At 38.1% G+C, this 144,179-nt stretch overlaps 1 long non-coding RNA gene and 1 pseudogene across 1 annotated transcript; both read left to right on the plus strand.

The window, feature by feature from the left end:
* Positions 1–7,769: 7,769 nt before the first annotated feature.
* Positions 7,770–13,633, plus strand: LOC111159854 (annotated as a pseudogene).
* Positions 13,634–26,323: 12,690 nt separating this feature from the next.
* LOC111159863 lies at positions 26,324–101,638 on the plus strand. Its single transcript, XR_002641435.1, has 5 exons — positions 26,324–26,518; positions 27,576–27,702; positions 52,083–52,605; positions 95,062–95,108; positions 101,029–101,638. It is a non-coding gene; the product is annotated as an uncharacterized LOC111159863 (long non-coding RNA).
* Positions 101,639–144,179: the final 42,541 nt, after the last annotated feature.

Below are 144,179 nucleotides of genomic sequence, written 5' to 3' on the forward strand. Positions count from 1 at the left end.
CATTGGTTTTGTAAAATGCCAATTCCTCTTTTAGCAAACAATTATAAGGCATAATTGCTAGTAGAGAAAAATCAATCGACCTTCATAGATTTTTAATTGCCCATTTTATTTTGCTTCCTCATAAGTATCAAGAAGATGACATTGGATTTAGTGCAATATTATGTTTCTATTAAAATCTTGACATCTCGAAAGCGAGGAGGAGCCTTAATGGTCTCCCATGATCAAAGTGCCTGTTGACAGCTCTGATCTCTAGGGAAAGCATGCTTCAAGAGTATACTGAAGCTAGAAAGTGCTCAGTTTCTTAGCTTTTCTCCGGAGACTTCTGCAGATCATGCCAATTAGTGACTTGATGGTTGGTTTGCATATATTGATAGACATCAAGACATAAGGATCATTCCAGGCAGTGATCACTGAGCCACTCAACTATAAGATGTCTGTAATTAATCCTAACCCTCATCCAATTTAGAGTAGATAACCCTTGGTCAAAATAAATAACTAGATGGTACTATTGTGATCATGTATGTTGATGCTGCTGTGATAGGGCAATGGATCTCAGAATCTTAAATTTTTCAACCTATGTGGTGAGACAGAAGTTCTCTGGGCCAGTTTGGTTTTATTTGTCCCGACAAGGTGAGGAGACAGGTATATCAGCAGTGTGTCGGGGGTGGGGGAGAGGAAGTAAATATTCTGTTTTTTATTTGAGTATAATGGAAGCACAATGTTACATTAGTTCAGGCATAAAACTTAGTGATTGGACAAGTCTATACATTATGCTGTGCTCATTGAGAGGGTAGCTCCCATCTGTGACTATACAACACTGTTACAATACAACACTGTTACAATATCATCGACTGCATTCTCTATGCTGTGTCTTTCATCCCCATGACATAGTCAGTCCATAACTGGAAGCTTGTACCTCCCACTCCCCTTCATCCATTTTGCCCATCTCGCCACCACCACCCGCTCTCTGGCAACTGTCAGTTTGTGCTCTTTATTTATGGGTCTGTTTCTGCTTTTTTCATCACTCTTTATTAGAAGATAAATGATAAGGCATTAGATAAACTGAATTGATAGCTACATTTTATTAAATATAAATTAGCCACTTACTGTTCCTTCATTTTTTGAATACTTATTGACCCTTTAAGCCCTTTGCCAGGATTCTGTTAACAAAGGTTAGCTCTTGTTCTTAATATAAATACCCTGAATGGTAAGCACAAAGTACTAGGGGAGTTCCCACAAGGAGCTGCGAACAGAGATCAGAGAGAGGGAGTATTCCCTATATCTCCTTACATTTGGCTGGCTGTGTTCCATCATAATCCTGGCTTAGCTGCCTAGGTTTTGTTTTGTTTTGTTTTAAGAATTTTATTTATTTATTTGAGAGAGAGAGTGAGACAGCACAAATGGGGGAGCCACAGGGGGAGAAGAGGGAGAAGCTCCCCTTTGAGCAGGGAGCCCCACCTGGGACTTGATTCCAGGACCCCAGGATCATGACCCAAGCAGATATCCAATGCACTGAGCCACCCAGGCACCCCAGCTGCATAGATTTGAGTATGACCCTGGGATACCCAAATTCCCAGACAATGATTGAGAAAAATAGCAAAACAGATTCAAAAATAGGAAAAAAAGTATGAAGTTGTGTTTTCATAATTCCCCTTCCCCCGCTTTCTTAAAGCACTGAGGTTTACTTGGGTTAAAGTGCATTTTAAATAGGGAGGAAGACACATTGTAAACTGTGACACACCTCGGTTTCACCCCTAGCCTCTGAAGCCTGAAATCTGCTTTTTAGAAAAACACACAATTCTGTTACTATGAAACTTTGTTTTTCAAACTGGCATGTAGGGTGAATTCTTTTTTTGTTTTTTATTTATTTATTTATTTATTTTTTGGTTTAAGATTTTTATTAATTTATTTGATAGAATGAGAGACAACGAGAAAGGGAATACAAGAAGGGGATTGGGAGAGGGAGAAACAGGCTTCCTGCTGAGCAGGGAGCCCAATGTGGGGCTCAATCCTAGCACCCTGGGATCATGACCTGAGCCCAAATGACTGAACCACCTAAGTGCCCCTAGGGAGACTTCTTTCCTAGGAGTCCACCAAGGCTTTGAGGACTGAAAGTTTTATGATTAAATTTTCAAAATCATTTTAAAAATTAGTAAAATATACCCTGGCTTATTTGGGTGGCTCTTTTTTTTCACCTTCCACTTGATTTGTGACCTGATTTGCAATTGTCTTTGCAATTGTCTGTTGTGATTGCCGAAAGAGACAGCCTTTTACTTTTAGTACTGTGTTGTTGTTGTTTTTTTAACAAGTGCTCAGGTGGCCACTGATGTATTTCAGTTCACCCATGGTTTTCCCCACCCCCCTCTTTGAAATGGTGGGGGAGTATTTCTTGGTTTTGAGAACGACTGCTGTAAAACATTTTGGAGTTGGTATAATGGAATTTGGGATCTATGCAACTGAGTCCTGTGAAGATTGACCCAGAGGGCACATTTCAAGTCATAAGGTAACAAGAGATGCTTATTTTCTATTTTCCTCAAGTGAAAGGTGGACGTGTGAGTATAGATATTGAGCACTGAATGTCTGCCAGCCTTTATGCCAAGAATTCTACATACTTCCCCTTGCTGAATCCCCAAACCTTATGAGACAGCTATTAACCCTATTGTGATGAGGAGGAGTTCAAGTTCAGAGAGTTTAAGTCTCTTGCACAATGTTACATTGTCAGGATTAAAATCCAGCCTCTTTGACCCAAAGGGCACGGTTGTTTGCCATACTGAAGTGATAGATACAAAGGACAGAAAGTGAAGGGAGGGCAAATAGGTCTTTTAGACTTCAAATATTAAGTTAACTTTGCATTATCATCTAATTCTTTGTAATCTAAATAATACCTATATTTCAAAGAACTATACTTGTTCATTGCTATAGTTGGCAATGAAAACTATACTGTCCCACATCAGTGGGTCTGCTTATTTCCCTACTGCCAACCTCTTAGATGCTTTCCAGTGTAGCTAAGAATGTTGTTATTTCCCCATTTTTACATTGTTAATTCTTAAAGAGATAGTGTATTAAAAGGTTGCTAAGAAATAGATTTTTTTTATGTTTCTGAGACATCTTAAACATTTCATGGCTCAGCTGCATTTTCAATAAATTTCAATAAATTTTCCCAGCTTCTTAAAATTCTGCAAATGTTTAGATAATTAATTCCTGCCACGATAAAACTGCTACTGTTCTCTGGATAGCATTTCTGTGATTTATTGTCATACGGTCTCCCAAACTTTAGGTTGATTTAATTTTGCTTGGGACTAAATAGGAGAAAATGTTTTTGAGAAAACTCTAGACGTGGATGTAGTGCAATATTCTTATTAATTACTATAATAAAATGAGGAAAAAGAATATAACTTTATTATTTAACTGCAAAGGTCAGAGTTTTACAATGAGGGTGACTTTGAGTACGAGAAGCCCTCCAGAACAGGGACCAAAACCTTTATCAGTAGTCGGTGGATGTCTCTGTATTTACTTTTGGCATATCCAGAACACTCAACGGTCTTATTTATTTGACACCTTGTTTTGGATTTGGCCATATGACAACTATCCCCTGAGGTATGAGTTTTACCAATTAGGAATTTTGAGAGCAGAGGATTCCACAGAGAAGTGCAAACCCGTGTAGCCATCTTGGGTTCAGTGTGGGAGAAAAATACTCACTGCTAGCAGATACAGAAGGTGAAAACTAGCTTGCCGTGGAGAGGCAGAAGAAAGAAGAAAAATCGAAATGCAAAAGAAGATGAGACATTTCTGTAAAATCAGGAAAGAGATAATCAGAAGCTTCCACAAACTATTTGGGTCTTATTTGTTAAGTAATTGCTTATGTGTATAATTGTTCACTCACCCTAAACCCCCAGAGCAAATTAAGTGGGTGTTTTCACCTCTCTTTGTATATGTTATGCTTTGTTCCGATTTTACACTTTCTTTGAATTGAATACCCTGGAAATTTGTCTAAATAAGTAATTCTAGGTTTTCACACAATAGTTTTGAAGTAGAAGAGACTTGGGGCGTGAAGAAAGAAACTGAAGAGAAATGTGTTGAATCCACATGTAAAGGGGGCATCAACGTGAAGACTTGGGGAAAATTAAGGTGATTGTGGGGTTTAGAATGAATAGTAACATGGGGACACACAGGAATTAACATTTATTGAGCATCTTCTAGATGTCAGGCACTATACTGAGCTGTATGGACATAGGAGAAAACAGACTTGGACCCTGTCCTCCTTATGAGGATATTAAGAAAGAGAGACAATGGCCAAGTAATTACAATTAGAGAGTTTTGGAAGAAAAGTACAGGGTGCTAAGAAAATACATACAGAGGGAATTTAGCCTCATCTAGGAATTCTGGGTGGTATCACTAAAAAAAGAATGAATGCTAATTAGTCAAAACAGTGGGGTTGTGAGGAGGTAAAGGAGCAGTGGAGTTGTGTGTCTAGGTAGGCATATCCTCCACCTCCGTGAAGGAGAGAGGTAACAAGAAACATAAATACCTAAGTACAAACTGAAAAGAGCTATAAAGAACCAACGGGTCCTTGACTAGAGGACCTATTTGATAAAGGGGTCTGTGAAGACCTCCTTGAGGAAGTGACAGTCCAGATGAAATCGGAAGAATGTGGAAAAAATCAGCTATGGAAAGAGCAGGGAGCAAGGTGATTCAGGTGGAAAAGACAAGACGTAGGAAGACCTTGAGAGGAGACAGTCCTTGGTATATTTAGGGAACAGAAATTAGGTCAGAATCCCTGAGCATGGTGTGTTAACAGAAGAGAGTAGCTTGAGATAGAATTAAAGAGGAAGGCAGGGACCAGATTTAGCAGGATTGGTCGACTCTGTACAGTTTAGAGGGGGAGTGTTTGGGGAGTTGTTGACAGGTGGCTTGACAACATGCATAGAGACCTCACAGTAACTGAAAGATGAGGAAATGGAGGCTATGAAAAATTAAATAGGTCTCTAAATGTTTTTGCACACTGTAAACGACAGAGATGGCTTTTGAACCTAAGCTTACTTAACCACAAAGCTCCTGCTCATTGGGAAGTTATATGTGAGTGAGTCACTTAGACTAATAATTGGCAAGGAAGTGCCCTGAGAGAAAACTGTTCAGAAAGAACTTTGGGATTTTTCACAATCCCCACTCCCTAGAGAAGGACCCCATAAATGGACACTCTTAGATGTTTTGGAACTGGCTGCACCCAGATCAAATGCTAAAGGAAGAACAAACTCTATTAAAAAAAAAAAAAACCAAAAACCTAAAAACCCTTCAAAAAGTCCATACACAGAAGAATCCATTTAAGGTCTCTTTATTTATTTAAATATGTGAAGGCAAAAAGGACATTTTTTTTGGACTGTGCAATGTTCTCATATTTTAGAAATGCAAATGAAATAGATTCTTCCCTCCTTTCTTACTTCTTTGTAATCCACTTGTCACTTGTTTCTTTTTAAGTGTTGTGTCTTGGCTTTTGGAGTTCCCCTAAAATTATGTTGTGTCCTTTATTGATGGTGACAGTCCAGTACATAGGAACTGGCACCTGCTTCCCAGTTCCCCATCTCTGTTGGCACAAAAGGGTGTCTTCCACGGGGCGCCTTGGAATAGTGATCAGGCATGGAGTGGGGTCATGGCCAATGAAGAGCTCGATTCCTCTAAGGTGGTTTTGGCTGTTTTCTCAGTTGTCTTCTTGAAGAATCTCCCTGCTTAAGAAAATACCACTGACCATTTCCCAGAGTCTTTAAATAAAGAAGAATGAATTAAATCATTCAGTAGGGGCAAAGAGCTTGAACTAAAAACACAGCCTAATCATTGTGGTGAACACCGTCTGTTCACTGGTGATCTGGGCAAGTGAGGGAGTCCTGGAGACCTGACAGCTGGCTGGCAGATTTCTGAATGAGTGAGGAAATTTTCCAGTTCATCTGTGTAGAATTTAGTCCGACATTACAACATTAGGCTACCCATCTGCAGCCTGCAATTGGTATAGACAAGAGAATCACTATGACTTTGTGGAGACAAGCCACAAATCTGGAACGAGGCAGACTGGCATGCCTGTTTGGGGTTGGCAGGGCCGAGGTTTAGTCTATTGTTGCGGGCCTGCTTGCCAAAGGAGAGTGAGAGTCCGATTGCATCAGGCACTCATCACACATAATGTCTTCGAATGGACAGAATGTGGGGAATGAACTGAGAAACTCTGACTTTATGAAGGCGGTTGTTCACACTCGCTCGCCATTTGAGCCCTTCCTAATGGGCTGGTGTCTTTTCACTCCAAAGGCCATTCATTACTGGAGTTGGATAGCTCTGTTTGGATGCTGATATCAGTTTATGGGTTATTATATCCATTTGCAAATCATGACTCAAAAGAGGAAACTCTGGGATGCGAAACACTCCATATGCCCATAAATCACAAATTGAATCAAAGTTGGCATCATGAAAGTGATTGTGTTGGGAGTTGGAAAGCCTCAGTCAGCCAACCTTTATTGAACCTCTGATATTATAGGCTACAGTACTTGGGGGACTGCAAAGGAAATAAAGAATATGGAAGGGTATGTGCAGAAAGGAACTTGGAGGTCATACAGTACAAATGCTTATCTCAAATAGAAGACTTGGTTCTTTGCCATTGGGCTTGTTTTTTAAACGGGAGGAAAACTTTAAAAAAAAAAAAAAGACCTGTGTGTTGGCTCAAATAGAACAAATAGAATCTTCTTTTTTTGCATTTCAGCAAAGCTGATGGGTTGATTCTAAAATGGTTATACTATTAGTAATATTAGAGAAAAAATAGTAAAAGCAGTTGCAATTTATAGAGCTCTTACAAGTGTCAGTCACTAAATTTATAAGCATTGTGTCATGAATCTTCACAAAACTCCGAGGTAAAAATTAGCATTCGTTTCCATTAAAATGTGCAAGGGTTTTGAAGTGCACCTAGATTTTGTGACTTTTTCCAAGGTCAGAGAGGAGAGCAGTGGACAGAGCCAGCACTTAAATCAGATGGAGAGCCTCAGCTTATCTCTACAGTGGGAGGGGAAAGTCAACGTGGAGGCATAAAAAGGAGATGAATACCTTTTCCAGCACTTCTGAGCAGTGTAAGCTAGGACAAACCTTTTTGACTCTGAGTCTCCGTTTACTCATTTTAAGTGGAAAAATAGTGGCCTTTAAACCCATACAGTGGTTGGAGGCATGTACAGAATAACGTATGTGAACTTGTTTAAAAATGCAGAAGCGTTAGTAACATGAGCTTTGATTTAGGTGATACACATGAGTTGAGTGCCTCCATTGTGGTCAGCACTTGCTAGCGCAGCGTTAGAATAATGAGATGTGGTGCAGGCCCCGGAGAACTCAGCTTAGTGTGGGAAGAGGTAAGCACATGATTCCACTGCGGTAATTGCCCTGGCATCAAGCACAGAAACTAGAACACTGTCTGGAGAGGTTGAAGATGACTTTATAGAGGAAATCTTAGCGTTTTGACAGATGGAGAAGTAGGCTTATGTCTGGCCAAGAAAACATCATAATGAGAAGGAGAGATAAAAGCAACATAATGTTAGCATAAAAGTGACGCTGAAAAAAAAATATATATATATATATTGAATTGAAGTATAGTTAACAGACAGTGTTATATTAGTTTCAGGTGTACCCCATAATGATTCGACTAAAATACATTTTTAAACAGGTTTTTTATTTTAGACTTACAGAAGAATTGTGAAAATAATATAGAAAGCCTGTCTCAGGCTAGTGCAGTGAGAGGCGCTGCGGCCATGTCTGCCCAGCAATGGATGGTTATGAGGAACTGCTCCAGCTTCCTGACTGAGAGAAGCTGGCAGACATACAGCGCTGAGCCCAGTAACCCGAAGTCTCACATCTCCTTCTTCTATAAGGGGCTGATTCACTGCAAGACTGTGGGTGTGGAGCCTGGTGGGCAGAGGGAAAGGTGTAGTGGCGATCTTGAAGTGCAGATCCCTCCAGTGAAAGCCTGCCACCTCCTCCATGCAAACCGCCATTAACAAGACCACTCAGGTCACACCCTCAGCAACATCGGACACATGATCTACAAGAACAGTTATAGCCCAGACCTGTGCGTGGCTGCAGTTTACAGAGCCAGTGCCATCCCGTGCAGCCAGAAGCCTGTGAAGTGAAGTGAGGCCCACCCCACCAAGGGCTTTGGAGCTCCTGCCCACCCTCCCCACCTTCAAAGCAATAAATATGTCAACCACCTAAAAAAAAATAGTACAGAGATTCCACATGGACTCCATTCCCAGATTCCCAGATTCCCCAGATTATTATCTTACATTAGTATGATAAAATTACTGTAGTTAATGAAGCAGTATTGACACCTTATTAACTGAAGTCAACCCTTTATTCCAGTTTCCATAATTTTTACCCTATGTCTTTTCTGGTCTGGGAACCAATCCAGGATACTACTTTGCATTCAGTCATAATGCCTCCTTAGGTTCATTTTGGCTGTGACAGTGTTTTTTGTTGTTTTTGATGACCTTAAAAGTTTTGAAGCATACTTGTCAGGTAATCTGTAGAACGTCCCTTGTGTAGAATTGGTCTGTTTTCTTCAATAGATGTTTGATGATTTATCTATCACTTTTGATGTTAACCTTTATCACCTGGCTTAGACAATGTTTGTCAGATTTCTCTACTATACTGCTACTGTTTTTCCCCCTCTTTTCATCCTGTTTTGGATGTTTTTGGAAGAAAGTGGCCATTCACAGACCTCGTCAAAGGGTGGGGAGTTATACTCCACCTCCTTGAGCATAAGGTAGCTACATAAATAAGTGGCAATTCTCCTGCATGAGCAATTTGTTTATTGTCACCATTTATTTATTCAGTTATTTATATATATATCAGTATGGACCTATGGATCTTTATTTTATATTTTGTATTATAACCCAGTACTCCTTTGTTCTGTTGCTTAAATTATTCCAGCCTTGGCCGTTGAGAGCTTCTTCGGTTGATTAGTCTGTCCCTTTGACTTACTCCTTTCATTATTATTTCCACTCCACCTTACTTTCTCGTACACTGAATGCTTCAGATTCATCCTGTATATTTTGTCTTTTTTATTTTACTGAATGCTTCAGGTTCATCCTGTCTTTTTTTTTTTTTTTAAGATTTTTAAAAATTTATTTATTTGACAGAGATCATAAGTAGGCAGAGAGACAGGCAGGGTGGGGGGAAGCAGGCTCCCCACTGAGCAGAGAGCCCGATGTGGGGCTCGATCCCAGGACCCTGGGATCATGACCTGAGCTGAAGGCAGAGGCTTTAACTCACTGAGCCACCCAGGCGCCCCCATCCTGTATATTCTGTCTTTTTTATTTTGTCCTAGAATCTGTCCTTTCTCCAAAGATTCCTGGTTCCTTGTTTTGGAGAATGGTATTAGAAATCAAGATCTGGAGGCTAGGTGTACTTGTTTCTGCTGCAGTGTCATTGCTTGCAGGCTCGATGGAGAAAGGAAGTATGTATGTGTAAACTAGACAGTATAGATGCATATATATATATATATAAAACTACCTATATCAATATTGAGCTAAACATGACTTTGTACTCACATGGCCAACTTCAGTGCCATTATACCATGAATCATTCTAGATTTCTTCTCTTGCAGATTCTTTAGGATTTTAGACTTGGTAATTATGTCAAATAATAGTTGCATTTCTTCCTTTTCACCATGTATAGCTTTTATATTCTGGTTATGTGGTACTAGCTAGGGCTTCCGTTAGGTATTGAATAGGAATGATGAGAGAAGACATCCTTGACTTCTTCCTGATCTTAGGGAAGAAACATTCAGCTTCTCTCCATTAAAAATGATGCAGAATGTAGGTTTTTGTTAGTTGTTCATTGTCGAGTTGAGAAAGTTCTCTTCTATTCCTGGTGGGTTTTTTTTTTTTTTAAATCATAAATAAATGTTAGATTTTGTCAAATGCTGTTTGGGTGTTGATTGATAATATCATATAATTTTTCTTTAGCCTTTTGACATGATGGATTACATTAACTGATTTTTGAATGTTAAATCTTTCTTGCATACTTGGAATGAATTTCATTGGTTGTAGCATTTAATTGTTTTTAAACATTAGCAAACAGAATCCAGTAATATTTAATTGAGGATTTATGTCTATGTTTATGTGAATTATTCTCTGTAGTTGTTATTATTATTTTTTGGTAATGCTTTTACCTGATTTTGTTAATAGGGCAATGTTGTCTTTATAGGATGAGTTAGGAAGTCTTCCCTCTGCTTTTATTTTCTGAACCTGATTATGAAGAATCAGTATTATTTCTTCCTTAAATGTTTTGTAGAATTCACCAGTAAAACCATTTTGGGCTTGGTACTTTCCTTTTGGGGAAGTTTATTAATTGAGACAATTTATTTAATAGAATTTTTTCAAGTTATTTATTTCTACACAGGGGTTTTAGTAGTTTGTATCTTCCAAGAAATTGGTCCATTTCATCTAAGTTATCCCATTTGTGGACACAAAGTTGTTCATGATATTCTTTCATTATCCTTTTATGTCTTTGAGATAAAGAGTAATGAAAATTCCTTTCTTATATTGTTAAGTTGTGTCTTCTTTTTTTTCTTTGTCTTTAAAAAACAGCTTTTCTATATTGTTTGCCTAAATTTCATTGATTTCTGCTCTAATTTTTATTATTTTTTTTCAGCTTGCTTTATGCTTAAATTACTCTGATTTCCTAAAAAGGAAGATTATATTATTGATTTTGTACCTTTATTCTATTCTAATATATTTATTCAATGTTATAAATTTCTTTTTAAGCACTGCTTTTGCTACATCCCACATATTTTGATAAATTTTATTTTTATTTTCATCTAGTTCAAATATTTAAAAATTTCTCTCAAGAATTCTTTGAGTCATATATTATCTAGAAGTCTGTTGTTTAATTTCCAAATATTTGGGGGATTTTCCTGCTATCTTTCTATTGTTAATTTCTAGTTTAATTCCACTGTGGTCTGAGATTATATTTTGTATGGTTTCTATGCTCTTTTTGTGGAGTGTTTTATGGCCCAGAGTGTGGTCTGTACTTACAGGTAATTGTGGAGAAGAGTGTGTATTCTCTTGTTGTTGGATGGAATATTCTATAAATGTCAATTAGAGCAAGTCAAATGATAGTGATGTTAAGGTCAACTGTATGCTTACTGATATTCTGGCAGCTTGATCTGTCTATTACTGACAAAAGTATGTTGAAGTCTCTGACTATAATAGTGGATTTATCTATTTCTCCTTGCAGTTCTATTGATTTTTGCCTCATACATTTTGATGCTTTCTTGTTAGATGCATACATGGTTAAGATTGTTGTATCTTCTTAGAAAACTGATGACTTTATCATTACGTAATGCATTTTCTTTATTCCTGATAATATTTTTTTCTGAATGTAGATTTGTCAGATTTGTTAGTATACCTACTCCAACTTTTTCAATTAGTGTTAGCATGGTATGTCTTTTCTCAATCTTTTTTACTTGTAACTTATCTCTGTCTTTATATATATATTTCTAAAGATTTCATTTATTTATTTGACACAGAGAGAGAGATCACAAGTAGGCAGAGAGGCAGGCAGAGAGAGAAGATGAAGCAGGCTCCCTGCTGAGCAAAGAGCCCAATGCGGGGCTCGATCCCAGGACCCTGAGATCACGACCTGAGCTAAAGGTAGAGGCTCAACTCACTGAGCCACCCAGGTGCCCCTCTCTGTCTTTATATTTTATGTGGGTTTCTTTAGGCAACATAAAGTTGGGTTTTGTGTTGTTTATCCACTTTGACAATCTTGGTTTTTAATTGGTGTATTTAGATCATTCACATTTAAGGTGATCATTGATATAGTCACATTAATATCTACTGTGTTTGTATTGGTCTTCTATTCATTACCCTTACCATTTTTTTCCCCTTTGTTCCCTTTTTTCTCTGGTCTTAACTGAGCAATTTTAATGATTCCATTCTATCTTCTCTCAGCATTACAATTATACTTCTTTTTTGTTTATTAAAGATTTTATTTATTTATTTGTCAGAGAGAGAGAGAGAGAGCACAGAAAGGCAGAGGGAAAAGCAGGCTCCCCGCTGAGCAAGGAGCCAGATGCGGCACTCGATCCCAGGACCCTGGGATCATGACCTGAGCCTAAGTTAGACACTTAACCAACTGAGCCACCCAGGAATCCCTATACTTGTTTTCAAATTGTTTTTTGCCCTAGGGATGCCTGGGTGGCTCAGTCCTGAAACATCTGCCTTTGATTCAGGTCATGATCTCAGCATCCTGGGATCTAGCCCCACATTAGGCTCTCTGCTCTGCAGGCAGTCTGCTTCTCCATCTCCAGCTCCCTATGCTTGTGTTCCCTCTCTCGCTGTCTCTCTCTTTCTGTCAAATAAATGCATAAAATCTAAATAAATAATAGTTTATTGCCCTAGAGTTTACATATACAGGTCCAGGAAGTTCAACAAACACAAAGTAAAATAAGTTCAACAAACACAAAACAAACACGTCCCCCCATATGTGCGTGTGTGCATGCACGCATAAACCCTAGGCATATCATATTAAAACTGATGATTTTTTTTTTAATTTCTTCAAACTGTTTTTTTTTTTCTCTTGGATGCCTTAATTTTTTGCTGCTGTTGTGTTGTTGTTGAAAGCCAAATGTATTTTATCAGAAATAGTATAGGGGGGGCACCTGGGTGGCTCAGTGGGTTAAAGCCTCTGCCTTCGGCTCGGGTCATGATCCCAGGGTCCGGGGATCGAGCCCCATGTCGGGCTCTTTGCTCAGCAGCGAGCCTGCTTCCTCCTCTCTCTCTGCCTGCCTCTCTGCCTGCTTGTGATCTCTCTCTCTGTCAAATAAATAAACAAAATCTTAAAAAAAATAGTATATAGTATATATTATATAGTATATATAGTATATAGTATATAGTATATATATAGTATATAGTATATATTTAGTATAAGGATTTATGTAAGCTGGCTAGGAATTTGGTCGGGTTTAATATTTGCTTTAGCTATAGGTGCTAGAGGTTTCAAATCTCTCTAGTGTCTGTGTTTTTGTCTCCTTATTTGACCTTGGACTTCCCTAAGTACTTTTCCTTATGGAGTTGGTGTCTTGTTGCTCTTTCAGCTGCAGTCCATAGTTACTATCCTGGAGTCTTGGTCTGGTGATACGTTATGGGGAGGGGGAACACTCTATAATTCTTTGATTAAATGTCTGTTTTATACAGCCTGTGTCTTGGGGGTGTAACTTTGGTGTCTTTCCAGTAGTATAGCTTTCCCCCAGGCCTCCACCTTCTACTTCTTTGCCTAGCTGCAGTGTTCCCTGTCTATTTCCTTGAGATCTGGAACCCTGTTCACTATGTTTTCATCTTCTTAGATGAGACCAGAAGGCTAGAGGAAGCTGTAGTGGGAGAATGCCCTTTCCCAGTAAGGAAAAGTTCTGAAAAACCCCTTTTTATGAAGAAATCTCTGCTCATATTTCACAATAATTACTCTTTCCCTCCCCCAACCAGGGCCCTTGAGGGGATCTTTCTTAGATCTTCACCATGAGAACCTGGTGAGTTTCTTAGTGGTAAAACCCATGAAAGCGTGTCCCCCAGCTCCCAAGACTGCAGCCTTCAGGAATTTCTCCCTCTTCAGTTAGCCCGCCCTCCATCTCCAGCAGCTCATCAAAATTACCATTTAACTATTATTGCCATTTAAGTATTCCTACTGGTTTATGGCTCCAGTGGGCTTCTGTTCCAGATAAGATCTTGGTCGTGTTTTTCTATTTCTCCACCTTTCCACATTATAGCTTGCCCTGAGTAGTACCTCAGTTCTCTGATGATTCCAAGAATAGTAATTTTCAGGTTTTACTTGTTATAAGGACAGGAATGGTGACTTTAAGGCTCTTCGCTCTGTTAGGAGTTGAAATTGGAAGTCCAAGGAGATAATTTTCCTGTCCCTCGCACATAGGACGTATGAAGAGGGGAAGGGAAGCAAGACTGGGGAAATAGGTCTGGTCTCACTTTTCCAAAGCCTTTTGTGCCAGGTTCAGGGTTTGGACTATTTGCTGCAGGTCAGAAATGGGCAACTGTGGAAGAATTTTAGCTGGGCAGTGACACGGCCGAAGGCTCACACTGGTGGCAGCATAGGCATTCTTTCCTGGGGACTGAAGGCCAGGGACAGACATGATCTGGTCAGCCTGAGACAATTGTATTACACATTCTTTTCCCATTTGGGTATCTGGGGTGGATTTAATGCTATTGTTCAATTGTAATTTCAAGAGGGCACATGTCATTGTTTACTTTAATTGAACGGGAAAGAAAGCCTTTCGTGTTGTCTTGTTACACGCTGCCTTCCAACGAACTGGGCATAGCACATGCTGAAATAGTAATTAAACTGAGTGAACTGAATCATTCAGGAATTTTAGTGCAATTTCAGCCCAGGCTACCTCCAGCAGCTATGTTGGTGGAAATACAGGTTAGAGGTGAATTGATGTATTATTTTCTATAAGCCTTACAAAGTCATTTTAATTTTACACTTATGGATGAAAGGGAGGCGACAAGAGATAGTCCCTGTCCTGCTACCTTTTTTCAGGGATTATTATGTGCAAAGTTCTAAAAAGAACAATATATAGCACCGTATATATTTATATAGTTAAAGTAACTCATGTTTTGGTGCCTTTGAGTCAACAGTTGTGATACAGTGGACATTCTCTCAGCAAAGCTCAGGAAATTATTGCATCAGATGCTGGTGGACTTCTACTCAATGAGCAATACACTGGCAGCATCGGTGAGTCAGGTTCTGTGCTCGGCACCATGGACAGCGATATGAAGCTCACTGGGCTGCCTTTAGGGACTGAAAACCTTGTGGGTTAGGCAGGCATTCCATGACCTATACTATCAGTCAGATTGTGGTAAATGAGCAAGTGATGATAGAAGTAAATACCTTCCTTCGAGTTTTTACTATAATGAAGCCAAGACCTATGCACAGCATTTTGTAAATGTAATCACAGTTCATTTTTATAGGGACCCTGATATATTAATACTATTATACCCACTTCATAGATGAGAAATATGAGGCTCAGGGATCTTCAGTGTTTTGCCCAAGGTCACAGCGGGCAGAGGAATCAGGAATGGAAATGAGATCTTTCTGCCTCTAAAGCTTTCCCTTCCATCTGTTCACTCCACATTAAGGTATAAGAACCCAGAAAGTGTGATTTAATTCTATCTGGATGAGTCAAGAAAAGCTTCACAGATAAGGTGGCATTTAAACTAGATTTTGATAGGAGTTGGATCCTTCCAGGATGGAAAGGAAGAAAGGAGCGTATATAACCGAAGAAAGAGTAAGAGCAAAGGTATGCAAGGGTTCAGGACTGGGGAACCCTGCAGAATGGCAGGAGGATGGTACACAGATGGGATCTGGGGGGAAAGGACATGAAGGAACAGTGTTTGAATTCCATTGGAAGGCATGAGTTACGAGCCATGAAGGGATTCTGGAATAGAAGAGTCAGTGACCTAATCAGATCTGAGTTTTAGCAAGGATATGCTGGAGGTGTGTGGAAGTTGAAGTGCAGAGAATCAAGGCTGGAGGCAGGGAGATCATGTTGAAAGCTGTTATGAAGTACGGGGAAAAGAAGTTAAAGACCTAATTCTTAATACCAAGTTAAAAATTTTTTATACAGAGGATCAGAATATTTTAAGTTCCTTTACAAGAGAAAACTTTGATTCCCCCGAGATTTCTAGACATTTGATCTTGACGGTTGTCTTCAGACTCCTATTATTGCTTTCCTTAAACAACACCAGGGCTCAGGAACCTGAACTTTGAAAGTTAAAACATGCCTGTTCATCGTATCTGTTACACCTGTTTTTGTAAAAACTTAAATGGATTATATTCACCTAAAATGTGTTTAGAAAGAATAGTTAGTAAAGCCCATTTCTGTAGAAGAAGGAAGTCCAAACAGTTCTCTTATGTTTAACTCGTGTCTTTGAAGTTCTTTACAAAGCATGGACACATTTCTTTGTCAGTGATGAAGCTAGAAAGGGTCTGAAAATACAATGTAGCCTGGAACCAGGATGAAATGTTTGGGAGAAATCCAGGCACTCACAGTAAGGATCTGTGTACTGTCCTACAGAACTGTCCATGAGGGACCTCTTCCTTTCTGGAAAGGGTGGCGATGGAGCAGGGCAGTGGGCAGAGTCTGAGAAAAAAGGCCACACTGATTCTGTGTCGCAGGAAAGGACAGGTGTCCCTCAGCCAAGAGCTCTTTTAATTAGCACCCGGTCTGCTTGGGATTGGAGCGGTCTCTCCTCAAGTGAAGACAGACTGTCCTAGATGGGCCATCTGCTCTGTTTCCTCAGCAATGACCCTTGTTCAGTTCTTACCTTTAGAACCAGCTCCTCTTGATGAGATAAACAATATGTTTGAAGCACCAGAGGTGCTGGGCAGCTTAGCAGAGAAATGATGTTTCATGAAGTGCCATCCTGTGCAGCCATCTGCAGAGGCCACTTTTGACCATTCTTGAGGACTATTCCATTTATCCCAGGGTTCTGATGCCATCCATTGGAAACTGTCAGGGTTTTTTGGTTTGTTCTTTGGTTGTTTTGTTTTGGTGTGGTTTGGTATAAAGATGAGCATACCCCACTGCCCCTTTTTTTAGATGGAGCAACGTTTTTCATTCTTATACAATGATTTATGAATTAAAGAGTTACTAGAGGTGAATTATTTAATGGGAATATGATACAAAAAAGGATCATGCTTCACATCCTAACAAGAGTTACTTGTAAACCTGTTTCCTGCCTCCTGTAAACTAATTATTCAGAACTATAAAGTACCCCACCTCAAGATTAGCTAGAAATTGAGTCAGTGTAAATAAATATATCATAAAAGAATGATACTTATATTAGTCATTAGCACATAATTTAAAACATTTTAAAATTTTAATTCATTCAAAACGATGTGATGAGACTGACAATATTTAGCACTGACAATAACTACAACCTATTGTTTTAATCCATTTCTGTATATCTTTATTTTTTTAAATCTGTTCTCTTGGGGCACCTGGGTGGCTCAGTGGGTTAAATCTCTGCCTTCGGCTCAGGTCATGATCTCAGGGTCCTGGGATCAAGCCCCACATCGGGCTCTCTGCTCGGCAGGGAGCCTGCTTCCTCCTCTTTCTCTACCTGCCTCTCTGCCTACTTGTGATCTCTCTCTCTGTCAAATAAATAAATAAAATCTTTAAAAAATAAAATCTGTTCTCTCACAGAACCACAATACCATTAATATGCCTAACAAAGTTAATGATAATTCTCTAATATAATGTTCACTTCATGTTAAAATTTCCTCAGTGGTATAAAAATGTGTATTTAGAGTTGCTCTTACTATATAAGGTCCACTCATTGCCTATAGTTACTGTATCTCTTAAGCATCTTCTTAAATATTTAGTCTGGAATAGTCCTTCCTTCCTTTTCTTTTTTATGTGCTATTGACTTGGAGAAATCAGCCCAGTTGTCCTGTAGAATCTCCTATATGCTGTACTCGCTTCTTGTGGCATAATCTTCCTCGTTCCCTCATGCTCTACATTCCTGAAGAAGGGACTCTCTCTAAGGCTTGCTAGAGCACAGTAATTTTTTTTTTTTTTTCTAAATTTCATAGATGTGTATTTGAGTCTCCGTTGGAGGCATAGAATGTCTGGTTTCCTCACGTTTGTTAATGCTGAATGATCACTGACCGCTTCAGCTTTTCTCCCAGTAGTGTTCGTGTACATTTATGACAGTAGCTTCAAAAAGTTTTTTCATTAGACCTTGTAAAATGATGAATTTCTAATTCTAACATTCTTCATGCATTTGTAAGCTATAATTATTCAGGACAGAAAAATTGCCACTCACTGGCTAGGTCAAAAAAGTTACGATCTGTGGTGGACTTGAGTTCAGCCATTTTCCCTAAGAACTCTCCTTCCTTTTCAGAGGGAATGGGAATCAGAGATTGCATTCTGGATTCTAGGGGTGCTCAGGGCTCCGGACTTGCCACCGCTTCCAGGCACATGGTAGGCAGAACTAGTCAATATGTATTTTTAAACAAGGGAGATAAAAGAATTTTACATTAATATATCTAATGCAATTTTAAGATGTAAGGTTTTTTTTTTTTTTTTACTTCTTGAACTTTTTTTTTTTTCTCTGAAGCCCAAAAATCCTTGTTCCTGCTGACATTAACAGAATTACTTGCTCACTTTATCCTACAATATACTGGTAATAGTTTAAAAATAGAAAAACTAGTGTTAGTACTAAAATTAAGTCTACAGAATATAGTTTAAGATTTCTGTTTCCCTAATTATGAACGAGAAATGAGCATTACAAACACACACCTCAGATGCATCTGAATTAATTAATTTATTTATTTTTCTGTGCTCTCTCTTCCTGTCTTTTGCCAGTTTTTGTATTAGGTACTTGATCATTTTCTTCTCAATTATGGGGAGTGTTTTAAATACTAGGGATATCCAAACCCTGTGCTGTAAGTTGTAAACATCTTCCTCAGTTTGTCACTTATTTGCTTATTTTTAGAAGTGAATGTAACCTCGAGATTTTATTGTCTTCATAATAAAATAGAAGATGAAGCTTAGAATTGGATCTCTTAACTTCTCCCAGTTTAAAATATTTGCATCTTTTAATGGCCAGGATTCTCTTCCATCTGTGTTTGGGCTCAACACCTTCAAGCCTCAACACCATCTTCTTTGTAGTTTCAGCTTCTTCCCAAAAAACTGGCTAAGCCTGTACACCATAACCACTCTGTTCCCTGTCATCATGGCATTTTTCTCGGGCATACAGAGAATTCTTGCCTTTCGTGCCCTGTGTTACTTTGTGATGCTGGTGCTTGCTATCCTTTTATAGACAGTCCAACAAGTTTTGAGAAGATCCACCATGTTTTGTAGAAGTGTTAGTACTAAAATTAAGTCTACAGAATACAGCATGAGGAGAAAGCTCATTGATTCTTTTTTTTTTTACTTTGTATATAGTATTTTGTGATGCAAAAGTTTTTGTCTTTAATTTTTATGTAGTAAAAAATATCAAGTTGTTTCTGACCTGCTTCAAGATTTTGAATTAGAGGAATTTTTATCCACACGTGGCTTATAAAAGAACACAGCTGTGTTTTTTCCTGCTATGTTTGTGGTTTCTTGTTCTGATCCACTTGATATTCTTACAGGTGCACAGTGTGAAGAGGAACAGATTCAGTTTTCTCTTACTCCATATGGCTTCTCAGTCGGCAAAACACTATTAAAAAATTTACTGTAGACCCTGACTTCTGTACAGAATGTACTAGCTTGTGTATTGATAAGACAAAGTAGAAACAGCAAAATAAAAATGATAATCATATAAAATGAATTGTTTGCAGGTACCGCTGAGCTGTCATGTCCTTGGGACATGTAACTTGGGACACAAGGGTCCCAGTTACTGGAAAACAGGGAAATGTACTGAGATGAACCAGATGTTCTCTGCCATTCTTGCCCTTGAGGAATCTGCTGAGGTAGAAGTACCCAGGACTGGGGGGCTGAGAAGCTGAGAAGCTAAGCATAACGCAGACTAAAATACTGAGAAGACCTTGAGTTCACAATTTAATAAGTTTTGACAAATGCATACTATCTTGTAACCAACATTCAAACAGGATATAGAATATCTCATCACCCCAGGAAATTCCCTTGTGCTTTGTTCCAGTCAGTACCCTGCAGAAGCTACTACTGTTACGATTTCCTTCACCACAGATTAGATTTGCCTATTCTCAAACTACTTATAGTGGAATCATAGAGCATGTACTCATTTACGTCTTTCTCATTTTGTCAAACATACTGTTTTGATACTCATCTATGTTGTTTGTGTCAGTATGTCTTTTGTTTTTAGATTTGCTAGTTTACTTTTGGGGAATAAAGGTCCATCCTAAACTGTAACCCAGTTGCCCAGGTCCTTGGATATCCTCTATGCCTGCCTTACTTATTTACGTCCCGTCTGGGGCCAGACTTTTCTCTGTGCCCCCACTTGGCCTTACGTATACTTCTCCTGTGATACATACACTGGTTGCAGGCAGAGACAAGGGTTTAACCATTCTTTATGTCCAGGTTTAGCACAGTTTCTATTACATGGGAAATGGCCAGTATATGAAAGACTTGACTAGGATTCTGCTTTTCATGGATTGATCGTCTATAACTTTGGCATTGTCACTCCACATCTGGTCGGCTTTGAACCTCCCTTGTCTTGAAAACCCTCAAATTTGTTGTCTTAATTTGATCTGTTGAATCACTGCCCAACATTATAAGTGGAAATCTAATCTCTAATAAAACTGTAAACTGATTAACATACTACTTGGCATGCATTAGTTGCTTAGTAAGGTGGGGAAAAAGACATGGGGCCATCCAAGCACAATCCTTCTTGGGCCAATCATTGACATCACAGTTCTAACTATGGCCTGCAGCTATAGTTATAAAACTATATATATATATATATATATATATATATATATATATATATATATATTTATATATTTATATATTTATATATATATAAATAAAAATAACTTGGCCTGGCCAAGTTATAAAACTATTCTTATTATTTCCAAATAACAGCAAATTTGGTTTTCTTTCTTATTTTTCATTAAGAAACCTATTCTGTTTTATGTGCACCATTCCTGTCTTCATCAGAAAATAAGTTCTTTGCAACAAGGAACTATATCTTCCAGTACTTTTTTCACTTGCCCTAGGACTAAGCTATGGTTTTATACACACTGGACACTCAAAAATATAGAGAAAGGGGTGATAATGAGTTCAGAACAGAATAATGAATAGATCTAATCCCCGAGGTGCTTGATAACATACAGTGCCACAGAAGAGCTTACAACAACTATCACTCCTGATAGCAGAGCAAAATGAACAAAAAGATAAAAATCAAAGAGAACATCTGGATAAAAAGTGAGAGGGAGCAACAGAAGAGAAACTTAGCCATAAGAATGTTCTGTAACTGTGGATTGCCAAACTCAAGGGAAAGGTTTAGAAAAATATGATAGACTCCACTTACAGGGAACTCAGTTTCCTTAGCAAATGGATTTGGTAATTGGAATTTTTGTTCCTTCTTTTCCTCTGGGAGTGTATGGATGAAAGTTAATGAATGTGGTAAAATTGCACAGTGTCTTTGAAAATTTCAACTTCTGAAAGACCCGTTGCACTACATCTGTGTGATTTGCATGACGGTATGGGGATGGTAAAGAGGACCCAAACCTACCAGATGTTTTCCCTCTGAAGTTTCAGACTCCAGACTTAAGATCACATAACTGAGAAGGAATAAAATGGAAGAAGAAAAATCCTCCAGGTTTATAGCAGATGATTGTAAGCCAAATTGCATGGCCTTGTGGATAAATCTCACCTGGTAGTCTACTGGGGCAACTTTTCAGATTTGCATACTCAACTTGCGTACCACAGTCTCTAAGTCTCCATCCACTTCATTAGCTTTTCTTACTTCTCATGTTTCCACAAGTTGTTCAAGTAACTACTGCTGAGCAATAAATTACCCCAAACTTAGTAGTGTAAAGCAGCTATTTTATAAAGCTTACAGATTCTGTGGGCCAGAAATTCAGACGAGAACACAGGATGGCCCGTCTCTGCTGTGCAGTATGTCAGTCTTCATGCTCGCCGGGGGTTAGTGGAACCATGGGGACAAGCATCTAGAGGCTTTGTTACTTGTTGTTACCTGATATTTAGGCAGGGGTGACTCAAAGCTGGGCTTGGCTGGGACTGTCTTTATAGCTTCTCTCAGCACTGTGGCTGGGTTCTTAGAGGGAGAGCCTTGAGGCCCAGCATTCCGAGAGAACCAGGCAGAAGCTCCTGGCTTTACTACCCAGCCGCACAAGTCACATATATTTACTTCTTTTATATTCTGTCTTCTGAGCAGCTTTAAGTGCTATATGAATCTAGGGGAGGCAGAGGACAGAGACCACATCTCTTGATGAGAGAAGTATCAAAGAATTTGTAGCTATAAAACAAAAACAAAAACACCCCCACTATGTCTGTACATTAAAGAGCAAACACAAACAACAACAAAAAAGGTATTTTTTTAGTCAATGCTTTCTCAGACTTGCTCAGAGGACAAGTTATGCATTTGTTTCTGGTCCTTTTGCCATGAATAATAATAAGTCCTGGGGTTCCTGGATGGCTTAGTGGGTTAAAGCCTCTGCCTTTGGCTCAGGTCATGGTTCCAGGGTCCTGGGATTGAGCCCGCAGGATCTCTGCTCAGCAGGGAGCCTGCTTCCCCCTCTCTCTCTGCCTGCCTCTCTGCCTACTTGTGATCTCTCTCTCTGTCAAATAGATAAAATCTTAAAAAAATAAAAATAATAAGTCCTGTGTCACAGGGTTCTAGATTGGATTCTGACAATGAAGCATGTGCATGATATTTGGAAATTGGAAGAGAGGCCATTTTTAGTACCTGACGATGGTGGGCAGGTGGCAGATCTCATCTTCACTTCTACTGTCAGCTGAATTCATCCATGGCAATACCCTTAATTGTCCACAGCTTCCTAATTTCCTAAAACCCAACAGTCTTTTCCCCTCAGCCCTTCCATCAGTTCTATAAGCACTATTTCCCTGTATTAAATTCCTTCTTCTTTGAAATGCCTAGAGAAATTCCTCTGTTTTCACAACTGACCCTTCAATCTATCTAATTCAATTACGTATATTTCAGTGGATCAGGGAGTTGTTTTATAAATATCAGTTTCTACAAGTCGGACATATTCCACCTGGGGATTTGCAAAAACTGCCTTTGTAATACAATAGCTAATTTTATTTACTTGACTAATTTATATTTAGCGTCTCCAAATAATTTAAAATACTTAGGCAAGTAATTTTGGCAATCAAGTCATTTAAATCTGACAATTTTTAGTAAAAAGAAAAAGAAAATGTTTTGACAATACCCCATTCTGGGGTAAAATGCCATGAATACATAAGGAAAGCCTACGTAATTTAATAAACTCTTAAGTGATATAATAAATACTGAATAAGTTATGCTAAATGCCCATGGACAAAAATACATTTGAAATAGTAAAGAAAAAATAATTGAGTTTAGTTTAGTCTTTGTTGGTGTTCTCTTCCAGTTAATAGTATTTATCAGAATGTCTGCATTACACTTAGCAGCATAAATATCAATGGCACTGCTCAACTATGAAAGTGGTAATGAGATATATCATGTGTTTTGTCAGTAAATGTACCTGGAACATAATACACAAGCATACTATTAGTTCTGTCAGAGTCAAAGATGGAAACAACACTGTCTTTCCTCCCAGAGATCCTATTACTGTTCAGTAATTTTAAAGACAATAAATAGGTTTTAAAAAGATTATAGTCAAGCTCGAATCTAACTGAGAGTGGGGCAAGGCCAAAGATTTTGGGCAAAATTTCTGACTGCTTGAAGGGAGTTCCAAAAAGTCACCCTTTATTCTTGATCCTCCTTATATCTAGACCCCAATCTGGACCCTGTGCCTGGAAAGTACGTGCGTGTGCATGTGAGAGAGATGTTAGTGTGTCGACCATCGTGCATCACACTGCTCTGCTGCTGACAACATAGGGTTAGGACTGGATCATGGGTCACCTAGACCACTTGGACATGCTTTGCTGCTTGACCCCATTCATAATCTTTGCCAAGGACCTGAGTAATGAATGCTTTTGATCACTGGGGGAATTGAACAGAGACTGTTAATGGTTGGGAAAAATATACTTTAAAATGAGTATCTGATATTTAAAAATGAGTACGTTTTTGGGATGAAATAAGGGAAGGGGAGTTGTATTTATAGGGAACAATAAATGCAAGGCATAGGCCCATTTGGGAACTCAAGTAGCTTGGTGGTGTTTGAATATATGTGGTAGTAGACCCTGGGAGAAGGGGCTCCTGAGAAAGGAAGGGGCCTTGAGAAAGGGAGAGGCTAGATATGGAAGAGCTTGTGCTTATCTGAGAGTTTCACTCTGTATAGAAAGGGGAGTCAGGAGTTGAGTCATCATTGTATTGCAAGGCCAGAGCTGTGCTTTGAAAAAGATCACTCTGGCATTATGGAGATTGCATCAGAGACAATTTGAGAGAACTTGATGTAGTCTACACAGTGATGGTAAAAACAGCCTTCTTAAAATCTGGATGGGAGTGGGGCTACCTTCAGGGACTTCTCTACTACATTTTCCCTTCCATTGTGTGTGGGGGTGTATGTGTATCCTAGGAGAAAATGGTTCAGGCATCATACCATACCTGTTGCTGTTTCTCTCTCAAGGAAAGTTTACGACTCTGATGCCTATTGCCTGCCTTTTACTGCACAGAGCAGACTAGAGCTACAAGAACAGAGAGGAGGGACAAAAATGAAGTATTTAAAAATAGAGTCAAGGTTGTAATAGTCAAACAGGAATTATACAAGCATAACAATCTCCAGTTTTGGTAATTCCTAAAATTCAACAAAGGGCTCAAATGTTTATGAACTAAAGTTCACCAGAAGACTCTTTGTGGAAAGAAATCAATAAATGTAGTAGGATCAGAAAAACAATCCACAGCTAGGAAGGAAAAGCCAAATATAATGATGCCTGCTGAGATAGGTCAATCTAACTTAATTTGTGATGTCTTGAAGAGAAAGACAGGAGATTTAAGAAAAAAAAGATAATTAGAAATATATTATGCTTGGGGCGCCTTGGTGGCTCAGTGGGTTGGGCCACTGCCTTCGGCTCGGGTCGTGATCTCAGGGTCCTGGGATCGAGTCCCGCGTCGGGCTCTCTGCTCAGCAGGGAGCCTGCTTCCCTCTCTCTCTCTCTGCCTGCCTCTCCATCTACTTGTGATCTCTGTCAAGTGAATAAATGGAATCTTTAAAAAAAAAAAAAAGAAATATATTATGCTTGCTAGTGGGAAACATTGCATTGATTTCTCCTAAATATGTTAATGGGCTCCTCAGAAGAGTTCTTGGCTCAAAATTTGGGGGACATGTTAGACTTTGTGAAGAAACTGAGACTTTTGCAATTTTATCAAACTCCTGGCAAAGTAAAATAACCCAGGACTTAAAAAATGCAAATACTAGCTATAAATGAAGAACTCAAAATGGATTAATTCAAAGACATTTTCATTCGGAAGTGCCAATGAAAGTAATAGAATACTCATTTGTGTGTGCCTGTGTATAATTTTGTGGTAATTAAAGTTAAAAATGAGACTTAAAGGACCCAGGGGCCCAGCTGTGAGTTAAGGAACTCCCAGGAATATAGTGGAATTGAGCATTTAACCCTAGTTTTTTTCCTGAGTCTCTAAAAGTCTGAGATTGGAGCCAAAATATTTCATGTTCAGAAATTTGAATGTTTGTATTTTTTTGAAAGTCATGTTCTAGGGGATGAGCTACCTTAACCAGACTCATATGAGAGGGATGAGCAAACCAGAGTAAAGCATAAATTTATAATGAGAAATGTAGCTTCCAAGCAAATTGGTATACTTTTGTCAGCTGATCTACTCAGTGTGGGAAAAGCTATGGAAACAGGCCCCATTCAGACAACTTCATAGTAAACTGGAATAGGAACAACCAGAAAAAGTGATATAATTCAAATGGCTGGAGTCTTGAGGGCATGATAACTTGGGAGGGAGTTCTCAAGTGATACAAATCAATGGTAAATACCCAACCAGGCTCACTGGCTTTTTCCTGAAGGAGGCTAACAACCTGTTTATAAATGTCCCCCCCCCCCCCCCCGCTTTGTGTACCTTTTCTGGGCACTGTATAGACTATTTTTCTTTCTAGTTCAGGCAAATATTAGGATAGAAGGACAGGAAATCTAAAACACTTTTCATGAATTTAGTACAAACTAGAGAGGGAAGAGGTAGGAGTTTCCGAGGGCTAGAGTTAAGGTAGGCCTGAGGAATGGAAGGGAGTTATAAATTGAGCAGTTTTGACCTGAAGCAAGAATGATGAATCAAGTCTCCAGGGACAAGCATCATGGAGGCTAGAATTGCTAAGAGCTGAGGGCACTATGCACTCGTTGATGGTAGACAGCTATGATGTCAGTGGTTTTCACCTGAAGCTAGCAGGGTAGACATGGGGGAGAAAGTCTTTTTCTGCTGGAGAGCAAATAAGAAGATTAAGGGTTAAAAGAAGATGAGTAGATGGTATAACAGCCTGGGGCAGAAAAAAAGAAGGAAAGAAACCTTGAGTGAGGTAAACATCTGTGAGGTTTTGATTACAGCTGCTTTTATTTTATTATTTTATTTTTAATTTTTTTTTAAAGTAGGCTCCACGCCCAGCATGGAACACAATGTGGGGCTTGAACTCACAACGCTGAGATCAAGAGTCAGATGCTCAACGGACTGAGCCACCCAGGAGGCCCTATAGCTGCTTTTAAATTCTGAACAATCTGGACTATTTCTAAAAGTCCTTAATGGCTAATAATCCATGCATTGAACTTCCTCAAGGAAAGAATGAACTTGGGCAGGAACTACAAAGTCAAAAACCGAGCTCCCTAGGAGTGACCAGTAGTCTACCACACCTACGTCCGAGGTTCACAGAGAATTCACAGGTGATGGGACAAGGTGTGGCTACCCATATGTGCTGGGCCAGGAGGAAATAGTATGTGTGCCCATATGTGAAAACTGCTTTTTTTTACTTACTGTATTCCTGTGGGATATGAATGCCGAGCCCCATTCACTATTAGAGCTAGGTGGCACAGGGTTCTGTCTGTTGGATGGCAGCCACAAAAGTTGGGGTGCTGGATGTGTATACAAGCTCCTTCCAGGGAGAAGCTGGAGAATTGGTTTTATTGTTGAAATGAGCCAGAAGGAGAATTGGTGTGGATATTAATGATGGTGTAGAGATGAAATTGTATTTCCACAAAGTGAGTGAGTCCATCCCAGCAGGTCTCTATTTTTCAAGGCATCATGCAGAATTCATGCCCAACTGTAGCATCACAGAAACAACACGAGGACCATTTAGTGGCAGATACTCTTCGGAGTATGTTGAGGAAAGTAAAGGCTTTCTAGAAATGCAATTATTAAAGCCAGTATTTAACTCAGAGCAGTTTTCCTGAAGAGACTATGAATAAGTGTGGTGATAAAAGAAAACATTGTTTCAGCCTAGGCTGGAACCAATATACACAACATGGGGCCCATAAAAGGGGTTTAGCAGGGACTATATGTTGCAAGGAGAAGAAACCATGCTAGATTAGAACTGAGATGACTTTTTAATACCCTAACAAAGGATTTTCATTAACCTTTTAGTGAGAGGAACTGCCTATGTATATAGGAACTGCCTATGTATAGGAAAAGCCTATGCCTCCCGCTATAATAATTGCATGTGAGTATACTCAAGTTAGCTCTACAATAAATTGCATATACTTTTCATTTCATAGTATGAGTAAAACACCTTTAAATAAGTATTTTCATCCTTTCACAAAGTCTTAGTTAAAAGCAACAACACCATAAATAATAACCACAAGCTTTCGGATTGATAGAGATGGGCATTTGGATTGAGCAACCTTGACTGATGGAAATCAAGGCTCTGGATTTCAGTGGGATAAACTAGGTGGGCTCTAGTTTTTGTTCATTTGTTTGTTTTTTTTAACACTTTTTTCTTCTCAGAGAGCTGCATGCTGAAAAGGTAGAGATATTAGAAGCAGCAAGGGCCCAGTGCCAAAGCTGGGGACCCATGAAGGCAGATGAAAGACTGGCACGGATTAGGATTTAAGTCAAGATCATGGGTTGAATGGTGAGTCTGCTATATTGGGCACACATGCTGAAGGTCATACTGGCTTTCCAATGTGTTTCCAGGGCTTTCCCAGGACACTAAATTCCTGCCTCAGCCCTAGAATATCAGCTTTGGAGCTGTTTTCAGATCTCGCTTTGTACAGGTAGGGGAGTCCAGTCGGCTGCTGGGTCTGGCTCTCCTTGACTCTGGAGCTAACGTTCACAGAAGCCAGGAAGGGGCCGCTGTCCGCAGGCCCTAAAAGGAAGTTAGTTTCAAGACCTTACCTGTTAGGCGGGCTTGGGGTATGGGCTTGATAGGGGAAAATTTGTACCCAAGGTGGCCAAAAGTTCCTGGCCATTGTCCTAGGGGACTTCCTGGTTCTTCTTCCCTACCCCATTCTCGCGGGCGCTTGAAGTACCATGTGTGCGGAAGTAGAAAGGTATAAATTACCCTCCCTCCTTGAGCTCGGAGCTCAGACCTTTGGAGAACAGCCTCTTCTGAGCCCGCTGGTGTTAAATCTCCGATCCTCCAAAGCCTCCTTATGCCGCTTGGTTCTTCCGTCAGGATCCAGTCCAGGTTCCGTCAGAGGCTCAGGTGCTAATTTAAAGTCGTCAGATTTTCCAGCTGGGCAGGGTTGGGAAGGTTTGGTCCGACAGCAGATGTGAGCATCCTGTAAAAACTGCCAGCCGATTGCCGCTGGCAGAGGATGGAAGGGCTCGGAAACTGATTCACTTGCGCTATCAAGGGCTTAACGCCTTGCTATTTATTATTAATTGTACTCCATAAAACTTTCGTTTACAAATCATTTAAATTAGGTTTTCCTCCCAAGGGCTGCTGATTAACTCACAGACTGTGGAAAGAAGTACAGGGGGAACAAGTTAAAAGCCTGCCTGGGGTGACGCGTCAAGGCTGGGAGGGTAGAGCCGGTGTAAAAACAGAGGTCCCTGGAGTCCTCCGGGACCCACCGAGTCACTGCGCTGCGGGGCGTTGCCGCGCAGCTCCCTCCAGCCAGGTTTGGGATTCTTCGAGCAGCTCTGGCCACAGGCGGTTTATAGATCATCTATTTGGTGTCCACAACTACAAATCATCAAGTATCTGAGCTGGACAGTAAGTAATAGAGTTAAGATATAAGATACCTTCATCTGACTCTGGAGTCTGGTAAAAACTGGTTTTCTAAAGGCACCTCTATACTCTGTTTATGACTTTTCCAGAGGCCCTCCAAACCCCTAGAATATTCAAGGAAAGGCGGTTTGTATCTGAGTGAAAATATGTTCATCCCCAGCGTTGGCTGACTAGAATAAAGGTCTGAGAAACAGAAGCATGAGGGAACTGAAACAATGCCCTACATTTGACTCCCACAGTTGACAACCCACTGCCATCAACTGATAGTGCCTTTTGACATACGTTCTTTTAAGTCAGTAAGGCTTTTGAAAAATATCAGAAAAAGATTTTATTCCTTTTAGCTGTTACCAAAATTTGGAGTATAGAGATATATGGAGGTGTTTTTTTTTTTTTCTAGTCACATAGTTGAATTTCAAGATGATCTGTTTCTACGAAGTGTGACGCGATTAAGGCAGCTTTTGACTTTTCTCTTTTAGTAGAGACTGTTGGACCCTTATCTTCTCCTATCTGAGTAGTTAAGAGGCAATGTTACATGGAAAACTGGGAGCATGCCCCGTCCAGGACACATTTTGCAAGTGTTTATCTGTTGTGGTCAGGGCCTTCAGACTTCTCGTTCCTCACCCCTGCTCTTCACTTCATCGTGCCTCTGGCTGCTCGGACCGTCCACGTTTAAGTTCTACCTAAGCATGTCTGTACCTAAAGCCCTTCTCCTCATATTCCAAAATTACTCTTATGTTTTCTAAGTCTCTATTAAAGTACTCATTACTCTGGGGATATCTCAACTGGAGTTTAGGAGGGAAGTAATTTAAAGCAGCCAGTGCATTCTCCATAAAGGACTTAATTGTTAAACTAATTCTCTTAGAGTTATTTACCTTTCAAAATGGGCTTGTTAACCCAAATGAATCTTGATTTGGTAGAATTTCACACCTGAGCAGAGGGAAAGAGACCTATTCAGGCAGTGTGGAGAAGACACTGTAGGGCAGTGAGATCTTCTCACTCCTTGTTGTTTATCCTGTGGACTGATCTGTGAAGTTAGAGAACTACACATATTGATCGAGTTGTTTGTAATTTTATCACTGCTGCCCTGTAGAATATCGATCAACTTAAATAGGTAATTTTGAGGTGACCTAGATGATTTACTAAGAGGCATCTGGCTTGTTGGTCTTGTTCCCAGCTCAGCCGGTCACGCATAAGGTAGATTCCTTGCTTGGATTCTAAGCTGCTCATAAGCGTTCTGCTTTGCTTGATATGGTCCCTTTCTCACCTTGCTTGAAGTTTGTTAGTGGGTCATAATACAATTAGAAATAACGTCCTTGTTTAGTAGTGGGTTTCTCTCTCTCCTACAGTACATGGTTGAGTTGACAACATTCACCACTTGGTAACTTAGGGTCCAGAGGAATGAGATGTAAAATAGTTCTAGGCCGTGGGTTTCTCATGGTTGGGGTAGGATGACAGCATATTTTCAGAGGAGCTGGTTGGGAGCTGTCATCCGTGGGGAGATGGAAAGAGGAAGGCTGATGGCAAACTTCATTCCTTTCATATTCCCTGCTCTGCCCACACCTTCCTCTCCCCGCCCACCCTGGCCGGGATATGCAGATTTGGTCTTAGGTGAAATGGATAACTTTCAGCATCTGGTATTGAGAATTTCAGTTCATTGTTCACATTCCTTTGAGTTTCTGGGATAACTTAATAAAGAAAAAGACCAATTTGGATTTCAGGAACGTGAGAAAATTTATACTGTTTGTGAAGCCAACAAGCCTCCTGGGAGGCAGGCAATTAGATAATTTAAAATTATTTCAAAGCTATGTATGTTGAATAGAAGACACATATAGGTCACAGAAATCACGTCTTAAATTAGCATTACTTAAGTCTCTTAGTCTCCAGCCAACATTGTTACCTGAGAGGCTGTTGACATGGAGGAAAATATTTGTACGAGGGATGAGAGGAGTCAATGACTTTGACTTTCGTTGGAATATTTTTTATCTTAGCATGTCCCCATCCGTGTTTTCCTCATGAGCTCCAGGCACCTTTCAGTGTTCAATTATTTCCCATAAGGACTAGGTATTTCTTAATATCTTGGCAGTAATTTTATAGAATTTTATATTCTACTGCATAGGCAACCATATTGGATCAGACAAACACTAACATTGCTTACACCTTAGTTATCTACTCTAGGAAGGTGAGAATCCTCTGAGACCATAAGAAGTATAGGTTATAACTAGTAAGCTTTTTTAATAGATAAAGAAAATTAAATATTTGAAGTTGATTGGGTCTAAATGGCAGATAAGTTTATCATGGTCCAATTCTGAAGAAGATAGGAGAAATAATTTTAATTGGTGCAGATTTGAATTCAAACCACAGCTACTTTCAGGTCGTGGTCTGGGATAGGCTTCCTATAAGAACTCTATTGCCCTACACTCAGCTCTCACACAGATGGCTCTGGGATGACAAGCACTGTCTTTAAAAAAAAAAAAAAAAAGAAAGAAAAGTACTTGCCTAGCTTGAGGTACCTGGAAAGCATGCACATGCTTCGTGGTCATTAGAAAAGTTTTGCAAATTAGCTCCAGTGAAGGAGCTCTTGCTAGCTCTTTAGTGAAATAAAGCCACATCTCCATCTCTCTGTAACTCCAGGTTCTCCTGTGCACTGAATGCCTTCCCTGGAGCAGGGACAGAAACAGTCAATTGGGGAGGAGGGGTATGGTCAGAGTATAGAATCAATGACATTTTCTTTCTTGCATTGCCTGGCAGACTGCCTTCTTGGAACACACACATATAGACAGTTGTCACACATCTTAATTATATGGAGCACAACTGTAGATGACACAGAAAATATATTTGCTTCTCTTAGAAAATATTTGATAGAAAACATGTTAACATCGATCTGAAAAAGCCCGCAGTGCTTGTGATATGGTAGAAATATCCTGTGGAGTTACTAGAATCCAGAGAGCCCTGCTAAATGCTTTGAACTGCCCTTGACGGATTCCTTTCTTCTCCTCACAGAGTGAGCACCCGTGCTAGCTGGCACCATAGATGTCGCCTTCACTTCCCATTGGTGAAGGTATTTCCCAGTATGGTCTCTGCTCCCATTGTTTTTGAAGTTGTAAACCAAATCGTATTTGCCATTACTCAACTCAAGGAGAAACATTTTGATTATAATTACATGTTATGAGGCATGTTCATGTCCCTTTTCTCTTTTTAAACCTAATTCAGTTGGCCTAATAATACTCCCAGCATTTGTCTGTCTTCACAGCACCTGCACTGCGGAAATCATCTTATTTTATTTGTCTGCTTGTTTGTTGTGTGTGCGCTCCAACAGAATGTAAGCTTCATGGAGGCAGAAACCTTGACTGGCTTATGTACCACCATATTCTGAGCACCTAGAGCAGTTTTGGTCCACAGGAGGCAAAGAATAAATATTGGTTGGATGAAGGAATTGAACAAAGCCAGAAGATTGTCTCATCCCTGGCTACTCCTTGGACTTTGTGCCAGCCCTTGTCCTACTGACCTCCAAATGTCAGAGCTCTCCAGGACTCCATCCTGAGCCCCCGTCTCTTTCCTAAATTTACTCTTTAGGTGAGATACTATCTATTTCTTTGGCTTCAATTGCCTCATACATGCTGACAACCTCCAAATATATCCAACCAGCTAGGCCACCTACGGAGTCCAGACGTGACTATGCACTTCCTCCTTGATCTGCATTGGAATATCTCACAGCTTTACTAAAATTAACTTTTAAATCATACTCTCAAACTTCGCTGCAGCCAGCCAACCCCTCCCCCAAAAAAAGAACAAACGAAACAATAATCAAACAAAACCAGTCCTTTGCCTGTCTTAATCAGCTCTACAAATGATAACACCTCCCACGCTGTGGCTCAGAGCAGAAATCCAGGAGTCATTCTTGAGTCATCCTTTCCTCAAGTCCTATAGCTCCTCTATCTGGCTGTCTTATTGTTTCCACCACGAAAGTATATCTGGAAATGTGTTTGTTCTTTCTTTCTCTGGTGCCGGTGCATTTCCTTCCACTTTTAATAACGCTGCACCATCATAGTTCCCACTCCTGACCCACACCACTGTGTTCCACACAGCGACCGGAAACCAGATGACGCTGTTCCCTGCCTTAAAGCCCTCCTTGGCGTCAGAGTCCTTCCTCGCTGTGGCAGATGAAGATCTCAAGGATCTCATCCCGGCCCTTCCTTCCAGTGCCTTTCTCAGTGATCATGCTTCAGTCATTTTTCTGTTCCTTGTAGCAGCTTAGCTCTTGTCAGTCTTAGAATTTCCACCCATGTTCATTCTGACAGGACTTCTTTCTTCTCACGATCGGACTGAGTTCTTCTCATCTATTCATGTCTAAAGAGAATTTTCAGACATCCCACGTAAGGTGCCCCCCCCCCCGTTTATTTGAAATTTCATATTGTGGTAATCATTGGAATTACTCACTGAATATTTTTGCATTTCTTTCATCTGAGCACACTGTGGTGCTGTACTTCTTCACTCTCTTCAAATTTAAATATGACCATGTGACTTGCTTTGCATAATGAGACACAAGTAGGAAGGATACGAACCACTTTGGAACAGAAACTTTAAGATCACTGTGGGATTTGCCACACTCCTTTTCCACTGCCGTGGAGACTGTTGAAAGCACTTGTTAAGGGAAAACATCTATCAGTCTGATTCTCTGAGTGACAGGGATGTGCAGACCACTCCCATAGACTTGCATTGAGCAAATTGCGTGAGTGGAGGGAAGAAAAGCTTCATTGGTATGAAGCCGTTGAGATTTGGGGGGTGCTCATCAACAAGGTATAATCTTGCCCAGCCTGACCAGTGCATATGCTGACTTGCTTGCTTTATTTCTTTGTTATCTTTCTCCCACTAGACTATTAAATCTGTAAGGGCAGGAACCATGCTTATTTGATTCATCAGTGGTATTTAGTAAGTGACCAAAGGCATGACACAATAAGTGCTTTAAAAATAATCTTGAGTGTATGAAAGAACAAGTGAAAGTTCTCCCCCTTGGTGGCGAAACGTGACTCAAAATCATGTTATAAACATTTCAGTGAAGTTATCAGAGGTAGTAATGTTCGCATGAATTTAGACAGTACTTTACAAATCCCATAAAAGATACTCACCCATTTGCAAATCTGTTGTGCCCAATATTTGGTATACGTGGTAAATCCCTGAAGTGCACAAAGGTATAGATAAAGGCATGGTGGTCACCTGAATGGAGTGTAACGAATGCAGTACAGTGTGTGGGAAATAATTACTTCAAGGTAAATCTTCTAATAAACATGCTGTTCCTGCTTCCCTGGCTCTCCATAATGACTTTATAGTATAGGTGTATACTAGTATAGTATATCTGTCCCTGACTTAAAGGGAACAGGACACCTCTTCTTCCAAATATGGTGACGAGATTGGCCCTGAGAATGGACAGGACACCTCCTCTGTCCAGATATGGTGACCAGAACGGCACTGAGAGTGTTTTAATGATGGTGGTGGACAGAGGGGAGTAAGCCTGAGCTTTGGTTGGGTGTGAGAGATTCCGTCGTATACCCAGAGCTTAACAAATTCTTAAAAATTTTATAGTTAATTTTAAAATTATGACCAATAAAGTTATTTTGCTAGCATTCTCTCACTTGCTTCTCAAAATAAAAAATAATCACTTAACTCCAGCATGTAGACATTTCTAACTCTGCTTTTCATATGAGAACACTAAGATTTAGAAAGACCACAAGGTGACAAGTTGTAGCACAGCGGAAGCTCAAACTGGACTTTTACCTCTAAGCCTTCCTTCCTTCTTTTTTTTTTTTTTTTAAAGATTTTATTTATTTATTTGACAGAGAGAGATCACAAGTAGACAGAGAGGCAGGCAGAGAGAGAGAGAGAGAGGGGGAAGCAGGCTCCCTGCCGAGCAGGGAGCCCAATGCGGGACTCGATCCCAGGACCCTGAGATCATGACCTGAGCCGAAGGCAGCGGCTTAACCCACTGAGCCACCCAGGCGCCCCTCTAAGCCTTCCTTCTGATGAACTTCTATATGCCAGGCATTTTTAAATGCAGTCAGGAGTTAGCAAGAGTTACTGTTTTACAGATTAAGGAATTGTGGTTTGTTCAGTCCACGGTTACTTAGTAGCAGAGCTCTTGAAATACCGCCTGTCCTGCTTTCCTCAGTTTCCTCCTTGGACAATGGTTTTTGTATTTGCACGACTAGAGGCTGTTTTGGCCAAAAATTACCATGCCATCAGATTGTTGGCTTCTTCTTCTTTCCTTTTTCCTTCCTTCTTCCTTCTTCTTCCTTTTTCTTCATTATTTTTTTAGCTATAATAATTATCAGGTGCCTAAACAACTAATACCCCAATACAAACATTAAAAACCTCAATATAGCATTGTGTTATAATGTAACAGTAGTGTTAGGGTGCTTCCTGTAAAAGTCAGCAACATCTCATTGACAGATGTGCTAGTTACTAATGGCTAAGTTCAACCTCAGCTGCCTGCTCCAGTGGCATTCTGTGGCATCTGTTTTTATCTGCCACCAGGAGTCAGAGTGTATGACAGCAGCCTTTTGACTTTTTTTTTCCTCTTGAACATTTTAATTTTTTGGAATGCAGTGTGCATGTATGTTTTTATGAAATAATTTGACATGTAACCTTGTATAAATTTGAGGTATACAGTGTGTTACTTTGATACATTTATATATTGTACTATGATTGGCATTGTAGTGATATTTAGCACATTACATAGTTACAGTATAGTATTATCTGTATCCATTATACTGTGCATTAGATCTTTATAACTTATATACTGATCATTATAAATCTGTATCCTCAAACACCATTAGTCTTATCTCCTTACCCTTCTTCCCCTTGTAACCGCTTTTTTACTCTTTCTTAAAAGTTTAATTTTTTAGATTCCACAGATAAGTGATATTGTACAATATTGGTTTTTCCTCTAATTTATCTTGCTTAACATAATGTGCTTAAAGTCCATCCATGTTGTCTCAAACAGCAAATATCCTTTCTCACTGCTGAATAATATTCCATTTTATATGCACACACACCACAGTGTTTTTATCCATTCACCTATTGATTGACATTTGGGTTGTTTCCCGACCTTAGGTATTGTGAATAATGCTGCAATAAACATGGGAGTGCATGTATCTTGTCAAAATTCTGTTTACATTTCCTTTGGGTATAGTCTCAGAGATAGAATTGCTGGATCCTATGGTAGATCTATTTTTAATTTTTTGAGGAACCTCTGTATTGTTTAACACAGTGACTGAACGAACTTACATTCCCATTAATAATGTATAAGTAGTACTATACTATACATTATTTGCACCACATCCTTGCAAGCACCTGTTTTCCCTTGTCCTCTTGACAACAACCATTCTACCATGTGAGAGGTGATGTCTCACTGTGGCCTTGACTTGCATGTCTCTGATTAGTGATATTGAGCATCTCACCATGTGGCTCTCCACATAGCAAAAGAAATAATAGAATGAAAAGACAACTTACTGAATGGGAGAAAATTTTTGCAACCATAAATCAGAAAAGAAGTTAACATCCAAAATATATAAAATACTCATACACCTTAACAAACAAATGAAAAACTAACAATTTGATTTAAAAAATTAGACAGAAGGGGGTACCTGGGTGGCTCAGTCCCTTAGGCGGCCGACTCTTGATTTCAGTTCAGATCGTGATCCTCGGGGTCATGAGATCGAGCCCTGTGTTGGGCTCCCTGCTGGGCTCCCTGCTGAGCTCCCTGCTTAAGATTCTCCATCTCCCCCTCCCCCTGCCCCTATGCTCCCCCACCCCCCTACTTGTGTTTTCTCTCTCTCAAAAATTTAAAAAATAAAAATGGACAGAGGAACCAAATAGACATTTTTCTAAAGTGGCCTGACTTCTTAATGGCAATTATGAAAACTTTTTTAGCTACCTAGAAGAATAGAGGGTTTTAGGAAACTTGAAGGCTGTAAATCTTGTTATATGAGCCCTATAATCAGTAACTATTTGCGACATTATTGCTTTCTTATATTTTTTTTCTTCTCTAGAATGTTCTCTTAAGGATTAAATATATATGATGGGGATTTAAATTGGTACAACCACTGTGGAAAATAGTACAGAGTTTCCTCAAAAATTAAAAATCAGAAATACTGTATGATCCACTAATTCCACTACTAGGTATTTAAGGAAGCAAAAACACTGATTTGAAAAGTTACATGCATCCCAATGTTTATTGCAGCATTATTTACAATAGCCAAGATACAGAAACAACCTGAGAGTCCACTGATAGACTAAAGATAAAGAAGATTTTTATATACATACATGCATGCACACATGGAAGGACCTAGATGGTATTATGCTAAGTGAAATAAGTCAGACGGAGAAAGACAAATACCATATGATTTTACTCATCTGTGGAATATAAAAAAACAAAACAAAACAAAAACCCAAACCCCAAATGGGTAAACAAACAAAAAGCAGAATCAGATCTGTAAATACAAAGAACTAATGGTTGCTAGAGGGGAAGGGGATGGGCAAAATGGGTAAAGGGGAGTGGGAGATATAGCCTTCCAGTTACAGAATGAATAAGTCATGGGAATAAAAGACAGCCTAGAAAATAAAATCAGTGATATTGTGATAGTGTTGTATGGTGACAGACAGTAGCTACACTTGTGAGCATAACATAAACTTGTCAAATCACTAAGTTGTATACCTAAAAATAATGTAACATTGGGTGTTAATGACTCTTAAGTTAAAAAATTAATTGAAAAATGATTAAACATATCAGTTCAAATTTTGATGGGAATGTCCTAGGAGCAAAGGCAGTGATGGCAAAACAAATTTTAGACCCTAACTGCAATATAGTTAATTAATACCACTTAGTCTTGGTCCTTAAAGGTTCCCTTTCTGCCCTTACTGTCTCATTTCCTAATATCAAACCAGGTATTCCCAGCTCTTTTCTATATGAGGGTGGTCCTTTGAATAAGGGCACTTTTTCGGTGGTAAAGGTGAGCCTGCATTAATATTAATGATTACAAAGATCTTGGAAGTGATTAAACCCAAGTTTTCTCATTGGAAAAAAGATGATAGTGTCAATTTCACAAAAGGGCAAGTGAAATGATAAATGTAGGTGTGTTTTGTAAAATGTAAAGGAGTCTGTAGTTTTTATTAATAGAGTAATATGTTAAATATAGAGATAACAATGTCTACCTTTAAAGCCTGTGGAAATTTTGAGAAAACTAATGAGATTATATTTATAACACTCTCAGGCTTCGTCATAAATAATTGGTATATAATGTCATGCATAATTAATGATTAGTTAATTTTTTTGTATTTGTACTCAGTTCAGGGAGGCAGTATCTTTTACTGTTTAAAAAAAACAACAAACCAAGGAGATTGAAACAGTCATCAAAAATCTCCAAACAAACAAAAGCCCAGGGCCAGATGGCTTCCCAGGGGAATTCTACCAAACATTTAAAGAAGAACTAATTCCTATTCTCCTGAAACTGTTCCAAAAAATAGAAATGGAAGGAAAACTTCCAAACTCATTTTATGAGGCCAGCATCACCTTGATCCCAAAACCAGACAAGGATCCCATCAAAAAAGAGAACTACAGACCAATATCCTTGATGAACACAGATGCAAAAATTCTCGCCAAATACTAGCCAATAGGATTCAACAGTACATTAAAAGGATTATTCACCACGACCAAGTGGGATTTATTCCAGGGCTGCAAGGTTGGTTCAACATCCGCAAATCAATCAATGTGATACAACACATTAATAAAAGAAAGAACAAGAACCATATGATACTCTCCATAGATGCTGAAAAAGCATTTGACAAAGTACAGCATCCCTTCCTGATCAAAACTCTTCAAAGTGTAGGGATAGAGGGCACATACCTCAATATTATCAAAGCCTTCTATGAAAAACCCACCGCAAATATCATTCTCAATGGAGAAAAATTGAAAGCTTTTCTGCTAAGGTCAGGAACACGGCAGGGATGTCCGTTATCACCACTGCTATTCAACATAGTATTAGAAGTCCTAGCCTCAGCAATCAGACAACAAAAGGAAATTAAAGGCATCCAAATCGGCAAAGAAGAAGTCAAACTATCACTCTTCGCAGATGATATATGATACTATATGTGGAAAACCCAAAAGACTCCACTCCAAAACTGCTAGAACTTGTACAGGAATTCAGTAAAGTGTCAGGATATAAAATCAATGCACAGAAATCAGTTGCATTTCTCTACACCAACAACAAGACAGAAGAAAGAGAAATTAAGGAGTCAATCCCATTTAAAATTGCACCCAAAACTATAAGATACCTAGGAATAAACCTAACCTGTGTATAGATTCTTAGTCTCTAACCAAAGAGACTAAGAATCTATACACAGAAAACTATAAAGTACTCATGAAAGAAATTGAGGAAGACACAAAGAAATGGAAAAATGTTCCATGCTCCTGGATTGGAAGAATAAATATTGTGAAAATGTCTATGCTACCTAAAGCAATCTACACATTTAATGCAATTCCTATCAAAGTACCATCCATTTATTTCAAAGAAGTGTAACAAATAATCCTAAAATTTATATGGAACCAGAAAAGACCTCGAATAGCCAAAGCAATATTGAAAAAGAAAGCCAAAGTTGGTGGCATCACAATTCCGGACTTCAAGCTCTATTACAAAGCTGTCATCATCAAGACAGCATGGTACTGGCACAAAAACAGACACATAGATCAATGGAACAGGATAGAGAGCCCAGAAATAGACCCTCAACTCTATGGTCAACTCATCTTCGACAAAGCAGGAAAGAATGTCCAATGGAAAAAAGACAGCCTCTTCAATAAATTGTGTTGAGAAAATTGGACAGCCACATGCAGAAAAATGAAATTGGATCATTTCCTTACACCACACATGAAAATAGACTCAAAATGGATGAAGGACCTCAATGTGAGAAAGGAATCCATCAAAATCCTTGAGGAGAGCACAGGCAGCAACCTCTTCGACCTCAGCCGCAGCGACATCTTCCTAGGAACATCGCCAAAGGCAAGGGAAGCAAGGGCAAAAATGAACTATTGGGATTTTATCAAGATCAAAAGCTTTTGCACAGCAAAGGAAACAGTTAACAAAACCAAAAGACAACTGACAGAATGGGAGAAGATATTTGCAAATGACATATCAGATAAAGGGCTAGTGTCCAAAATCTATAAAGAACTTAGCAAACTCAACACCCAAAGAACAAATAATCCAATCAAGAAATGGGCAGAGGACATGAACAGACATTTCTGCAAAGAAGACATCCAGATGGCCAATAGACACATGAAAAAGTGCTCCACATCACTCGGCATCAGGGAAATACAAATCAAAACCACAATGAGATATCACCTCACACCAGTCAGAATGGCTAAAATTAACAAGTCAGGAAATGACAGATGCTGGCGAGGTTGCGGAGAAAGGAGAACCCTCCTACACTGTTGGTGGGAATGCAAGCTGGTGCAACCACTCTGGAAAACAGCATGGAGGTTCCTCAAAATGTTGAAAATAGAACTACCCTATGACCCAGCAATTGCACTGCTGGGTATTTACCCTAAAGATACAAACGTAGTGATCCGAAGGGGCACGTGCACCCGAATGTTTATAGCAGCAATGTCTACAATAGCCAAACTATGGAAAGAACCTAGACGTCCATCAACAGACGAATGGATAAAGAAGATGTGGTATATATACACAATGGAATACTATGCAGCCATCAAAAGAAATGAAATCTTGCCATTTGCAACGACGTGGATGGAACTAGAGGGTATCATGCTTAGCGAAATAAGTCAATCGGAGAAAGACAACTATCCTATGATCTCCCTGATATGAGGGAGAGGAGATGCAACATGGTGGGTTAAGGGGGTAGGAGAAGAGTAAATGAAACAAGTTGGGATTGGGAGGGAGACAAACCATAAGTGACTCTTAATCTCACAAAACAAACTGAGGGTTGATGGGGGGAGGGGCGTTGGGAGAGGGGGGTGGGATTATGGACATTGGGGAGGGTATGTGCTATGGTGAGTGCTGTGAAGTGTGTAAACCTGGTGATTCACAGACCTGTACCCCTGGGGATAAAAATATATTATATGTTGATAAAAAATAAAATTAAAAAATAAATAAATAAATAAAAATTAAAAAAAAACAAAAAAACAAAAAAAAAACCAGTGGACAGAAAATGACCAGGTTGAGAAATAATTATCAATTTGATAGACCACACACCTAGACATACCAATAGAAGAATTCCCAGGATGTCATATTATCTTTGAGATATTGTACTTAAAGAGTATATAATTCTTGTCTAGTATTACTGAAGTCTTTGTGAATTTAATGAAGGTAGTCTCAGCTGGTTTGGCATAGTAGAATAGAATTTGAAGTTGATTGTTAACCTTGTTCCAATGACCAAATTAAACTGCTATTTTAAGGAAGGAAGCTGGAATAAAACTTAAAAAAGTATTAGACCAATTGTGTGTAATGCTGGTCAATCATGAGAGTTGTTAACACTAAAGAGACTTGTCAAAGGAAGTTCTGAAAAATTCCTGTAGATATGAAGGGGGAAAGTAAGTATGAGTTAGGAAGTTTTTACATTCCAACTTCCACAGAAGAAGCTATATGAAAGGTCTCTTATAATCTGTCTCTCTAATCATCACAGTTTAATAGCTACTCTGTGCAACAACAACATCCATACTAGTCTCTGCTCCTCACATAATCATAACATGCTGTTTACTGATATTTCCAAATGTCTGGATCAGATTAATAGCTAAGGCATGCATATATAAGGACATCTAACAACACATGATTGAGAGTAAATGTTAAATGAATGATATGGGAAATAAATACAGATTTTGAAGAAGAGACCCTTGAGGAATGTGGTATCCAAGCTTACAAAAGTGGGAATGGCTTAATAGTTATGCATATGTGTTTCTTGGTACAGTATCTTTTCAATTCTTTTTTGTCCAATTTTTTTTCGTTGTGTTTTTTATTTTTGATTTGTAGGTGTTCTTTATATATTATGGACACAAGGTGTTTATCAGATATATTATTTGAAAATATTTTTCCAATCTGTGTCTTATTTTTTTCATTTTCTCAGTTGTATTTTCTGAAGCACAAAAGCTTCAATTTGATGGTGTTCAATTTATCAGTTTCTTCCTATATGGATCATGCTCTGGGTATAGTGTTTAAGAACTCTGCCTGACCCAAAATCATGAAGCTATCCTCTCTTTGAGTTCTTTTAAATTTTTTTTTAAAGATTTTATTTATTTATTTGTCAGAGAGAGAGAGAGAATAAGCAGTGAGAACAGCAGGCAGAGGAAAAAGCAGGCTCCTCGCTGAGCAAGGAGCCTGATGTGGGACTCGATCCCAGGACCCTAGGATCATGACCGGAGCTGAAGGCAGACAACCAACTGAGCCACCCAGGCATCCCAAGTTCCTTTAAATTTTTAATAATTTCAGCTCTTACATTTAGGTATATCATTCATTTTGAGTTAATTTTTGTGTATGATATGAGATAAAGGTCTAAATTCATCTTTTTACATGTGGCTGTCCAATTGTCTCAGCACTATTTGTTGAAAAGACTATTTCTATCCCCCTTCTAATTGCCTTGGCATGTATCAAAGATTAATTAACCATAAATGTGAGGATTTACTGTTGGACTTCCAGTTGTTTTCCTTTGGTTTTACATCTCTTTCTTGAGCCAGTGCCACCTTATTTTGGTTACTGTATCACTATAGTAAGATTTGAAATTGGAAGTATATGAGTCCTCTAATTTTGTTATTTTTCAAAATGGTATAGGGTATTCTCAAGTCTTTGCATTTTAATATAAGTTTCAGAAACAGCTTGTGAATTTCTACAAAAAAACAAACAAACAAACAAAAAAAAAAAACACCCCTGCTGGTGTTTTGATAGAGATTACTTTGAATCTATAGATCAATTTGAGAATTGCCTTCTTAACACTATTGAACATAGATTACTTCCCAATTTATTTATATCTTCATTCCTTTCTCTCAGCAATGTCTTTTAGTTTTTGGTGTACCAGACTTGTACTTCTTTTATTAAAATTCAGCATAGGTTTTTTTTTTTTCACTTTTTGAGGCTATTGTGAATGCAATTATTAATTTCATATGTGGGCAGCTCATTGCTGATATTTAATTGATGTTTCCATATCTATCTTGGCTCTTTTGACTTTACTGAACTCCTATGTTCTAATTTTTTTTTACATGGATTCCTTAGTATTAGCCTTGTTACACTCTCTAAGACCCCTAGTATAAGGTTGAATGAGATGATGAGAGTGATCATCCTTGCTTTGTTCCCAGTTTTAGGGGAAATCACTCAATATTTCACATTAAATACAATATTAGCTATTGATTTTTCACAGATGCTCTTCTATCAGGTAGAGGAAATCCCTTATTTTCTTCCTAGTTGGCTTAAACTTTTTCCTAAATGAGTATTAGATTTGTTCAATATTTTCTGTGTCTATTGAAAGGATTTTTTTTCATTTTTTCTATTAATATAATAAGTTGCAATGATCAATAGAGATACAGTTTGTTAAAGAGCACCAAATGCAAATTTTGGAGATGAAAAAATGTAACCGAAATAAAAAATTTGCTAGGGGTATCAACAGTAGATTTCAGATGGTAGAAGAAAAAACGTCGGGAAACTTAAAAACAAAATTGGAATAGAGAAGAGGAAAAGGAAGATCTATGGTATACCATGATATATGCATAATGGGCTCCCAGAAGAGGATAAATAGAAAGTGGGTGAAAAAATATTTAAAGAAATAATAGCTAAAACCCTTCCATATTTGAAGAAAATAATTTAGACTTCCAAAAGTTCAACAAACTTGTAGGATAGACACAAAGAAGCTCACATCTACAAACAGAATCAAACTGTTCGAAGCCAAAGACAACAAGAACATCTTGAAAATGGAAAGAGAGAAAAACTCACATACAGGAGGGAAAACAATATGATGAACAACTGACATCCAAAATGATGAAGTTCGAAAAGTAGTGAGATAACATTCAAGTGCTGAAAGAAAAAAAGTAAACCAAGAATTTTATATTCAGGAAAACTGTAAACAACAACAACAACAACAACAAAAAACTAAAAGTAAGTGCAAAGATAATATTATTTGGATATAGAAAATACCAAAGAATGTATCAAAAACTTCTGAACCTTATAAGTGAGTTTAGCAAGTTTCCAGGATACAAGACCAATGACCCAAAATAAACTCTGACCCCATATACCAGCAAATAACATATATGATTTGATAGTTTTTTTAAAAAAATCATTTATAATAGTTCCAAAAAGGAAAGTAGTTAGATACAAGTCTGATAAGATATGTATAGAGTCTGTTGTGTGAAGGACTACAAAATGCTGATAGAAGGAATTGCAATAGATCTAAGTACATATTATTATTATTATTATTATTATTATATATGTATATAATATACTGTGTACATTGAGTCTTTTTAATAATTTCTGTCGCTGTTGATTCTGCATTTATTGGATCATTGTTGCCCTAGTTTCCATTAACTCTTTAGATGTGAGTTTCTTTAGTTCTTTGAACATATTTATAATAGCTCCTCTGAAGACTTTGTTAAGTCTGTGCCTTCGTTTCTTTTGACTACTCTTTTTCCTGAGTATGGTCATATTGCTTACTTCTCTGCATGACTTACAATTTTTTGCTGAAAGCTGGATATTTTAGGGAATACATTAGAGCAACTCTGTATTAGAATCCTCCCAGGTTTATTTTTATTGTTGTTTGGTAACTTGCACTAAATCTGTGAACATGTTCTCCCTCATGATATATGATGGTACATGGACATTGGTATATGTGCTCAAATTAAAAAAAATAAAATCCCTCTGTCAGCATAACTTAGTGATTAGCCATTAATTGGTCAGAATATCTTCTAAAATACCACCTCATTTGAATCAGTAAGGATTCTACTCTTTGCCTGTGGATCTGTGTCTGGATTCGGGAATGCAGTCAAAGTTGAGGCAGTTTATAAATTTAGCACCCCCCCCCTTTTTTTCTTTCCACTCTCATGTCTCTTCTGAGCATGCACAAGTTTTCATCTCGGGGTTGTGTATCTGGCTGGTTCCCCCTCCATCTCTTCTTGATCTTGCGCACAGCTCTGTAAATGCACACAGCCTTTCAGACCACCAGAGTATATAGGAGCTCCTCGAAGCCTACTGCGATGCTCTTGTTCCATGGATTATTACCCACTTATATTTCTGCCTATTTAGCTGATCTGTTGCTTGCCACAGTCGAAACAGCCATTTCAGTTTAGGTGTAACATCACCTACCATTGGCTCCCAACTATGGGATGTTGTTTTCCCATGGTCTACTTAAAAATCAAGTTAGCCCCCTCTGGCAGCCAAGTCTGCTTTGCAGAGCGTACTTTCTTGTGGTAGAATTACCATTCTGATGAAGCCAGGGGAAGGTTGTACACTAGCCCCCAGGCTAAAACACCACACACTCTTATTGTTCTTACCCAAGGTTCAGTAGCTTTTCTTGAATGAACACTTTCAAATTTGTTGTATGCCTGAGGTTGATTTCCAGAGCCCTGAAATTACTGTTTTTGACAACTTTATCAAGTTTTATTGTGGAGAAGATTTGATAGTCTGCCATTCTGGAGGTCTCATTTCCCAATTAATCTTTTAAGAAAATTAAAACATGAAAAGACATTGTCTATGTTTACTCATATATTTACCATTTTAGTGCTCTTCATTTGTGTGTGTGTGTGTGTGTGTGTGTGTGTGTAGATCTGAGTTTATATCTGGTCTAAGAATCTTCCCCCTGAAGAAGTTGAATGTTCTTTATGTTATAAGGTTGATAATGAATTCTCTTATCTTCTGTATTTCTGAAAAATTCTTTGGTTATCTTATTTGTGAAAGATTTTTTTTCCTGAGATTTAGAATTCTGAGATGAAAGTTTGTTGTTTTTTTTCTCTTTCAGCATATTGAGGTTGTTGTTCTATTATCTTAGGGTCTTCATTTTGCTGACAGAAAATTGGGATACTCTGATCTGCTTTCTGCTATGTACTGTGTGCCTGTTTCTACTTCTTATTTATCACCGATTTTTAGCAATTTGATTATGATGTGTCCAAATGTGGCATTCTCTGTGGTTCTCTTTGGTGTTTGTTGATCTTCTTAGATCTACAGGTTTACATTTTAAATCACATTTGGACACATGTAATCATTCTTCAAATCTTTTTTCTGTGACCTCGTAACTTTTCTCCTTCTGGGAGAATTTTTTTCCGATTACTAACAATGTTAGCTTGATATCGTTACACCTGTCACTGTATCTTTTTTTTTTTCCCCAGTTTTTTTTTCTCCGTGGATGATTATTTTCTATTGCTAAGTCTTTTTAATTCTGCTGTTGTCTTTAATTTGTTGTTAAGCACATCTGGGATGTTTGTTTTTTTCTTTTCAGGCACTGTATTTTCCAGCTCTGGAAATTCTGTGTGGTTCTTTAAAAAATACCTTCCATGTCTTGTCCCATCATATTAATGTTATGGCTGTGTACAGATTGGACATATTTTCAATAGCTGCGTGAAAGGTCTTGCCTACTAATTGCATCATCTCTGTCATTTTTTTTTTCATCTCTGTCATTTTTTCAGTCTGTTTCTATTGATGGTTTTTTCTCTTGGTAACAGATAATATATTCCTGATTCTTTTGTGGCTGCAAATATTTTATTGGATGCTCAAGATTATTAATTTTACATTGCTGAGTAAATTTTTTGGTATTTGGAGTTGGTCTTTGGTCTGGCCAATGACACTTATTTGTATGTGAGTTTGATTCTTTTGAGGCTTGTTGTGTATCTTTTTGTGATATATCTAGAGTTAGAATAACTCTAGAGCTATTTTGTCCTGACTATTAAGACTTCATCCTTTGGGAGTCTTTTTTTGTTTTGTTGTTGTTGTTGTTTTTGTTTTTGTTTTGGTTTAAGATTTTATTTATTTGACACACAGAGATAACAAGCAGGGGGAGCAGCAGAGGCAGAGGGAGAAGCAGACTCTTCACTGAGCAGGGTGCCCAATGTGGGAGTGGATCCCAGGACCCTGAGATCATGACCTGAGTGGAAGGCAGATGCTTAACCCACCTAGCCACCCAGGCACCCCCTTCTGGAGTCTTTACTAAAAGTCCTGCATACTTAATGGAATCTTCTCATTCTGATGTGTAGAGAGACTCTAGTCCTATATGAGCTCTGGGAGTTATGTAGCCTTGATTTATATGCCTTGATTCCCCCCCCCCCTTTTTTCTGGAAGTTGTTGTTTCCCCTGCCTCATGAAATTGTATCCTAAGCAATCACAGCCAAGGACTCAATGGATATTGAATTTGTAGACGTCTGTCTCTACATAACTCTCTTCTCTGTGGCACTCTGATTTATAAAGTTTAGCCATCTTTGCCTCCCTAAATTCCAATTTTTATTTGAATGCTCACTTTGGTTCCAGTTTTCTGGGATCTGTTTGGGTTCCCTTACCCTGAACCATGTCCAGAATTGCCTCTAATCTGAAGCTGGGACTGTTACTGGGCTAATAAAAATACATGCACCTGTAATTTAAAAATTTAAATTTTTATTTGCCTGAATTTCAAGTAAAGAGCAGATACTTTCTAAGTATCAATATGTCTCAAATGTTGCATGGGACATACTTTCACTGACATTTTTTGTCTGAAATTCTAATTTAGCCTAGCATCCCATATTTTACCTGGAAATCATATATTTATCATAATTTCTAATTGTTTCCTGTAGGAGGACATTTCTGTAGTAGTTACTCCTTCATTGATAGAAGCAATGTTACTTGTTTATGGACGCTGTACATTGTGAATCTCACATTGTTGATTTTCTCACCTTGTTGTCTTTTCTTTTTTTTTTTTTAGATTATTTATTTATTTATTGAGAGAGAGAGTTCACAAGTAGGCAGAGAGGCAGGCAGAGAGAGAGGGGGAAGCAGGCTCCCTGTAGAGCAGAGAGCCCAATGTGAGGCTTGATCCCAGGACCCTGAGATTACAACCTGAGCCGAAGGCAGGGGCTTAACCCACTGAGCCACCCAGGTGCCCTTGTTGTCTTCTTTTAAAGAGTGTTGAAATTTGCTTTTCTGATAACTAAGTAATTTAAGGCTCTGCTTGATCATTTTGAAGTTTTTTTTTTAAGTTTCCTTCTGATGTTTCCAGAGTATTCTAGGGCTGTTCAGTCCATTATTAATACATGACCCTTCTGGAGTTTCTGTTGAACAACAAGTTCTCTCTCCTGTGGCTATTCACAGTGCTCCTCTCTCCCAGGCCTATGTGAACTTTGGGAATTGTTCAGCTCCAGTCTCTCTGATGGTTGTTCTTTTTCTGCCTTATAGAGATTTACCTTATATTAGCACAGATAATATTCAACCAAAGACTCAGGAGGATCCCTATGTAGATATCTGGAGTCTTTTCTGGTACTTTACCCTGCAAATTCTAACTACCTCAGCTACCCCACACTTTGATCTCTGTCTCCTGAACTCAGGCCACGGTTCTCTCTCTGGTCACAATCTCTCTCCTTGCAATGCAGTCTGGAAAGTGCCTAAAAGAAAGCATAATGCTGATGTGCCCCTAGGGCTCACTTTATCTGATTGCCTTCTTTGGGGATCAAAGTCCTGTGCTACCTGTTATCCAATATCTAAGAACAGTCCTCATATAGTGTTTTCCATTCTTGTGTTGTTTATGGTGGACTTTATTATGGCCAGAAGTGGAAGTCTTATTTTTAAAATATCCTTGATCTGTGAGGTACTGAGTGGTTCTTAGTCTCTTTATAAATTCTGCATGTGGGGGAATAACTGTTTTATATTTATGTTGGTAAATTCATATGTATTTTGTTTCTCAGTTGAAAGTGAAACCAGGAAGAACACAATTCTAAAATATTGTTGCATGTTGTCCATTGAGCTTTATGCTCTAGGCAGGTCAAATTATTTCTTACATCCCAGGATCCAGCATAATATGAAGAACAGAGTAGATGTATGATAAGTACATAACGATTATAAGAATAAATTAATAAGTGGCAAGGCATGGAGATGGGAACTGGCAGCTGGTTCCTGATTTGCAGATCAAATAATTTGAATATTGCCTTGCGGACAGTTGAAACCAATATAAATAGGGATGAGATATGTTCAGAATGGTGCTCTTTAGAATTATGATCTGGAAGAAGCTTTAGAGAGAGCTACACTAGTGTGACATGTTTAGAAAATCAGAAGGCAGGCAAATAAAAGAAGCCCCCATGAAGAATAATCCACAAATCACACATTTCAGTTAAAGTCAGGTTTAGGATGGACCTGGATTCTGAAATCAGGTGGATTATAGTCCCAAGCGTCTGGTCACAGGATAATGAGAGCCAAAGAAGGTCTGACAGACTGTTTGTTGTTTGTGCTATGGAAAGTGTTCTGAAAGTCAGTAAACAGGGGTGCCTGGGTGGCTCAGTGGGTTAAGCCTCTGCCTTCGGCTCAGGTCATGATCTCAGGGTCCTGGGATCGAGCCCCACATCGGGCTCTCTGCTCAGCGGGGAGCCTGCTTCCTCCTCTCTCTGCTTGCCTCTCTGCCTACTTGTGATCTCTGTCTGTCAAATAAATAAATAAAATCTTAAAAAAAAAAAAAGAAAGTCAGTAGACATTAGGGCTATCTGATCTTTAAGATTCCTTACATTTCAAATATTCGTTCATTAATTCATCACGTATTTATGGTTGAACATGTCCTATGTTTTAGCAACTGATTTAGCAATACAGAGAAGATCAGAACTTGCTTTTGTCTTCAAGGAGAACACAGTATTATAGGAAAATAAATGTGGGACTATTTACAGTAGAGTAAGACAATTCTTGATTGAAGTCATTTTTCCCTTTGAAGGTCACGCTGGGGGTGGCAGGGCAAAGAGGCAAGAGTTTACCTGGGGTCTAGGTGGTTCTGAATTAAAATGGTGACATGGGGCCTGGATTAGACTCACACTGCAGTGCTATGTCAACACTTTGTGTAACTTGTAAGTCATCAAATAAAAGACAAAACTGAGCTGAAATGTTGTGAATAGATATTTCTAACTATTGATATTTATTCTGTGCTAGAAAAAAAGACATGCCCAAGCCACAGTAATTATCATACTATTTAGTATTAATCTGCATAAGTATAATTGCTTTATTAAAAAGCTGATTAGATTAATGCTATTATCATGATAATGGCTAGAATCACTTGAAAAAAATACCATATTTTTTTAATAAAAAATAAAGCCCAGAATCACTGCTGTTGACAAGAGTCTGAGAGTAGATGAGACCCATTGGTGTTCAATTCATTCATCATACAGGCAGGAAAACAGTTCGGGGAGGAATATGAAAGAACATTATCTTATTTGGTGTGCAGATTATTTCTCTGAGTTACTAGTTAGCCCAGTAAACTTTTCTTTCATTAATGAGAACATTGAAATTTATTTTACTCTAAAAAGTTTCTCTTCTTTTCCCATGAAGTTTATTTATGCTTTTCATTAGGAAATTAAATATTAATCATACAGAGAAAACCGAGAACAGTGAAAAGGATAAATATCTATTCATATTTCCCCCATCTAAAATAATCACTCTTAATAACTGTATCCTTATATTTCTTCTCTATTCATATTTATGCATTTTTATTGTTTTATTGATTTGACATTGTTTAAATTGCAGTGTATCAAAAACTGTATTTTTTTTTACCTTCACTGTTTTAACATATAATGGTAAATACACAGCAGATGTATCATGCTTTTCATATCTCCTATTACTAAGTCACTTAGCAGCAGGAGAAAAGACTGGGAAAGACTCAGACGAATTCTGTGCTTGTTGTTATGTGCCCCTTTAATTAACTCATTTAATTGACATAACAACCATGTAAGGAAAATGTTCCCCCTACTTTAGAGAGATGATATCTTAGAGAAGGACTTGCCTGAGTTTATAGAGTAACCTCATGGTTACCTTGGGTATCCTTGAGATAGGAACTTAGGGCTGCAAGTCTCCTAAGAATGATCTTATACATCTCAACAGAAGCAAGAGAGAGAGAGAGAGAGAATGAAGGAACCAACTAGAGAGTTGCAGAATGGTTTGCAGAGGAGTGAGGGGATAATGAGATAATAGGTTCTTTCCAATGAACAAAGATTTTCTCAGTTTAACCTACCTGATCTAAAATTTGAGAGAATACAATCAAATAAAGGGAGCAATGGGAGGAAGAAGAAGTAGTTCAAGTTCTAGTACCGTTAAACAGATTTTCTTTTAAGCTAAGCAGTCATATGGCCACTTGAGTTATATTTTTTTTTTTAAGATTTTATTTATTTATTTGACAGAGAGATCACAAGCAGGCAGAGAGGCAGGCAGAGAGAGAGGAGGAAGCAGGCTCCCCTAGAGAACAGAGAGCCTGATGTGAGGCTCGATCCCAGGACTCTGAGATCATGACCTGAGCCGAAGGCAGCGGCTTAACCCACTGAGCCACCCAGGAGCCCCTTGAGTTATATTTTTAAACTATCTTTGGAACCTGATTATTTTAACAAGTGCTGTCCAATTGCTGTATTGTTTAAAATAAAAGCTTCTTAAATTTCTAATTAGTATTTATTTTTAAAATTTCTGTCATTTTAAGGGCCTGGTGAAGATAAAATTTTTTCTTTCTTTAGGTTGATTCTGCTTAGGCAAACTCATCAGAGGTAATTTAAATTTTATTGTTTTATTGTTGGGTAGTCAGGGTGCTAGTCTGAGAATCTGAGTTGGTAATATGCTCTTTTCCTGAAAACATAACTGAGAGATCATCCCACTTGCATGTATCTTATGAAATTCAGAGAGAAATGAGGTGAAGACTATGCATCATCTTTTTTAGACAAGTTCTATACAGAACACCTTCTGTAGCTAACTATGGCGAATTCTCTGCTGAGAGTGATTCTGCCCCCACAGGCTCTCTGGCAAACATCAAGAGACACATTTGGTTGTCATACCTCAAAGGGAAGGGAATGTTCTGGCATCTAGTGAGTAGAGGGCAGGGACACGATTAAAGATCCTATGAGGCCCAGCCCTGCCTCCTCGAACAAGAAAGGGTCTTCTCTACAATGTTAATGACGCTGTGGTCAAGAAACCTCCTCCAGAAAGGTCCTTTGAATTCTGCTCTCACTATGCAACCTGTATCATCAGAAGATAGAAAATGAAGAAAGAAATGCATAAGAATGAGGCTTAATCGGCTTAGAATAAATATTGCTTGTTTTTCTCCTCTCCTTTACTTTCAAGTTAGGTGAGGATGGCTCCAAGATACTCCCTCAGGGATTTGAAGGCGGCAGCTGCAAGATGGGAGAATGTTCTCTCACAGTAACTGGAAGTGCGCTGATTGGCAGAGACCGGCCTCCTCACCTGATTCTGACACAGGAGGAAGGCGAGGATGGAGAGTTCTCAGAAGTGCTTGACGTGCATTCCGAGTTTTAGAGTATACACGAATAAAGAAACTGCTATGGAGTCTCTTGACGGCTGCCTGGAGAATTGTAAAATTGAGAAACGGACTGGAGTGGTCTGTGATAGGCGGCCCAAGGAGGGGGCCAGTAACCAGCAGGTGGAAACTTCAACTCTCAGTCTGACAAGAATAGATGAGTTTTCTCTGGGCTAATTGAGCACCTTAAAAAGTCACTGGGCTCAAGATATTTTGGTGGGCCCATGCCCAGGGGAATAGCCTGCCTAGGTGAGAAGCCCCCAGCAGCATGAAGTTAGAGGATACCTGCCAGTAGCCGGAGACGAACGGTGGAGCGCCACAAGAGGTCAGGTGGGTATCGTTTTGCTCGCTCGAGGACATAGTAGGGTAAGAAGGTCACTGCAGGGCCTATGGAAGAGCCGTGAACATGGTCCACAAGCCAGGGAGTGTGTAGGTATCTGCCATACTGAAGGAACAAAAGATCAGATGATAAAGTGCTCTGTCCTATTTCCCACCCCATGTCTGCCCCTCAGAGCTACTACAGTGGGAGAGAAAGGAGACCACACAGCCTCCGAGAGGGAGAAAAGGAGCAAAATAAGGGGAGGAGGGAAGGGGAAGTGAAATAAGGAAGAGTGAAAGCCCGTCTTCCCCACAGATGTCTCTGAATGTGGGTCATCTGTAAATTGATGTGATGATAGACCCATCTGTAAATTGGGTATGAAATCGCAGTGTTGGTGTACACTAGGCTTTGTAACATTTGAAAGCCACTTTCAACTTCCAAAGTGTGAGTTTTTTCTCATAAATGAAGGGACTAGAAGGCGGAAGGAATCACTGAAAGTGTTGTCCCAGACCAGAAAAGACATCCAGCTCTGCATGTCTGAAGGAAGTGGTTGGAGGAAAAAATATTTCTGTCTGGTTTCCTATAGAGTTCGACCCGTTTTTTTTTTTTTTAAATGTCAGTTCTATTGGCCTTTGTCCCACACCTCATGTGGGTCAGCATCTTGTTTTAAATGTTTATGGGCGCTAAATCATTTAAGCTTTGCAATATCCCCAAAGAGAATAATTATTATCCCCATTTAAAGATGAGGAGGAAAAGGTCTGTGCAGGGTAAATAATGTATCATAATGAAAAAAGGGGATACATACTTTGTAGGTTCTGTGTTTTGAAAGTTTCTCCAATCACTAATAATTTAGGAAATAATGTGGCTGCTTCTGGAGTTCTGAACAACAGAGAAAGGAATTTTAGCATTAATAATAAAATTATTCCAATACAGAAATTAACAGGACAGTTTAACTATAAGAAAAATGGTATTCTGCTTTTCACTCAGAGTCACGTGTCCCTTGTGAGCTCCTAAGATTTTGCCCTTTTCTTACAGATTTAGAAGTTCTTCCTTTACATACTGATATAGCCATCCCCTGAAACATCCTATCCTTTAGTACTAGGGCTGTTTGCATTCTGAATTATTAAACAGGCTGACAACTGAGTTGAGTGAGAAATGAGTTTCTCTGAGTTGCATTGGAATTTCTGCAGAAGGCAGAAGAGCTCATTGAGGTGATGGTTGGTTGATTTAATATCCAGTCGCTGGTGTCCATTTCTCTACCACCAGTTACATGGCTGAGCCTCTATGTGTGGCAAAGAGGTGCTAAAATACAGCAAATTAAGAATTAGTTTTTATTAGATCCTGCTGTTTGTTTTCACTGTTTGGATCTTAAAACTCCCAGAGAGTTCTGATTCCAGGGGTGAAATGAAACCATTTTGCTACCTTATTTGTCTTTTACAAAGCCTACTAAACTAATTGTTAAATAACAAAGCATGCATCCACGGGTGTAGTAGGACAGAAGTTAATACTCATTAGCCTGAAGACTGAAGTCTAAAATGGGCTTCTTTTAAAGCATTGACAAGGATATGATTATTTACAACTGTTTATCTCCTTGGGCAAAATCAGTACCTATAAAGTATGGAAATCTGGGTTTGCATTTTTTTCAAAAGATTTAATCTATCTATTTGACGGAGAGAAAGAGATCACAAGTAGGCAGAGAGGCAGGCAGAGAGAGAGAGGCGGCTCACCACCAAGCAGAGAGCCCGATGCGGGGCTTGATCCCAGGACCCTGAGATGATGGCCTGAGCCGAAGGCAGAGGTTCAATCCACTGAGCCACCCAGGTGCCCCTGGGTTTGCAATCTTTTTTTTTATTAATTATTTTAATTAACATATAATGTACTATTTGCCCCAGGGGTACAGGTTTGTGAATCGTCAGGCTTACACACTTTACAGCACTCACCATATCATATATCCTCCCCAATGTCCATAACCCAACCACCCTCTCCACACTCCACCCCCACCAACCCTGTTTGGTTTGTAAGATTAAGAATCTCTTATGGTTTATCTCCCGATCCCATCTTGTTTCATTTTTCCCTTCCCTAACCCCCAAGCCATGCATTGTGCCTTTCAAGTTCCTCATATCAGGGAGATCATATAATAATTGATCAAATAATACTGTCTAGTTCCATTCACGTCATTGCAAATGGCAATATTTCATTTCTTTTGATGGCTGCATAGTATTCCATTGTATATATATCTTCTTTATCCATTCATTTGTTGATGGACATCTAGGTTCTTTCCATAGTTTGGCCATTGTGGACATTTCTACTATAAACATTCAGGTGCATGTGCCCCTTTGGATCACTACATTTGTATCTTTAGGGTAAATACCCAGTAGTGTGATTGCTAGGTCATTGGGTAGCTCTATTTTCAACTTTTTGAAGAACCTTCGTACTGTTTTCCAGAGTGGCTGCACCAGCTTGCATTCCCACCAAGAGAGTAGGAGTGTTCCCCTTTCTCCACATCCTCTCCAATGTCAGTCATTTCCTGACTTGTTAATTTTAGCCATTCTGACTGGTGTGAGTTGGTATCTCATTGTGGTTTTGATTTGTATTTCCCTGATGCTGAGTGATGTGCAGCACTTTTTCATTTGTCTGTTGGCCATCTGGATGTGTTCTTTGCAGAAATGTCTGTTCATGTCCTCTTCCCATTTCTAGATTGGATTATTTGTTCTTTGGGTGTTGAGTTTGATAACTTCTTTATAGATTTTGGATACCATGCCTTTATCTGATATGTCATTTGCGAATATCATCTGCCATTCTGTCAGTTATCTTTGGATTTTGTTGACTGTTTCCTTTGCTGTGCAAAGGCTTTTGATCTTGTTGAAGTCCCAATAGCTCATTTTTGCCCTTGCTTCCCTTACCTTTTGTGATGTTTATAGGAAGAAGTTTCTGCAGCTGAAGTTGAAGAGGTTGCTGCCTTTGTCCTCCTCAAGAATTTTGATTCATTCCTTTCTCACACTGAGGTCATTCATCCATTTTCAGTCTATTTCTGGGTGGGGTGTAAGGAAATGGTCCAGTTTCATTCTTCTGCATGTGGCTGTCCAATTTTCCCAACACCATTTGTTGAAGAGACTGTCTTTTTTCCATTGGACATTCTTTCTTGCTTTTTTGAAGGTTAGTTGACCATAGAGTTGAAGGTCTATTTCTGGGCTCTCTATTCTGTTCCATTAATCTGTGTGTCTGTTTTGTGAAGTACCATACTGTCTTGATGATTACAGCTTTGTAATAGAGCTTGAAGTCTGGGATGGTGATGCCACCAACTTTGGCTTTCTTTTTCAAAATTCCTCTGGCTATTTGGGGTCTTTTCTGGTTCCATATAAATTTTAGGATTCTTTGTTCCATTTCTTTGAAAAAAATTGATCATAGTTTGATAGGGATTGCATTAAATGTGTAGATTGCTTTAGGTAGCATAGACATTTTCACAATACTTGTTCTTCCAATCCATGAGCATGGAACGTTTTTCCATTTCTTTATGTCTTTCTTAATTTCTTTCATGAGTACTATATAGTTTTTTGAGTACAGATTCTTTGCCGCTTTGGTTAGGTTTATTCCTAGGTATCTTATGGTTTTGGGTGCAATTGTAAATGGGATTGACTCCTTAATTTCTCTTTCTTCTGTCTTGCTGTTGGTGTATAGAAATGCAACTGATTTCTGTAAATTATTTTATATCCTGACACTTTACTGAATTCCTGTATGAGTTCTAGCAGCTTTGGAGTGGAGTCTTTTGGGTTTCCCACATAAAGTATCATATCATCTGCAAAGAGTGAGAGTTTGACTTCTTTGCCAATTCGGATGCCTTTAATTTTTTTGTTGTCTGATTGCTGAGGCTAGGACTTCCAGTACTATGTTGAATAGTAGTGGTGATAGTGGACATCCCTGCCATTTTCCTGGCCTTAGGGGAAAAGCTCTCAGTTTTTCTCCATTGAGAATGATATTCGCTGTGGGTTTTTCATAGGTGACTTTGAGGATATTGATGTATGCACTCTCTATGCCTACCCTTTGAAGAGTTTTGATCAGGAAAGGATGCTGTACTTTGTCAAATGCTTTTTCAGCATCTACTGAGAGTGTCATATGGTTCTTGTTCTTTCTTTTATTAATGCATTGTATCACATTGATTGATTTGTGGTTGTTGAACCAACCTTGCAGCCCAGGAATAAATCCCACTTGGTCGTGGTGAATAATCCTTTTAATGTACTGTTGGATCCTATTGGCTAGTATTTTGGTAAGAATTTTCGCATCCGTGTCCATCAAGGATATTGGTCTGTAATTCTTCTTTTTGATGGGATCTTCATCTGGTTTTGGGATCAAGGTAACGCCAGCCTAATGAATTGAGTTTGGAAGTTTTCCTTCCATTTCTATTTTTTGCAACAGTTTCAGGAGAATAGGCATTAATTCTTCTTTAAATGTTTGGTAAAATTCCCCTGGGAAGCCGTCTGGCCCTGGGCTCTTGTTTGTTGAGAGATTTTTGATGACGGCTTCAATCTCCATACTGGTTATGAGTCTGTTCAGGTTTTCTATGTCTTCCTGGTTCAGTTTTGATAGTTTATATGTCTCTAGGAATGCATCCATTTCTTCCAGATTGTCAAATTTGCTGGCATATACTTGCTTATAATATGTTCTTATAATTGTTTGTATTTCTTGGGTATTGGTTGTGATATATCCTCTTTCACTCCTGATTTTCTTTATTTGGGTCCTTTCTCTTTTCTTTTTGATAAGTGTGGCCAAGGGTTTATCATTTTATTAATTCTTTCAAAGAACCGGCTCCCAGTTTCATTGATCTGTTCTACTGTTCTTTTGGTTTCTATTCCATTGATTTCTGCTCTGATCTTTATTATTTCTCTTCTCATGCTGGGTTTTGGCTTTCTTTGCTGTTCTTTCTCCAGCTCCTTTCAGTGTAGGGTTAGTTTGTGTATTTGAGACCTTTCTTGTTTCTTGAGAAAGGCTTGTATGGCTATATACTTTCCTCTCAAGACTGCCTTTGCTGTGTCCCACAATTTTTGAACAGCTATGTTTTCATTTTCATTTGTTTCCATGAATTTTTTCACTTCTTTAATTTCCTGGTTGACCCATTCATTCTTTAGTAGGATGCTCTTTAGCCTCCATGTATTTGAGTTCTTTCTTACTTTCCTCTTGGGATTGAGTTCTAGCTTCAGAGCATTGTGATCTGAAAATATGCTTGGAATGATCCCAGTCTTTTGGTACTGGTTGAAACCTGATTTGTGACCCAGGATGTGATCTGTTCTGGAGAATGTTCCATGTGTACTAGAGAAGAATGTGTATTCTGTTGCTTTGGGATGGAATGTTCTGAATATATCTGTGATGTCCATCTAGTCCAGTGTGTCATTTAAGGCCTTTATTTCCTTGTTGATCTTTGGCTTAGATGATCTGTCCATTTCAGTGAGGGGGTGTTAAAGTCCCTTACTATTATTGTATTATTGTCAATGTGTTTCTTTGATTTTGTAATTATTTAGTTTATATAGTTGGCTTCTCACATGTTAGGGGCATGTTAGATCTTCTTGTTGGACAGACCCTTTGAGTATGATAGAGTGTCCTTCGTCATCTCTTATTATAGTCTTTGGCTTAAAATCTAATTTATCTGATATAAGGATTGCCATCCCAGCCTTCTTTTGATGTCCACTAGCATGGTAAATTGTTTTCCACTCCCTCACTTTAAATCTGGAGGTGTCTTTGGGTCTAAAATAAGTTTCTTGTGGACAGCATATTGATGGATATTGTTTTTTTATCCATTCTGATACCCTGTATCTTTTTATTGGGGCATTTAGCCCATTTACATTCAGGGTAACTATTGATAGATATGAATTTAGTTCCATTATATTGCCTGTAAGGTGATTGTTATTGTATATTGTCTCTGTTCCTTTCTGGTGTACTACTTTTAGCTCTCTCTTTGCTTAGGGGACCCCTTTCAATATTTCCTGTAAGGTTGGTTTGGTGTTTGCAAATTCTTTTAATTTTTGTTTGTCCTGGAAGCTTTTTATTTCTTCTTCTATTTTCAATGATAGCCTAGCTGGATATAGTATTCTTTGCTGCATATTTTTCTCATTTAGTGTTCTGAATATATCATGCTGGTTCTTTCTGGTCTGTCAGGTCTCTGTGGATAAGTCTGCTGCCAATCTAATATTTCTTCCATTGTATGTTATAGACTTCTTGTCCGGAGCTACTTTCAGGATTTTCAATTTGTCACTAAGACTTGTAAGTTTTAGTATTAGATGACGGGGTATGGACCTATTTTTATTGGTTTTGAGGGGAATTCTCTGTGCCTCCTAGATTTTGATGCTTGTTCCCTTTGCCATATTAGGGAAATTCTCTGCTATAATCTCCTCCACTATACCTTCTGCCCCCCCTCTCTCTTTTCTTCTTCTGGGATCCCAGTTATTCTAATATTGTTTCATCTCATGGTATCACTCATCTCTCGAATTCTCCCCTCATGGTCCAGTAGTTGTTTGTCTCTCTATTGCTCAGCTTCTTTATTCTCCATCATTTGGTTTTCTATATCACTAATTCTCTCTTCTACCTCATTTATCCTAGCAGTAAGAGCCTCCATTTTTTATTGCACCTCATTAATGGCTTTTTTAAAATTTTAAATTTAAAATCTAACTTGGTTAGATTTTCGTTCTTTTAATTCTGCAGAAAGAGATTTTATTTCTCCAGAAATTGTTTCTCTAATATCTTCCATGCCTTTTTTGAGCCTGGCTAGCACCTTGAGAATCATCATTCTGAACTCTAGTTCTGACATATTACCAATGTCCGTATTGATTAGGTTCCTCACCTTCAGTACTGCCTATTGTTCTCTTTTCTGTGGTGAGTTTTTCCTGCCTTGTCTTTTTATCTAGATAAGAATATATGAATGAGAGAATAAAATATTAAATTGGTTGCAAAGACCACTGAAAAATGTATGCTAACCAAATCATAAGAGACCCAAAACCGGGGGGAGAAGAAAGGCGTAAAAAAGAAATTTAAAAAAAATTATATGTATATATATATATATATTTGTGTGTGTGTGTGTGTGTGTGTGTGTGTGTGTGTGTGTGTGTGTATATTAGACTGGTAAATAGAACAGAGTCACCCACATAATTTTGGGGGTATTTTGGTCTCTTAGAAGAAACTACCTCCTAAAATTTTAAAGAAAGAAAAACTTATATATATACAAGAATAAGAGTAAACACAATGAAGGGATGGAATATGAGTGTAAAGATGAAAGCTTAAAAAATTTTCTAAAAAAAGGAATTGATATGTTGGTTGGAAAAAGGAAAAAAAAAAGAGGAGAGAATGCTCAGGCTGGAGAGTAGAACAAAGCCATGTGCTAGATTAGCATGTATTTTGATTTACTAGAAGAAATTTATCCCAAAATTTTTTAGAAAAAAAAAACTCCCATATTTATACATAAAATAAGGTTAAATACAATGAAGGGATAAAATATGACTATAACAGTGAAGGTTTAAAAACTTTTTTTTAAAGGTATTGTTAAGATAAAGTAGTTAAAAAATTAAAAGAGGAAAGAGAAAAAGCTAATAGAACAAGAAAAAAATAAAATAAAAAAATTTTTACTTTGCAAGACTAAAGGATCATGGGGAAAAAGCTATGAATTGTATGCATTGCTTTCCCCTAGCTCTGGAGTTCTGCTGTTCTCCTTGATCAGTAAGCTTGGTCTTGGCTGGATGTTCTTGCTGATCTTCTGTGGGAGGGGCCTCTTGCAGAGATTATCAAATGTCTTTGCCCAAGGCAGAATTGCACCGCCCTTGCCAGGGACCAGGCTAAGTAATCTGCCCAGGTTCGCTCTTGGGAGTTTTTGTTCCCTGAACATTTTCTGTAGAGCTTTGGAAGATGGGAATGAAAATGGTGGCCTCCCAGTCTCTAGCCCCAGAGGAGCCAAGAGCTCAGGGCCCCACTCCTCAGTGTGCCCCCAGAGATAAGCAGTCAATCCCTCCTGTCTTCCTGGTCTCTGGCTGCACTCCGAGCTCACCCAGATTGTGACAGAGCATTTCTATCTCTGTCACACAGCCCTGCCTGGAGTCTCCAAACCCAGCAGATTCCTGCCATGCTGCTCCTACCAGAGCAGGAAGGTGAGTATCCCTGGATGTGCCATTTGTGGGGTCCCTGCTTGAAGAGCAGTGGCCCAACAGTGCCTTGGATCATGGTTTAAGGAACCTGGAGCTGAAAGTTCACTCCTCGTCTCCAGCTCCGTCTCTCCAGCCAGCTTCCGCTCTGTTACCTGGGCACTCTGCCACACTTAGGCACCCCCAGTTTTCTGTGACCCTGTGGGTCCTGAGACCACACTGTCCCCACAAGAGCTCTACCCCCGCTTAGCCTTTGGAGCGATGTCCCTCACTGGAGCAGACTTCTGAAAGTTCTGATTTTGTGCTCCGCTGCTCCACCGCTTGCTGGGAGCCGCACCCCCACCCCCCGTCTATTTTCCCGTCACTTTGGATTCATTTCTCTGCAAAGGTAGGACTACCTTTCAGAATGTGGTTGATTTTCTGTCCCTAGAATTGCTGCTCTTCTTCTCTTCTATTTCCTGTTGAGTTTGTAGGTGTTCAGAATGGTTTGATACCTATCTAGCTGAACTCCTAGGATCTGATGTCATTTCAGTCTGCTACTCCTCTGCCATCTTGCCTCTCTCTGGGTTTGCATACTTAAATGAAGTTTTCAAGCCTCGGGACTCTTTTTCTGTTGCAGATTTTATGTTTGCTCTTCCTTTAACCTCTCAAGTACTAGATTCCCTGAAACTGGGAGACACTCCATTTTGAGTGTAAGATTTGCCATGCTTAGTGATGAGAAGGATCTGTTCAGTTCAGTCAACAAAGAGTTGCTAAGGACTCATGTGTCTTGGTGTCAAGGAGGTTGATCTCCCTCTAACTTCTGGACTTGGAACTCTTTTCTGATCCCTTACTCTCAGATAAGTAAAAAGCAATACCATCTACCCAGCTTGTACAGACTGAATTCTTGGTATCACCTGGATCTCTCCAAATTTAGTCAATCATCTAATTCCATTGATTCTGCAAGTTACTGTCTCAGGAATCTAGACCCATGTCACCCATCTCACTCTGCTAACTTAGTCCAGCCCACTGTCTTCTCTTATACAGGTTATTTATAAGAGCTTCTTAATTGAACTTCTTGACACCTGTCTTTTCCACTTTTCATTCATTTTACAAAGTGATATTTATAAAATAAAAGTTTTATAGGGTTAGCTCCCCCACCAAACAACATCTCAGTAGCATTTTATTGCCCAAATTATGAAACCCTAAATCCATTGCAGATGTATGAGTCCCTTGTGACATGGCTCTGCTTTCCTCTGCAAAATCCCTTTGAACATGATCATCATCCACTGGGCTCAGAGGCTAGGGGAAGATTAATTGTAAAGCAAAAAAGACTATTGTTTTGTTCTGTTATTCTTTCCCGTTATTTTTCCAGCATTCCCTTCCTGTTTCCTTGCAACACTCCTCCCTAACTAAACCTGGTGAGTTTTCCATCATCTTTAAGTTTCATCTCATGCATTACTTTTCACTTGGGCCGAGTTGGGTCTCTGGTTACATGATCACCATCATTCTGTATTACCCCCTCTGTCACACCATTTACCACATTCTCCCCACTCTGGTCTCTCAGCTCTGTGTGGTGGACACTGTGTCTTTTTTTTTATTTCCCCCTCACTGAATTGTGGTAAATAATATTTGCTAATGTAATGATTTTCTCTAAAACCTAGTGCTTTTGGAGATTTCTGACCTAGATTTTGAAAAATATTACATATTGATAGATGTGTACACACATACACACACACACACACTCTCTCTCTCTCTCTCCCCTACCTTTCTTCTGGTTATTATATTTTGTGTACCATCCTCAGAGAATCTGAGAAGAGTGCTATATGAGTCCAAGAACAGGATTGGACAATGATTCTTTACTTAATTGAGTTGTTAATCCTACATGCCTGTGGTGATAAACCCCAGAAAATCTGGATAATCCTATATAGTATTCAGAGAGAGCTGGAAACAGCTATAAATACATATCAAACTGTCAAATACCATTATCATTGAGACAACTCTGCAGTCCTTCCAAATTATATTAGGCTATTCTTGTTTCCCAACGTCTTCCCATGCCTTTTCCTATTTTGTCCTTGTTATTCCCTTCACTTTCTATGCTCTTACTCTGTCTACCCAACCCTCTCCCATTTCTCCCTTTTCTTTCTTCCTTTGTATTTATCTATCTATTTATTGACATTTTTCTCATCTGCCTCCATGATTCTGCCTTCAGGAATTGTCATCCTTTCTCACTCTTATTGCTTTTCTCTCCTGTCCATCATTCCCTTATCGCATTTCTTTTAGGGGTGGTAAAGACTTCCGGGTCTGTCTTCTCTCAGTCCATTTACATTGTCTTCTCAGTCTTCTTCTCTTGCTCCACCCTCTGGCCCCTGTGGGGTACTGTGAGCACCGGACTGTGCCTCCTGGTGTGGAGGGCTGTTGCCTGCAGGCCACAGTAAGCCCCAGCATTCTCCTAGGCAGCCCTGTTTATTCTAGATTAGCATCCATATGACTCACAGGCAGGGAAAGTAGTTGAAATTCCATAGATAAGCAAATAATTCTTGGCAGTTTCCAAATGAAAGCAACTGTACTGCCAAAAGGCTTCTGTTTACCACACAAAACAAATGTTGTTCCTCTTTCAATTCCAAAAAAGCATCTTAAAAGCATCCTTTCACAAGAACATTGTTCTAGCCTTTATGTCTAATTAGATGTAAAGAAAATCCTTTGTTATTTTTGCTACACAATTTAGGCTTGGCTAATAACCAGAGATAAATAATAGTTTACCCCTGCTGGTTTCTGCAGCAACACGCTTCTGAATAAAATAAGTTCACAGGCTCAGTACAAATTCAGTGAAAGGCCTTTCTTTCCTATATTCCTTTCTCTCTCTTCCTTGATTCCTTTCACCTCATAGTAATCCTTTTTTATTTTTTTTCTTTGGGAGCTTGGCAGTATGGTTTCCATAAATATTTTGAGGAAAACAGCCTAGTTCCTTTTTTTTTTTTTTCTTCTTCATTGCCCCATTTAATATGTTTTCATCTAGAAGGCACCTTGAGTCTATTGGCTTCTCTAGTTGTAACTTAGCTGTTCTGTTGAGACTGGATGCGATGGGTGATAAGCAAAGGCATCAGAACACAGGCGATTGGCCCATGCGGCATTGGCAGGGTAGCTACACCAATGTTTGAAGTTTTTTTGTTTGTTTGTTTTGTTTTGTTTTTGTTTTTGTTTTTGTTTTCCTCCAAATACACAGTCTTTTCTTTTTTCTTTTTCCTGAAACCAAAGTAAATTTCTCCTGGTTTGTGCCTTTGTTGAGATTCCTTTACTCAGTACGCTAGTGGTGTTCTTTACTTCCACAGTCTTCATTTTGTTTTTTTATCCAAGTCACCCATTGCATCTGCTCTGAACACAGTGTCTTTGGGTGCCCACCTACTTGTGTTTGCTGCTTCTCTGATGTTCAAGCACAGATGAAAGGGCAAATGTGTGGCAAGGACCCCAGACCTGGAATAGATCCCTCCTGGAGCTAAGGCAAAGCATGCATTCTAGCACATGGCCAAGTCAGGAGACAGGGCTTTGGTTCTGACTTCACCATAGACTGCCATGTGGCCTTGAGCAAATCTCTTGTCTGATCTATGCCTTTAAACTTTTATCCTCTTTCCCTACTTGGCATTCTTATTACGGAATCAAGTGAGATGCAGCGGTGACATTTTTGAAGAAAAAATTTAAGTATTATTTTGACATGAGTTTTATGCTTCTGGAAGGATAAAATTGTACATATTATTTGGCCCTCTGTCAGTGCTATTGCTCTAAGGTTCTTTTCTTGAATTTGGAACTTGGAATGGAGAGAGAGCGAGAGCACATTTGGTGTTGTATGCCATCAATGCTGATGGTGCTAGACCCATGCAGCAGTCCCCCTGAATGACCCCAATGGCTGGGTATCCAAAGCATTGATTCTTGAATTCTTCTACAAATGTCATTCAGGTACTCTGCCCTGCTTTCTCTTTTTTGAGTAAATCTAGCCATTTCATTGACTTGGGACCAAAAATATCTTAACAACTACAGTCAGTTATAACATGATTGAACTTTCAGTACAAGCAAGCATTGGCTTACTTCATATTCTATGTCGCATAATCTTCACAATAACCTAGTGGGTAGATAACTATTATTATTTCGATTTATTAGATTAGGAAACTGAGGTTGACAGAAGTTAAATAATTTAGTTAAGGTTACACTCAGAATATGAAAGCTTTCCAATCCTACACCGATGACCTTAGCCTATATGCTACACTTATTTAAGGCAGCTTGTTTATGTGAGCCAATATATTGCAAGAGTTGGCATTGGAACATGGAAGCAGAACAAAAAAGGAATTGTGTTGTTAGAGAAGAATTTGTGGTGGGTAGGGAGGTTTAACAAGCCTTTTAGAATGCTGGGAAAAGCAGAATGGAAAATTCATATTAGCTCTTGGGAAGAATTTCTTGACCATAAGGTTTGTAAGCAAGGGAATAAGTTACTGAGGGGATAGTAAAATTAAAAGGTCTAATAAAATATTAAATAACTATTCATATGGAGTAGTTTATGTAGGCTTTAATGTGAAGGCAGGGAATTGGAATTGAATTCAGCCTTGAAAAATGTTGTGGACTCTTACAAGCGTAAAAAATTTAATAGCTAATAAAAAATTTTTTTCCCAATAAGGAGATGCATGGCTTGTAATACTACAAATATCAAAATTATGTATTTTACTCTAAGCATGAATGATCAGGAGTAGTAGCTAATTATAAAGATTGGGATTAAATGAAATTTTAAATTCCTTTGCATATATATAAATTGACATGAAATCATACTGAATATTACTATTTGAGAAATCATGGAAATGCCCCTAAAACTGAAGATAAATAAATTCTTTTATACTTTTTCAAATTGGATAAAATAGGTTCTTAAATCTGTAGGCCAATAGCCTTGATCTCAGTCCTCCTGAATATTCTACACTATAATGAGAAAACCTGGAAAAGACCATGATAATCCCTACGGACCGGGATAGCTTCACTAAGAAAAATCTCTTACTCTCATTTCCTTTTTGGAGACGACGCTACTAAGTTTGTAGCAGGAGAAGGCCAGTGCTATGGAATATCATGATTGTAGCAATGAAAGAATTAAATGGGAAATGGGAAAGTATTGCCAGTATTTTATAAACATTTGAAATTAATTATCAACTATTACAAGAGTGATTAGATTGGATTAGATTAGATTACAAGAGTGATTAGATTGGTCTCCAACTTGGAGGGAAGGTTTTTTTGGTTTTTTTTGTTTTTGTTTTTTGTTATGTTTTGTTTTGGTTTGGTTTGTTTTGTTTTTGGAGAGAGAGAGAAAAAGAGAAAGCAGGGGAGGGGCAGAGGGAGAGAGAGAATGCCAAGGAGGCTGCATGCCCAGTGAGGGCTCGATCTCACTACCCTGGGATCACAACCTGAGCTGAAATCAAGACTCTGATGCTTAACTGACATAGCCACCCAGGCACCCCATTGGAGGAAAGTCTTTAGTGGATTTTCCCATAAATCTTATTGTTACTATCTCCAATCCAGAGGTGTCATCAGAGGATTTGAAATGTTAGTTTTATAAACTTTATAAATTGAAGTGTAATATATATACAGATAAGTGCCCTACACATAAATATAACTCCATGATTTTCATAAAGTTAAGCCACCCTTGTCGCCAGCATCAAGAGCAAAAGAAAACATTACCAGGATTTCAGAAGGTCTCTCATGCTACACATTTCCCATTACCAGATGCCCCTGACTTCTAATACAGTAGATGCGTTTTACCTATTGCTCAAGATTATATCAATGGCATCATATATTGGTTGGTATTCTTTGGTACACAGCTTATTTTGCTCAGCATCGCATTGGTGAGATTCATCTCTTGTTGCCTGAACAATAATTTGTTCATCCTCATGGCTGTTTGTAGTGCAACAATGCACAAACATTGCCACAATGTATTTAATGTGTTCTACTGTTGATGGACATTTGGCTAGTTTCCAGCTTGGGGATATGAATAGCACTGATGTGAATATCCGTGCAATACTCATGATGTGAATTGTGTGAACATACTTACATACTTCTGTAGTGGCTATGCTGAGAGAATTGCAAGATCATAGGGTGTGCATATTTTCAGTTTGAGTTGAAACAGCTAAGGAGTTTTCAAGGTGATTGTTGCAATTTGTAATTCTACCTGAAGTGCTTGAGAGGTTCAGTTGTTACACATTTGAGCAACGTAAGGTAGGCAGCCACTTTGATTTTAGACATTCAGATGGATGTGTTATGGCATCATTTGTTTTATTTTATATTTTTAGAATTGAGGTGTAATGCAAATACCATAATATTTACCGTTTAAAAATGTACAATTCAGTGCACTTTACAATATTCATCATGTTACACGACAGTCTCGTTATCTAATTCTGGAATATTTTCATCATCCCAAAAGGAAACCTCACACCTCTTGGCAGCTAAGCACCATTTCCCTCTACACCAAGCTCTGAAAACTACGTTCTGTAGTACTTTCTGTCTTTATGGACTTTATTCTAGACATTCTGTATAAAGGGAATCTTACAGTTTGTTTATAACTATCCTAGTTGGTGTAAACTGGTATTGTGTTGTGGTTACGGTTTGTATTTTCCTAATGCCTCATGCTAATGAATATCTTCTTGTGCTTATTTTCTATTTGCATATCTTCATTGGAGAAATGCCTATATAAATCCCTTGCCTGTTTATTAATTGAGTTGTCTTTTTATTGTTGAATTGTAATATTTCTTTATAGCCAGTATATTAGAATTTTATTGGATGTATGCTTTGCATTGATACATGACTTTTTCCCCATTTTTATGAGTTGTCTTCAGCTTTCTGGATGATATTCTTTGGTGCACAAATATGTTTAATTTTGATGAAGTTTAATTGACCAAATTTTTGTTTAGTGGCTTATGCTATTTGTGTCATATTTAAGAAACAATTGCCTAGTTGGAGGTTATAGAGATTGACACCCATATTTTTGTCTGAGAATCTTACGGTTTTGCCTCTTCCATTCAGTTCTTTAATTAATTTTGAGCTTTTTTTTCCCCTTTGGATATAGTGTGAAGTAAGCTTCCAAATTTATTCTTTTGCATGTGGATATCCAGTTATTTCAGCATTATTTATTGAAAAGACCATTCTTTCCCCCAGTGAATTGTCTTGGCACCACTGCTGAAAGTCAATTGCAGTAAATGCTTCTGTGGTTTTTCTGGCTTTATTTTAATTTTCCCTTGCAAGTCATCATACTTAGCAACTATCCCATATACTTTATTACCATTTAGAGATACTCCTTTGTGAAGCCTTTTGCAAATCTCTGCCATTGTCTTAATTGATTTATAGGAACCCTATGTATTTTTGTATATTAGGTTTTTTTTTTTTAATTTAAAAAATATTTTATTTATTTATTAGAGAGAGAGAGGGCAAGCACAAGCAGGAGGAGCAGCAGGCAGTGGGAGAAGAAGCAGGCTCCCCACAGAGCAGAGAGCCCAGTGTGGGGCTCTGTCCCAGGACCCTGGGATCATGACCTGAGCGGAAAGCAAAAGCTTAACTAACTGAGCCACACAGGTGCTCTTGTATATTAGGTTTTTTGTCAGCATATGTCTTGTAAGTATTCTCTGCTACCTTATGGAATGATTTTTGACCCTTTTGATGGTGTCTTAATAAATAAGACTTCAAAGTTTTAGTGTAGTTCAGTTTATCATTTTTCCCTTTATAGTTAGTGATCTGCATCCTTATTAAGTAATTTTAGCCAATGCAATTTTTGAAAATATTTTATTTTTCTAAAATGCTGATCATTTTACCTTTCACAGATCTCCAGTCCGTCTGGAATTGATATATGTGTATAGCATGGAGATAGATTTAGTTTTGATATATGGTTAACCAACTGAATCAGAATCATTTATTAAAAAGAGCCCCTTTTCTCTACTGCACTGGAGCGTCACTTACGTTATAAACAAGAGTACTGAGTCTATGTGGGTCTGTTCCTGTACTTCCTCTTCTATATCATTCATGTCTGTTTCTCATCTCTCTCTCTCTCTCTCTGTTCCATTGGTCTATTTTTTATCTCCATTCAGCAGCAGCCTGCTATCTAAATTACTATTACTTTATAATAAGCTTCGATATTTGGATAAATCTTACAGCTTTGTTCTTTTTCAAAATCGTGTTGGCTATTCTTGATCTTTCATTTTCAATGTAAGTTTTAAAATCAATTTGTCAATGTCTACACAAAAATAAATCTCTCAGGGATTCTGATTGAGATTGCATTGGATCTGCAAATCAATTGGAGAATAGATATCTCTATAATGAGCCTTCTAATCCATGGGTAACATATGTCCCTCTATTTATATTTTCTTTAATTCCTCCCAATATTAACTTTAGGTGACGAGGTCTTCTGAATCTTTTGTTGGATCTATTACAATGTATTTGGTTTATTTGATGCTATTGAAAATGGTATCTTCCTGGTTTACCATTCGTCTTTATCATTGAGAAATATCTTCCTTTATCTCATTTATTGTCTTAAATCTGCTTGCTTGGTTAAGGGTGTCCCATTTCTTTTCCTTCTTTCTTTCTTTTCTTTTCTTCTTTTTTTTTTTTTTAAAGATTTTAGTTATTTATTTGACAGGGAGAGACTCAGCAAGAGAAGGAACACAAGCAGGGGGAGTAGGAGAGGGAGAAGCAGGCTTCCTGCTGAGCAGGAGCCTGAGGCGGGGCTTGATCCCAGGACCTTGGGATCATGACCTGAGCCTAAGGCAGAAGCTTAATGACTGAACCACCCAGGCGCCCCAAGTGTCCCTTTAATTCCCAACTTTTTGGTATTTGTATATTTAAGATGGCTTTCTTGTAAGCAGCGTGTAACAACATTTTCCTTTTTTATCCAATCTAATAATAATATTTACTTGACTATTTAGTTTACTTCTATATGTATTTATTGTTCCTACCATTTTATTATTTATCTCCAGTTAGCCCACCTGTTTTATGTTCCCTTTTCTTCTTGACATGTTTAGTATTTAAGTATTTTTATCAATCTGTTTTTCTCCTTGACTAATTTGTTAGAGATCCTTTGGTTTTGCTCTCATTCCTAACATTTAACTGGTTAACCTGAGGATTATAAAAGGCATTTTAGCTTATTAGAGTCTAATGAAAATGATTACTTTGACCACTTGCTTGATATTGTTAGGACTTGACACACTTTAACTTCATTTACCACCTGCTGCTCACAATTTGTGTTGCCATGTATTTCAATTAGGGCATATTAAACATATTGTGATGCTTTTTTTTTAAGTTGATAGATTTTGACTTATTCCATGTGCTCACCACCTCCATTTCTGGTTGTTTCTTCCTGAATTTCCATGTTTACCCCTAGGAGTCATTTTTCTGCTGTCTGGGGAACTCCATTTGCCATTTCTTTTCCTGCGTGTCTGGTGGGGACACATTTTCTCATTTTGGGGGGTTTGTTTCGCTCTCGCTTTTGCTTAGAGGTAAGGAACAGATGATATTAGCAATCCCCTCTTCCCTTTTACTCCCGCTCTAGCTGTAGACAAAGCCAATCCGGGGGACGTTTTGATTCTGCAGAGAAGATACATTTATCCATTGTCACCTTCTCATAATCACAGGCAGAGAGGGAATGAAAGAGACCCAATTATTGATGTTTTGACCTTTGAATAGATTCAGTCCTAGAAACTGAGAAGGATGGGCCAATGGCTATCTTTCATCAACCAAAGGGTCAATTTTGCTTCAGTAGAGTGACTCCACATGAAAACTTGAAGAAAAGGGGGGAAGTGGTCTCCTTAAGTGGTCTCGCCTGAGCTGTTCCCTTACTTTCTTAGCTCCTGCTTCTTTTAACCCATTTGTCTGAAATATTAAGTCTGTCAAGTCCTGCTTCCATTTGCATACGTTGTCTCCCCTAATAATATGGAATGCTGAGCATCCTCCTTGAACTGCTGGTTTTGGTATGAATTTTGCCTCCAGAAATTTTAGAAATGGATTAGAACAGCGTACTGATTAAATCCTATCAAGGTCTCACTGTCCTCAGGAATGAAAATTCATTGTGTCTTCAGTTATCATTACAAGCTTCCCAGGTACGTAATCCAGTATAGGTCGACACAGTTTACAGTAAGTTTATGACAAATATTAAGTCATCCTAACAATTTAAGGCCAGCAATATATGGAAGTACACCAGATTTTAGTACAAATTCATTCTTCTATAGGTTATATATATTATATAATATATATTATATTATTATAGAAGATCTATAGATTTTCCAGGGTGAAATTAAAGCTTCAAAATGAAGTTGCAAGTTTAAGTTCTTAGAAGTCGAAGCCTAACTCTTTAAAGTCTAGAATCACATTTTCTTGAAATTTTGTGTCAAAAGACCAGAAGAATTAACCTGAAATTCATTCTTGCAAATTTATTATTTTGCTTTGTCTCTGCAGCAGGGACTTTGGTGTGGTGCTTTTAAATTCTTAGAACAGAGATGGGAGGCCATGGGAGAGAATTCGTAATCTTCTAGGATATAGCCCTGCAGATGCACTGGTGGCAATTCCCTTTGTGTCAATCCTAGACTGAGGACATAGAATTCTATTGCTACATTGTCTAGTTTTTAGTTGCCAGATAACCAGTTGTTACATGATAATCAGCATTGTTTTTTACAGACCTAAGTCATCTACCAGTAGGGGGCAAAATGGTCTCCTTTATACATGTTATTGAAATTGTTCATCTCAACATTTCTTCCAAATGTATGACATGCAAATATATGTGTATACAATGTGCCAGAGCAAACTACATCAAAAAAATCCTACCCAGCTACATAGGCATATTCCATTCTACGGAGGATGAAGCAGGAGAATAACATTATTTTCATTTTTATGAAGCCATGTGTAGGGTCAGTGGACTAATAAATGAAATCTGAATTATTCATCAATCTGTATGTCATTTAGCTCTTTAAAATCAGTGCTGATGGAGTAGTAGAAATGCTCCAGCTCTCTCCAAACCAATATAATTGTCTCCTTCCTTCTCTCTCTTTCATTTTTAACCATTTACTTTTATTCGGGATTTTGGAATCTGGATAAATTTCCATACATTGCCCCTAACAACCATAACAGACATTAATAATTTATGGGCCTGTAGTGTGGAGGGTGTTTGCGAAGGAAATTTTCACACAGAGTGTAATCTCACAGAAGTAACCCCAGATTTCTGACTCACATTAGTTAACTTAGGCAGAGACTAACTTATTAGTTTTCTGTACTAACAGGGTATCTGTGACTTCTTTGGAATTTATTAGACAGGGATGAGTAGGACTTGGCTTCAGTGAACAGATTATTTACTTCACTTTTTTTGGTTTTCATACAAATCTACTTGGAAGAAATGGAATTCACATGATAGGGTGATTTATTGATTAATTTCTTTCCATTTCCACTGATTTTTTTGATTTTTGGCTCTCCCTTCACCCCAATAGATACATATCTCTGTGGGGTTTTTTTGACTTTTTGAAATTGCCTGTAATAAATGCTCAGAATTTGCTAAGCATTTCTCTCTCCTTGTGTTGCATTAAAACATGCCAAATTAAAAAGATATTCATGGCATTGGAAAGATTAATTCCTGAGCTACTGAAATGTTATTTTTCATCTTAACTCATTTTTTTTGTTTTTGTTTTTGGTTTTTTTGTGGGGGGGGGAAGCTTACTTTCATGGACAACTGCAAAAGAAAGACTTCTAATTCAATGAATTACTGAGAATATAATTAGAAGAGGGAAAACCCCTTAATGCTCCAGCATTCACCAATTCTGTATTGTGGACATAGATTAACAATAATTTCCGATGCTAATAATGATAACTGACATTTACTGAGTACATACTGTATGCTAAGTAGTGTTTCAAGTATTTTACATCTATTGTAAGTAATTTTCATAATAACCAATGAATAAGACCGACGGTTGTAATACCTCTTTTATATATGAAGATTCTAAGGCACAGAGAGGGTAGGTAACCTGCCCAAGTTCACCCAGCTCTTAAGACGAGGAGCCAGATTGCAACTCACTCTGCCTGGCTGCAGATCGTTCAAGCTGCTGCTTCTTGGTGTTGGGGCAGGCAGTGCCCCATGTATCATTCAATGATACGGAGTCATTTTCTTTCCAAATAAATGATGTTAATGCCTGTTCTGGGTGTTCTTCGGCATGTAAATTGAAATGCTCCCCATTATGCTGTATTCTCTGTATCTGAGGAGGGGTGATATGCACACGAATGGCGTTTTCGTGCAATCTTGAAGGATTCAAGACCTATATTCGTTGGGGGTGGGACCTAGAAATTTATACTTTTCCTAAGTTCCCCAGGAGATTTTGATGCAGTTACTTTTCAAAGAAGCCTCGGAGAATGACTGTTAGACATCAAACCTATGAAAGAACATGCCCCTATCGACACAATAACATATAAGGTTTTGGCTAGGAACCAAAAGGCACAGATGGATGTAGATGGTAATTAGTTCAACTAGAGCTCCCCTCTAAAACGTTCATCACACTGTTGGTTGCAAAGCAGTGTGTCTTGTCCCCAGAGGGCTGAAGTGTCGACTGCCAGTTTTCTAGCGGCTCAACCCAGCCACTGGGGGATGGTGTTCTGTTCACAGTGGACGCCCAGGAAATCCTATAATGGTAATGATAAACACAAACTTAGCGTTTGCCACCTGGGTGCCGCGTGGAGTTTTAAGTGGTCCCATACATTGTTCTTTTAATCCTCTCATCCTCCCTCCGAGGTAGTCCTTTTCTTGTGCATTTTTCTCATCAGGAAACTGAAAACAGAGATGTTAAGAGCAAGAAATAGTAGCAGAACTGGGATAAGATTGACTGTGAGCTTCAAGAAAATGTCTCAAGTCATAGCTTGAAAGCAATCACCGTGCTCCTCTTCCCCTTGCCAATCCAGAGATGAAGATGGGATTTCATCTTATTACAGTTTTAAGACATGTCTGTCTCGATTTAAGCACTTCTTCCTAATACACTTTATCCTTCCTCCCCTCTCTCCATCCTCATCTCCCTACCTCTCCTCTCCTTTTCCTTCGTTCTTCCTTCTCTTCCTTCCTTTGTTATAATTAAAAATGTTTATCAGAGTACACATTTAGTAAAAGAGAAAAAGCAAATAATTCTTACCCAAATACATTTGAAAGTATTGTTTTCACACAAATGCGACTTAAATATTAGCATAAACTTCGAACAGTTTTTGAGACAACTAGCCATTTCTCTGAGCCAAGTGAATAAGGTGAATAAGGAAGCACGGTGATTTTCTGTACGTGGCTAGCTGTGGATCTCCCAGGAATAGTTAAGATTGGAGGAAGTGTTAGGGCTTGGTAAATATTTCAGCTTGCCTGAAGGCTGTTTTAGGCGATCACCTTTTGTATTTTTAATATTATAAAGGGAATGGTGACTGGCAGGTAAAAATTTTTTCCCTGATTTAGAGAAATGATGAAAATATTCTCTTGAGCCTTCACCACCTGGGATTTCTGAGGCAACCTAGGGATAAAATCCTGGAGCTATATTGGTTGAGCTTCACATTGTAATTCACTCAAAGTGTGGGGCTTCCATGTTCCCTCAGGCAGGACTATGGCTTTTATCTCCGTATCCTTCAGACTGTAGCTTATATTGGCTACTGCGGATAGCCAATGAGATACGTTTTCACTGAAAATAAATGAGTAGATTTATCCACTTAATTTCCAAAGCACTGATAGAGAAGCATTTCCAACTCTTCCTTGCATGTCTTAGTTTAAACCCTCATCGTTTCTCATGCAGGCCAGTGTTTCGTTTCGTTTCTTTTCTTTTCTTTTTTTTTTCTTTCTTGTTTCTTTTTATTATTTTATTTTTTTTTTTTTAAGTAAGCTTAAGTAACCCAGCATGGGGCTTGAACTCAGGGCCCTGAGATCAAGAGTCACATGATCTACCAAATAAGCCAGCCAGGTGCCCCAAGCCAGTGTTTCTTAAACTTTTGTTCTGTATGTGTCCCTTTTTAGGAAAAATAAATCCAACAAATGCCAAGTATTCATTTGAAATTATTTTTATCACACTACATAACACTAGGTATAAACTCCTTGGGCTTATACTTTCTAATTAAACCTCAAATCCAAACAAATTTAGGAAGCAAATACAAGCAGAACAGCAAAACGATACCATTTGAGATAGGAGTTGTCTCAGACCCTTTATTTTTCCTATAGAAATCAAGATGCCAAAGTTAGATTACTATCAAAAATGTATTACTGAATTTTGTTTTATTTATTGTCTGCTTAATTCTTTTCACTCTAAATATAATAAACTATCATTTATGGCTAGTCACCATCACCATGATATTAGGCCCTTTTCTTCTTCTTCTTCTTCTTCTTCTTCTTCTTCTTCTTCTTCTCCTTCTCCTTCTCCTTCTCCTTCTCCTTCTCCTTCTCCTTCTTCTTCTTCTTTGAGAGGGAGAGAGACAGGGGGAGGGGGCAGAGGGAGAATCTTAAGCAGGCTCCACACCGAGTGTGGAGCCCCATAGGCGGTTCAATCTCACACGCTGAGATCATGACCTGAGCTGAAATCAAGAGTCTTATACTCAACTGACTGAGCCACCCAGGAGTCCCAGGTCCTTTTCTTTTTTAACAATGGTATTTTAACAACTAAGTAATTGTTTGGATAGGTCTGTGACCTTAATGGCATATCACAGATTCATTAGCATGGAGATGTAGTGAAAAATTCTGTTATGGCTTATTTACTGATAACCTTCTGATTGGAACATCTGATGAAAGAAATTGTGCTTTTGATGCTATAGTGCTGCTAACTTTGAGTTTATTATACTTGCAGTACTGTGTGCTACGTGGTAATCAGAATTTTTCATCACCATTTCTCATTTGAAAATTCATCACTTAAAAATCTGTCTTTATTCTTTTATTATTTTCCTTTAACAATTAAAGTAGTCGTTTCTCTCTATCACATCACTCTTGTGATAACAAATCTAAGTCTTATTTTATTAAATAACTTAAGAAACTAAAGCTTTAGTCTATGAAAAATGTTTTTTAATGCTAAATTGTAATGGCAAAGGAGAATTTTATTTTAACTGGTAAAAAAGAATACAAATATGGGTTTGTACCTGAGACCATTCTTGTCATTTTGACATGAAAAATATAAATGCAATAACAGGGTTCCGAGGTGATAATTGGTTATAAGATTGTGCTTTATATACTTAAAAAACTAAGAAGAAAAATTATTTTTTATTCTTTTTTGGATCTCTCAGTTGTATAAGAATTTATCCACTTTAAAAAGCCTCATTTGGGTGACTTTGGCCACCTTGTCTTCCTGTCTGTGGCTCTGATCTCATTTCCTCTGCTTTTAGACTAAGACTTAAATAATTTATCTGAAATGCAAGGCTGTTCAATCCATTGCCTATTTAAAATCTTTCAGTAACTCCATCTGGCCTGAAACCTAAATTCCAAAGTCTTAATGTGACATAGAAGGCCACCGTGTGGCTCCAGATTCCTTTTCCATCCCATTTCCATTCACTCCCCTGTGAGGGCCCTTCATGCTTCGTAAGTGCATCTTGTTTTTTTCAGACTTCCGCTCCTCCACATGCTCTGTTCTTCTGCCTTCAGTGCCCTCACCCTTCTCAGACCTCCCCTTCCTAGTCCACATCTCTGGGAAATTTTCCCTTCAAAATTCTATTCTGGACTGGGTTTTCTCAGGGAAGTCTATCCTTAGTGCTACCAGGCAATGAGGCCATCTTTGTGCTTCTACAGAAACTGAACATGCTCTGCTCATTGCCGGTGTCAGACTGTCAGCTGTGTCTTCCTACATACACAGTTGTCCTAGTGGAGGGTGACTTGCTATCGACAGAGGGTAAGAATACTAATTAGGTCAATGTTTACAAAGGAATGGGAGTAACAAGGAGGTCCCTCCCCTTTGAAAAGAAACTCTTCAATCAAGGAGATTTGGTAACTAATATCATGCCTTTCCATGACCGTCTTTCCATTTGCCCTCAGAGGCCAGATAAAGTAGTTGTTAAGAGCAGAGGTTTTTGGATTCAGGTACACTTAGATTCAAATCCATGCTTTTTCACTAATTCCCTACATGACCTAAGGCTTGTTTGTATCTCCTTGCTGTGCAAAGTTGTTTTAATAATTAAATGAGATGACATAATGGTTAGCACATAGTAAGCATTCAATACAAGTTAGCTATCATTGATAATAAAATATTAATCTATACATTTACAAATCAAAGGGGAAAAAATCACTCAGCAAATCCTGACTTGGGACAGAAAATAAGATCACCATTATCAAAGACTGTAGGAAAATCTGTTTGCCTCTTTTCCATACCAATACTGCACTGATGACAGACTGGGAAAATAGGCCATGAGTTTATTTTGTGTTACTGAGTTAATCATTTTTCACTTCTTTCTCCTACTCCCTCCCCTATGCCAGTCTCCCACCACTTTGGATTCTCCATGTGGAATATAGTCTGTAGGGTTAAAATTTACAAGTAACTGGCAAAGAAAGTAGATCTTTTGTCCTCTATGCCTTGAAAATACAATGAATTCCTGGGGTTTGGGCTATCATATATGTTCTGTGCCTTTCTCTCAGGAACTGAATCCAAGGCACATGCATAATGTGTCTGTTTAAAAAAAAAAAAAAAACAAAAAACTGAAGAAGCAAAGTTGTTGGTTCCCCCCCCCTTATATCAAGAAGGTGTCATTTGGAATCTTGGATGAATCATCTGTCATTGCTGAATGGCAAGATAATGGTCTTATGTTAGTAAAGAGAGAGACATAAATGATGTGTTGCAAAGTAATAACAGAAGATTGCTTAACAGGTATGCGAAAATGGCACTAATGCTTACAGATACAAATGCAATGTGACAGCAATCTGCTAGGACACGGCGCTACTTGTGGAATGCACATATGCTCATGTAATGGATATATTTTAATTCTCTTGAATACCGTGTGTCTATGCATTTATGTGGGATTTATAAACATGGCATAATACTGTTTCCAAGTATCCTACTTTAGAGTTAACATGGGTGTAATAAGCATTCTCTCATTTGTTCCATATAAAAACCCTGTGAGCTAGGTATCCATGGAAAAGGAAACTGAACCCGAGAGATAAAGGCATATGTGTGAGGTCACACAGGTAAATAATGATGGATAAGGATTTGCCTTATCCAACTCCATGTCACTTTCCTACTATATAACAGTCTGTTTCCAACATATAACAATCTGTTCTCTATACAAACACATTTGAAATCTGTAAACTTATAACTGCACTGAGTCATGTTTACTCAAGAATTAATATAAAGCATTTTCCTTATTTTTATTCCCGGAAAGATTTGTGATTTGATTTTTTTCCTCATAACAGGTCGCTTTGTTCTTCTGCAAGAATATTATCAGAATGCAGGACACAGCAATTTTCTATACTGTGACTTTAGATTTATAACCTAAACTCAGATGAGCTTAATGCTCTATAAATGAATGCTTTTTGGTGACGGACAAAATGATGAAACATTGTATGGCTATATTAAGACAAAATGGTAGCTTCTATTTGGCAGAAAGGAACCCACAAACTGATTTTTTTTCCCATTTGTTTTCAAGATATTTATTTTCCCTTTCAAATTTTATTTATCAAATTCAAATTTTGAATTTGATGTACATAACAGGCACTGATACATGTTTCAGATATTGGGCCCTCCTTTGGGCACTTTATAAAGAGGGCTAAGATCAAGAGGTTTGTAATCTAGTAAGATACTGATGCATAAACTATATGATACTGAGCCAAATAAAACAAGATTATTTACATTATGCTGTTACAACCTTTACCAAATTAAAGCTACTGTATTCCAGTTTACAAAACTTGTGATGCAGCTAGTCAATTTTGTTCCATAGTTGAAATTTTAATAGTGTACTATATTTGGGCACATTAAGACAACACAAGTTCGAGGTTAGTAGAGAGAAGAGAGTTTACTTACTCCTAAAGCCATACTCACTTTGTCATTTCTTTTGTGCTTCTATTCGCATGAAATATGAGTCAGTATTTTTCAAAATTTTGGTTATTTGGGGGACTTAGAAATATATTAAAAGTATTTACTTCCTTTACTTTTTGCATACTTTACCCACCTGGCTATTCATCTACCATTTTAATATCTATATAGTATTTTAAGTGTTATCTTGAGAATATAATTATGATTTATTCTCTATAGTTTGGTTTTGATAGTAATAACAATATAAAAATGAGCAAAAGTTTAACATCAATTTTTCCTTGCAAACATTGTATGATTATACTTATTTGGGTGGTCATAAGGGATTGTGGCAGTCATGCAAATGTTCTGGTCAGCTCTCCAGCTGTGAGGAGAAAACGTGAACATCCCCAGCTCCTACCCCTCTGGACATCCTGCCGTGTTCACTTTGAGGCTATGATTCCTGTGGGCTGCTCTCAGCCAAAGTCTGGGCAGGGTGGAGATATTAAAACAGACCTGTTCTGGCAAAACAATGGGCTTAAGAGTCTTTGGCTGAAACTTTTTGCAACTGTGCTTAGTCCAAGAGTTTTTCTGCCCCATCCTTATTCCTTCGTTCTCTTTTCCCGTTAAGTGTCAGACCCACATTGCAATCTGAGGGTTCTCCTCACTCTTCCTGCTCTCTCTGTAAATAAATGTCTTGAAATTCTATTCCTATCCTGGGCCCTGCCTCTTGGTGGACCACCTGGTCTTTAGCTTCATTTTCCTCATTCGTACTTTGAATATACTGGTACTTCAACTGCTTATTGTCAGGACCAAATATTAGAATATGCAATAAAAATACTTGGAGTTAGAAATTGCTATAAGTTATTATAGACTTTCATAACTTTTTTCTCTAGAAGAGACTTTGTTCCCACAATCAATTTCTTTTTTGCTCTCTCACAGCTCGGAGGAAATTTTTTGGTCCTAGTTATCATATGAAAGTTCAATCTCAATTCATCTCTTTCTGTATCTTGAACTAGGTATGTATTAGAACCAACTTTGCTATATTCTGGGATTCTATTCATGACAGAGAAAAATTCATCATAAGGCAGGTATTTTTTGGAGCCCATCCAAGCTACTGAAATTTCAAAATGACCTCCTTATAAATAAACCTCCCTGGAAGTTGTCTTCTCTGTAGGAATCCCAGCAATATAGCAATTCTAAGCATTATGATAATTTAGGGGGATTACATAATTAGTCTATTCTAATTATTTGGGGAAGAAAGTGTAAGAGGTGGAGGAAGAAGAAACAGTGACTTCACACTCCAACAAATCATTTTGTTACATGGTGTAAATTTCACAAATTAATTCATTTTTAGAAATGAACCTGTTTTCCTGGCTTTTTTGAGGACTGAATCAAGGCAAGGAGAAGAGGCAAATATTGGCGTTGAGAGAATAAGATTAATTGATTTGGTTCTCCTGGTTTTCTGTCTCACAGCATAACCTGACTTAATAGGCTCTCTTGTATACGTACATGGCAGCACAGAAAACAGGATTGAAAGCAGAACATCTGTGTGATTCTAAGTCCTGCCCTTAATTTTATGGACAGCTTTGGGTGAATCACGTCATTGTTGTTCATTTGGGATTTCTTTTTAGTTGAGTATATGTATCTTATCTCCCCAATAAGTGATATAGCTATTTTCCATCATTCACAGACAGGTAATGCTGAGTGGGAAAACCTAAGCCTTTCTCTTCCTGTGCGTGTCTTTTACTATTCACACAGAACACACCACTTCTGACACTGCTGGTCACCAGATTTGTGGCTTTTTTCTGGCACCAAACAATTCTGAGAAGCCAGCTGGGTGTCCTACAATTTCACTCTGTTCTGACACTGTCTACCTAGAGATAGCATCAGACCGTGCAGGTGAAAGGCTCAGTCCCACAGTGCTCCTTCCACCCCACTTCAGAGGCCAGTCACAAGTCCAGGCTGACACCTGCACTTTGGACTAATGGCTGTAAATCTGAGCTTCCCACGACCCCTTCCTAAGGTTTGATTAATTTGCTTGGGTGGCTCACAGACCCCAGAGAAACACATTTTGCCAATTTATTAAAGGATATAATAAGGGATACAGATGAACAAGTGGATGGAAAGATACATGGAGTGGGGTCTGAGAGGGTCCTGAGTTCAGGAGCTTCTGTTCCTTTGGAGTTAGGATGCACCACCCTTCTAGTATATGTGTGCGCTCACCTACCTACAAGCTCCTGAACCCGGTACCATTGGGACTTTATGGAGGCTTTCTCCTGTAGGCATGATTGATTATTAAGTCCATTTCCAGCCCCTCTCCTCTCTCAAGTATGGGGGTGGGTAGGCTGAAAATTCTAAGTTTTTAATTGTGGCTTAATCTTTCTGGTAAGTCGTCCCCATCCAGGAGCCTGCCCACGGTTGCTTCTGTAGAACAAAAGATGCTCCTAGTGCTGTAATCACTTAAAAACTTGCAAAGGTTTTAGAAACCCTGTGTTGGAGACAGGGTCAAGGACCAAGAGATATTCTTATCACTTAGGAAATTACTGGGGTTTTAGGAGCTCTGTGCCAGGCAGGAGGGTGGGAGAGAGGAGACAGATAGATAGATAGATAGGTTTTATTATTTCACAGGTGCTATCTAATTACAAATTCATGGCAGTAGTGGGGAGAAAACATTTTAATCTACACACCCAACCAAGCTCAATGTTTGGATTCTTCCAGGAGAAGAATTAAAGGTTCAGAAACTTCTCACAGTGGAAAGGTATGGCACTGGAGTAAGCCATGCTGTAAGTCAAGTCCTGGCTTTTACATTTTCTAAGAATTGGGCTGGTTCCTTGATTTACCTGAGGCTTTAATTAACATTAACTCTTGGTGTGAAGACTAAAGGTAATTCTGCAAAGACACTTAGCAATGCCCCATCTTCCCCCGCCCTCATTTCCATAAACATCAGTGTAGGTCTTTCTTGGACCCCAGCTCATCTTGAGCCCAGTTCTCTAGAGGTTGCATCACAGTCCCAGGTGCTTAGTGGATATTTGTAGACTTGAAATACATATCCTGACAATGTGGAAAAGCCTGGTGTCAGGAGACATCAGGAGACTGTGCAGCTGGTAATAACTTGGCATTTAAGGCACTGATTGTGTCACCTGAGGCAACTTGCTAAATATCTCTGCTTTCTAGTTTGTTCATTAACAAAACATAGATTGTAATAATACCTGTTTCATAAAGGTTTTGGAGAATTAAATGACAGGATATATATGAAATGCTTAACAAAGTACAAAGCACAAAGTCAACACCTAATAACTTTTGGTAAAAGTATTATCTGGGAGAAGGTGAGATTTCTCATTAAACTTAGAAATCAAATATAGTCAAGTAGATATTTGTCAAGTTGTATTAGAAAACTGAAATAACACTTGATGAAATGAAGCAGTTGTTCTGACCAAAAGATAAAGAAGTACGGGGTGGGGAGATGGGTTGAAAGGCAAATGACAGTCTACTCATCACAAAATAAATGAGACAGGGAAATTAATCCTAAGTAAAATTGGAGTCAATAGGGGATTCCTAGATATCTCTTCTCAACTCTGGAATCATATGTCCAACTGTCTGTTTGACAAATGTAATGAAAAATCACAGGCATCTCAAACAGTATGTCCAAACCCAAATTCCAGATTTTGTCTCCTAAATCTGTACTTGTCATGGGCTTTCCTTTCTCATTAAAAAAAAAAAAAAAAAAAAAAAGACTATAATCTATATCTGCATTTCTTTTCTTTTACCTGAATACTTTGTTGATTGTCTACTCTCCCCATGGGATTGGTTCTACACTTCTTTCCTTCTTTAAGATTTTAGTTATTTAAGAGAGAGAGTTAGAGCATGAGAGAGAGAGAGAGCATAAGCAGGGGGAAGGTGTACAGAGAGAAGCAGACTCCCTAACGAATAGGGAACCTGATGTGGGACTTGATCCCAGGACTCTGGGATCATGATCTGAGCCAGAGGCAGATGCTTAACAGACTGAGCAACCCAGCCACCCAAGGTTCTACATTTCAAAAAGGCAAGGGTTTTGTATGTTTTGTTTACCCCCAGAACTGGTCCAGCTCATAGGAGCTTTCAGTGAATGTTGCATGAAAAAATAAACCCAGAATGCAAGTTATTTGTGTAGAGGAATGTATTTTTTCCCATAGTAATGCAAGAACACAGAACATTGGTGTTGACTAAAACATTAATATGTGGAGCTGTGAGGAAAAGGAAAGAGAAATGGGTATTTGTTGACCTAATGTCTATGGAATTGCATGACTCTTGGGCTTATTAGCGTATGTGTTCCAACTCTGGCGAGCACAATATGAAGAAATAGTTTTAAATAACCAAATGGGGATCCCTTTTAGGCATAGAGGTAGGCGACATGGGGTGTCTAAACATTGGGATCACTGACAATTTCTTTCCTCTAGCTCTAGGAGATGGGTTACACTTTCAGTTCTCTTGACAGGGTTTTGGGAGGGCCATGCCTGGAGGCAGAATTATGTACTTGAATGCCACATGAGCTTTCAAGCCTAAGGCTCCTTGCCCTGTGAGTCTGTGAATTAACACATCTCTTTGAACAAACTTGTTTGATAGTTTGTGAAAGAAAACAGACTTTTAAAGAGTAGTTTGGTAAAATCTGAAAGCATGTGAAAGATCCTTTTTTTAAAAGATTTATTTATTTAAGAGAGAGAGAAAGAATGAGCAGGGGGGAGGGTCAGAGGCAGAGGGAGAAGCAGACTCCCCACGGAGCAGGGAGCCCGATTAGGGGCTCGATCCCAAGACCCTGGGATCACAACCTGAGCCGAAGGCAGACACTTAACTGACTGAGCCACCCAGGTGCCCTGAAAGATCCATTTCTAAGAGAGAACTTGGAAAATTCTCCAGAGTAGAACGGTTATGTCCACAGACAAATCGTTTACCAAACTTGCTCTAAAGAGTGACCCTTCTGTTCCATATCTACCAGTTTAACCACTTGGGCATCCAAGTGTAAACATGTACAAGTGACGTAAAGGAACAATGACTGGAAGTGGAAATAGCTTCAAAGGAAATGGATATTTTTGCTGTAATCGTGACATTTACAGTGACATAGATTTAGACATATATTTAACCTAGGCTGGCTACGGGTGTTGCCAAGATGTGAATCAGCTAAGTTCAGAGACAAATCTGCAAGCTGGAAAACGTCAAAAAACAGGATTGTTCCATAATTTTAGAAAGCGTTACAAATTTCTTCTGGGTTGGCTTTCCTACTTAACCTGCTTGCCTTCTATGAGTTCTGCCTCTTTGTTCAGGGAAAATTCTCCTCCCGCGTGATAGAGGGGAGGTTATTGTGGTGGTTTTCACCTCTGTGTTCTGGCTTCAAGACGGTTCTTAAGAGCACCTGGCCTGATCTTGTCCATGGGAATTCATGCCTCCAAGGGCCCCATTGCATCTCTAAATTGAAATGCCTCTGATCAGACCCAAGAATATTCTAAAAAAGGTCTCCCATCTAAATTCTAATTTAGTGTGCTGCTGTAGACACCAGCTTTGGGTGAGCCAGCTCAGCATGTGTCCCTACTATTTAATGTCAGCCCATGACTATTCTTAGCCTTGACACCTCCAAACAGTTTACCAGAATGAACAGATTTCTCCAACCCATCACATTTTCTCTCCATTGAGTTGCAGATGGAAGAGGATAAAAAGGATACATATATGAAAGGGAACTGGTACACGTTTCCCCCACCCTCACAAGCTAATCTCAGCAACTGAGCTAGTGTCAGTTGCATGTGAAAATAGGCTTTTTTTTTTTTTTTTTTAATTTCTTTCCCCCTATGGCTGGTTCTGGGAAAATGAAACATAGGGATGACAATAATGTCTCTCTGCCAGTTTCGGGTGCTTTAGCTTTCCAAGTTGGCAGATACTTAACATCAAGGGAAGACTTTCTAGCTAAAGAGGAAGGACAACTATAAAGCGATCAAAGTAAATGGGCATTGGCTTTTTTGGAGGACAGTAAACTCCATTTTGAAATAAGAGCTAATTGTTGGTATTGAATGTGAAGAAATTACCTGCATATTTTCTGAAGTACATTCTGAGAAACTCTACTACTGCCCACAGAATCTCAGTGAATGATGAATAGAAAATTGGGTGGATGGGGTTTCCATTTTTGTCACGAATAATTCTTCAAGCTCTGAGAAGCTGATGGCTTCATATAGTTTCTTTGTTTTGGGAGGGGGTTGGGGAGAGGAGTTGTTTGTCAAGTAAAATAACATGGAAATATCAGGAAAGTATCCAGACAATACTTAAGGTAGGGACTGTCCTAGAAGGATTCACTCCCTATATCTCACTTACCCTTCCATCTTTGTTATTCTAAATGGGTCAGAATCGGAACTTTGGCCCCTCAACATGCAGGGAAAAGTGGGCAGGGGTGTGAGCCTGGATGCAAGATCAGGCTTCAGAGAAGAGAGGTTTAGTAGATACTTTTTACCAAGACGAGTTAGAGAGGGGGAAAAAGATGAAGTAAAAGTGATTTTAAAGAGAAAGAGAGATGCCCTTCAACAGACGAATGGGTAAAGAAGATATGGTCCATATATACAGTGGAATATTACTCAGCCATCAGAAAGATTGAATACCCAACTTGTGCATCAAAATGGACGGCACTGGAGGAGATTATGCTTAATGAAATAAGTCAAGGAGAGAAAGTCAATTATCATATGGTTTCACTTATTTGTGGAGCATAAAGAATAGCATGGAGGACATTAGGAGTAGGAAGGGAAAAGTGAAGGTGGGGAAATCGGAGGGGGAGACGAACCATGAGAGACTGTGGACTCTGAGAAACAAACTGAGGGTTTTAGAGGGGAGAAGGGTGGAAGGATGGGTGAGCCCAGTGATGGGTATGAAGGAGGGCACATATTGCATGGAATACTGGGTGTTATACACAAATAATGAATCTTGGAATATTGCATCAAAAACTAATGATGTACTGTATGGTGACTAATATAATAATTAAAAAAAAGATAAAAAGAGAGAAGTAAAGGGAAATAAAAGAAAAAGAAGAACCCGGGTCAAGATAAGAAAAGCCATGGAAGTAATTTCTGGAAAGATTTTTACCTTCTTAGAATTGGGAGACAATCCCCCGCCCCCACTCCAAGAAAAATACTGGCAAGCCATTTCATCTCATTTCAGCCATTCATCTTCAAGAACTGCTTATAAAAATAAAATAGCCAGCTGCATCTTTTACTTGACAGAGAGCTTACCCAGAAAATATTTGAAACTGTAGACTTTTCATTTTTCAGAGTTCTTGGTGTAATTAATATTTGTTGATTTTTTTTTCTCTTTTACTTGAACTGTTCTTGAATCTCTGTGGCCCTAAGCACTTTTTCATGGAGTCATAGCTCAGAGAGCAGAAGGATTAATCCAAAGTCATATAAACAGATAGTCAGTGGTGGGACTAAGGCTACCAAGTCCTATGATGTCATTGCCACAATGTACCAATATCTTTTCCCCAGCAAGTCCTTGTGAAGTGTGGTTACAACTTTTAGCCAGGGTTCTGTTCTTTTTGATGCCAGGTTCCTAGTGATTATGAATAAGGAATTATGTTAGCGAGACATCTTTGCATTTTCATACTTATGCATGGCTTGGTATTTTAATTTAGTCTTTGGGTTTTCAGTTGATTGCGTTTTCAAATCAATCAGGATACATGTTTCTAAAATATGACAGGAAGTTTTAGAATGAATTGTTTTATTAGTAATAGAAAAAGAAATTTTTCAGCTAATTTGTTGGTAACACTGGGAATTTAATAATGTAAAATTTGGAGAGTAAATTTATAGGAAATACCAAGGCAAATTAATTTGATTTGTACAATTCCCTGGTGTATGTACATGTGAAATCATGATGGAAAGGTAGAAGATAATAGCAATTTTTATAAGAAATATATATTTTCCTATTCAAAGTCAGAAATTAGCATATAGTAGTTCCTCATGTATTGGAAGATGTGTAACTATATTTTTATGTGGGGGAAAAAACATGTTATTTCACTCACACCAAGTTGAATATTTTACTAACACAGCCTTACAATCAGTTTTTATAACATTTGGACCATGTTGCGTTTGTAAAATGTCACTACTAGTTATATGCAGATCTCACACACAGATGACTGAATTCTGTTCAAGTGCCCAAAAGTTTCAGAAGGCTTTGATTTTCCTGCCTATACACATTTTTAAAAGGTTCACGTTCATCACATATCACCCAAAACTTGGCAAACAGAAGAAATAGATTGAACTTAAAACATAAGAATTGGTTTTTGGATTGGCCTTGAATAGGTGACTAATCCACGTAGCTACCTGGTAAAAAATAAGTTTCTTTAATAACAGACAGAAATAGAGCTAAGATGCAGGAGAAGAAAAAAGAACCATGAAGTAAGTAACATTATTGTATTTGAAACTACTTTAACTTATGCTATTGGCTCACTATATCTTACAAGGCATTTACTATACAAAAGTATTACACTTGGGGGGCCAAAGATTTTCTCTGTGTCGTTGGAAGACCTCATTACCTTGGACTTATCTTGATTTAGAATTGGTGATTACTCTAATGGGGCTGGTACTAGCTCCAGAAATCCTTTTGCTCGTTGTAGAGATAGTCAAGTGGAGGTCAAATTCTTACATCTAAGCAGATAAAAAAGGAGGAGATTATTGGAAGGCAAGAAGTGAAATGTCTGATATTGGTTGTGTTGATGTGGAATTATGTGGAATTTCCCCTTGTTTTCTCTAGTTTTATATAATGTATTTGTGTTACTTTATAATGAAAATATACTTTTATAAAACAAAATACCCAGAACTTTTTGGGCACTTTGAGTATCTGAGAACTGTCCAGTTATCTGCAAACAATTGAAATAATTCATTGAAAATTATTGAGATCTCTCATTGCAGTCTTTCTTACTCCACCTCTTAAGGTCGAAAATGTTATCATTATTTTCATCAAAACAAATGATAAACACACTTACTTTCTCCCCAGTGGATATTAGTTTCAGAAGAACTCTATAAACCCACATAAAACATGTTTTGAAAGGGTGCTACCATTTTAGCCATAACTGAACATGTTTCAAGGATGTAAATATAAGTATTATCTTGGACCTCTTAAGTGTAAGTTCTCTTAAGTCACAATAGAGATTTGGGATCATTTAAAACATGTACTTCAATACAGAACTGGGTGTTATTGAAGTACTGGAGAGCTTAGGACAGTGCAGTACACCTAGTCTGTCCTTGTGGTTTTGTGACTTTATAAAATCATATTTTCAATCTTTACTTTCTTATTTCTACAGTCTTCTGGGGTATTTTTTAAAATAGTGAAATATTGTGGCACCTGGGTGGCTCAGTGGGTTAAGGCTCTGTCTTCAGCTTGGGTTGTGATCCCAGAGTCCTGGGATTGAGCCCTGCGTTGGGCTCTCTGTTTGGCAGGGAGCCTGCTTCCCCTCTCTCTCTGCCTGCCTCTCTGCCTACTTGTGATCTCTGTCTGTCCAATAAATAAATAAAATCTTTTAAAAAATAGTGAAATATTACTAGACACACATATATATTTTTGAGTTTCCTCAAATGTTATTTGGTATGAAGACACTTCTAACTGAATAGCTAACTGGCTAACTTACTAACTAGATTTATTAATTTATCATGGGAATTTTGTTCTTAAGAATGTTGTAATTTTTTGTATAGTGAAACCTGTCAATCTTTTATCAGTAAGTGTTTGGCATCATGATTAGATGGGTCTCCTTGACTTCAGAACTCTAATAAGACTACTGACTAATTTTCTTTTAATATTTTGTTTCATAATTAGATTTTTATCCATTTCAAATTTATTTTTAGTATTTTGTAATGCAGGAGCTCAAGTTTGTTTTTTAAATAGTATCCAGTTATCTCCTCCTCATTGATTGGTACAGACTTTTTAAACTTATATATTTTTAAGATTTTTATTTATTTATTTGGCAGAGAGAGACACAGTGAGAGAGGAACACAAGCAGGGGAAGTGGGAGAGGGAGAAGCAGGCTCCCCGCCGAGCAGGGAGCCCAATATGGGGCTCGATCCCAAGACCCTGGGATCATGACCTGAACCAAAGGCAGATGCTTAATGACTGAGCCACCCAGGCGCCCCCCCAACTTTTCTAAACTTATTCATACCACTTGTATTTTACACATTTCCACATTTTCATTATTACCTCGATTGGTGTGTTTGTTAATAATATATTGGTGGATCCTATCTGAGTTGTGTTTTGACCTAGCACAATCACTACAATAAACAAGTGAATGAAATGGCCGTCTTGAAAACCCAGGCTAAAGAAAATGCAAGCCTATACTGACTAAAGCAATTACTCCCAAATAGCTTTAGATGGTTTCTTCATTTCTTGCTTTTCTTTGATTTTAGGTAGAAACTTGTTCTCTTAAAACTAGTATTTGGGAAAGATGTGTTTCTGAAATATGCCCAGACTGACAAGCATAAACTTTGGGTCACAATGATACTTCCCTTGGCTATGTTTTGAGTGAAGGATGGGCTTGTCACAGAGTCACAGTGGTGGCTCTATATACCTATCATTTTGAAGTGCTAGTTCTGCAAATTTAGAAGTTGAAAAACTATCAAGCTACGTGTGGAAGCTATAAGAGGACTAAAGTTTATGGTGTCAGTTTTAGCTTATGTAAATATTTCTGAGATTTATTTCAAGAAAAGTGTAAATAGAAGTAACAGCATATAACCCTTTGGATATGCCTTTATTTCCAAGAGGCAGAATATATACCTGGGCATCTAGATAGCTTGAATTAGTAAGTGGCAATGATTGTTTGATTATTTTGTACTTTAGATATTATGAAGCAAAGTTACTTATTTCTCGACTGGTTTTCTGATTCTTAGAATGAGATGGTTTGATTCTTTTGAGCAAAGTTTCTTCTTATAATCCTGTGCTGGCTTCAAATTCTCTAGTGAGTTTGGAATGTGATTAAATCTCATGTATAGATCTCGGCTCTCCCTGCTCTATCCCAGGACTGCTTCTTTTCTGTGGGGCTGCTGAAAGGAATCTCTTACGTAGACATTATCCTCAGTGCCACTGAGGAAAAGGGATTTGCATCCGATACCTGGTTTCCATTAGATGACTAAAGGCAACTAGCTACACAAGAATATACAAATAGACCAATAGAACAATATGGGGTCCAGACGTAGATACGTAATGATACCCCTCACTGTCACCAAAGGCAGCCAGCAGAAGGTTGAATAATTCTTCAAAGAGCTTATAATTCTCCAGAGCTACTCCAGAAAAGAAAAAAAATAGAAAGCCTCCCAAGTCATTCCAAGAGAGCATTATCTTCTTAATCACCAACTGGTGAAAGGATAGCTTATAGTTATTAAAAGAAAATACACAAAAGGAAAACATTCTTGTAGGCTAGCTTCATATGTGAGAAATTTTAAATAAAACACCCAACTTGTGAAATGTAACTGTACATTAAAAATTATCATATCTTGAATATTTAGTGTGTATCCCAGGAGTGTAAGAAATGGTCAGCCTTAAGCAACTTGTTAATAAAATAAAGAGATTCATAGTGAAAAAGCTATTGTGAACATAAGTGCTGAAAAATTTTAACATTGAACAATGCTTCCATTAAGAATCTCCTAGCAAATGAATAGAAGCAAACTTAATGAAGTTGATAGGTGTGTTTTCCAGAAACAAGTGTATACATTTATATACATCTAACACTTTTTTAAATTTTTTATTTTTTAAGTAGGTTCCACACCCAGTATGAAGCCCAATGTGGAGCTTGAACTCATGACCCTGAGATCAAGACCTGAGTTGGGATCAAGAGTCAGAAGCTTAACTGACTGAGCCACCCAGGCACCTGTATTTTTAATTTTTTTAAATATATTTCTATACATCTACAGCTTTATATTTTCCTTTAAATGTTGCTGTAATTCTTTTTTTAAAAGATTTTATTTTTATGTAATCTCTGCACCCAATATGGAGCTCGAATTCACAACCCCAAGATCAAGACTCGCACACTTCACTGACTGAGCCAACTGGGTGCCCCAAATATTGCTATAATTCTATTTTTTAAAAAATATTTGAGCCAGCATGAGCAGGGTTTGTGGGGGGGAGTGGCAGAGGCAGAGAGAGAGGGAGAAACAGGCTCCCTCTGAGCAGGGAGCTCAACACGGGGCTCCATCCCAGGTCCCTGAGATCATGACCGGAGCTGAAGGCAGATGTTTAACTGACTGAGCCCCCCAGATGTCCCTATAATTTTATCTTAACAATTTGATTTATCAGTTTTTCATTTTCATTCAGTTAAATTTTTTTTTTCTGATTTCCAGTGTGATTTCTTTTTTGATTTGTTGGTTGTATAAAAGTGTATAGCTTCTAAACGGATGGAGATTTTCTAATCTTTTGGATACTGATTTCTAAGTTTGGACTACTGTGAAGAGAATATAATGTGCATAATTTCATTTTTTAAAAATTTTATTTATTTATTTAACATACAGAGATCACAAGTAGGCAGAGAGGCAGGCAGAAAGAGAGGAAGGGAAGCAGGCTCCCTGCTGAGCAGAAAGCCTGACGCAGGGCTTGATCCCAGGACCCTGGGATCACGACCCAAGCCTAAGGCAAAGGCTTTAACCCACTGAGCCACCCAGGTGCCTCCCATAATTTCATTTTTTAATATTGTTGAGACTTGATTTATGGACCAGTAGGTGGTTAATTTTGGGAAATGGTACACTTGTGCTTGGAAAAAAAGTGCATTTTGTAGTGGTTAAGTGCAGTGTTTTATTTAGTTGATTGGGTAAATTTTGTTAGTTATGTTGTTCATATATTTTGCCTCTGGTCTGATTTCTTTTGTCTGCTTATAGCTAAAGTTACTGATAAATGTATTTTAAAATCTCCCATTGAGATTATGAATTTACACATTTCACATTTTATGGAATTCTGATTTGATATCACGTTTACACATTTACATTAAGTGCATATAAGTTTAGAGTTATTACATCCAGTCAAGTTTTTCACTTTACCTGTAGTCGTAATTTTTTCTTTAAAGACTCTACTTATACTAATAAATGAACTATACCAGTTTTCTTTTGGCTAATGATTGCAGGGTATATAGAGTTTTCCTTTCAAAGTTTCTTTGGTTTTGGATTTTATTTATTCATTTATTTTTATTTATTTATTTATTTAATAGTTTTAGATTTAAATCTTTCTCCTGTAATAAGAAATTTTTTCATTTTTTTTTTCTAAATGATAATTTCTTTCTTTTGTTTGGAGCATTTAGTTTATTTACATATAATCTCCATTATCAATATTAACAGTGATTTGATGAGTTTGTATCTGTCGTGTTATTACTATTTGTTTTCCATCTTTTTTTTCTACATTTTCCTCTTTTCATACTATGCTTTATTTTTATTCCAGTTGTCCTTTATAATTAGTATCCTTTTTTTCAATAATTTCCTTATAGCCTGTATACTTTATTAGAGTTTAATATAAATTTATACTTCTACATTTTCCCAGAAAATATAAGGACTTGAGACAATTCTGTTCTACTCTTCTGTTTCTTTCCATTTGGTTTATATATTTTAATCACGTCTGTTATTATTATTTGTTATTATTATGGCCTTCTACAGATCGTATTTTTAGATTTATCCTTTTAATGATCCTGTGTCTGATAATGCTATAGTCTAGATCCCCTTTGGGTGATTTTCTGTTTTCTGTTGTTCCTCTCATTTTATTATCTTATTGACCTCTAATTTCACAGCTTTGATTATTTACACTGTGTGCTGGATATGGTCCTTAAAAATTGTAGAGACCATGGGTTCCTGTATCTTTCATGAAAGAAGTTTGAGTTTGTGTTTGGCTGGAGGGAAGGAGGACAATCAATGCTTCTTTTAAATAAGGATCGCCTTATTTCAAGTAGGGATTGAAAATTATTTGGGAGCTTTGGTCCCTTGGCTCTCTAGTCTATTTCCGTTCACGCTCAAACCTAGAATGAAGATCTTTTGGTCCCCAACTCAAAGGATGGGGTTTTATTAGCCACCTGACCTTCCTTGGTGGGCCCTGGACTGTGTAGACTTCATTCTCTCTGCTGAGCTTCTCAGCCTCTCAGGTTCCTTTTCTCAAGTAGACAGAAACTTCCCAGAGTAAAAATGGTTGCCAAGTGCCTAGTATTTCTTTATTCTTCTAGATCTTGGCCCTGCAATTTCTATCTGCCTGTTCAGCTCGGCAGTATCGTTTAGCAGATTTAAAATCTACATCGTCGGGGCGCCTGGATGGCTCAGTGGGTTAAGGCCTCTGCTTTCAGCTCAGGTCATGATCCCGGGGTCCTGGGATCGAGCCCCGCATCGGGCTCTCTGCTCCGCAGGGAGCCTGCTTCCTCCCCTCTCTCTCTCTGCCTGCCTCTCTGCCTACTTGTGATCTCTCTCTATCTCTGTCAATAAATAAAATCTTAAAAACAAAACAAAACAAAAAAAAAACGTTAAAATCTACATTGTCCACATGGTTCTCAACATGAGCATCACTTTGCCTTACCTAGTTGAGTTTTAGAGGAAGTGATCACTTTATTTCTTTAAAATCTCTCCATTCTCTTATTTTTAAAAAATTAAAATCTGTAACTTTCCAATAATAAGAAAAAATTTGAGAAAGCTCCTAGCTTGGTCTTCTTTCCCGTCCCATAGTGCTAATAATTGTTTTTTAATTTGGGGTTTTTAATGCCTGTATTTCCTACTTTTTCTTTCCCTTGGTCTTAGCTACTTTGAAAAGATCACAACAAACATCGACTAGATGTTTAGTCACTTCTGCTTCTTACATCTCATACAGCATTTGTATTTATGTTTCCTCTTTCTTAAGGACTTAATTCAAGACTGTCTTACAAGTATTTATGTGGTAAAATTTTGAAGGTGTCTATGGCTGGGAATATTTTTTTAATCATTACCCTATATTTGAATCATAGTCTGGCCAGATACAAAATTCTTGGTTCAAATTCCTTATTCTCAGTATTTCAAAATATACCCCATTGTCTTCTTGCATCCACTGTTCTGATTTCTTTGTATATACTATGCTTTGTCATTTTGAAATTATTAAGGTAATTCTAAGTTTTGTCATTAATAGTCTTAAATTTCCTCTCTTTTACATGGGAGTTTTTTTTTTTTTTTTTAATATCCATGCTCTGGCATTTTATGGAACCATTAAATCTGTTTTTCATCTTTTTTTTTAATCATGAGGGATTTATTATTTTTTCAAATATTTCCTTCTCTCCACTTTTATATTCTTTCTTTCTGAATGTCCTATCTTCTGGATGATAGCACTTTTGTTAATCTTTTTTCTCTTAGTATTGTTTACACATTATCTGTTTCTTTTTCCTTCACTTTTTTTTCTTGTAGGAGAATCTACAATTTTGTCTTTAAATTGCTCATTATAGGGACACCTGGGTGGCACAGTGGGTTAAACCTCTGTCTTCCGCTCAGGTCATGATCTCAGGGTCCTGGGATCAAGCCCTGCATCAGGCTCTCTGCTCAGCAGGGAGCCTGCCCTCCCACCCCGCCCCCTGCCTGCCTCTCTGCCTACTTGTGATCTCTCTCTCTCTGTCAAATGAGTAAGTAAATTAATTAATTAATTAAAAAGAAAAATAAATTGCTCATTTTAAATTCTGGTGCACCTGTTCTAGTTTTAGACTTTGTCAAGAAAAGTCAAAAAACAAAACTGTCTAATCCAGTTTATGGTTTTTATTTCAAAACAGTTGTTCCCTCAAATGTCTTAGTTTTTAAGAACTTTAACCCCCTTTCCTCCTGGGCTCATTGTCCACTCTGCAGGCAGTGTATGCGTAGGAAGCTGGGGACTTCTTTTCAACTAGATGAGCAGAGTCAGGGAGGTGTTGAATGTGCCCCAGGAGAGAATCTGGCTTTCAATCAGCCCTTACCCCACAGAACCACTCAGGTTAGGGCTCGCTCCATCCTTAGCTATATGAGGCAGAAGCACCATTAGAGAAGCAGACTTGTTAAGGGGCACCTCTCAGCCCTGGGGATCTGAAGAAGACACAGTGGGGAAGGAACTGCCCTAGTCCGGTCTTTCCCTTTATTCTCTGAACTCCTCCATAACATAGGACTCATTCTTCCTGGTTTTTCTCCTCCTCACGTTTGCAATAGTACTAGAGGTCCGAATTGTTACTGTAGATACAAGTTCTCCTTATCCCAAGGCAATGGTGGAAGAAAAGCAAGAACGAATGCTAACAAGTCTGCTTTATCTTCCCATAGCTGTGTTGGGTTGCCTTTACTCCAGACCCAGACCCAGCCACCACTTCAGATAAACCAATTAATACAGCTACCCCCCCCTCCCCCCCACCTCTGCTCTCCACAAGGCTTTTCAAAATTTCCTCCCTAAATTGAATTCCCTCTATATTTCTCTGCAGGTTGCCTCAAGAACAAGAGCCAAGAACCTTGCCAGTTCGACTTCTTGGTAGGATGCTTTTGTCTCATGTTATCTCATTTCTAGTCAGTATTCCTTTTTCTTCAACTTTTCCTTTTTCACTCCTTTCACCCTTTTCTTTCTCCTTAGTTTCTTCGAACATATTCACCATGCCTTTTGTGTTCCCTCATGAAAGCTCTCTGTGTCAGTTTCCTGTACGTGATCCTCTCTTAATCAATTCTGTCCATGCCGAGTCCCTCCTGTTCCTCTGCATAGTTCTATTTCTCATGCCTTATTCTTCCCTTTCCTTTCCTTCTGTTCCAAGGTTCGCCAGCTCCCACTGCATTCTTCACTCTTTTTTTCTTGACTCTCATTCAGTGGTTATTGACCCCAAATTTCTAAGACACCTTTCTCTTATAAGATTAATCAATGTCCCCCCCCCCCCCAAAATTAACTTGGCTGAGTCCCTTAGAGGTAAAATCTAAATTTAGTTTGACATCTCTGGTGCTTTAATATGTATTAAAATGTTTAATGTTTACTAGATGACTAACACAGATTCATTGAAAACACACCAAAAAGTGAATTAATGCCAAGAAAGACTGTCTAGTAGGGAAGAAATAAGAGATGGCTTTTTGAATAAACATCACATAAGTAATCATTTTCATTAAGTTTTATCTGGTTTCTAAGCCTCTCCTCCACCCCCCCTGACACCCCGGTCTATAATACCCACTACTGATTCATTCATTCAAGTATCCATAAATGGAGGAAGTGATTTGCACTTTCAGACTTTCTGGATATCTCAAACTCATGTTCATCCTCTTCTATGTGATTTTTTTTGTCGTGGCTGTGGCTGTGGATTCTAAGAGAGACACACAAAAATGTGTTTCATGATAGACACAATAAAGTAGAAGACCTTTGGATTGGTTAAGAAACCCCTCTCGTCAGAGATATCACAACACATCCGTCCCCAGGGAGGACTGGTTCTTTTGCCTCCTAACTCTGATATGCATTGACTGTCAGATTTTTTTTGTGTGTGTGCCTATGCTAGTTAATATATGATGTTCAGCACACTGCCAGCTTGTTCCGTACTCTGTGGAACAGTTGATCTTGAAAGATGTCATTTTTTCCCTCATTTTCTGACTCGTTTTGTTACATCAGTGTTGATTTATTTTGTACTTTTACAATCCGAGTTTTTTAAAGAACTGATCACATCTCAGAAACTTTAGATTAATGAATTAGATGCTATAAGCAGAGGGAAAAAATAATGTCTGAATCTCTGTCTCTTCTTTTCTTTGCCTCCCTCATCTTTACTTTTCTTCTCCTTTCCTTTCTCCCAAAGCATAAATAGCTGTATCCCTATTTCTCCACCTTAAATACAAATATATTTAAAGAGATGCACAATTAAAAGAGCTAATTAGACTCTCTTAGTACCACTGTGGCTTGTGCTCTATTTCTAAGGCCAGACTCTCGTGCTCACCTGAACCTACTTAGGACGGATTAGGACCAGAGAGACGGGGTCATGAGCCCTCTGACCTCCTCCCATTTACTTGTGGTTTTAGGCCTGTTGTAATTTGAATGTGCATTCAGTTGCGTCCTCTGTGTAACTTCGTCTTCCCATCAAGGGAGAAACATTAATTAAACTTAAGAAACACTTTGGTGGGACGCCTGAGTGGCTCTGGCTCAATGGGTTAAGCATCTGACTTCATTTCAGCTCAGGTTGTGATCTCAGGGTCCTGGGATCGAGCCCAAGTCTGTCCACGCTCTGCGGAGAGTCTCCCTGGCCCTCTGGCCACTCATGCTCACTCTCTTTCCCAAATAAATAAATAAAATCTTGGAACAAACAAACAAAAAACATTTTGGTGGGTTAGTGACTGACCAAATATCTGTGTTTAAAGAACTAGCCAGAAGTGAGGTATAAAATCAGTATTTGGTGCATGGATTATGAATTGGACAAACCTGCACTTTCTTTTCTTTTCTTTTTTTTTCAGTGTTTGCTTCCATTTTTATGAAATCACCAGAATTTACCAGAAATTACCAGAAATCTATAGAGACAGAAACCAGGGTTAGAGGTTTTCAAGGGCTGGGGGAGGAAGGTGGGGAGTAACTGCTAATGGGGACACACTTTTTTTGGAGTGACAAAAATGTTCTAAAATTGATCATGGGGATGGCTGCACACTCTGTGCATAGTCTCACTACCAAATTATATGCTTTAAAAAGATGAATTTTCTGGTATATGAATTGTAGCTCAGTAAAGTTATTTTAAAAATCTATTATCATATTAATCTTTTTTAAAATTAGCATATAATGTATTATTTGTTTCAAGGATACAGGTCTGTGATAGTGGGAGGGATGTGGAGGCTGGGTGATGGACACTGGGGAGGGCATGTGCTACTGAAAGCACTGTGAAATGTGTAAAACCTGCATTTCTGATTCTGGTTCCAGTGCTGGGTTGTTGGTTGGGCTTGGGTGAATTGGGATGAGTCTGAATTTCAAGTTTTTGGGTCTTTTCGAAATGCTTACTGTAGGGATAAGAGTACCTCAGAAATACTGTGAGGATTAGAGGTGCCTGGGTGGCTCAGTGGGTTAAGCCTCTGCCTTCGGCTCAGGTCATGATCCCAGGGTCCTAGGATCGAGCCCCACATTGGGCTCCCTGCTCCGCAGGGAGTCTTTTTCTCCCTCTTTCCCTTGCTTGTGTGCTCTCTCTCACTGTCTCTCTCTCTGTCAAACAAATAAAATTTTTTTTTAAAAAAAGAAATACTGTGAAGATTATATACATACATATATGTATTTATAAGCCATATAAAGTATTTAGCCCAGTAAATTCTCAGTACATGGCAGCTTTGATTATTCTTGTTGTTTTGATGCTTTATTGTTATCATAGAGTTGGCTTTTAATGCCCACAGAATACTAAATAAGCATAAGAACTAACTTAAATTCAGACTCAAATTTATCAAAGGAAAAAAAAATGGAGAACTGAGTTTCAGATAATGTTTCCTTCCTGCTATATAGCAATATTAATCATTTTTAGTTCCGAGTGGTCAGTGATCTTCCTGGAAAAGCAGAGTGGATAAGACCCAGCCTACCTACAGAACCAGATGAAAGGAGAAACATTATGAGCCATAAATGATTTACCTTTACATTTTGTGTTTCATGTAATTTTGAAACAATTTTATTTAAAAATATCCATGGAGAAGCAGAACCATGAAAGAGAGATTATAAGGAGATAAATTTATTTTTTTTTTTTACTAATTTTTGTTTGCCTCCAATTCCCCTCCCTTTTACTCACAGCTCCAAATTACAGAAAGTTCTACATTCTCAGGTGCAATTTTCACAGTCCCACTGATGGTGATTAATGAGACTCCGGCTAGGTTATGTATTTCATCATTTTACTATTTAAGGTTGAGAGATCAGTAAGCAACTTCTCTTCATTGAAAGATAGCTCAATTAAAAAATAGCCACTGATACCTTATTTGTGAGGCTATTTTCCAAAACTCCTCAAACTCACTGATTTCGGAAAAAGGCAGGTCATCTTCTTGTTTGTCATTTGTCTTTGTGTAGTTTACTAGATAAGTAAACAAGAGAAAATTCTCCCGCTCAGAGGGGAAAAAGACCCAACATTTTCTGAAATGTTTTCCTTTCCATCTTTTTTTTTTTTCCAAAATACATTCTAGGGCTTCAGGTTAGACTATTTTTTTTTCTTTGCTATTAAATGCAGACTAGACTGGTAGTCAAATGATCCTATTTTGTCATTTCAAAATTGGGACTAAACTGTAGGCGTTGTTTTGTAGTCTGTTTATTCAGCCAACAATATATCATGGACATCTTTGACAGTCTTTACATATTCTTCCAAGACCTCATTATTAATGGTCTTGATAGTAGGCTATTGCCTGTGCTATCATTCATGTAACCAATATACTTTGCACCTTCTTGATGCAATAATATTGGCGATACTGTAAATGGAGTCATTTGGAATAATTTATTCATATCTGCATTTCCTCTGCATTTCTCAACCTGATTTATTTGCAGCTCTGAGAAATGGAACGTATTCTATTTTGCTCTGAATACACTGAGCATAAACTTATAGTCCAGCCTGACGTTGTGTGTGTGTGTGTGTGTGTGTGTGTGTGTGTGTGTGTGTGTGTTCCGATATGTACACGTGTGGTATGGGGGTAGAGGTTGGGAGTAACTTTGACCGTAATCAGAGCAGATAAAGACAAGAGCAAGAATATATGACTGCTAATCCTTTGCAAGTCTAATTGCCTCACAGTTTCAGGTTGGGAAATATCAAAACTGTGTGGACATGGCTTTTTGTCATGAAGACATTTTAGAAAGCAAAGAAAAAAAAATACAGGAACTCTGAGTTAGAGAGTAAGTTCTTATAAAGTTTTTATTATATGGAAAAGGAAATTATATTCAGCCCCCAAATCATTTTGCTCTACTAAAAAAGTGGGAACTGTGCCCGCTCTCTTCTATTTTAAATGCATAGATCTAGCACTTGCTTACCTTCTGGAGGCTGTTAACCAGAAGCATAATCTCTATATAAACACAATGAATGCTATAGATTCCACAGTTCTTTTCTTTGGCATTTTCATCACATTTTCTCTTTGGCATTGAAACATTATCACAAATGAAAAGAAAAAAAAATGTGCAGGTTTTTCCTTTTTCTTCTTTTTAGCTCGGCTTCCAGAAACTCAGGGAGAAAAAAGTTAGTTTGTTCTCAGGTACAATGGCATCTGAGAGTTCACAACTTTTCGCTCTAATCACCCTTTTCTTTCTCTGAGTGTTCATGGCTAACATTCCCAGCGAAGAGCCTCCGCTCGCTCGTCATTCTCTAAGCCCCGAGCAACAATCAGTGTGTACTCATGTGGCAAAGCCCTGGCCTTTCCTATCAATTCTCTTGACAAGAATGTTGTCAAGTCTCGTTTGTTCTTTTCTGAGCTGATGAACTTATTTCAGGAGGCTGGTAGTTATATTTCACATCTGTCTCTGATGAGACCTTGAGGCTCTGTATCTTCTTAGGTTTTTGAAGAGACTTAGCAGAGATTATGTGAGATAGGCTTTGATGACTGCAGGCACAGGGTACCTATTCCCCATTGTCCAAAGAGTGCAGAAAGCCCCTTTTGTGTGTGGTGAAGGGGGCCTTAGAATGCATGACAATCTCTCTTCCCTAACTTCTCTTACTGCCTTTTATTTTTTTAAGTGTGTCAGTGGATAGATAGCTCTGTTCCCACTGGATAGATGGCTACCATTTTGCTAGATTAATAATATGTCACAGGCTCTCCGGCATGTCGTGGACCAAACATCTCGAAGAGTTCTAGAAAGCTGATGAAATTGCAGACTCCAATGGTGACGATTCAACTAGTTCAGACAATAAGTCTTTATGTAGTGATGCCCATATGTTAGAAAACATTTTAGCTAAGTAACATAATAAATTCAGTGATCCCACCTTTCCACAACTTGGTAAAATGAGAAAGGCAAAGGCAAAATACCAGATGATCTCAGTGTAATGTGGTGAGCTCTATGATGAAGGAATAAAATGGTGGAGGGGTACTCAATTCTCCACCAATCTGGAGATTAAAGAAAGATATCCCAAAGGATGGGATTATTCTTACTTCCATTTTTTTTTAAATTTTCAATTTGGGTGTCAGAATCTATTTTCTCATTTTGGTGTGGCTGTATTAAATTTAAAATTTCACAAATGCAGACCCTGGGTGGCTCCAGTCAGTTAAGCGTTTGTCTTCGGCTCAGGTCGTGATTCCAGGGTCCTGGGATCAAGTCTCACATCAGGCTCCTTGCTCCCCCTCTTATGCTCTCTCCCTCTGACAAATAAATAAATAAAATATTTTTTAAAATAAAATAAAATATCATATATGAATATAGCGTATGTGACCCCAAGACACCTGTAATTGGACAACAGAAGTAGCTCCTTCACAGGAAGTTTGTGTTGTTACATTATATATTTTTGTTTCAGGAATCTCCACTTCTCTATCTTATTAGCTCAGTGACCTTGGCAACTTATGAGCCTCTCTCATACTCATTTTCCATGTGCCCATACTTGTGCCGGAGTCCATACTCATCTGTCAACTGGGAACAATATCACCTCTGTCCAGAGTTTATGGAGTATGGGTGAGTCTCCTAGCAGAGTGTTTCATACTTTGGGAAATTCGTGACACACCTTTATCTTCTGCTTGTGAAGAGAAAAAAAAAAAAATCATCCTTTGGATTTTAGGCGAGTGATATGTATACAGCTCGTGTTATGTTCTCAAGTCATGTGTATTGCTCCATCTCTGGTTGTTTTCATCATTATTTCTACGACACACCCATCTTTTACAGAAAAGATTTCAGGCTCCATTCTATGTTCTCATCTCATATTTAAGAAGTGTGATGTTGACTCTAGAGCAGAAGTTAACGATTATGTAGGAAACACATCAGGCAATCAGCAGCCACAGTCTAACCAGGGATGATACTACATACTTGGGTCAGATTCGCTGTGTGCAGTATTTACCAATATGTTTTTGGGTAAAGGAACTAAGACATCAATCACAAATTTTGCAGAAATTATCCATTTATGAGGAGTTGTGAATGGCAGATGAGAATAAAGTTCTAGAAGAGTAACGATGTTGCGTAGGTATGGTGGTCTCTGTCAGATACAAATAGCCAGAATCCTGTTTTTGCTGCACATGCTGTCTCTTTGGAGAAATATGAATGTTTTTGCTTAAAAATATGTGTCTTTGAGAATTATATTTAAGATTAAAGTAACACATGAAAATCGTGGGCTTATTTGCTGCTTCTTGACTTGGTCTTCATCTTTATGGTGTCTAACGAGGACTCTGTCACTAAGTGGCAAAGTGACCTGTGTCTGGTCCCCAACCGCTCTGCCACTCAGATTTTCCCATCTGGGGCTCTACCACTTAGGATTTTATGTGTGGATTCCTGACTTTGTGTGTGGGGAAATGCATCTGTAATACCATTGATTACATGCTAATTAATCCTATCTTGACTCCGGTGTGTCTATATACACACATTACACACTTACCAGGGCATCCCTGATTTAAATGAAAACAAACAAAAACATAGTGCCAGTCTTTCTCTTTATTCCAATTTAATGCCATTCCCTGCCCTTGATTTTTGATCTTGCCACTTGCAATTCTGAAGCAATAGTGGCTAAAGATCACAGTTCCCTTTTAAATGCCTTTTTAATGTGTTGATAAGATGATCATTGACTTGCACTGTCCTCTCTGGGCACTTTAATGATTCATTACTGAGATAATTATTTGGTGTTTATTCTAGCCTACCTGTATTGTCTCATTTTCTCCTCACCTTGAATAGGGGTTGGGAGATGAAAACAGGATTGCATGTGATTATTTTCAGCATTTATTTCAACAGCCATGAATGTAGTTAAAATGTTGCCTGGCTAATAAATAAACTTTAAAAAATCAGTGCAGCCACTTTGGAGAACAGTGTGGAGATTCCTCAAGAAATTAAAAATAGAGCTTCCCTATGACCCTGCAATTGCACTACTTGGTATTTACACCAAAGATACAGATGTAGTGAAAAGAAGGGCCATCTATACCCCAATGTTTATAGCAGCAACGGCCACAGTTGCCAAACTGTGGAAAGAACCAAGATGCCCTTCATTGGACGAATGGATAAGGAAGATGTGGTCCATATACACTATGGAGTATTATGCCTCCATCAGAAAAGATGAATACCCAACTTTTGTAGTAACATGGACAGGACTGGAAGAGATTATGCTGAGTGAAATAAGTCAAGCAGAGAGAGTCAATTATCATATGGTTTCACTTATCTGTGGAGCATAACAAATAACATGGAAGACATGGGGAGATGGAGAGGAGAAGGGAGTTGAGGAAATTGGAAGGGGAGGTGAACCATGAGAGACTATGGACTCTGAGAAACAACCTGAGGGTCTTGAAGGGGTGGGGGGTGGGAGGTTGGGGGAACCAGGTGGTGGGTTTTAGGGAGGGCACGGATTACATGGAGCACTGGGTGTGGTGCAAAAACAATGAATACTGTTACGCTGAAAAGAAATTTAAAAAAAATCTAATAAATGTTCCTTCTCTTTAAAGGAAAAAAATAAAAGGAAAGAAAAGAAGGAAGGGGAGAGAGTATCAGAGAAAAAGAGAAGGGGATCTTTCTTTTTGACATCTGCCAACTCGGGGAATTGGATATAAATAAAAGTCATGATCCATTTGATTTCTTAATCTGCCATTTAAAGTTAAATCATATTCTTCAGATCTGTTTCATTCTGTTATGCCTTCCCCTCTTTTCCTAATAAACACAACTGGAGCTTCAGAATTAAATGTGTGAAAGGGCGCCTGGGTGGCTCAGTTGGTTGAGCATCTGACTCTTGATTTCAGCCCAGGTTGTGGTCTCAGGGTCATGGGATCGAGCCTCATGTAGGGCTCCCTGACCACTGGGGAGTTTGCTTCTCTCCCTTTTCCTCTCCCTCTGCCCCTCCCTTTGCTCATGCTTGGGCATTCTCTGTCTTCGTCTCTGTCTCTCTCTCCCAAATAAATAGATAAATCTTTAAAAATACTGAAATCCTGAGATAGTGTCCAAGGTACCACATAATCTAATACATAGATTTCAGGAGAATTTTGTATTGTCAGTGAATTTTGCTTTTCTGCTCCAAAGATTGGGCATTGGAGCAGTTATTATTTTGTTTGAATATCAACAACTCCATGTGGGCTTAGCACCCACAGGTTGTCAGACGGGAAGTAAGTTAGAGACTTTGGTATTGCCTGTAACTTCAAGTCTTTATTCTTTATTCTATTGGTTTAAAGAAGGCATTTATTTTGTAAATAAATAATAATGTTTTAAAAATGCAGAATATAACTAGGTGTTATGAAGAGAACCTACAGACTTTAGAATCATATTGATCTGTGTTTAAATTCTGGCCCTGGCATTACTTGGGGTTGGTTTGAGCATGTCTCAAATTCTCTAACCCTCACTTTTCTACAAAAAAAGTACAAAAGATGTTTCCTCAGTGAGTTACTTTAAGGATTAAAAATAATGTATGTAAATTCCCTAGCACTTTGCCAGGCACACTAGTTCTTGGCCATTAGCATCCTAGACTTGAATAGTACTAGTTAGTAGTAATTACCTAGGAATCACTGCTTCTATTAAGTAATTGGAACTCTTTGAATTAAAAAAAAGATATCCTATAAACACAAAGAACTGACCACCATTAGTAATAAAATCTATACATATGGTCAATTGAAGCTTGGAGGAGAGTTAAGGAGGTTTAATTTTAAGAAGCTTACCCAAATAGACCTGTAAAGAAATCCACATTTCTTAATCCTAGATGTCCTAGTCTCTTGACAAATCCTGACCTTTGAATGCCCCAAAGTTAATTATATTAGTGGCCCTTAAAAATATATAATTTCTTGGGGCGCCTGGGTGGCTCAGTGTGTTAAAGCCTCTGCATTCGGCTCAGGTCATGATCCCAAGGTCCTGGGATCGAGCCCCGCATCGGGCTCTCTGCTCAGCAGGGAGCCTGCTTCCCTTCCTCTCTCTCTGCCTGCCTCTCTGCCTACTTGTGATCTCTGTCTGTCAAATAAATAAAATCTTTAAAAAAAAACTATATATATATATAATTTCTTACCGCTACCAAGTGATAAAGAGAGTGCCTTTCCTTGCCGTGCCACATATCCAGTGACGTTGACAGTGACTTGATAATACTCATTCCAAGATCTGCGGAAGACTCTTGGAGTGAGGGAGTACTTTAATCCAAATTTTCATGAAGGAAATTAAGGGAAAAAACTTAAGCGTATATTGTGTTTATCTCTGATCCTTTCAGGTATTATTAAGAATTTGTTTTCAGTTACTCTCGGAAAAGTAAAAAGAAAAAAAAAAAAAAAAGAATTGGGACCAGATCTAAAAAACTTAGCAAATAGTCATGCTCTCCCTTTATAGCAATTTTGTCCTGGGCTTCATCGAGTCTAGCTTCCTTCCTCCCTCCCATCTGTCTATCAAGAAATGCTAGTGTCTACACATCGGACTTTTTTCAAGGTTCTAGAGATCCTCTAGAAGCAAATTACAAGTTCCCTATCCTATGTTGTACTGTTAGGTTTAGCAGTAAACACCATGTGCCAAGGCAGTATATAGGGGTGAAAGGCCTAATTCATGTGTGGGGTATATCTGTGCATTTTACCTGACTTTACAGTTCCTCCTTCTAAAGGGACATTGCCTCTTGAATTTGGGTTTGGCTTTGTGCTTTTGATAAGAGAATGGAATTTGTGATTTATTTTTGGTAACAGAATGAACTAGAAGTGCCAGTGTGTCAGTTTTAAGCCTTAGCCTTAAAGAGAGTAGTATGTCTCTGCTTGCTCCCATGTACCCCTGGCATTTCATGGCTAAAACATGCCTTGGTTTATCTCTTAGTCCCAGGAGGACAATGAGAGATGCATAATCAAATTTAGCTGAAACCAGCAGAGGTACTCAGATGAGCCCAGCCCAGATCAGCCAACACCCGTCTGATGCACAGATACATGAGCTAAATAAATGTGCATTGTTATATGCTACTAAGGTCCTATGCTTAGTTGTAACTTAGCATGATTATGTCAGTGGTTAACGAATGTAATCAGTGGGAGTTAAGGAGATAATGTACAGGTCAGAAAGGTACTGTAGAAGGGAAGACCAGTTCTGGAGGTGGAGGTGGAGTCTGAAAAAATGTTTACATTCATATCCCAAGGGAGTTTGATGGGCCAAGATCCCAGTGGAGTTTGACAAATAGTGCATGTAATACAATTAATTTAAAGTGAGTTGCATTAACATTGCGCATGATAGGGCTTCTTTACAGGTTATTTTTATTGTATGATGACCTAAACCATATGTATATAAAGTAAAACAATAATCAAGAAGGAAAAAAAACCTGCTCTAACTAGCCCTGCCTTCAGGTAAGGTCTGGGAGGACTTTAGGGGAAGATTCTGTATTAGGCAAAGGATAAACTCCTAGGAGAATGTTGTGGTTGTCTATAATACTGATTTTCCTGAGCCTGTGGGCTTGCAATTTTTCTGTAGACCTTATGCTATCTCCCACAGACGAAGTAAACATCTAGATGTTTCTATATCTATACTGCCTCACCTCCCTGCCCACTGATTGGTGGGCACAGGCCCCAGAAGTGAGCAATACTATAATTGGTTCTCCAGGTATAAGGATTTTTGTAACTGCCTTGGGCTGCAAAACATGGTGACAATTTTCTATTTGCTTGGCTCTTTCTTCCACCGAGGAGAGTATGGCACACCCAAAAATGTGAGGGGCGATAGAAAGAGTTGTTGGATTCCTGTACCTTGAATCCTCATTCCCTTTCCTAATTGTTCAAAATAAATTCCAGATGTCAACTTTACTTGAAGGCTTTCATAATCCTTTTGTATGCAAAAATAAGCTTGCTTTTCTCTAAACTCCCCTTGCATTTTATTCACGTGCCTTTATAACATTTCGTACTTGCTATGTTGTGTCATGCTTTTCCTCCACTTACAGACTGTGGACTCCCAAAGACCATGCCTTATGTACTGGGTATCCTCCAGGACAGTGTTTCTATGTGTGCAATTAATATCGATATTTATTCTAGTTTATCTTCTCCTCTGTCAACCTTCAGTGGTCCCATATGCCACAAAACCAGAACTTTATTTTATTTCCTGTTTAAGTCGGGAGCATTGTTTTCTACCATTTGTGGAACACTTTTTCGGGGGCAGAGTGAGATAACTAAATCAGAGTGTAATTTCAGTTCTGATTCAATTTGGGCTTTCTCCCTGCTTATAGACTCAGTTCAAATTCATTTCGTATACTGTTTCTTCAAAAAATTTGGACTTGATTTAACACATTCTAAAGTAAGAGAGGCAAAAACTGCAATTTCTCATCATAGAGGAAAACACAAACCAGTGAAGACTTGATAATTTGCCCTGTGCAAAAAAAGATGCCTGTTATGGAAACCAAAACAAAGTGTGAAAAATCTAACATTTAATTTCTTAAAGGAAGGCTATACTTGCTATTGCTGGCAAAATTATCTAGACATGAGGAGTTGTGACATGTTGCATCAAAATGTATATTAACGCCCTTTTATATCCATACACAAAGGCATCTAAATGAAGTCATTCATTCAAAAGGAAGATTCCTGGCAAAAGTCATATATTTCTATTATTTTTACACTAAAAATTGGGAAATTTTTGGCTTAATTTAAGCATTTTTCAATGCATTTTAATGCTTCTAGCAACATAACTCTGTAAAATCCAAATCACTGGTTCTTAAAATTTCAGGAACATAAGTTTCAAGTGGAATGCTTATTAAAAATGCAAGTTTCCAGATCACACTTGAGATATTCTGCATCTGCCCAGGAAATGACACTTTTTTTTTTTTTTTACAAGCACTGCAGGTGATTCTGATGTAGGTTGTCCATGAACCCCACTCTGAAATGGACTAAATTCCCTATAATACATGTGAGTAAATTTAAGTCCACTCAATCTACTAAAAGGAAATCCTCTTTGATTAAATATCTGATCGCTCCCCAGTTAACAGTAATGGCTATTACTTAGAGTGACCTCCTCAAAATAGAATGGAAGTGTAGTCTTCCAGAAACCTTCCAGATGTTTTCAAAGGGGCAAGTAGGTTTCCATCATCCATCTTCCCACCAGCCATTTACTGTAGTTTTGTTCAAATGAGTTTTATCTTAGTTAATTCTGAGTAAACTCATACTAAAAAAATGTTCTTAGCCAAATTTGTTTGAAAAGGCTCAAAGAAATATTTATGAAGCACCAGTAAGTGAAAGGTACTGTGGTGAACAGAAATAACTTCAGATCAAATGCCTCAGTGTCTAGAAGTTAGAAGGGAGACTGCTTGAGACGCTACCATGTACCATGCGTGGCACTGAGCCCATTCCGTTTAGTCTTCCCAGGCATAGCAAAATACATATGGCATGATCTCATTTATGTAACAAAAATCATACACATTTAAGCATATCTCATTTATGAATTTCCCATCTATGATTCGATACCTATACTGGCAGCTATTTTATGGTACAAAGATATCAAAGGTTGAGCCCTTCTACTTCGGTTTGAATCTCGGTTTCACTGATTTATGCTCGTCCCTCCCAGTCTCAGTTCCTTCCCAGGCGAAATGGAGATAGGAATGGTCTGTATTTCACAGGGCCATTGTGAGAGTCAATGAAGTAGTCTGAGTAAAGCATGTACCCCAGCGTTCTGCACAAAGCAAACACTTTATAAATGTCATCACCTTTATTTTGTGATTGTATAGAAACCTACTCTGAGATAATTCCCATAAACTGTTCAAAGCAATTTGCCCTGGGAAGAGGAGGGTAATGAGAAGGGGATGAGTGTTTGAGGAACATTTTACTTATTAGTCTTCAGTGTCTCTGTTTAGTAACATGAATATGTTTTACATCTGTAATTTAAACAATTTTTTAAAAAATCGAAATATTTTCAAACTAGGATCATTATGAGTATAAATCATAATCCAATGAATCAGGATTCTTAAGATTATATTTGTATTAGAATATACCAGTGCTTTGCCAGAGGTTTCTAAATTTGCGTAGGTGAGCTTACGGTTGGATTTTTCTTTTGATGTTTATTTTCTTTCTCACATTTGACTATAGGCTCCTTTCAGGCACGGTTATATGTATCCTGCATATACTATACATAATAGCTACTTTGGAAAAACATGTGGACTAGTCCAGGTTCATAGGATTCCAAGGATTTATCTTTCAACATATCTGTTACTTAATTTGAAACTCATTAAATGACAATAGAGATAGTTAAAATGATGTATTTAAAAATTTTGATGTAGTTCCAAGAATTTGCTTCTTATGTTTCCTTTCTTTTCTTCCTTCAGCAATAGCAACCCCTCCCTCCCTTTTTTTTTTTTTTTTTTTTTTTTTTTTTTTTTTTTTTGGTGTGGAGCAATATGATGGAAAGCATGGGAAGGGCGAAATATCAACTTAATTTATACTATAAAGAAAGTAAGTCCATCATCTATGAATAATTATTGGTACTGCTAATGTATTCAAAGCACTTGGTGAAGTTACACTGTATAGTGAGACAAGAGAGAAACATGGGGCTATTAATAACAATAAAATGCATCAATAACATTTCAGTGATACAATACCGGTAATGTTTAAAAAGTGCATTAGTTGTCTTATAAATGGAAAGAAAAGAAGAGGCAGTATAGGCATTCAGAGAAAGAGATTTTGGTGGCAGCAGGTAAAGACTTGGATTTTTGACATACGGGTAGGAGAGGAATAAAAATGGAGGAACAGGGAAGGCCATCTGTAAAAAGAGAATGAAGAGGACACACGTTAGTACAGGAGAGGGCACCAAATGTGCCTGCTCTGTTTCCCTTTTACTCTATTCTCTGCGATCTACATCAGAGTTAATAGGGGTACTTTTTCAAAATGCAGACTCCTAAGTCCCACTTCCAGCCTACTAAATGAGACTATCCTGAGGTTTTACTTTTTAATTTGCTCCTCCAGTAATCTTATGAACACTTAAGTTTGAGAATTGTTCATCCCCTAATGTTATTTTATGAATAATAAAGTTGGACAGCCATTAGATTCAATATTTCTGAGGTAAATGTACATTGTTCAGTAAAACAAAAAACCCTCTCCTGGTTGCCCTTTCTCAAAGAAGAATATGACTTTATTTTAAATTTAAATGTATTCAGACTCCCTCTTCCCACTGACTCCCACCATTGATTGTCATGTTTCTTCCAAGAAGAGTGCTCTAGCTCCAGCTTCTGCTCAGAGGCCAGATGCCATCAGGCCAGCATTCTGTACGAGCACAGGGAGGTGCTTTTGTCTGGAATCTTCCAGCTGTTCCGTCGACAGCATCATTACTAACCGTACAGATTTCAGCTCCGCAGCTCACGGCTGCTCTACAAATCTGCTGACTGCAAGGCTGGTACCTCTCTAGGGCATCAGTGGAAATGGCGACTTTCTCCTTTGATAAAGTCTGCTCGTGCACATGCTGAACTCTGGCTGTTTCTATTGTGGCATAGCTTTAAAAGTGATCGCACCTGCCACCCATCCTCTAGAAGTTTGTCAGATGCCTTACCTGCTGATAGTGCTCACTGCCCTTGCTATTGCCATTATATATCCCATACATCCCAACTCTAATTTCGGTGGGATTTTGGCTGAGAGGATGGACACATGTGTGCACTCAGTCCTGAACCCGAAAATCAGATGTTCTTTTAAACAATTCAAACTATGGCAAATTTGATGGAATGTCATATAAAATCTCATTATTGATTAAATTCACATGGCTTTAATGACCAGCTAGGCTGAACATTTTTCATTAGGTTATTCTTCCCATATATGTATTTGGAAGAAGCAGATTAACTTCATGGCTGACTTAGGCAAAGCAGCTGTTCACAGCAACACGAAAATATGTGTTGCCAAGCTCAGGTTTCACAGTCTTTCTTTAAGGATTTCTAATCAGACAAAAATCTTCCTGTATAAATGGGTACTTCTAAAAGAAAAAAACAAAAAACAAAAACAAAAAAAAAACAGAAAGAGTTTCTCTTCCAAGTTAAAGTTTCCTTCCCCCCTTCCTAAAATTTTGTAGGCAATATTAATATTCTTTGCAAATATTTCCTTTATACAGGATACAGAGGAAGTCTTTGGCCAATCTAATCCTGGTGGGTCATCATAAATTCTGAATTAGTTGAGCCCGAATCAATAGATTTTCAACGAGTAGCCCCAAAGCAATATCATTTTCCCATGTATTAAATTTGTTTTTGTGATGAAGATACTGAAAGCAAATGTTCTTAAAGAAAGTGAATGACAGCTACATCCTTCGAAGGTGCAAGGACAAAAGCTTTGATATCATCCTTAAATCCTCTCTTTTCCCGACAACACGCACACCCAATCCATCAGCAAGTTCTGGTGTCCAGATATATCCACAGACTCAGCCTTATTCCCCCACCCACCACCCCCCACTGCTTATACCTCCTTTTCAGATCCCACCATCTTTTACCCGAAGTAGCATAATTAGAGCAATTGTCTCCTAAAGAGCCGCCTTGCTTCCTTGCAATTCTCTAAAGAACAGTCAGGGTGAAAATTTTAAAACATAAGAGTAATCATGTCACCCCTCTCGTAACTCTCTGCGGTGCTCCCCGTTCCACTTAGAATACAATGGCCTAGAAGATTTTACAGGATCTAGTGCCCATTCCCTGTCTTCTTATGCCCCTTCTTCTTCCCTCCCTCATTCTCCTTTAGTCACACTTTCCTGTCACTTGTATGTGCCAGGCATGTTCCAATCATAGCACTTTTGCACTGGCTGTTTCCTCAAACCTCCCCTGCACTGTCAACTAAGTCCATGTCCAGTGATGACCTTCTCAAGGTGGTTGGACCTGCCCAGCCCCAAACAGAACACCCCAAGCCCTTCCCCGAGCTTGTCCAGTTCCCCCTTTCCTACTCTCCATCCCCACCTTGGCACTTTGTCATCTTCAAACAAGGACAGCAATTTTTGCTTATTTTGTTCACAAGTGTATCCCCGTTCCCTGGAAGGGAGTCTGGCAGATAAGTATTCCATGAATACTTGCATAAATCTGGAACAAGATCATTTGATGTGTGTCCCACAATCACCCCAAATAGCTTTACTAGATAGATGCATATTAGGAATTTTTATTTCGAGCAAATGAAAAAGATGGACTGTTATTTTATGGACCTCAGCAGAACTTCCACTTCTGCCCACCAAATCAAAGTATTTATCTGACCAGTGTTAATGCTTAACGTCAAGATGCCTTTCAGTAGAAAAATGCCGAGAAGTAGTGCATGGAATTTGGGGTACTTTTTACCCAAAATTTCTGAATAAATGCATATATTGAATTAGCTTTTTTTTCACATATGCAAATTGTATCTTGTAAAGCCCTGGTCAAATGGCTGCATTAGCCTGCATGTAAGACTAGCGGTAGTGATACAGAAGAGTTACTTTTGATCAAAAAGGAGAAGTAATTTCTTTCCATCTTTCTCATATTATTTGATTCAAACAAAAAGGCAAGTGTAAAAAATGTAAAGAAGTGAGGATATATGTCTAACATTTGGATAGACAGTTTCTTCAAGCTAGAATTATATTCGGTTACTGCATACCCTCAATTTGTGCTGAAGTAGACCAAATGGCAATTAAGCACTTGGATTTCAAGATTCAATTTGTAGTTTTGTTGAGATACCCCTGTGTGTGTGTGTGTGTGTGTGTGTGTGTCTTTCCTATTTCTGTAAATTCTCTTTCCCACTAGGCCAACAAAAGCTTTTTCAATTAGTAAATAAAAACAACCTCCTAAAATCGCATACCATCTCTTCCACAGGACGTGTAAGTGACCATGATGACACTTAAAAACTTGATAAGGTCACACGTTAGAATAGATTATTGCTTTCTGTCCTTTTCCAGACCTCCTCCTCTCTAACGCTGTTTATATTGCCAGAATAACCCTATCTGACCATGTCATGCGTTTATCAAAAATCCAATGATTATAATTTTGTTTTTCAAGAAATGCCTCCTCAGGGCACCTGGGTGGCTCAGTGGGTTAAAGCCTCTGCATTTGGCTCGGATCATGGTCCCAGGGTCCTGGGATCAACCCCTGTATCGGGCTCTCTGCTTCCCTCCCTCTCTCTGCCTGCCTCTCTTCCTACTTGTGATCTCTCTCTCTCTCTCTCTCTCTCTGTCAAATAAATAAATAAAATCTTAAAAAAAAAAAGAAATGCCTCCTCATTTGAAGAAAGATTAATACAAGATAAACCAGAATAAAGGATATGTACGTTTGAAGATATCTTAGCTAATATGTAATGCTTACCAGACTCAAGTGAAAACTTCTCTTTTAGGTACCAACTTTCAAAAAGAGTATTTAGAGCACACAGCTGTTAGAAAATGATTTTACTCTACCAAAAATATTCTTGTGACATGCAGCCTCAGGACATCACAGTAAGTGTGACTGGGCGCAGAGAACACATCTTTGTTCAGTGTGAAAAGGTCTTTCATGACCATAATACAGTCTGGGTTCATGATCATAAGATGCCATAGAGATTAGCTTTTTATTCCATGATTCCATTGAAAACTTCCATTTTCAGTTTAAGAATCTTGCCAGAGGAAAATGAATATGGCTGAAATGAGGGATTGGTTCTGCCATTCATACATTGTGGGTTTGCTTTCAGAACCTAAAAAGAGAGGGGTAAAAGGAAGCGGATGGTTGAGCGCGATTCCCTTTGATGGAGCTGGGAGGCACCTTTATCTGCAGGCAACCATTTAACTCTAGATTAAAGCTTGTGGTGCCTGAGCAAGAGGTGCAAAGAAATGCTAGTTGATTGTGAAGAGCTTTATTTTTATTCCATTTCTGTGTGATATTATACCCACTATACATTGTATTTTTCGATCATACGTATTTTGCTTTCTCCCCCAACTTTCTCTGTCTCCAGTCCATTTATCTCTTAACATTTCTAAACTTTCATCATCTGCACAGTTGGCTTCTCCAACTTACTTCTGCTCCATGTGTCTTCTTCTACTCTTTAACTCTCCATGTTCCTTCCCCGAATCTCCGTTCAACCTTCATTTTGTTATCACTACAGTGGCTGGGGCAGTCTGCAGTGTCTCCCTGTCTCATTTCCCAACTCCAGGTACTTGCAAAGTTCAGTACAATGCACCATTGCAATGTCTCTCACCTCCATTTTCTCCTTGACTTTCCTCTTGGCTTTTCTCATTTACATTTTCATTGCCTTTCACTGAGAATGATGCAATAGCTTCCCAGATGGTCTTTCTGTCTCTTCCTGTCTTTGTCCCAAACAGACCAAAATCAGTAAGATTTTTCGACTTGGATTACTGACTACCTATTGAACTGGGTACATAAACTCCAGGCTTCATTCAATCCCTTTACAAGAGACCAGCGATTTATCTTCCCGTTTTTCAACTCCTTTTTTCTCTAACTGAACTTTTTGCTGTTCTGCCCAAATTAGGACATGTGAACTTCCACACCGTGATATTTTGTCTTCCCTTTTTTTTTTTTCTGAGTCAAAATTCTTCTCTTCCTCCCAAGACCTGGGTCAAGTAGTACCTTTTCGTGATCTGCTGTAAATATGGATTCTTTCTTCTTTAATCTCTCACAGTATTTGCTGTGCCTCTCTGAAAGCATCAGAAGGGTTTGCTTTGTTTTATAATTCCATCGTTTCATGCCCAAACCCTGATTAGAGCAAATAGGTTGAAGTCATTGTATATTGCCAACACTGTTTTTGTTTTTGTTTTGTTTTTTTACCTTCTTTGATTTAGCACTGTGTCTTGCACTAGGAGAGCCTGAGATATTTTTATTTGAATGAAACTGCTCTGATTCTGTGCTATGCCCATGACGTTAAGTGCATATCTCTTAATGCTTCTGGCTTCAAAACACTGATGGTTCCCTTCAAACCCTGAGAGTGTTAAAAGACCAACGTGGTTGGACAGTTTTGGTTGGACAGTTTTGGTCTCCTCCCAGATTGCTGAACTTGGTTCAAAATGTATGCCTTCCTAAAGAATTATTACTGATGGTTCACAGTCACCAAATTGCTGAACCAATGTGATGACTCAGGTGTTCCTTTGACTTGGTCTTGGTAGGGCAATTTTAAGCCATAGTAGGACACTAAGTTCCTATATACACGAGACTCATCCTCCTAGGCAGGAATGTCCTACATCCTGGGAGGTAGGGAGACTAAGCCAAAGAGTTTAGTGACATTTGTTGGCACATAGGACTGCTATGGATTTAGTGGTAAATGTCAGTGAGTTCCAAGTTTGTATATTCCTCTGGGGCTCAATTTTTTGTGGTTGTTATTCCTCAGGATAATCTGTGGAGCTCTAGCTTTCTCATTTAAAAAAATTTGTTCCATGTAACTGTATATCCATGGATACTTGATCTATTAATTAGTACCATGTAATCAACATAGGTAGATCACATATATCTCCACTCCAGTGGAAGTAAGGAAAATGGCACAAAATTAAAGGGAGTTGTGGCATAGCAGTGCAATAAGAACAAAATGTTGCAACTTGGACTAGCAATGAGTAAATGAAAAACTAAGGACTGTCTCACTTAAGAAAGAAAACGAAAACAAAGAACAATTTATTTTTCTCACATTTGACTAATTAGTTGTCAATCTTATGCCTTATTATACTTAAATCTGATGTCAGACCTGTGTATAATAAGACATTTGATTGACAAGGCAGTTTTTTCCACATGGATATGATGTTCTGCTCATGTTTAACTAGGTATTTGATTGACATATGAAAAAGATCAATATATCCTTACATTTCCATCTAAAAGTTGATATCTTCTGAAAGCAAATGAAAGATAGCCAGCGAGTATTTGATTATGCATTAATATCTTATCTCTTTTTTGGGTTAATATATAATGGTCATGAAATTAATTTCACTTTAGGATTTATTTAGAGCATCTTCTTACAGTATCATATATGAGAACTATATTTAACCACTGAAGTGTATATACAGCAAACCTTGATCCCAATCTCATTCTTAGATATACCATAGAATCTCATCAAAATACAATTTGCTACTGTGTGCATTCAGACATAGTAAAAATAAAGTGCTGATCTCAAGTATAGCAGTCAATAAAATGTGAAAACAATATGAGACTGAGACATTCCAATAATAGTATTATTCAAGGTTACCATTATATTTCTTTATGGTTATAATTATTTTAAATTGTATTTCAAATGCTAGCCACTAAATAAATCATGTTAAATTATACTTGTTTTGAGTAAAAATATCAGTGCATTTTCATTTTATTTAAACTTGGGCATTTTAAAATTATTTTCTCAAGCAGCAAGAGATGTTCTAAAGCATGCCAATAAGGATTACATCAAACAGTGTGCCCTGGCTAATAAATGTTGACTTAAACAAAATTGAACATGTTTCTTTAGTGCTGGACTTTTCAGAGTCTTTGAAATGCTAATATGAGCTGTGAATATCAAAGTGTGGGAAATAATATGTTCCCCAAACTTCTTTGAATCAAACCCTTTTCCTGGGCAGCCTCAAGTGAAGGCAGAAGAGATGTGTCCAACATCCTTCAGGAAGTACTGCTCTGAGCAATTTTCCCTTTGTTATGGTAAGTATATTAGGATTGGATAATTCTATAAATATTACTAGAAAAGTAGTGTAGCTTGGGAAGATATATTAAAAGCCTTAAACATGGTACATTTATTTAAAACCAGGATTTCACTTTTACTAAAAAGTGGGACTAATGAAGGATGCTTGTTTTTGATAGTAAAAATATTGACCATAGTTAAGTTTCAAAAAATAAGGAACAGTTCAATAGATTAGGCTTATTCATCATATGTAGCATGAAATAATATGCAGCAACTAAAATCAATATGCTACACTTACTTTATTGATGTGAAAAGAGTGTTCCAAAATATTGACACAGGCATGTTGCAAAATACTGTTTACAAAATGATTTTTTTCGGTGTGTCTAAATATGCATAGAAAAAAGGCAAAAGCTGTATCTGATTGATCATGGTAGTTTCTCTGGGTGGTGGGTTTAAATGTGACTTTAAATTTCCCTTTTATGTTTGTATTTTATAATTCACCTGACATAACTTATATGGTATCAAATAAAGATGGATTATAAACTAAACAAAACAACAACAACAAAAACAAATAACATTATCCCAAACTTTAAGCTTCCTGAGGACAGGGAACTCTCAACTCTTGTCATCTTCTCTGCAGCCTGCCTGATGGTAAAAGAGGGCTCAAAACCCACATGTTGAATGAGGCTGAACTGAACTGACTTAGATCGTAGCCCTCCTGATACAAGATAAGCTGAAAAAGAGAGATGTTTCCATGGATTATTTTTTTAAACAAAAATTTGAAATAGACCATTGACTATCAATCACGTTTGGCCCACATGGTTCCCTGACTTCCTTGGTCTTTATGACATTTGGAAAGGAAGAAGGAAGAAGGAAGAAGGAAGAAGGAAATGCATGAAGAATAGAGGAAAGTTTTACGAACAAGTAGTATGTGTGGATCCATAGGAAAAGCTGTAAACAGATTTATTGAGGTATAATTGATAAAAAAACTATCGTACAATTTGCTGAGTTTGGGCATATGTTTATACCCACGATACCATCACACAATGAAGGTAATGAACATATCCTTCACCTCCAAAAGCTTGTGTATATCCCTTAGAAATTTTTTAAATACAAGCAAGGTCATTTTATAGAATTAATTTGTGGGGGTTTGAGTGTTTGGATCCTTACAGTTCCCATCGATACTACATTTTTAAACACTGCATTTGAAATGGGAGGGTAATATTAAATATCAATCCAAATGTATAGTCTTTCAAGTCATACATGCATGTTTTTCAAAGTTTCCTTTTCCTTTTAGATCTTAGTATCAAAGAACTGGAAAAAATTTTAGAGAGTTCCTGCCCTCAGGTAGGATTATGTTAAATCTCTCCTGACAGAAATGAACCTAACTTAGATTCCCAAATGGTTTTAGTCCCGCAAGTGAATTATGCTGTTCTCATGCTCATCACTGATGAATTTCATTCTGAGCGTTTCTGATTCCTTTTCCTTATAGCCTCCTATGGTGCACTTTCAAATCCTGACCCAAACCTCTTGATCAAATTATGGTGTCAAAATCATTGATGACAACTCTAAGTATTTTGAGCCCCAGCCTAACCCCGTAACATACTATATGTACAATTCTCTCCTTTCTCCTATGACCAAGATTTGCCTCGCCCTCATCCTAAACACATTTGAATAGCAGTAGAAATAGAAGAACATATAATCATTTTACCAGTATGTAATACATTCTCCTATTTTTAATCCTTTAACCATGATACAGATCTTTGAAGTGCTAGTTACTCTGTAACCCCTCTGCCTTTGGGGTAGTCCAGAACCATGGGGAAACACTTGGAGGGAACCATATCTGGAGGAATCTAGTATCTGATAATCCTGCCAGTTAATTTGGACCACTGACCCATGTGTAAAGTAAAAATCTCTACAGGGCATCTTAACTTCTTGTTTGAATTGTTTTAAACTTAGAGATTTGTGGATATGGCAGCTTCCCTATGGAGGCCTCCTCTCCTGGTGATGGCAGAGTTACAAGAAGTACAGCTCAACGTTTTTATCCTCCGCTAGTCTCATGTTTTATAATATCCCATTAACCAAGCCAGTCACATAGCTGTGCCGCAGTCAAGGGGTAGAGATATGCATTGGGAGGGGAGCAAATGAACAATTTTGAATAATTGAATCTTTCACCATCTGTTCTTTTTTTTCATAAATATGGGTACTTTCAAATGCTAAATAGTCACCCCCTTCAGTACTCCCCAAACTCTTGGCTAATCACGGTGTCAGGGTCACCAGGAATTCATGGTCCAGATGTGGCACCCTTTGATCTGAAAAAGCATGAACTAAGAAAAAAGGTGATCTGCCTCACATACATCCAATATCCTGTGGTGAAAAAGGGGCAGGGGAGACCCAAGAAATAGTGCCACTTGGAAAGTGGAAAAGAGGAAGACAAAGTAACCCAGTGATGACATTTCTGATAGCTCTCTAAGCCAAACTGGTCAGAGCCCTTTCCCCAGGATATAAGAAATATTGCTTGTTTAGTGCCTAATTTCATTTCTTGAAAGTAGCTTCCATGTCTGTTATTGTCCACGGCCCTTTAGGGCTCTGACTTCTGAAGCTGTTTTCTATTGTCCTCAATTATTTCTGAAGAGAGCATTGTAGATTATGCCCTCTTTGTGGCTAGGCAACTTTCTTGACTATAGAAAGTCATAGACTAAGAGGTCTTTACATTTCAGTCTCAACCATATTTAGTCTATGTTGGCAGTGTTTTATAAACATGGGTTTCTCAAGAATTTTTTTTTAATTTTTTATTTCTTTTCAGCGTAACAGTATTTATTGTTTTTGCACCACACCCAGTGCTCCATGCAATCCGTGCCCTCCCTAATACCCACTACCTGGTTCCCCCAACCTCCCACCCCCGCCCCTCCCAAACCCTCAGATTGTTTTTCAGAGTTCATAGTCTCTCATGGTTCACCTCCCCTTCCAATTTCCCTCAACTCCCTTCTCCTCTCCATCTCCCCTTGTCCTCCATGCTATTTGTTATGCTCCACAAATAAGTGAAACCATATGATAATTGACTCTCTCTGCTTGACTTATTTCACTCAGCATAATCTCTTCCAGTCCCGTCCATGTTGATACAAAAGAATTTTATAATTTTTTATGTTACTTAATTTCAGTGACTCATACAATTCCATTTTGAGACAAATGTCTCCTACATTCCATTATGTATATATGTTAGACACGAGAGGGTTCTGTGAGACTGCACCCTAAATCATTCTAGATGTTCTTCTGTCTAGTGAAAGAATTAACAAGGCTACAATCTAATTCCATCATAAATCTTAGCAAAGGGTCCCACTTTGAAGGTATGTCTGGAAGTTCCTGGATTTGGTAAGGTTGCGTTATAAAGCCTTTGCCTTTTATTTGGTTGAAAATAGTTAAATTATCAACACTGCAGTTTATGGGTTTCAGTACGCTCCCTAAAATGGGTTTGTAAAGTATCCAATTCTTTTTGAAGCCTCTCTCTTTCTTTTGGTACCTTATCAGATGTACTAGCAGCAACTACCTCATCCTTTAAAAAATTCCCATTGATTCCTCCTTCCAGTTCTTCCAGTTCATTATGCCTATATTTTGCAGGCAAGGGTTTTACCAGATGTTGCCAGTATATAATACAGGTCACTATTTTTCTAGCCTCATTTGACAGCTTCATCACCATTTTTTTCCCCTGGCCTCCTAGAGCAGTTCATTCACAGGCCAATGTCATATTGCAAAACTAATATCACATGTTTCAGGAATCTGTTGTCTGTTGTTCTCCAACAAGCCAACCACAACATTCAGCTCCTTAACATAGCAATTATTTATTTTTGCTTATTTTTCTGTAAGTTGGCTGGGGGTTTGCTGAGTTAGGCTGGGCTGAGTTGGGCCGCTCTGCGTCAAACTCTGAATCTGGATGTCTGGCTGGCCTTGATCTCACAACACTAGTTGGGTTGAGGTCCATTCTGTATTTGTTCAGTTTTCTGCTCATGCTGATGTGGCAGCAGTAACACAGAGAAGTTTTCTTAGTGTGTTGGTAGAGGTGCAAAAAAGTAAGTCCAGCCACATAATAACATTTCAAGTCTTGGCTTGTACCCTGTTGGCTAATATACTATTGGCCAAAACAAGTCTGAAGGCAAAAGCGAACATACTCTGCTGTGGAGGTAGGGAAGGGAAGTGGTGAATATTGGGGAACGAAAGTCTGCAAAATAGGAGTGTTCTGCTGGCTGCCAGTATATCCATCTTGATTGTGTCCTCATGGACTGGGGAAATAGGGAGTAAGGGACCATTGGTTCCCCTGTGAGACAAATCTGGAGGACTTCATTTTCCACTTAGCTTCTGTATACCCCCATTCTGTCAAGGGTGGATGATTTGAGTTTGCTGGCATCAGTGTTAGCTCATACACTGTGTTTCACATCCCCCGAATGATTTGGATATTCTTTTCTCCACAGTGTACAATTACTCTGATAAATGGCCCAGTCCTCTGGGAAATAAATGGAGTAATCATTATGGTGCCTTATAGTGGCTTTGCAAGATCTTTCTCCACGTGGTCTTACCCTCCCTTTCAGTTGATGACCTTTGGGTCAAAAACAGGCTCAAGACTGAAAATTGAGCCAATGGATCATGATTCTCTATTGCTAGACTTACAGCATCTGCTTTCTGCCCACCCACTTTGGATCTTTATCTGTTATGTCTATCAAATAATGCCTGCATTGGTTTCCCAGCTCTCTCACTTCTAGGAACACTGTGGTCACCACCATTACCTAGATCCCTGTGGATCATAACTTCTAGTTGCTATTCTGTACTTTTGGGGGCTTCATTATGGTAACTGACACCCATCTGCCTTCTGACAGTTAAACATTATAGTCCCACCTCTATTATTCTGTAGTCTTATCACACTCCAAAAGCATCCCTTATGTTCAAATATCAATACAAATTCCCTATTTAGCTCGTTATTCTGTCTCCAGTGGTCCACTAACTTCCAGATCCATTGCCCAGCACATTCTCCACGTTCCTGCCAAATATGTTATCCAGGTCCTGCAGCTCTGTTCATAGTAATCTCTTTCCTCTCACAGAAGAGATTGTACTTCCACAATTAGCCCATGAATTAACTATATGTATTGGTCTAGACCAAGAAGAAATGTGAGGAGGTATAAAAGATCTTGAGGAAGGTAAGCATCATCTTGTTGGCCATCTGCCTCAGTGAGGTCTTTGCATGGGTCCAGACAAGTGAGGCTATTATCCTTTAGCAAGGAGTAGGTTGTAGGCCACTTCTACTAGTCCGGCAAATTCATGGGAAGCTGAGTTTTCTGGGTTTGTAAATGCATCCTCTCAGTTGACCCCTTTTCTGACATCAGAGTATGAATTCTCTATCAGGATCCTGCTTCATGTATAGGTGTGCTGGTGTTGTGATTTCAGCCCACTTTGTAATTGTAGTACTCTTGTAACCAGGGCCTACTTCTGATTTTCAGCGTCCTCTACCATCAGCCATAGGAGATACAATGCTTAAACACTTTCATAGAGGTCTTCTGGCTTATATATGGTGCCTAAAGTAATGGTTGGCTGATGTGAGCCAGGTATTCTTATTTTAGCCCTTTGATTCACTTAATAACCAACCAACCACATAGACCTTAATAAATACTATTGACCCTGCATCCGAAATGCAGGCATTATTGCGAAAGCAAGTGCATTCACTTCCACTTTTCCACCCAATCCATCACAGGTGAGAGTCTCAGGAACTATTACGCTGTAACAATCCATGGTTTATCACCACCCTACTCATAACAGCATCAGTATCCTTATTGCCAACCAGAGAGTTGTCAAATTCCAGAATTCTACCCTGAAGTTCTGCTTTCTAGGACAACTTCTTAGTTTAGATTTCTTTCAGAATCAGATCAGATCCCAAGACAATGAGTTGAGTGCTAGTCATTTATTTTGGATGCAATTCCAGAAGACTTCAGTAGGGAGCAGGGGAATGAGCTGAGCAAGGGAGAACAGCTGGTAAAATGTGCATTATCAAGCAAGTTTCCACAGTAGGCTCCTGGTCCTAAATCATACTGGTGAACTCTGGACCCCTTGTCAAACACATGCCTCAGGTTCATCCTACTCAATGGGTGAGAAAGCTATGGTACTAAGAAGTCAGTTCCTGTCCATCATCGGTGGAGGGTCTAACCAAGAGGACAAACTTGGTATTTCGGGGTTTCTGGGTGTATGGGAAAATTTAGTTCCAACCCCAGAAGACCCTGAAGCAAAGAGATGTAACTGATGGCAGTTGGAAGTTGGATGGATTGGACTGAAAGGGACAAAAGAAATATGAGCCAAGCACTGATGGTATTTGCTCTAACCTCTAATGCAGGCATGGCTCTAAGCCAATATCCCTCACTGAATTCTTGTAATTGCCTCCTATCTGGTGTTCCAGCTTTCCCTCTTATCTCTCTTCAAAATAATCTCAGCACAACAGTGAGAAGGATACTGATGAATCTCAAGTCAGATGTGTCTTCCCCCTACTCAGAACCCTCTGTTGGCTTCCTGTCTTACACAAGGTAAAAGCAAAATCTTGTCATAAGTTTGGAGGCTTCACAAGATCAGCCCCAACCTGACTTCCTCACGACAGGTCTCCTTGCTCTTTAAGTGTAAAAAGCAGGCACCCTCTTCGGCTTTTGTAGGTGCTTCGCTCTCTGCCTGGAAAGCCCTTCCCCCAGGTAGTGGTCTGACTCCTACCCTCGCGTCTCTCTGATCCTGACCCTCGCACCCTCTTCAGTGGTTCTGTGACCTCATAACCACCTTCTCAATCCCTGTTTCTCTCTCCTCTGCTTTTATTCCCCATCCTTATCACAATGTAACATTCTCTATAAAATTTTCTTATTAATTTTGTTTATTCTCTGTCCTCCCTTTATGATGCACACTTATTAGATCAGCAATTTTGTTTATTTACTTCAGTATCTCTGACACATGACAAAGACTTGAAAAATATTTAGAGAATGATTGAGAGAAGAAGTTTTAGAACCTAGTGACAGAAACTGACCCAGAGTTTATCTTTTAATTTCTTAAGAGGTAATTTTTCCAAGGATATTTTAAAGCCTGATTGAGGGAAATAATTTTTTATTTTAATAATAGGCATAGTATATTCAAAATCATAGTGTATTCAAATTTGTAACATTAATGCCTGTATCGTCCAGTTAAATTGTCAGACTACATGAATGTGATATTTGTTATAGTAGCATATACTTTGAAAGCTAGAACTTTTTAAAATTTTCCATGGATCCTTCTGTATACTAGAGGCTTAGTAACAATTTTCTAAATTAAATAAAAGAATTTGAGGGTGATCTCTTTGGTAAATCTATTTTTCCATTTTTATATAAGCTTGATTATTCTAACTAGAATTAATTTTTATTTTCATATAATGCATCTTTTGTAATTATTTTTGACATTGCATTAAGCTTCTGAATCAAATTCACAAATGCAAATTTGCTTATGATTAGTGTATATTTATTTTATTCCACATATTTCTCATTCTTCCTCTTATAACTTAGTGTTTTTGTGTTTTTCAAAACAACTCCTACCTGTTGTAAAAGACAAACAATATGGAAATGTATAAAATAAAAAGTAATCATTACTAATTGTTTAGTATATATGTTTATATGTTTAGTTTATATAATTTCCTATCAGGCATATACAAACATGTGCTGTTGTTATATTTTCACATAGGCATGTGTATCATGATGGATATAGTACTATTTTATTTAATTACCTCTTTATTTATAAGCATTTAATGTGAGATCTGTTCTCTTAATACATCTTAAAGTGCACAATATTGTATTGTTAACCAGAGGCACAGTGGTATACTACAGATCTCTAGAACTTATTCACCTTGTAAAACCAAAACTTTAGTATTATATAATTTAAAACTGTAATAAATATCACATTGAAGAAATTCAAAGTCCCTTTTATTTTGAGTATTACCAGATCTGGATACCATTTTGCATTTCATAGATACTAATTTTTATTTGCATATGATTTTGTATATAAAATATTAAGCTATGGCTGTTTCTATTCCGGGATGAGTCCTAAATAGTGGGTATGTTGAAGGCTATTGGGATAACTCTGAAAAAAATAAGTTGTCCTCTAGTATTTGAAATTTGACAGCTATGAAAATCGTGAAAACCAAAGAGAGATAGCTGGTATAAAGTGTAAAGAAATCCTAACCTCTCTTTAACAAGTGTCTATAAGATGAGTGAGAAGAAGGAACTTATAAATAATATAGCCACAAGCAGTCATCCTGTCTTTTCTTTCATAAAGATAAATGTCATAATAGATCAGTGTTCTGCCTCTATTTTATACTTTCAATGTATATTTTTTTCCTCCTCTATTCTTTGGGACTGAAATTACTTTAGAGAGTAGTTAGAAAAAATTGAAAGTGTTTTGGAATGTGTAGCAATAAAAGGTTCAGACTGCAGTGAAACCTTTAATAACTTGTGAATTATGTCATCTGTGAAATAACAATAGATGACAAACTCAGCTGTGAGCAGAATAAAAGCACCCTTTTCTTAAAAAGAGAAAAAAGCGAGTTTCCCTCTGGAGTTATGATCAGCTTTAGATTTTCAGTGTTCTTTGAGCAAAGTTTTAACGCACCAGGAAGTCTTAGATACAATAAAGATATTATCTTCAATAGAATCTGGGTTTGAAGTACCAGCTTCTAAAGTGTTAAACCTACTCAGGTGGTCTCACGTTGGGAAGGGATCCAGTCTGTGTGTACCTGGTTGTCTTACTAAGGGACTGATCACCTCTACTCCGTGTAGACTAGATTTTCTGATAAAGCGGTTTCTTGTCGGAAATTCACCATGTATTATGACTGGTACTGCCCATTTGATATTTTAATTATTTCCTCTTGCATGACTAATAAACATCTCAAACTTGAAATCTCCAAAACAGATCTCTTTATACCCCATGTCACCTTGACAGCAGAATTCAGTGGACATGTAACTTTGTTTTCCGAAATGTTTCCCTTTGTGTTGCATATGCCATTAAACTTCTAAAAGTTATATACTTCTAAAAGTCAAATCTTTGCTAAAGATTCTCATCTTTTTCTTTTAGATTTTAATTATCAGAAATTCTTAGTGCTTCAAAAGATCTGTTTCATTGGTTTTTACCCTGTGCTCAGTCTGGCAGTCAGATTGCATGTATCTGGTAGTAATACCCAGAGAACGAACTGTCTCAGTGAAATTTCAGGGTAGAAGCAATCCAATTGTATCATGTACTTTAGTAAAAAATTAAACCACTGTGTAGCAGAACTCAGCATTCTGTTTGCTAAACATTCATCACTAACTTGTGTGACTTTGATTTTTCTGGAAATCTCAGTTCAAATAATCTCTTCTCTGTTTTGACTCCACTTTACTTTCTCCTTGGGAAAAATGACACATTTTCTTGTTTCTCCCATGAAACATAAGAGTTTATAGTATGTGATTTATACAGCTTCTTTTCTGCAATCTCATGATTAATTTCCCAAATTCAGCATTTTCTTCCACCTACCTTCAAGCAGCCACTCATAAGATCTTAAAGAATTGTCCCTAAAGGGGCGCCTGGGTGGCTCAGTGGGTTAAAGCCTCTGCCTTCGGCTCAGGTCATGATCCCAGGGTCCTGGGATCAAGCCCCACATCGGGCTCTCTGCTAAGCGGGGAGCCTGCCTCCTCTTCTCTCTCTCTCTGCCTGCCTCTCTACCTACTTGTGATCTCTGTCTGCCAAATAAAAAAAAAAAAAAAAAAAAAGAATTGTTCCTAAAAAGTTATATTATTTAGAAAATAGAGAAAACACATTCCTAATCCTAATCAAATTGATATAACTACATTTTTGCATGTTCCCTTCTTGTTTTTTTATATGGATCTATTTAAATATTGTCACATTTGTATCCTGAGTTTTCACTTGGCAATATTAATGAGCATTATTCTGTAGTCTTTATAATGATCATTTAAAATTTTATTAACTTCCTTTTGACTTAGCATTATCTAATAAGCCTGAACTTTACAATAATCACTTTCAACATCTTAATTCCTGTTTAATATTCCATATAGTAGATACGCTGTTATTTAAGGAACCATTTCCCTGATGCTTGTCATTTAGATTTCTACCAGTTTCCCCCATTAAAGTCATGCTCCAGTGAATAGCTTTTAATATCTAAAGAGACAGACAAGACAAGACAAGAGAGAATGACAATGTGGTAAAGTGTTAACATTTGGATAACTTGGGTGAAGGATACACAGGAATTCTTTGAACTATTTATACAACGCCTCTGTAACTCTGAAATTATCTCAAAATAATTTAAAAGAGTACATTTGAATAAGTGGAATTATTAGATCAAATGTTATACATGTTTTGAAAGCTTTCTTTTTATATTGTCATTTTATATCAAAATGTGGTACAGCAGTATGTGAATATCTGTTTCATTGCTCAATTAGCAAGTGATCTATGAATAATCCATGGAGAGAAGAGATTTCTTCTCTTTGCTAAATTCATCAGCAAGTTCTCACTTGGAGATGGAAGACTGTGGAAATGTGGAAAGCGTGGAGGTAAGGGAGAGAGAAAAGAAATGCTGAGCATAGAGAAATATCCATGTCACAAATTTTTTCTGGTTGTCTTTGGAAGTACACAGCAGCACAAGAGTGGAAATGACAATAGATTGTTAACTGTTTTTGTCTGTTTTTTGCCTCATGGGTGAATTTCTATCTGGCCATATTGATGGTACAGTTTGTTAACGTCGGTATTTGCGAAGTCATAGAATCAAATAGTTTAAAGCTGGAATGAAGCTCAGAGTTTCCCCAACACCAATCCTGTAATTTTACAGATAAAACTAAAGAAACCCAGGATTCAAAAGCATGATTAAATGACAAAACTAATCAAAGCCAGAGCCATTTTTACAACAAGTTGTCTTTTTTTAATATTCCTGGTTTTTTTTTTCATTAATGTCATAATCTTACTACGTCTATAGAATGAAAATTGATTCTACCATTTTCATGTAAAACTGACTACCAGTTACTTGGATGTTCTTTTACTTTTTGGAAGTTCTTAGACATCTTTAAATCCGTGGATGACCCAAAGGATCCAAGATTCTTAAGACAAATATATAAAAGTATTGGCCAGTGTGCATCATGGACAAAGATGATGTTTTCATTATTTTTATTTTTATTTTGAAGAACAATGCAATTACATCAGAAAGATTTTTTTAAAGATTTTATTTATTTATTTGTCAGAGATAGACACAGTGAAAGAGGGACACAAACCAGCGGGGTGGGAGAGAGAGAAGCAGGCTCCCCACTGAGCAGGGAGCCCGGTGGGGGGCTCTTTCCCAGGACCCCAGGATCATGACCTGAGTCAAAGGCAACCACTTAATGACTGAGCCACTCTACATCAGAAATATTTACAATTGAAGAACTTCATCAGAATTACCCTATTGAGGGGCACCTGGGTGGCTTATTCATTTAAGTGGCAAACTCTTGATTTTGGCTCAGGTCATGATCTCAGGATCAGTCATGAGATTGAGCCCCCTCTCAGGCTCCACACTGGTGTGGTGCCTGATTGGGATTCTTTCTCTTCCTCTCCCTCTGCCCCCTCCCTCTCTATGAATGAATGAATGAATGAAAAGAAAAAGAATTACCCTGTTAATTTTTCAACAAATATATATTGATTGCCTATTGTGGGTCACTTGTTCTTCTGGATGCTAGGGGTTAAGGATACAACATTGAATAAACAAAATCTAGCTTTCACGGAACTTACACCTCATTAAGAAATTTACATTCAAGTACATATAGTTCAAAGTGAACTAGATAAATTGTTCTTTTTAATTTTTTTTTTTTTTAGGAGGCAGCAGAGGGACAGGGAGAGAGAGAATCTTAAGCAAGCTCTATGCCCAGTGCAGAGCCTAGTGCAGAGTTCAGTCTCACAACCCTGAGATCATGATCTGAGCCAAAATTAAGAGTTCATTGCTTAACTGACTGAGCCACCCAAGTGCCCCGAGATTAAATTGCTCTTCTATGTAATTGAAATTAATTGTGAAGATAATTTCCATAACCTTTATCCTGAGGAAAAATTATATATCTCTAGGGATGACAGTGCTCAGGATCACCATTTGTAAAAATAAAAGCATGGGAGGGAGAGGTAGAAATATCCTTTTGTGGCAGCCTGTTGTGCATTTTATAACTTTAAGTTTACTAGTTCAGCACTAGAGAAGTGTAATTCATTCATTAACTCATTCCTTTTTAGAATTTTTAATTTCCCCTTCCATTAGATGTTAGGAAAGTGGCTCACTGTCTCCTAGCCCAACTGAGGAGGATATTTCCATTTGAGATTCTTTGGGTGACTGAATGCTGAACCCAACCAGATTTACATCTTTGCTTAATGCCACCAAATTTGTAGTCATATATTTTTCACTGGTGGTGGAGCCTCCCACTGTTTTGCTATTACAAACAAACATGGCAACTGGCATTTTCATGCTCATGTGTAGAAGTACATTCTTACAGGAAGGATTCTGACTTGAAAGGTTGTAAATCATTTATTTAATAGACATTGTCAAAATGTCCTCCACAGCATTTGTGCCAATTTGCATCCTGACCAAGAGTATGTCAAAGCACTCTTTTCTCCACAAGCTTGCTGATACTGCTTGTGCCAAAACATTTTCCTTATAATCAAAAGTGTTTCTCTAATATTGTTTCGCTTTTTATTTAAGAAATTATAAGTAAGGATAAATGTCTTTCACTTGATAGTTGGAAGGAATCTAGATTTTATACTTCTGGACAGTTGAGTAGATTCTGAAAAAAATAGCTTATGAATTTAGAGGCTGCATTTTGACTTATTTCAGCAGAAGAAACATTGTCAAATTAAAAAAAAATACAAAGTTATTCAATGTTAGGAATACCTTCAGCACATCTCTCCTCTTTGAGAGAAATCCTTATCCTGGATATGTGGATATTTCTGTTGACTTTGGTTTCATAGAAGTGTGTAGGTGTTTTCTTTCCATGAATAAGAATGAGATGAGTTCATTTAAAAGTATTGAGAGAAAGACAGTGTCTTCTGTACACAAAACCAGTTTTTTTTTATTTTCTTGGTACCTTATGCTGAATCGATGCAGAGCCTATGGAACAATGTGTACAACTTCTCCCCTTGGGATTTCCTGGAGGTGATTATTTTCTGAGAGAATTATATTCCATTTGGCACATACCTTATTGGTGGGGAGAGGGGGTTAGAATTCTTTTGACTTTCTGTGAGATAGCTGTCTTTTGTAAAAATTGAGGCTCATCTACAAGGGATGACCACTGTTTGATTCTACGACGTGCTATTTTAGGGGCAGACAGCTAGCTACCTAGGAGTGAGCTAAAAGGCACAGGATACAGATGTCATATGGATTAAATTGCAAATCTCTTAACAAAATAACAATTCCAATTGAATATGGTTCAGCACGTCATCCTTAAAGATTAACATTGATGTCTACAATGTACTGATTACATTTCATGTCTCATTATTTATGGATTTTATCAATTAGTATGAACAATATGTTGCATTATTCATTAGCTTTGGATGGCAACTGTTTATAAAGGCTGCTTTTCAATAAAATTTAATGGGATTCATGTCAAAATTCAGTGACAGGAACTATTAAGATTAAAGGTAGCATTTTGATTGACAGCTAGAAATCAAATTCAAGAATCTCATATTTTTTTTTAAAAAATCCTCCAATAAAGTGCCCACTCTGATATTTTGAGATGTTGTGTGGATGTCATAGCATTTTGTTGTAATGTCAGCGATAGGAGAGGAAAACATATTTCTTTTGAACTAGGTGGTTTTCAGGTTCTTTACTGTGTTTACCTAATTAATACCTTTATTTTCTCTTTCTTCTGCTCAAAGCTCTCTGTTTAATGTCCTTTTTTTTTTTTCTTGATTAGCAGGAGTTTTCAAACTCTACGCATTACCTGATATTCTTTTCTTTGAAAAAAGCAACATTGGAGAAAACATAATATTTATAGAGTGCTTATAATAGGCAGTACAGTGTATGATACAACAGTGTGCTTAGCACTTAACTCATGTTGTAGATGGCCTCGGGAAGTATAGGTCCCTTGTCAGTGGTGCCATAATTGAGCGGTGGAGTCATGGTTCGAACTTGTGACTCTTGGACTTTAAAAGATAGGCTCTTAACACTATACTGTGTCACTCCAGTCACACTAGTGAGTGGGGCAAGGAGACTAGTTGCCAGCCATTTGAACTGATGAATGCAACTGTCTAAACTTACTGTGTCTTGTAGTGAATTTCAGGAACTATGGCTTTGCAAGTGGGGCAGAGAATCAGCCATTTGCTCTTCTATTATGCCTCTGTGTGATGATAGTTTTGGAATTTTTCCACAAAATAAAAGGGAACTTGCATTTTTTTAGGTTCTTACACAATGGTCATGCTCTTTATGTCCACATGTAATCCTCATTTTAAATCTATGAAGTCAGGATGGAGGAACTGAGGCTCGTTAGCTTGCCCAGTGGGGACAGGTGGTCTGTGAGCCACTCTGAAATTCAGAGGTTTCTATAATGCCTATGGATGATGCGAGGTGAGCAAAAATACCACCATTTCATCCTATAGATGCAAACATTACAAAAGGAGGTAACGGTTTGTATTCTTGCCCCAAATCTAAAAGACAATAAAGTTTTCACTTATTTCCTATTTTTGAAGGCATTTTAACTTAAGTTCTCACATGGGAAAAATGTGGCATTTTTCTGGCGCCTGAAGATTTTAGGAAATCCAGAAGTGATGACTCTGCCTTTTCCCACCAGAATGGACCTACTTTTCAGAACCAAATGTCATTATTTTACCAGTGGGAGATTTGGGGAAATGTTTCATGTAACAGAATAGTCTATTTTGACACATGTCTCTGTTATTCCATTTCAGGTATGCCTCAGGTCAAACATATTCTTGAGACACTCTCTCTTAAATAAAAGCCCTTTGTAGGATACCCAAAGAAGAATTTGATGTCCTGTTTCTCTAAAACTAATACCTAAGAGACATTCTATTCTGCTTAGAATATGTGTTCATGAGCTGAAGTGGGCTGACAGCAGGTCTGAGCTTGAACATTAACCATATTAAGAATTACCAAGAACTACAATCAAAGAAATTAAAAATTCTCAGGTAATTAGAGTTTGAGCTTAATTTAGTTTTATGAATTTAAAACTAGAGATATTTGGAGATTAATTTTTATGACCTTGTCATTCACATTAAAATAATTAAACAATTCCGTATCAACACTGTAGGCTTGAAGATGAGAATCATGACCTTTCTGTTACTTAGTACTTAAATATCTGCAATAAACACAGCTTTCCTGGTAGCCTCAGTCTATTGTCCTCAATGAGAAATAATTGCTCTGCACTTATATGACTATACTGGGCATTCAGATTAGTTTGGGAACTATGCTTTATTTATACCATTTGTGACATGTTGTCTCAAAGATGGGACAACTATTCAGAAACATCCCCTTTCCATAAGATTCAGGAATTTCATAGACTCCACTTTGTTTTCTTAAAATAGAAGATGTTATGTACAGAGATATAAAAACTAGGAAGAAACAACTTTTAGAGATGTCAATTTAACATGTCCTATTCAGGTAAGAATTTTATTAAATGGGGCTTTTAGTATTAGATGGTTTTCCTTCTCCAGGATAATCAAATTAGAAAAGTCTGTTTCTTTCCTTCCCTATTGGGTGGGGGGGGAGGAACAGGTACTTCAATAAGCATTTTACATGACTTATTTTATTTCTTCCTTAAACAGTACCTTCAGATAAAGGAATTGTTAGCCCTGGTTTCCAAGAGAGCAAGCTGAGGCTTAGTGAAATTCAGTAACTTGCTCGAGGTCATAAATATAGCGCGAGGAGCAGAGTTAGAATTCCAAAATACTGAATACATGCCCGGTGAGATAAATGGAGAAACAAAAAAGCTAGGTTGTGTTTATCCTACATTATGTTCAAATCCAAGACACATGTTAATTGTGTTTTGTGAAATGGTAGCAGGGTTTGTATTCCTAAGACCTTCATTCAGTGAAATAATATCCAGACTAATAGAGAGACAAATCTGGATGACTCTGGAAGCACATCTTCCTTCTGCTTGTTGGCAGTTAGGTAAAGACCTGGCTTACTGATTTGGGTTAGTTTGGTGGAAGAACAAGCTGAAGGCCCTTTCCCAGCACCCTCCCCCACCCCCACCATTTCTCTTCTAGACAAGGGAGCTTCCATTGTTGTATAGCTGCCTAAGTTCCCCTGCCCCCTGGTTCTTATAAATACATGAGATTTTCGAAGGGCAGGGCACTCAGCAGTAAGTCATCCAGCCCAGCTGGGCTCATCTTAGCATATATCTCTATGGACTAATGAAGGATTGGGGGTGTAGTGTTCTCTGCTGTTTCTCTGTTTGTAAGCTTTTACCCTATAAACATTATTTAATATTTACACCATGTAGCGTGTGTATCCATGCTCCCTTTTCACAACACTCCTGTACCATTTAAAACAAAACTAATGGTGAATAAATCTTTGTTAGTTTTATATTTGATCACTCTGGATGAGAATTCTTTGAAGCTGAACAGTTTAAAGCATATAGTTTGTTATCATCCATTCTCATCTAAGCATTTTGTTTTCTGCTGATTTACACCTGATAATCCCCCACATGTGAACCCAGTCTACTCAGCGGTCAGCTTCATCAAAATCAAACCAAAATTCAGGAGAAAATGTTATATTCATTGGGATTATTCAGCATGAATCTTCTATGTCAGAAAGAAACCTCTTTCAGTAAGTAAAGGGAATCCCACAAGGAAATGAAAATAGGCCATTTCACACCAGTGCGTTTCTGTCTTTCTCTTCCTTTTCTTCACTCTCCTTGTCTTTCCTCCTCTCCCTCCTGTGACTCCTCTCTCCTTGACTCCTCTTTCTCCAGTGACTACGCCAGCCAGAAAAGTACAAATGTACAATAAAAATTACTTCCTAAAATCAATGTAATAAAAGCTTCTTGTCAATGAGATACATCCTATGATGTGATAAAATGTATTTCTTATTTGTAAATTCATTTAACTATCCTTAGTGACTATCATTTCTCCTTTCCAAGACAAATATTTAATTTTCCAGAAAATTCAATATTTGGAGTTCTTATATAATTCCATGCTGATTTGTTAAGGGAGATATAGAAAATACACAATTCATAATAGGAAGAAAGTCTGTATCTTCTTTCATTTAATTTCAAAGGAATCCCAAATGATTTTTTTTCTCTCACCTTTTTAAATACCTCAAAATCATACTGGGGCAAACAAAACAAAACAAAATAAAAAAACCACAACCCATGAAACACAGAACCATAATTTGAAATTAATGAACAAACATGGTACATTCATCTGTTATCTTTTTATTATTTTTATTATGTTCAAAATATCAAATATCTGCTATTTATTACCAGTATTATTTACTACCATATAGTAATGGTTTAATCAGTGAAACAAGGTTTTAAATGTTAATAACATCAGTTCTGGAGGGAAAGAAGGCCTATCATACACTGTTGGTGAAACTGGAACCCAACAAAACCTATTCTCAAATGAAATCTGGCAATATTTACCAAATCTGAAAATATTTGAAATTTAAAGCACATCAAAATGTAAGTACACTGATGTTGGATATGTCATTTGCAAATATCTTTTCCCATTCAGTAGATTGCCTTTGTTGTTTTGTTTATGGTTTCCTTTGCTGTGCAATAGCTTTTTATTGTGATGTAGTCCCAACAGTTTATTCTTGCTTTTGTTTCCCTTGTCTTAGGAGACATATCTAGAAAAATGTTGCTATAGCTGATGTCAAAAAAATTACTGCCTCTGCCCTAGGATTTTTATGGTATTAGGTCTCACATTTAGGTCTTTAATTCATTTTGAATTTATTTTTTGTTTATGGTATAAAAAAGTGGTTCAGTTTCATTCTTTTGCAGGTAGCTGTCCCATTTTCCTAACACCATTTACTAAAGAGACTGTTTTTTTCCCAAAGGATATTCTTGCCTCCTTTGTCATAGATTAATTGATCATATAGGCATGGGTTTAATAGCCAAAATATATAAAGACTTTATACAGCTCAACACCAAAAGACAAACAATCCAATTAAAAGGGGGGCAAAGGACCTGAATGGATGTTTTTCCAAAGAACACATACAGGTAGCCAACAGTGAAAAGATGTTCACCATCAATAATCATCAGAAAAATGCAAAACAAAACCACAGTGAGACATCACCTTATCAGAATGGCTAAAATAAAAAAGACAAGAAATAACAAGTGTTGGCAAGGATATGGAGAAAAAGGAACTCTCATGCATTGTCAGTGAGAATGTAAATTGGTCCAGCCACAATGGAAAACAGTGTGGAGCTTCCTCAAAAAGTTAAAATAGAAATACCATATGATCCAATAATGCCAATACTTGGTATTTACCCAAAGAAAACAAAAAATATTAATTTAAGAAAATATATGCTACCCTGTTTATTGCAGGATTGTTTACAATAGCCAAGATATGGAAGCAACCTAAGTGTCCAAAGATAGATGAATGGATAAGAAAGACAAGATACACACACACACACACACACACACACACACACAGAGGAATATTACACAGCCTTAAGAAGAATGACATCTTGCCATTTATGACAACATGGATGGACCTAGAGGGTGTAAGATAAGTGAAATAAGTCAGACTGAGAAAGACAAATATATGAGTTCATTCACATCTTGGATCTATAACACTAAACAAATGAGTAAACAAACAAGAAGCAGAATCAGACCTATAAATACAGAGAACAAACTGATGGTTGTCAGAGGGAAGAGGGTAGGGGGATGGGCAAGGTGGGTGAGGAGAAGTGGAGATACAGGTTTCCTTAAGTCATGGGAATAAATGGTACAGCATAGGCAATATAGTCAATGATATCATAATAGCATTGTATAGTGGCAGATGGTTGCTACACTTGTGAGCACATCATCAGGGATAGAGATGTTGAATCACTACTAGGTTGTATACCTGAAACTAATGTAATGTTGTGTGTCAACTATACCCAAAAAAATTTTTTTAATAGTACAAGTACACTGATGTGATTATAGCTTTCTTCATAAGAACAATTAATCACAATAAGGCACTGTAACTAAGGCTTTGTAACAGACACTGCTGAAGCAAAGATATGTATATGTCAATTGAATAAAAATCTTCAAGGGGCACCTGGGTGGCTCAGTGGGTTAAAGCCTCTGCCTTCGGCTCAGGTCATGATCTCAGTGTCCTGGGATCGGGCCCTGCATCGGGCTCTCTGCTGGGCCAGGAGCCTGTTTCCTCCTCTCTGCCTGCCTCTCTGCCTACTTGTGATCTCTGTCTGTCAAATAAATAAATAAAATCTTTTAAAAAAAAATCTTCAAGATAAATGATTAAGTAAAAATTATGGTATAGAAAAGTGAGTATCGTACAATCATTTTTTAGGTTTTAAAAATATATATGTAGCTATACTCATGGAAATTGTTTCTGGACTTACAGATAAGTACCTGTTCATAGTGGCTCTTTGGCTCCCTTTGAGAAGAGGGAGTCAGGGTGTGGGCTTGTGGAAGGCTTTAATGTTCATCATATACTTCTCTGAGCATTTATCATATCCAATTATGTCAATGTATAACTTTATTTTTTAAATACAAAGAGCTAAGCGAAATTATAGATCATTTTGGCATTAAAATATACCAATAAATGTAATTTGGAAAATGTTAGCCTCTGTCTAGCATTGGTAAAACCTTGCAATATAAATCTGGAACTAACTCGGCACCCTCTATGTAAAAAGGAATCCTGATTTTAAATTAGATGCTCAGGTTTCCTGGAGCGTGTTTTAGAATGACTGACTAGAAATGGATATGCAGAGCTCAGAAAAATTGCTTAGAGACAGGAAAGAATGAACAATTGCTAATGTGGGTTTGCTCAGGCCCCAGCAACCAGGACGGGTCAACCAGATTCATGGTATAAGAGCAAGAAGCAATCTTCTGTTGTCCATGTCCTCCTTGGTAGGGACACCAAGCCTCCTCCGCCTCTCAGAGCTTCGGCAGACTCCCATGGACTCTTGCCTTGCACAGCCATCAGTGGTCCCTGGGTCCCAGACAGGTACCCATGATCCCTCTTTTGATGCCCTGGTGCTTACTGTGTGGGGTGTAGATCCACAGTCACTGCAGGAGCTGCCCTGGTCCTGGTCAAGGTGTGGCACCAGCTGTCCTCTCCTGTCAGCACCTATACCAGGGATGAAGTAGCTCAATCTTTCACTGTCTGCATTGGGATGGGAGGAAATGCACTTTTTTCTTCTGTTCTGAGTTTTGCTGCTGGACCAGATCAGAGTCCACACAATTCAGGTGAGACCACACAATGAAGCACTCAAAATCTTTCTTCTCTTCTGACATCATCTCCTTTCTTCTCTCCACACAGAAACCAAGCTTGCAGATCACGAAGCTCTTTACTCTCAACATGAATTATGCTACCTGAGGGGTTAGAGGTGAATGTGAATTCTTGGGGTGTCCACTCTGAAGACTGGCTTTAATGTGCCAGCTTTAATAGGGGCTCTCATGAGACTGACTGTACTTTCCTAGAACTAACATGGCAGCTATTCTGTCCACACAAGCAGAACAGAGCATATCACCTTTCAATATGGCATCAGTGACTGCTTGGATGGGGTAACTGCTTTCCGAGGTCTGAAGCAGAAGCCTATATATCTTAGTATATCTTAACCTGGAATCACTTTTTTCCCTCTCACTAGAGTAGCTAAAAATGCAAGACTTTGGAGTCATGGATCTGAATCCTGGCTTTTTTTGTTGGCTAGCTGCATCATCCAGTGAAAGTAAGTTAGCCATTGTATCTGCGGGTCTCCCTTATCTCATATCCAAGAGTTGGTGTGAAAAATAAAGCTAGTGACAGTTGTGAACTCCTTAGAACATACTGTGTGACACTTAGTAAGAGTTCCACAAACATGTGGAATTTGGGTGGTTATTACTCTTTCTTAAACCTGATAATGGCACCACGATACACTGGTCACCACATCCGGAAACAGTTGAGTGTTAAACTCCTTTCCGCCTTCTGAATTCAGTCCATCACAATGGACTTTAGAGCCTACTCTGCCTCTTACTAGTTGTAGGAGTTGAGGTAATTAACCTCTTTGTTCTTCAATCTCTTCCTTGGTAAAGTAGAGATAATACAACCTACGTCACAGTATTGTTGCATTAAATGAGATGTTGTATGTAAACTATCTGGACATAATAAACATTATGTATATAATAAACAACTTGTAATATACTAGATAAAAGTGCATTATATATAATTAATAATTTGTCAGTTTCATATTTTATGATTAACAAATTTTATTACAGAACTAATTATAGCATAATCATATAACATAAAACAATAAACATTTTGTAAGTCTTTTTTGTAATAATGTTGCTGTTATCAAAAATATTAGCATTGGTCTTCGTGGGTTTTTTTTAAAGATTTTATTTATTTATTTGACACAGAGAGAGAGCATGCACAAGCAGGCAGAGTGGCAGGCAGAGGGAGGAAGAGAGAGAAGCAGGCTCGCCGCTGAGCAAGGAGCCCTATGCAGTCCATCCCAGGACCCTGGGATCATGACCTGAGCTAAAGGCAGCAGCTTAACCGGCAGCCACCCAGGCATCCTGTGAAGTTTGTTTTGATAATGAATTGGGTGGCTCGGTGGGTTGAAGCCTCTGCCTTCGGCTCAGGTCGTGGTCTCAGGGTCCTGGGATCGAGCCCCTGGGCTCTCTGCTCAGCGGGAAGCCTGCTTCCTCCTCTCTCTGCCTGCCTCTCTGCCTACTTGTGATTTCTCTCTGTCAAATAAATAAATAAAATCTTTAAAAAAAATAATGAATTTCATTTCTTTCATTGACAGTGGTATTCAGATTTTGTGTTTCATCTTCTGCTGGTAGTGGTATGCTTTATTTTTCAATAAATTTGTCATTTCATCTAAGCTATTGATTTTTTGCAATAAAATTTGTTAAAAATATTCTTAGTATCATTTTAAATCTGTAAGATCTGAAGTGATCATCTCTCTTTTATTATTGATATTGGTGAGTTATGTTCTCTATTAATCAATTTAGAAAGGAATTTATCAATTTTGTTGATCTTTCAGAGAAACAAATTTCAATGTATTACTTTTTTTCTGTTGTTTAGATTTTGAACAATTTTCATCCCTTCTCTTTATTTTCCATTTACTTTGCTCATATTTTTCAAGCTTCCAAAGTTGAAACTGTTGGCAATTGATATTATACCACACTTCTTTTGGGTTTAAAGCTCTTAAATTTTTCTCAGAGCACTACTTTATCTGCATCTGAGAAATTTTGATATATTTTCATTCATTTGGAAAGATTTTCTAATTTCTCTTAAGATTTCTTCTTTGACTTTATGGATTATTTAAAAGTGAATTATTTCTTTCATGAGTGTTCTGTAGTTCCTCGAGTACAGATCCTTTACCTCTTTGGTTAGGTTTATTCCCAGGTATCTTATGGTTCTTGATGCTATAGTAAATGGAATTGATTCTCTAATTTCCCTTTCTGTATTTTCATTGTTAGTGTATAAGAAAGCCACTGATTTCTGTACATTGACTTTGTATCCTGCCACGTTACTGAATTGCTGTATGAGTTCTAGTAGTTTGGGGGTGGAGTCTTTGGGTTTTCCATATAAAGAATCATGTCATCTGCGAAGAGAGAGAGTTTGACTTCTTCATTGCCAATTTGGATACCTTTTATTTCTCTTTGTTGTCTGATTGCTGTTGCTAGGACTTCTAATACTATATTGAACGAGAGTGGTGAGAGTGGGCATCCTTGTCGTGTTCCTGATCTCAACGGGAAGGCTGCAAGCTTTTTCCCATTGAGGATGATATTTGCTGTGGGTTTTTCATAGATAGGTTTGATGAAGTTCAGGAATGTTCCCTCTATCCCTATACTTTGAAGCGTTTTAATCAGGAACGGATGCTGGATTTTGTCAAATGCTTTTTCTGCATCAATTGAGAGGACCATGTGGTTCTTCTCTCTTTTCTTATTAATTTGTTCTATCACATTGATTGATTTGCGAATGTTGAACCATCCTTGTAGCCCAGAACACTCATGAAAGAAATTGAAGAAGACACAAAAAGATGGAAGACCATTCCATGCTCTTGGATCGGAAGAATAAACATTGTTAAAATGTCTATACTGCCTAGAGCAATTTATACTTTTAATGCCATTCCAATCAAAATTCCACCGGTATTCTTCAAAGAGCTGGAGCAAATAATCCAAAAATTTGTATGGAACCAGAAGAGACCCCGAATCGCTAAGGAAATGTTGAAAAACAAAAATAAAACTGGGGGCATCACGTTACCTGTTTTCAAGCTTTACTACAAAGCTGTGACCACCAAGACAGCATGGTACTGGCATAAAAACAGACACATAGACCAGTGGAACAGAGTAGAGAGCCCAGATATGGACCCTCAACTCTATGGTCAGTTAATCTTCAACAAAACAGGAAAAAATATACAGTGGAAAAAAGACAATCTCTTCAATAAATGGTGCTGGGAACACTGGGCAGCTATATGTAGAAGAATGAAACTCGACCATTCTCTTACACCATACACAAAGATAAACTCAAAATGGATAAAAGACTCAACGTGAGACAGGAATCCATCAGAATCCTGGAGGAGAACATAGGCAGTAATCTCTTCGATATCAGCCACAGCAACTTCTTTCAAGATATGTCTCCAAAGGCAAAGGAAACAAAAGCCAAAATAAACTTTTGGGACTTCATCAAAATCAAAAGCTTCTGCACAGCAAAGGAAACAGTCAAGAAAACAAAGAGGCAACCCACGGAATGGGAGAAGATATTTGCAAATGACAGTACAGACAAAAGATTGATATCCAGGATCTATAAAGAACTCCTCAAACTCAACACACACAAAACAGATAATCATATCAAAAAATGGGCAGAAGATATGAACAAACACTTCTCCAATGAAGACATACAAATGGCTATCAGACACATGAAAAAATGTTCATCATCACTAGCCATCAGGCAGATTCAAATTAAAACCACATTGAGATATCACCTTACACCAGTTAGAATGGCCAAAATTAGCAAGACAGGAAACAACATGTGTTGGAGGGGATGTGGAGAAAGGGGAACCCTCTTACACTGTTGGTGGGAATGCAAGTTGGTGCAGCCTCTTTGGAGAACAGTGTGGAGATTCCTCAAGAAATTAAAAATAGAACTTCCCTATGACCCTGCAATTGCACTACTGGGTATTTACCCCAAAGATACAGATGTAGTGAAAAGAAGGGCCATCTGTACCCCAATGTTTATAGCAGCTAATGGCCACGGTTGCCAAACTGTGGAAAGAACCAAGATGCCCTTCAACGGACGAATGGATAAGGAAGATGTGGTCCATATACACTATGGAGTATTATGCCTCCATCAGAAAGGATGAATACCCAACTTTTGTAGCAACATGGACGGGACTGGAAGAGATTATGCTGAGTGAAATAAGTCAAGCAGAGAGAGTCAATTATCATATGGTTTCACTTATTTGTGGAGCACAACAAATAGCATGGAGGACATGGGGAGTTAGGAGAAGGCATTTGGGGGAAATTGGAAGGGGAGGTGAACCATGAGAGACTATGGACTCTGAAAAACAATCTGAAGGGTTTGAAGAGGTGGGGGTTGGGAGGTTGGGGGAACCAGGTGGTGGGTATTAGAGAGGGCACAGACTGCATGGAGCACTGGGTGTGGTACAAAAACAATGAATACTGTTATGCTGAAAATAAATTTAAAAAAATAAAAATAAATTAAAAGTGAATTATTTAATCTCCAAATATTTTGGCTTATTTTGGATATATTAATTTTTTCAATGAAGTTCTACTGCATTGGGATCAGAGAACATATTTTGTATGATTTGTGTTTTTAAAATTTATGTATCACTCGTTCAATTGTTTTAACACATTGTTTATTTTATTTTTTTTTTTGAACACATTGTTTCCATGGTGAATATACCACGTGTCCTTGAAAAGTGTGTATGTCTGCAAATGTTAGGGATAGTGTTCTATAGTTATAATAAGGTCAAGGTTGTTGATGGTGTACAAATTTTTCTCTAGTCCACCAATTACTGAAAGAGGGATCATCAATATTTTTTAAGCTCAGTTTTACTTTATGTAATTGAAATGTTGGGCTGGATAACACATAAAGACACTGACGATCTTGCTGAGCTAAAAGTTTTTTAATAGAACTTAATTTTGCATATGTTTTAGGTCATTTCCCCCTCTATGACTATATTGTCTTTCACAGTAAGTTAGGCATTTTTAGATTACTTATATTTGCTATAATATCATCTGTCCTAGGGAAAAATTAAAATTTTGCAAAATTATGAGTATATTTCTATTCTCCTCTTGTCATTTTAGAGCTGTTATTTATCTTAAGACATACAACCCAGGATGAAATAAATATCACATTTTTGAATGCAGTAATAGTATTCTGAACAGTTCTTTGTAAATATAAAGACCAGACCATTTCTTCAAAGAGTTTGTATGAAAAAGACAGGCAATTTGGTAAAAATATTAACTAATCTGTCAGTAGTCAAGATTTGACACACTGAAACTGAAAAGTTAAAATCATTTGACAATCTTGATTGGGTGCCCCGTAATTCTTTTTTTGGTAGGTGTCATTCAGATTTTTTGGGAATATTTTTTATAGCTGCACTCTTCTTTCTAACTCTTACTCTTAACAATTTTCTTCAGTAACTGTATCATATTTTCTCTTGATGTTCAGAGTTACATTGAATATTTCAAGGACTTGATATAAATTCTTTCCTCATGACTTGCCAGTTAGGTCCGTCTTCTCTCAGATACTGGCGCACTAAACTGGAATTGTAGTTATGATCGCTGAGAATGTTCCACTCCACTTACAGTGTCCTACCCCAGAAAATACCGCTAGGCTCTTCTTTCACTGTTACTGTTCATAATGTGAACGAGGAATGGATACTTAATGTAAGAGTGGTCTATGCTTTTAGATTGACTAGTACCCATGTTGCTTAGCAGGGATGAATACTAATGCTACAATAAGGAGATGATCACTTTCTGGATTCTGGAAATAGAGATTGTGGGGACAATGGGCCAATGTGAGGTAAGAGAGAGAGAACACATGAAGATCATGAGATAAAAGCAGAGTTCCTGGTCCCCAGAGTTACCTTGATTCTTGTTTATTCATTCAATATGCAAATATTACAGGGACTCTCTTATGTTCCAGGGACCGTTCTAAATGCTGGGAATGTGGCAATAAAAGTGAAAGCTTTCTTGTTCTAGTTCAATTCCATTCCATGTATATGCAGATATTGGCCTCCCTATTTATTGAGATTGGGCTTTCTTTACTAAAATTCAAAAAAGCTTAACAGATACACTAGGAAAATGATGATGTTATAGTAACACTTTGTAGCAGTACATTTATAAGGTAATAGTCTTTTATCACCAGGTGTTACTTGAGAAAAGTGAAGAGATTAAAAAGTACTTTATTTCATATAGTTTTAGGTTTTATCAACAGTTTTGTATACTGTTATTTTATTTATTTCTAAAGATTTTATTTATTTATTTGATAGAGATAGCTAGATTTATAAGCAGGGGGAGAGGCAGAGGGAAAGGGAGAAGCAGACTCCCAACTGAGCAGGGAGCCAGACACCAGCCTGGATCTCAGGACCCTGGGATCATGACCTGAGCAGATGCTTAACCGACTGAGCCACCCAGCCATCCCTACTAAGTCATTTTAAACCAAGGTTCATATCTACATTGAATTTCTTCATGCAATGATTACATGGGGTATAAAGTCAAGAAACAAAGCTTCTAAAATTAGTTAATGGAAAATAAAGAGGTAGAGAAAAAAGAAGTGTGATCTGTTAAAGCTTATAAACATACATACTTCTTCCAACTGAATTTTAAGTCTGTTTTCCCTATAATAACTTTTTTATAATTCAGACTCAGGTTATTGTTTTCCTTGTCAAACTTTCAATTGATAGAATTGTGACTGTTTTGACTCCAGCTCCAGGGTGACATTAAGTGATCATTTTGTAGTTTAGTAATGCGTTCTGAGTGACAAATAATAACACTTTACAGTGTGAGATACTTAAGTGTTGTACATGAATTCGCTCATTTAGTCCTTGTTACAGCACTGTGTGGTAGGCACTCTTATCATACCCACTTTACAGATAAGCTCACTGAAGATCCGAGAAGTTCCATAATCTGCCAAGTTATACTGTAAGTCAGCATCAGGGCCGGAATTTATTATTTTTTTATTTTTATTTTTTAAAAAATTTATTTGACAGACACAGCGAGAGATGGAACACAAGCAGAGGGAGTGGGAGAGAGAGAAGCAGGCTCCCCACTGAGTAGGGAGCCCAATGCAGGGCTCTCGATCCCAGGACACTGGGATCATGACCTGAGCCGAAGGCAGATGCTTAACTACTGAGCCACAGGTGCCCCAGGGCTGGAGTTTAAACCCAAGACATCTTGCTGTGGACTCCACACTGTCAACTACTTTGTTATACTGGCTCTTGTTCCCTTCTGGTTTCCTGATACCGATAACTGAAAGCCCACCTCTATTTTGGGGCCTGCTCTATACCAACTGCTGAGAGTGTCCTCAAGCTTCTCTTGTGCCTCTGACCACTTTGATCAGAAAGGAATGTTTTCGCATAATCAAGAAAACGTGATTATTTAAGCAAATGTCATGGCTCTTTTTTCTTTTTTTTAAGATTTTATTTGTTTATTTGACAGACAGAGATCACAAATAGGCAGAGAGGCAGGAAGAGAGAGAGGAGGAAGCAGGCTCCCCATGGAGCAGAGAGCCCAATGTGGGGCTCGATCCCAGGACCCTGAGATCATGACCTGAGCCCAAGGCAGAGGCTTTAACCCACTGAGCCACCCAGGTGCCCCGCAAATGTCATGGTTCTAATCATATTCACCTTCGTTAGAAAAGAAGA

This window comes from Enhydra lutris, unplaced genomic scaffold (assembly GCF_002288905.1).
Source record: "Enhydra lutris kenyoni isolate GAN:26980312 unplaced genomic scaffold, ASM228890v2 scaffoldscaffold70, whole genome shotgun sequence".
In the NCBI taxonomy this organism is placed as follows: domain Eukaryota; kingdom Metazoa; phylum Chordata; class Mammalia; order Carnivora; family Mustelidae; genus Enhydra; species Enhydra lutris.